This window comes from Lepidochelys kempii, chromosome 3 (genome assembly GCF_965140265.1).
Source record: "Lepidochelys kempii isolate rLepKem1 chromosome 3, rLepKem1.hap2, whole genome shotgun sequence".
Classification (NCBI taxonomy): domain Eukaryota; kingdom Metazoa; phylum Chordata; order Testudines; family Cheloniidae; genus Lepidochelys; species Lepidochelys kempii.
This window is the reverse complement of record NC_133258.1, coordinates 15,730,377-15,874,555: the sequence shown is the minus strand read 5'-3', so window position 1 is coordinate 15,874,555 and position 144,179 is coordinate 15,730,377. Positions and strand designations below refer to the sequence as shown.

Sequence of the window (144,179 nt, the reverse complement as noted above, 5' to 3'; positions counted from 1 at the left end):
TTAGTTTTGCTCAGAGGAGAGTGGTTGTCAGATGCTGACCAAAACAAGGCAAAAATGCATCGATTCTCCGATAGGCCCTCAAAGCAGTTTTCTCCACTTTGATTCCTTGTGCACTTTCTACCCTCATCTCTTGGGAGAATATTTTTTAAATCAGCAAACCTGATGACTCTGTTTTCAGATCTGAGTGTGCTTTGAGCAGTGCACACAGATATGTATATTCATTAAAAAAGAAAAGGAGGACTTGTGGCACCTTAGAGACTAACCAATTTATTTGAGCATGAGCTTTCGTGAGCTACAGCTCACTTCATCGGATGCATACCGTGGAAACTGCAGCAGACTTTATATACACACAGAGAATATGAAACAATACCTCCTCCCACCCCACTGTCCTGCTGGTAATAGCTTATCTAAAGTGATCATCAGGTTCATCACTTTATCACTTCATCATCAGAATCATCACTTTAGATAAGCTATTACCAGCAGGACAGTGGGGTGGGAGGAGGTATTGTTTCATATTCTCTGTGTGTATATAAAGTCTGCTGCAGTTTCCACGGTATGCATCCGATGAAGTGAGCTGTAGCTCACGAAAGCTCATGCTCAAATAAATTGGTTAGTCTCTAAGGTGCCACAAGTACTCCTTTTCTTTTTGCGAATACAGACTAACACGGCTGTTACTCTGAAACATGTATATTCATTGTGATTCTGTATTTGGGTCTGCTGTTTAATATCAAAGAAAAGAAATAACAAAACCTAGCCAGTGAGGTGTATACATTTAGACACCCACCACACTATATACAGTTATCTATAATCTATATAGAGATTATTCCTCTCTTGTTGGGTATCATAAACAAGGGACGATGTCCCTAACTGGTAGGGATCAGCATGGCTCTGAGATTGATGGAGCTATACCTAATACCAGGTCATCTGCCAATATTTTCTCCCTTCTGTGTATATCCCTCCCCAGTTCCCCACTTTACTGAATTGTCCAGTACCTGTGAGTATATAGGAGATAACACAGTGAAGGGGGATTTTAAATATCCTAGAACAGTATGTTTAACATAATGAGGCCAGTGCCATTATTAAAAAGTAAGGTAGCTGACCAGAAATAGATGAAAGAATCTGAGCAAAGACCTTAAAGCTTGTGGATAATTAGCAAAAAATCTAAAGTTACAAGAAAAACCAGAATGCAAAGTGGAGACACCAGAGTTGGGTGTGTGGAACAGGAACTCCATAAATTATTTATTTTACAGTCTTTTTCATAGCAACATGAATACTCCAACATCCGCATAATAGAGGGTCATCACCAAAATATATTAATTATATGCCTGAATCGACTGAGAATCACATTAATTTGCTGCAGCATCCATAAGTAGGGGATCCAAGAGGGGCAGAATGGCCTTTTGTTTCCTGCTGTAGAATTATATGCATGACCCACTTTTTCCTAATTCTGCAGTGACTGGAGAGGCAAAGCATTGTTTGTTCAACATGGAATGGAAAAAGTGCTCTATTTTGTAATGTAGCATAGACAGACATTTGGTTTTATGTTGCAATCCAGTGTTTCAGAAGGGTGCTGAAGTCCATTTTGTCTTCTTTCTTGTTGTCCTGCTCACAGCAATATTTCCACTGGCATCTCCTAGCCAGTTACATATCAACTGACCTCACTGCTTAGGGTCAGTGTCAAAACTCCAATAACTTCCTGTAATGGGGGCAGGGGATGCACTCACCTCTGGGGCACCTCCTTGCAAATGGGTACAATACTGCAGTCCTTCTCTCACTCCTGGTGCCCTGGTAGATTGCCAGCCAACCTTGGCAGGGTCTTCAGTGGTTAGGCCCTCTGGCCAAGTCACAAAGTCCAAATGAACCCCTTCCAGGGTAGCAGAATCCAGCAACAACTGTCTTTCAGCCCCAGCTCTGGGCCCCTTAAATTCAGATCTTTGTTGGGGTTCCCAAACAAGCCTTGTCCCCTTCTTGGGGTTTATATCACTTCACCGGTGGTGGAACCCAGGCCCACCCACTACTTCCAGTTCCAACCCAGGGACCCTATAAACACCAGCTATGTACTGCTTCCTTCAATTTGTTGTTACTATTTTCCTGGGCCTCTTCACACATCACCCCTTTACCCCTTACCTTAGGGCTAAAGTTCTCAGGTCCTCTCTCCCAGCTTTAGTAAATTCATCCAGACCAAAATGCATGCATGCATGCATGCATGCTTGCTTGCTTGCTTGCTTGCTTGCTTGCTTGCTTGCTTGCCACACACCCCGTTTGGTCCTAGCTAGGAACTGTCCTGCTAAGCCTCTGCAGCTCCTTTTATTTGAGCCTGCTGTCTCTGATGGGCTAGCTTCATGAGGCCTCTCTAGGCAGACCTGGAGGACCTACCTTCACTGCTCCTTTTCTGGGATGGGATGTGGTAGGGCCATATAGCCTCCTGTAGGGAGCTACAAAGACTAGGTACACCCTATCACACTTCCATTTTAAATGCCTTGTAATGGGGTGTTCACACTAGCTAGAGAGTGTTAAAGTGGCTTGAGCTAAGTAATGGGATAATTCCCACACCTGAGGGTTGATTGAATTAGGGTTGATAGACAAGTGCTGATTGAGGGTGGAGCCCAGGAGCAGGCAAGGCCGGTATAAAGCCAGGATGTTTGCAGCAGAAAGGGGTGGTAGTGTGGGTTCCCATGGTCACCCTTGGAGCGGGAAAAGGGGAAAACCAAGGGAGAGAGTAGAAACTGTGGGATCCTGGCTCTGAGGGAAGGACGTACCATGGAGAAGGAAGCTTGATAGAGGCCTCGTAGGAAGGAACCCAGGGAACCAGTAGCAGGTTTTTGGCACGGTACAGATCTTAGCTGGTTGTAGGGTCCCTAGGTTGGAACCCAAAGTAGTGGGCAGGTGCTGGTTCCCCTACCAGCTAGTTGGGAAATGGCATAACCTTGAATTGGAGGACTGCTGGCAATGCAACACGGACAGCTAGTCTGGTGAGACCTTGATACCGTAGAACAGGAAAACTACAGTGACCTGTCCAGAGAGCCCAGCTGTGAAAAGGGAGCATCCTGAGTCATGATGAGAAAATGCTACAGTGATAATGACAGCTGGAGGAGGGCTTCAGAGCAAGTGGAGCTATTCCCCAGATGCAGCGACAAGAAGAAGTCCTAGCAGTGAATAGAGAAACCTTGTGATATTCCCCATTCATTCAACATGGAGCTATTCTCTCGGAGTTAGGTACTGGCTTTTTTTAACCTGTTGATTTTGGTGCTAGGTGAGATCTGTGATGAAAAGACCCAGTCCTGCTAGTTGCTGAGCAGCCTGTAAGGTTCTGAAAGCCCTCAATATCTACTGACTACAGTGGGAGTTGAGGTAGCTGAGGATCTGGTCCATGGTGTACTTCTTTGGTGGGGAAAGTGGGATTTTTTCAAATGTGTGCACTATTGGCCTAATGTTAGGTCAATGATGAGCACATTAGACAATCCCATCTTTCTTGCTTTGGTTTCAGTTGGCACCATGGCTCATAAACTGAGTACTGATATGACTGATTACTATACTCAGAGGTACAATATACTCCTAATTTATTCTAGTGCACATACCAATCAATAACAGACTTGTTCTGGGTTCACATGACTACACAAGATGTGAGGCAGAGGAGAATCAGCTGCCTGATCTCTTGGGCTACACAACAGCAGTAATTAAATAGTTCTTTTTAATGTCTCATGAACTTTCTTAAATTGCACAAATGATCAATCTTCTTTTTGAAGACTTCAGGCAAAACCCATCCTGGGGGTAACATTATTGACATCACTAGTTACTGTAGGGGTGTATCTGGCCCTGCATCTGGTTGCAATGATAACTAAAACAAACAAGTGCAACTCCTAAATGCCAAGCCTGCTTATTGTGAAATCCATTGACTATCGAAGGAGAGGGAGGGAGAGTATTGCACAGCACACCTGTGGCATTGAACAACTCTGCACCTGTTACTTGCCCAGCCACTCTTGCATCATGGCACATCAGACAGGAGATTTGCAGGGTGGCAGCCACTAAGTATGCTAATCTCCACTGTCTAAACTTGACATCATCATTTCTTCCTCCCTCTGTCCCACCCACATTCTGAATGGCATTAGAAGGCTTGATTCAGCAAATAGGCACAGGTTTCAGAGTAGCAGCCGTGTTAGTCTGTATCCGCAAAAAGAAAAGGAGGACTTGTGGCACCTTAGAGACTAACCAATTTATTTGAGCATGAGCTTTCGTGAGCTACAGCTCACTCACAAAAGCTTATGCTCAAATAAATTGCTTAGTCTCTAAGGTGCCACAAGTCCTCCTTCAAATAAGCTCAGTCTCTCAAGACCTTTCTTGAATTTCAGAAGAAACAGAACTGTCCGGTTTGAACACAGCCTCATGACTAAGACTGTGTCTTTGTTAGTCGTCATTTCCATGGCAAACACCGCAGTCCTGAGTCTGTGTTCTGGCCCACCTATATTTTTTTTTTAAACCACCGTAGTGCTCTGCATAGCCTGGGATTTCCTCAGGGCCTTCCCAGATCCTGGCATAAATTACAGTAGCCTCTTGGTTGCTCTTACTTATGCTTAACAGGCTCTAGGGTCCACTGCAGCAGCCAGGAATAGCCAGAATACAGTGGCATTTCAGCCATGACCCCGCCCTTGACCATGCCTCTGACATGACCTCTATGCCAGCCGGCTATAGGAGCTCTTTTTCATTTGCAGAAGCCCCTCTGCTAGGAATATACCCCAGTGAGCAGATCTGCTTCCTTTACAGTCCTTTCATGCCATTCGATCACTGTCAAGGACCGAAGAGATGCACGCCCCTAGTTTTGGTTTTCCATCAAATCTAGCTTGGATAATAACATCTGAGAACATCATACTCTTTAGCATATTTAGCCTTGCAGCACCCCTGAGAGGGAGGGAAGTTCTATATCCCCCTTTTTGCTTATGGAAGCACAGGGGGCTTGTCTTCACTGCAGCAGATAACTCAAATTACTCTGTGCAAGCTGGCCTAGCTCAACTGAGAGTGACCCACGCTGTGAAACAACACTGGTGCCCCATACGCTGATTGGTTTAGCAGCTCCTGAGTTGTAATTCGACCTGCTGCATCCCCCCGACCTGCATTACTAGCTCCAGCATCAGCACGTGAGCTTGAACTCACCCTTCCTGCCAGACCAACTAGCTAGAGTTTAGAGCAGTGGTTTTCAAACTTTTTTTTCTGGCGACCCAGTTGAAGAAAATTGTTGATGCCCGTGAAGCAACGGAGCTGGGGGTGAGGGGTTTGGGGTGTGGGAGGGACTCAGGGCTGGGGCAGAGGGTTGGGGTGTGGGGATGAGGGGTGTGGCATGGGGTCAGGAATGAGGGGTTCAGAGTGTGGGAGGGGGCTCTGGGCTTGGGCAGGGGGTTGGGGTGCAGGAAGGGGCTCCAGGGTTTTGGGGGCTCAGGGCTGAGGCATGGGGTTGGGGTGCAGGAGGGGGTCAGGGCTTTGAGGTGGGGCTGGGGATGAGGAGTTTGGGGTGCAGGAAGGGGTTTGGGGGAGCAGGGGATTGGTCATGGGGTTGGGGCATAGGCTTACCTCAGGCAGCTCCTGGTCAGCAGCACAGTGAGGGTGCTAAGGCAGGCTTCCTGTGTGTCCTGGCACCGCAGACCGTGCTGCACCCCAGAAGTGGCCCACAGCAGGTCCGGCTCCTAGGCGGAGGCACGCAAGTGGCTCCGTGCAGCTCTCACCCACAGGCACTGCCCCCCCTGCTCCCATTGGCTGGGAACCAGCCAATGGAGTGTGGAGCTGGTGCTCAGGCAGTGCACAGAGGCCTGTGGCCCACCCACCTAGGAGTGGGACCTGCTCCTGGCCATTTCTGGGGCACAGCGCAGTATCAGAACAGGTAGGGACTAACCTGCCTTAGCCGAGCAGCACCACCAACGGGACTTTTAACGGCCCGGTTGGCAGTGCTGACCAGAGCCACCGCAACCCAGTGCCTTATATTCCGCGACCCAGTACTGGGTTGCGACCTGCAGTTTGAAAACCACTGGTTTAAAGCATCACTTAACACAAACTAGAGATTGGTGTGTGTGGATGGGAGATGGGTTAGGAACAAAGCTCATGTTATACCTCTAGCTAACAATGCAGAGAAGCCCTTTAAGTGCTCAAGCCCAAGGTTACCCAGAAAGTCTGTGGCAGAGAAGAAAATTGAACCCTGGTCTCTGGTTCACCACTGCACCAGCCTTCCTCTCTGAAAGTCACCCAGTTTTCCACACTGCTGAGCAAGTCATTGCATTGAATGTGTACACATCTGGCTCCTCTTTGGTGTTTTGCCATCTTTGTATGTGTCTATAAACTATCCGTGCCAATTACTTACCCCTCAACTAACAGAAAATAATTAATGGATTTCATGACATCACTTTTCTCTCTTATTTTTTTTTAAACCCCTACAATTATTGCTTGCATTTTTCTTTTTTTGCCATGTCTCTTCCCATATTTACCATGAAAAACAACCTGCCTTACTTATGACTGTCTCAAGTCTCTAAAGCTTCTCCATTAATCACACTTTCTCCCATTTGCGTGGGATTTAAATGCACCTTTTAATACTGGCCTTGGCCACTGATGTCACAGTTGCCTTTGTATGATGCCTGCAGAATGGATACATGATTCTACGACAGGCAGTTAAATATCCTATTATCCTGGTATAAGATGCAGATAATATATTAAAACAATGTGCATGTTTAATTTATGAGCCCAAGTTATTGCATGCTCTGAAATGCCATGTCGGTAAATGAATAAATAATTATTTTTAATTGCCATAAAGCATTATGAAATCCACTGTATCCACTCCTGGCTGTCAGAGCTTGCTGGCAGCTTTGCATTTCTGATTTCAAAGATTTTGTCCTGGTAACTCCCCTTTTTCCCCATGGCACTGTTCTTCCGAATGTCCCAATCAGAAAGAAATCTGTGTGGGGTTTTGTTTTATTCCAGACTCATTACAGGAATCTGATAATGACTTGACTTGGGGAGAGGATGTAAAGTGAAATTATACAATTTCTCCATTAAAATTCAGCCCTCATAATTAAAATTATAATTAAAAATTAATTATGTAGCCTGAATCAGCATCCAGACACTATGGAGTCAGTCGTCAGGGCACAATCCAACTCCCACTGAAGTCACTGGGGATCTTTCCGCACTGGGGCCTCATGGAGTTACCCCAGGCAGTCTCAGAGCACTGTTTCAATGGAGTTGCTTCTAACCAATACCAGGGTAAATGAGTGTCTCCATTGCTCCATTTGGCTCAGTGGTTCTGTGCCATGAAGGAGAGCTTGCCAATACTATTTGTGTGTTGATATTAGTCTAATAAAATGGGCTGCTCAGAATTTTTTGGATTTTAATCCTGCTGTCTTTTGTCCCCTGAGCTGAGACAGTGACCACATTTTTGTGGTGCTGAGAAGCAAATGTGTGGAATCATCTAGATCAGCGGTTCTCAAACTTTTGTACTGGTGACCCCTGTCACACAGCAAGCCTCTGAGTGTAACCCTCCTCTCTATTAATTAAAAACACTTTTTTATATTTAACACTATTAGAAATGCTGGAGGCAAAGCGGGGTTTGGGGTGGAGGCTGACAGCTCATGACCCCCATGTAATAACCTCATGACCCCCAACGGGTCCCGACCCCTAGTTTGAGAACCCCTGATCTAGATCAACAAAATCACAGAGCTCATAAATCAGGCTAGGTGTCGTTGTGCCCCATGGAGCCATCTTATGGGGAAGCTATGTTGGTTGCAGAATGCCTTCACCCAAATGTTCACCATAACAAGAAATACAATTTGCACAGAGGAACAACCAGGAACTGTCATGCTTCTTTAAAAACTAGGAGCCTGATCGTGCAGCCCTTATTCACTGTAATGATGTTTTGTTGCAGCATATTACTCAATCCTTATTGTGTGCTATATGCAGTCTAAACAGGGGATGTTCCCTGGAAAACACAGACACAGCTAGAACTCAAACTGTGTGGATATACTTTTGTCTCTGTGTAGTTGTTTTCTTTACTAAAAGCCTCCTGTTTAAGAGAGGCTGAGTCCATATATATAATCATGACACTGATGTGAATAGATCCCTTGATGTCAGTGAGCCTAGACCCAGATGACTAAGGGCTACAAGATCAGGCCACAATCAGAATCCAAGATCCAAACATTCCTGAACTTTAGGTGGGAGTGGGGTTGCAAACACAGAGCCCAGATCTGAATTTCATGACCAGATATATCTCTGTAAATAGATAAAACCAACACCTGTAGCTGGACCCTGCCAACCTTTGAGTTTGTTTAAATCCAGATCTGAATTTTGCAGCATGGACCCGTCTCTCCTGTAACCAGTATGTCACCATATCCAAGTATATCCTGTTGTGTAGACTCAACTATGCCTATCAGGCAAGGTGCAGAATAAGTACTTTGCCCACACATCTCCCCATACAAGGAAAAGCTGAGAATTCTGGGATTCTCCACGGACATATTCTATTTTCCCACATTGTTAGCCACCCTATCATGGATTACCCTGTTGGCTGCATCAGGAGAACTGCTCAAGCACCATTTAACTGATCTGCCTTTCTCCCAGTACTGCACATCGGGCTGGCCAGTGTCACCAGGGTCACAGCCAGCCTTGCTACAGAGAGGTGTAGAGAGGCAGGGGGAGCAGAGTCAGACTACAGCAATAGCCTGGCATGGTGACCCCTGAAAAGGGCTATTTGAGAGGGTGACAAATATCGGGGGGAGGGGGAAGAACCAGGGTGAGAAATCCTGGGACAGAGAAAAACGTTGAGTCTGGGGAAAGGCAAGAAATCTTGAAGCCAAAGCACGGGGGGATTGAGAGGGGATGTGGCCCATGCTTTATGAAAGTGTTGGCAGACTGGAAGAGCCGGAGAACCACTGTGCTTTGGCATTTTTTTGGTTCATCATCCTGCTTTCTCAGCAGAAACAATGCTGAAGCCAGACATCCCGTCTTGTCTTCAGTCACTTATCCCATGTGGTTGTCACCCTTGGTGGGGAAGGATCTCGTGGGTTAGCTCTGACTGCTCTGTATCTGTGGTGCTGACAGGCTCCGCTCTGCCTGGAAGAGATGAGCTGAGCTGCTGGTCCCCCTGAGGCTGGGAAGCAGTGAGCTTGCTTGCTGAATGTCAGCCGCACAATAAATATCCTGGGCTGAAGTGTCCTTAAGAAGAAACATGACTGGGACCCTGTGTGTGTTATACCAATAAAATAAAAACCAGCAGGATCTTATTAAAGGGAAAAAGGCAAAATACCACATTTATTGTGAATACAGAAAGAATCATAGTAAGCAGTTAGTTATAGCTATAACATTCCATTCAATCTCATATTTATTCACACATTCATTCATACACACCCACACCCACACACATACACACCCACACACACAGGTTCTGCAAGGTTGTTATCATAGTTACCAGCCTTAGAGTTGCTCATGCCAAGCCACTGGCCAGGTGGCCTGGACATGAGGAGGGAGCAGGGCCTTGTCAGATGCTCATCTGATGCTCCTGGAAGTTGGTTTGCAGAATCAGACCCCAAAGTTCTCACTTTTTAGAGTCTATTTTTATAGAAATTTCTTCCTATGCCAGTCTATGGGAATTGCTTCATCATGCTGTTGCTGAATCAATCAGCAGATAGCACATTCCTGACGGCTCCAAGATGTTATCTTGTTCTTTAGTTCTCCCATTCTTGAAGCTGTTGGGTGGATTCCAGTCTGCCCTCCGGGGGGGGGGGGGTCCTCTGGTTATTTCCACTTGACGCCTTCTTCAGCCGATGGACACTGGATTCTTAGGCTGGCACCTCCCTGATCATTCAGTTATTATCCACACCAAGCATCCATCCACATACATCCTCTATCTCTATTTTAATCACAATTGTTAATACAACAAAAGGGTGGGGAGTCTCTGGGTGCTGTTTCTGTTGTTAGAGTATTGCTTTGCGTCTCTCTCTCTTGTGAATTGCTTTGAGAATAGACTCTGTCTTAGAATGTACTAACACAATTAGCAGCTTGCAAGTTTCACACATAGAGGGAGAGAAACAGTACCAAAAACCAAGAGACCTCTTAATTAGTAATACCCTGGAATTTAAACTCTGGGGAAATCAAACTCATTTGTGATTTTAATACAGAACTTCTTTAATATGATCCAACATGTGTGGCTATTGTTTTCAGCTGGGGAAGAACGAGAGCCCTTGTCTGGAAAAGCCAAGGTTTTTGGCTTGAGGTCCAGGAGTGAAAGCGTCCCAGGGAAGTTGTGCAATATGGCTCTGTGAATAAGGTTCTAAGGTCTTGAGAAGGGATGATTTAGTTGGGGGTTGGACTAGATGACCTCCTGAGGTCCCTTCCAACCCTGATATTCTATGAGAAGGAAGGGTGGCTGTGTAGTTAAGTTACTGGAGTGGGACTCCGGAGATCTGCGCAATTCCAAACTCTGCCACAGATTCCCTGGGTGACCTCAGGCAAGACAATTGATCTCTCTGCACCTTACCTCCTCACCTATAAAATGGGGAGAAGGGAAGTATCATTCTGTCTTGTCTGTTTAGAGTGTAAACTCTTTGGGGCAGGGATTGTCTCTGACTGCATACAGTTCTTTGTACAATGGCCTCCCAGCCTGAGCTGGGGCATTTCGGTGCTACTATAATATACATAGTAATGGTCTTGCTGCAAAATAGGAAGTCTGTTTTCAAAAGCATTTGTTGGCCAAGGATATACAGGAGGAGTTTAGGTCACAGTCCACTTTTCCTGGCATCTAGTGGTAAGGAAGTCGTCAACTTGAGACTCCATTACAGTACTATCTAGCTTAGGTACTTTTATGGCGCCCATTACCATAGTAACTGAGCACCTCAGACTCTTTAATGTATTTCTCTTCACAACATCCCTGCAAGGTAAGGACTGCCATTCTCTTTTGCAGAAGGGGAACTGAGGCACAGAGAGATTGAGGCCAGGTCTACACTAGGAAATTAGGTTGGTATAACTATGTCACTTGGGGGTGAAAACCACACCCCTGAGTGATGCAGTTAAAGCAACCTAGCCCCGGTGTAGCCAGCGCGAGGTTGAAGGGAGAATTCTTCCGTTAACACAGCTATCACTTCTCAGGGAGGAGGGGGACGGATTCCAATGGGAAAAGCTCTCCCATCAGTACAGGTAGTGTTTCCACTGAAGCACTAGAGCTACGCTGCTGCAGCATTTTAAATGTAGACCTGCCCTACGTGCCAAATTTTAAAAGGTATGTAGGGCTTGTCTACACCACGACGCTTTTCGCGACAAGGCAGTGTCGACCCAGCCTTGTTGCTAAAGGTCAGCATGTGTAAACGCTCTTTTTCGGTACTTTGTTGGCACTTTTGCTGACAAAATACTTCCAGCCCTGTGAGCGGCATTAGCTTTGTCAGCAGGAGAATGCTCCTGCCGACAAAGCCACGTTCACACTGCCACTTGCGTCGGCAAAGCTTTTGTCTTTCACAGCGGGGCTTTTTTAAGTACCCGTGAAAGGCAAGTTTTGCCGACAACTTCGCAGTGTAGACAAGCCCTCATTGCCTAAAGATGCAGATAGGTGCATACTGGGATTCTCAAAAATGCATCTGCAGTTTCAGGTCCTAACTCCTATTGATTTCACTGGGATTTAGGGCTTGTCTCCACAAGGACATTCAAGAACATTAATCCAAATTAACCAAAGGTGTGAACTTCAAGTGGATTAGTTACCACTGTTCTCAATGGTAGCTGATGACAGAACAAGGAGTAATGGTCTCAAGTTGCAGTGGGCGAAGTTTAGGTTGGATATTAGAAAAAACTTTTTCACTAGGAGGGTGGTGAAACACTGGAATGCGTTACCTGGGGAGGCAGTGGAATCTCCTTCCTTAGATATTTTTAAGGTCAGGCTTGACAAAGCCCTGGCTGGGATGATTTAGTTGGGGATTGGTCCTGCTTTGAGCAGGGGGTTGGACTAGATGACCTCCTGAGGTCCCTTCCAACCCTGATATTCTATGATTCTATGACATTTAATTAAACCCCTTTGTGGATGCTCTTTGGGCTGGCCTACAAAATTAGGCTGACCCAGCGACATCACTCAGGTGTGAAAAATCCACACTCCTGAGTGACTTTGTGAAACCGACCTCACCCTTGGCATAGACAGCATTAGATTGATGAAAGAAGCCTTCTTTCGACCTAGCTATCACCTCTCAGGGGTTGGGGGGAATGGATTAACTATGGCAATGAGATGATCCCTCTTGTTGCTGTTGTGATTAGCTACACTGAAGCACGACAGCAGCAACTCTGCCACTGTAGCTTTCTAAATGTAGACATAACCTTGTTCAGCATTAAAGTAGACTTAATTCAGTTTAGCTTAGGGCATAGCTACACTTGCAGATGTAGAGCGCTGTGAGTCAAACCAGCCCTCGGAGAGCGCAGCAGGGAAAGCGCTGCCGTGTGTCCACGCTGTCAGCTGCAAGCGCACTGGCGTGGCCACATTTGCAGCACATGCAGCGGCATTGGGAGCGGTGCATTATGGGCAGCTATCCCGCAGAGCACCTCTTCCCATTCTGGCGCTGTGGCTTGTGGGAAGGGGGCGGGGAGTGCGGGGAATTCTGGGTCCTGTCCCAACGCCCCGTGATGCATCGCTTCGCATCCCAGCAATCCCTGTACTTCCGTCCACATTTGGTGCCATCTTTCAGTGTTTTTTGTACTGCGCGCTCTGTCTTCCCTTTCGGTCTGCGGGCATGGAGCCCGAAGTGCTGAGGAGTATGCTGATGGGTCTCACCAGCACGTCACGTTTGGCAATCAAGTTACTCCTTAAGCTACAAACTGACAGTGAGGAGTCCGACGATGATATCGACTCGCATAACACCTGTGACACGAGATTGCTTGTGGCATTCATGGACATGCTCACCACCGTGGAACGCCGCTTTTGGGCTCAGGAAACAAGCACTGAGTGGTGGGATCACGTCGTCCTGCAAGTCTGGGATGACGAACAGTGGCTGCAGAACTTTCGGATGAGAAAAGCCACTTTCATGGGACTGTGTGATGAGCTCGCCCCCATCCTGCAGCGCAAGGACACGAGATTGAGAGCTGCCCTGATGGTGGAGAAGCAGGTGGCTATTGCAATCTGGAAGCTGGCAACTCCAGACAGCTACTGATAGGTCACTAACCAGTTTGGAATGGGAAAGTTGACCGGGAATTGTGTCGATGCAAGTTTGCAGGGCCATTAATCGCATCCTGCTCAGAAGAACCGTGACTCTGGGTTACGTGCACGGCATTGTGGCTGGCTTTGCACAAATGTGTTTCCCTAACTGCAGAGGGGCAATAGATGGGATGCATATTCCAATTCTGGCACCAGCCCACCTAGCCTCCGTGTACATTAATCGGAAGGGGTATTTCTCTATGGTTCTCCAGGCGCTTCTCTATGGTTCTCCAGGTGGATCACTGTGGGCGTTTTATTGTCATTCACGCAGGCTGGCTCAGAAAGGTGCATGACATACGCATCTTTTGGAATAGTGGGCTGTTCAGGAAGCTGCAAGCCGGGACTTTTTTCCCAGACTAGAAGATCACTGTAGCGGAAGTCGAAATGCCCATTGTGATCCTTGGAGACCCCGCTTACCCTTTAATGCTGTGGCTCATGAAACCCTACACAGGGAGCCTTGACAGCAGCAGGGAGCGGTTCAACAACAGGCTGAGTTGTTGTAGAATGACTGTGGAGTGTGCTTTTGGCTGTTTAAAGGGCCACTGGCGCTCTCTGTTTGGGAAGCTGGACCTGGCCGATGGCAACATCCCCGCGGTTATATCCATGTGCTGTACCCTCCATAACGTTTGTGAAGGGAAGGGTGAAAGATTCACTCAGGCATGGAACTCGAAGGTTCAACACCTGGAGGCTGAATTTGAACAGCCAGAGAACAGGGGTATTAGAGGGGCCCAGTGCGGGGCTTCAAGGATTAGGGATGCCTTGAGGGAGCAATCTGAGGCTGAAAGCCACCAGTAGTGTTTGGTGCTCTGCACGGGAGTGAAATGCAGTGCTTCCAACGTTAGTAGGAATCTGTGCTTGCTACACTGACTTGTAGTGCCTGTTGGTTTCCTGGGCTAAGGTATCTTTTACTTAATGCAATAATAAAGAATGTTTTCAAAGCCAAAAAATCCATTTATTTAAAATGAAATTCATTTATTGAAAAGAAACACAACTGCTTGGGAAACAGAAAGGGCAAGGGGGTGGGGTGGGGAACGGTTCAATCACAGATTTGCATATGTCCTGTTCTCATACTCAGCCTTCCTGTCTGGAGTGCTGTGCAATGAGTGCTGCACTTCAGGCTGGCTAAAATGCATGGTGGTGGGGGTTGAGTGCAGTGGGTAAGGGTCATAGTTTGCAGGGCTGGGTGGTGAAGCTACAGGTGTTGGAGGCAGCTGGTGGTGATAAGGACCGGATGTTGGGGAAAGTGGGTTGGAGGTGACATGGGGGCACTAGGGAAAGAGTTTTGGGATAAGGGCTGCAGGTGGGGGGCATGGTAGTGCTCCGTCTGCATGGCTACGAGCGCCTGGATTGAGTCTGCTTGGCACTCCACAATGGTTATCAGCCGCTCCATGCTTTGTTGCCAGCGCCCCGTGCTTTGGTGCCAGTGATCTGCATTCTGCTGGTAGATCCTCCTTTCACTCTCCTTCCACTCCTGCGCTTTTTGATTTTCATTAAGGGACTGCTGCATGACTTCATGCAGCATAGAATCATAGAATATCAGGGTTGGAAGGGACCCCAGAAGGTCATCTAGTCCAACCCCCTAAAGCATGTCTTCTTTGCTTTTACGTGGCCTCTTCCTAATTCATTGGAGTCTTTCGGCTGGTGATAACACAGATGGCTGAGATCTCAAGGTTGCATCTGTAAAGGCAAAATGCAACTCTTAACAGAGGCAGTATTGTTCACACCAGACAGAGCAATGATTTGCCTGTACTTAAAGACAAGCACAGTCTAACGATAGCAAATTTGCCTGTCCCAAAGCAAGCGCACGTAAGCCACAGGAGCCCCAAAATGGTGAGTAAGCACAGGGTCGAGGGGGACTGATTGTTTCATGGCTGTACTGTCCTCTGGGTCTCTGTGCCTTGGGGATAGTCAACAGCAGCAGGGGCCCCTTTACTGAACACTGTCCCCACATTTTCCACAGGAGTTTGTCCTGGAAGATATCTTGCTGCTGAGGGTGACCTAGGAAGCAAGGTGGGGTCTTCTACTACAATACGGCTTCTGCCCTGGCTTATATGCAGCTTGCCTGTGTGCAGCAATGATCCCCCCGCCCCTCATGGCACAGTGGCGTGGACAAGTTACCCTGACTGGGACAAGGAGTATAGCAGTGCTCCCAAGGGACCTGTGCAGGCACATTGCACAGCTTCTGGATGAGACCTTTGAAGAGATCACTGAGCACATCAACACCCTATTCTGCATCTAGGCATGCATGCAGCCTAACCCTCCTCGCCCTAAGAGCCCGCACCGAATAACTTCCTTCCCAAAATAAAAGCCACTTACCGGGCACCTCTGGTGTTTGTTCTTTCCCAAGCATCAGCCGCTGCGACTGGCTACCTTCCTCCTTCCGCTGCGGCTGGCTTGAGAACAGCTCCTTGCTGCATGCATCTAGGGATGCCGGGGTATCTTCCTCCTTCTCAGCACCCTCGCTCCCGCTTTCCTCCTCCTCCTCCTCCTGCCTTGTTGAACTGGGCTCTGAAGTGTCCATGGTGGTCCTCAGAGTGGAGGTGGGATCGTCCCGAAGTATCGCGTCCAGCTCGTTGTAGAAACAGCAGGTTGCAGGGGCAGCACTGGAGCGGCGGTTTGCCTCGTGGGCTTTGCCGTAGGCTTTCCACAGCTCCTTCAGTTTAACTCTGCATTGCATTGCATCCCGGTCATGGCCCCTTTCCAGCATGGCCCTTGATATCTGGCTGAAGGTATCGTAATTCCTGTGACTGGAGCGCAGCTGGGACTGGACAGCTTCCTCCCCACAAACGCTGATGAGGTCCAGCACCTCGCCATTGCTCCATACTGGGGATCGCCTGGCGCGTGGGAGGCATGGTCACCTGGAAAGATGAGCTGAGAGCACTCCACACCTGGCTGAGCAAACAGGAAGGGGATTTTCAAATTTCCCAGACACTTTAAAGGGCGGGCCTGATGGTTGGTCACCTGAGGGCAGGGCAGTAGAGTTCAAAGTGATGACCAGAGTGGCTAGAACAGGCACTGTGGGACACTTCTGGAGGCTGATCAGAGCACGTTAACAGGCCAGGGCATCCATACAGGTGCCACGGCACTCCAGCGGGGGCGCGTGAAATGTTATTCCACTCGTGGAGGTGGATTAGCAGGAGCACTCCAGCCACGGAGTCAGTGCGCTCTACATGCCTTGCCAGTGTGGACGCGTCGTGAGTTAGAGCACACTTGGAAGTGTAGCCATGCCCCTAATACATGTTGGAAGTGAATTAAGCTAAACTGAATTAAGGCCCCTTTCATTCTGAATAAGAGTTTAGGTTGACTTTAGCAGCATTAGATCGATTTAACCCTGCACCCATCCACACAACGAAGCCATTTTTGTCGACTTAAAGGGCTCTTAAAATTGATTTCTGTACTCCTCCCCAATGAGGGGATTAGCACTGAAATCGACATCGCTGGGTCAAATTTGGGGTAGTGTGGATGCAATTCAATGGTATTGGCCTCCAGGAGCTATCCCAGAGTGCTCCATTGTGACCACTCTGGACAGCACTTTCATCTCAGATACACTAGCCAGGTACACAGGAAAAGCCCCGGGAACTTTTGAATTTCATTCCCTGTTTGGCCAGCATGGCGAGCTCATCAGCACAGGTGATCATGCAGTCCCAGAATCACAAAAGAGCTCCAGCGTGGACTGAACGGGAGGTACTGGCTCTGATCGCTGTATGGGGAGACAAATCCGTGCTATCAGAATTCCGTTCCAAAAGACAAAATGCCAATATATTTGCCAAAATCTCCAAGGGCATGATGGACAGAGTCTACAACAGGGACCTGCAGCAGTGCCGTGTGAAAATTAAGGAGCTCAGGCAAGCCTACCAAAAAACCAAAGAGGCAAACGGCTGCTCCGGGTCAGAGCCCCAGACATGCCGCTTCTATGATGCGCTCCCTAGAATTGCATGCAGCTCCCCTACTGCTACCCCACCCCTGTCCGTGGACACCTGCAAGTGGGGAGTCTCACGCAACAGGCATGAGGATTTTGGGGATGAGGAAGATGATGATGAGGAGGAGGATACCACACAGCAGGCAAGCGGAGAAACCATTCTCCCCAACAGCCAGGAACTGTTTATCACCCTGGAGCCAATATGCCTCCCAACCCTCCCAAGGCAGGCTCCCGGACCATGAAACCAGAGAAGGCACCTCTGGTGAGTGTACCTTTGTAAATATAATACATGGTTTAAAAGCAAGCGTGTTTAATGATTAATTTTCCCTGAAGACTTGGGATGCATTCGCAGCCAGTACAGCCCCTCCTTTTAAATGGCCAACCCAACGGGTGCTTGGTATGGGAAAGGAGAGCACTGCTGTTTGAAATCATTCCCACATGTTATGAAGGTTGAAGAAGCCGAAAGACTGCGGCTTACCATGGCTGCCTGCAAGCCGAATTCTGTTGCCCTGCCCTGCATGTGTGATCTCTCACACCAAACCGGCAGGCCCTCAATATAAGAGGCAAAATGCGACCTTGTACCGAAAGCACGAGTGCTATGTAATGTTAACAGCTTGGTTCACCACGAAAGAGTCTACCCATTGTTCTCTAAAATGTGTCTTTTAAAATACTACTCTCCCTTTTTTTTTCCTCTCGCAGCTGCAAATGTTTCAACACTCCCCCTATCATCTCCATCGCAGAGGCTAGCGCAGATAAGAAGGCGGAATAAAATGCACTCGCGGAAAAAAATGCACTTGCGATGAAATGTTCTTTGAGCTCATGCAGCCCTCCCACACTGAAAGAGCTCAGCAGAATGTGTGGAGGCCAACAATGTCAGAGTCCAGGAAAGCAAAAAATGAATGCGCAGACAGGAGGGATGAGCAAGATGAGAGGTGGTGGCAGCACAATGAGAGGAGGCAGGATGCAATACTGTGGCTACTGGGGGATCAAACTGATATACTCCGGTGTCTGGTGGAGCTGCAGGAGCACAGACCGCCACTGCAGCCCCTGTGTAACCGCCCGCCCTCCTCCCCAACTTTCATAATCTCCTCACCCAGATGCCCAAGAACGTGGGCGGGGTGTGGTCCGGGAACCCAACCACTCCACCCCAGAGAACTGCCCAAGCAACAGAAGGCTGGCATTCAATAAGTTTTGAAGTACAGTGTGGCCTTGTCCTTTCCTTCTCCCCTCATCCACCACCCCACCCGGTGCTTCCCTCCTCCCCCACCTGTCCCAGGCTACCTTGGCAGTTATCCCCCTATTTGTGTGATGAATGAATAAAGAATGCATGATTTTGAAACAACAATGACTTGGTTGTGAGTTCAATCCTTGAGGGAGCCATTTAGGGATCTGGGGCAAAAATTGGGGCTTGGTCCTGCTTTGAGCAGAGGGTTGGACTAGATGTCCTCTTGAGGTCCCTTCCAACCCTGATATTCTATTGCCTCTGCAAGCGGTGATCAAAGTGCGGAGGGTGGCTGGCTTACAGAGAAGTAGAGTGAACCAAGGGGGCAGGTTTTCTTCAAGGAGAAACAAACAGAACTGTCACACCATAGCCTGGCCAGTCAAGAAACTGGTTTTCAAAGCTTCTCTGATGCACAGCGTGCCCTCCTGTGCTCTTCCAACCGCCCTGGTGTCTGGCTGCGCATAATCAGTGGCCAGGCGATTTGCCTCAACTTCCTACCCCGCTATAAATGTCTCCCCCTTACTCTTACAGATTTTGTGGAGCACACAGCAAGCAGCAATAACAATGGGAATATTAGTTTAGCTGAGGTCTAACCGAGACATTAAACTGCGCCAGCGTGCTTTTAAACATCCATATGCACATTCTACCACAATTCTGCACTTGCTCACCCTATAGCTGAACAGCTCCTTACTACTTTCCAGGGTGCCTGCGTATGGCTTCATGAGCCACAGCATTAAGGGGTAGGCTGGGTCCCCAAGGATAACTATAGGCATTTCAACATCCTCAACAGTTATTTTCCGGTCTGGGAAGTAAGTCCCTTCCTGCAGCTGTTCAAACAGACCAGAGTTCCTGAAGATGCAAGCATCATGTTCCTTTCCCAGCCATCCCACACTGATGTCGGTGAAACGTCCCTTGTGAGCCACGAGTGCTTGCAGCATCATTGAAAAGTACCCCTTGTGGTTCATATTACTGGCTGCCAAGGTGGTCCAGTCCCAAGATAGGGATATGCGTTCCATCCATCACCCCCCATAGTTAGGGAATCCCATTGCAGCAAAGCCATCCACTATGACCTGCACATTTCCCAGAGTCACTACCCTTGATAGCAGCAGCTCAGTGATTGCGTTGGCTACTTGCATCACAGCAGCCCCCACAGTAGATTTGCCCACTCCAAATTGATTGCCAACTGACCGGTAGCTGTCTGGCATTGCAAGCTTCCAGAGGGCTATCGCCACTCGCTTCTCAACTGTGAGGGCTGCTCTCATCTTGGTATTCTTGCACTTCAAGGCAGGGGAAAGCAAGTCACAAAGCTCCATGAAAGTTCCCTTACACATACAAAAGTTTCACAGCCACTGTGAATCATCCCAGACCTGAAACACTATGCAGTCCCAACATTCTGTGCTTGTTTCCCAGGCCCAGAATTGGCATTCCATGGCATGAGCCTGCCCCATTGCCACCAGGATGTCCAAATTGTCGGGGCCCGTGGTTTGAGAGAAGTCTGTGTCCATGTCCTCATCACTCTTGTCGCTGCGCTGCCGTCACCTCCTCGCCTGCTTTTGCAGGTTCTGGTTCTGCACATACTGCAGGATAATGCGTGAGGTGTTTTCAATGCTCATAACTGCTGTGGTGATCTGAGCGGGCTCCATGCTTGCCGTGGTATGGTGTGAGCAGGAGAGCAGAGTTGCAGTGGAAGCACTGGCTAAAGACGGATGCCACAAGAATAGATATTTATAGAGAATGACGAGAGGACCTGCAAGGTGGATTCAGGAGAGAAGAGTTGCAGCGGAAGTGGTGGAGGACGACTGTTAGCACCGTGCACATTTCCCAAGGAAGAACACATGCACCCGGGAGCCCATGACAGAAAACATGGAGAAATTCGCTACTGAGACAATAGCAGCAGAGCAGAGTTGCAGCGGAAGCGGTCGATGATGACGGTTAGCAGCACCCAGGAGGACCAGAAAGGATCCTCCGAGCTGCAGGAGAGCAGAGTTGCAGCAGAATCGGTGGATGACGATGGTTAGCAGACCTACTGCACCATCTGCTGCCAGCAGCACCCAGGACACAACAGCGGCGGCTGAGCTGAGCGGGCTGCATGCTTGCCCTGGTATGGCATCTACACGGAAAAAAGGCACGAAATGATTGTCTGCCATTGCTTTCACGGCAGGAGGGGCGACTGACGACATGTACCCAAAACCACCTGCGACAATGTTTTTGCCCCATCAGGCATTGGGAGCTCAACCCAGAATTCCAATGGGCAGCGGAGACTGCGGGAACTGTGGGATAGCTACCCACAGTGCACCGCTCCGTAAGTCGATGCTAACCATGGTAGTGAGGACGCACTCCGCTGACTTAATGTGCTTAGTGTGGACATATGCAATCGACTGAATAAAATCGATTTCTAAAAATCAACTTCTCTAATATCGACCTAATTTCATTGTGTAGACATACCCTAAATCACATTGAAAATTAATCTGGATTAATTTTCCTGAGTGCCCTTTTGTAGGCAAGCCCTTAAGCAGCTAATCTGCTTAGGTGCTTTTGAAAATCCCACTAAGCACCTATCTGTATTTTTTGGTACCTAAATACCTTTTAAAAAATCTGGCCCTAAACAACTTGCCCAACGTCATACAAGAAGTCTCTTGCAGAACTGAGACATGAACCCAGGTCTCCCAAATTAGGGCTAGTGCCCAAGCCACTAGACAGATGTCTTCTCACTCTTCCACACTCCATGTCCTGCCTGATCACTGTCAATCTCACAGATACAAGCTGTAGGTAAGGTTGTATTTTTCTTCTCCGTAACAGCAACTGGGGGTATCTTGCTTGGATTCTGTTAATCTTTATTACTATTATGAATCTAACCCCAGTTTTTTCATTTTTGGCACAGCATTCCAAGAACAGCAGATGAACCAACTAGTCGTGGGTGTGCTGGACCAAGAACTTCATGCCTGGATTGCTAAATCTCACCCATGGGGAGGAGTTTGTGTGGGAGAGGGCACAGTGTTGTGACATTTAGTGCCAGAGAGGGGAGGTAGCAATTGTATCCTCTGCTGGGATCAGCATGTTATCCCATAGATAGGTCATAAACATTCTGCTGCTGCACTGTGACATGGATGGACGGGAGGCACAAATAACATGTGCCTTGCACCATGTCATTAATCAATCCATCCCGTCAATAAACACCTTGACAGTTTGAGTAATGCCATTCTTATGGCTGAGATTAGCATTGTGATGCAATGTAATGGTCTGCTTGGACTTTTACTGCAGTTGGGCCAAGAGAATAAGGAGGTAAAGAGTGGGTCAAGTATTGCCCTCACATGCCCACGGAACCTCAATCTGATTATGTAATATTAACGTGATAGTAGTGTCCACAGGCTCTGACTAGAGCTGGTTGAATGTCAGAATTTTTGTTCCAAAAATTCAGAAAAAGAATTGAGTTGTGTTTTGGAACCAAAATGATCATTTTTTGAAATTTCCCACAGAAGGAAAATGTGGGGGAAAAAAATCTTTCAAATGAATCAAAACACTTTGTTTAGACAATTTTTAAAACCAAATTGACCCTGGGAGCCCAAACTCCAAAGCACCAGGCTAATATCTGGCTCCCCACTCCTTGTCAGCCAGACTGAAGGGCAGCCGGGAGCCTGGAAGCACTGGGAGCCATGGCTGAGCTGGGAACCTTGCAGCTTGCAGGCTAGGGATCCCAGCTCCACTGCAGGGAGCCTGGAAACCCTCAGGGCCCCATCTTGAGCTGCTGAACTCAGGCTAGAGCCATGGCTTTCAAGCTCCTTGCTGCAGAACTGGGCGGGATGGTAGGGCTGTCCCAGAGCCAGCGACCTGGTAGGCTCAGGCATGTCCCCATCTCTGAGGCAGTCCACACATAGTGGAGCTGTCTGAGAGACACAGACCCTGCAAGCATTGGGGTTCTCAATTCTGTGGCAGACCGTATGGTCAGGCTGCCCCAGAGCCACTGAGTCTGAGCTCTCCTGGTGTCTGACAGTTTGTCGAAACCGAGACGCTTCCATCAAACATTTCCATTTTGATAATTGGGCATTTTCCAGCTAAAACTTGCTTCATTGGAAAATTCCCAATCAGCTCTAAATCATATTTAACCTAATGTGTGGGTGCTGTGCACACACCTAGGGAGACACAGCCCATCCCCCCAGAGAATCTACAGTCTAAGAAAGAGTCGTAGAGGGGATGTGCTTAGCAAAGAGCTGGGCTGACTACATTAATAACGGGGATTTGTTTTTCACAGACTAAAGCCAGAACGCATCACTATGATCATCTAGTCTGATCTCTAGTATAGACAGGCCATAGAATTGTTCCCAGAAGCTGGATTAAAGCATGTCTTTTAGCTATCTAATCTCCTTTTTAGGACTCCAAGCAATGGCGAGTCCATCACCTCCCTGGTAAGCTATTTCAATGTTTAATCACTCTCCCTGCTAGGAAACTGCATCTTATTTCAGTGCTGACTGTATCTAACTTCAATTTCCAGCCCCTGGATCTTGTTATGCCTTTGTTAGCAAGGTTGAAAGTCCCCCCACTATCAGATCTTTTTTTCCATGTTTCAGAACCTACATGTAGTGATCGAGTTACCGTTCAGCCATCTCTTTGAGGAACTGAATAAATTGAAAAGGAGTACTTGTGGCACCTTAGAGACTAACAAAATTAATAAATTTAATAATAATAAATTGCTCAAATAAATTTGTTAGTCTCTAAGGTGCCACAAGTACTCCTTTTCTTTTTGCAGATACAGACTAACACGGCTACTACTCTGAAACCTGAATAAATTGAGTTCCTGAAGCCTCACATCGTAAGATTTGTTTTCCAGCCCCTGAACCACTTTTGTGGACCTCCTTTTAACTCTCTTCAATAATTCTACTACCTTCTTAAAGTGTGGACACCAGAACTGGAAGCACTGTTCTAATAGTGGTCTTACCTATGCTGTGTACAGAGGCATGGTCATTTCCCCATTTCTACTTGATATTCCCCTTTTTGTACATCCAAGGATCACATTAGCCCTTTTTGCCCCAGCATTGCTCTGCTGGGCTGGATAGACAACTTGCATTGCACTGAGGCCTCTGGTTGAGATGGTTATCTAGTGTAACTCCTGAATCGCTGCTTTTCCAAGACAGAATCTCCCATTTTCTAGATATAACCTGTGTTCTTGGTTCCCAGATGCATTTGGCTGTGTTAAAATGCATTTTGTTGGGTCATGCCCATTAATCCAGGTGATTCAGATCACTCCATAACAGTAACTGTCCTCCTCCAATCTTAGTCTTCTGCAAACTTTACCAGTAAAGATTTCGTATCCTCTAGAACCTTGATTAAAAGTATTAAACAGCATTGGACCAAGGAGAGACCTCACTAGAAATGGCCATTGATATCTCCCCATTGTGACAGGGTCGGGCCAGATGGCTATAGGAGAGTAATTTTTTTTTATTTGCATAACACACTTACAAAACAAAACAAAACAAAGCATATGCAATGTGTAACACAGCAACCAATCACAATTGTTTTCTCATTAGCTTCAGGGGAGGGAAGTGTTCAAGCTTGCCTGGGCCCAGAGTGGGGGGCTTCCTCGACTCTTGTGGTCTTCCACCCTTCCAAGTTACCTGGTGGTCCAGAGCGAGGGGGCTTCATTGACTCTCAAGGTCTGCAACCCCCTCGAGTTACCTGGCGCCACGCCCGAGCGTCACCAACAATTCCCTCCTCTGAAAGCACCCAACAAAAGGGGCAGGCTGTAGGGTGGACAACCCGGGGGGGGTGGGCACGTGCACCCATGTGTGAAAGGACCCCTCTAAGGTGGTGGTGTCCGCAGCAGCAATGGCTGGGGCTGGGGTCCCTTACTCTCTCCCCCAATCAAAGGGTCAAAACAAAGGGAGCCAGACGGGGACACCGAGCAGAGAGCCTCGGACAGCGCCCACTGCTCCTCAAAAGCATCAAGGGAGTCAGTGGACGCCGCCCAGAGAAACTCCGCCCAGATACGTGAATGGACCGAGGATTGGAAAAGGGCCCCACAGTCACAGGAAACTCCATCAGCCAACCTCCTCTCTCTGGTTTTATAGGTGGCCGTTTTAGCCAGGGCCAGGAGGAGGTTAACTAGGAGATCCCGCGACTTTGTGAGGCCACGGATGGGGAGTGCATAAATAAAAAAGTGAGGGGAAAAATGCAATCAAAAACGTAATAAAAGATTTGTGAGGAGCCGGAACAGGGGCTGCATCCTAGTGCACTCCAAATATACGTGCGCCAGGGTTTCCCTCACACCGCAAAAGGGACAGGTATCTGGGATGGGACTGAACTGCACCAAGTATGTGCCCATGCTCACAGCTCCATGAAGAAGCCGCCAACTGATGTCCCCGATGGGCCTCGGAATCAAGGTGGAATATAGGCTGGCCCACCGGGGCTGCTCATCCTCCAAAGGTGGCAGAAGGTCTCGCCACTTTGTGTCGGGGCAGGACATTAGGGTGAGGGCATGAAGGGTGTGAAGCACGAGCATGTATAGATGTTTCCTTGGTGCGGTTTGGAAGCATACCAGCTGCAGTTCATGCAGCCGGCTCGCCGTAAAGGGATGAGGGGGTCGATTGGGTCTACGGGGCAGGGGTCCAATTAAAAGGTCTGGTGGGACTGGGGTAGAGGCTGGGCGGGGCGTGCCCTCAAGCAGGACCCGATCGAGGTAAGCTCTAGTAGTGGGCAGCAAAGCAGCCTTCACCTCCTGAAGTACGCGCCGCGGGTATGAGGTCTGGAGAGCCCCATGCACCGAGCGAGCGTCAGGGGATCCAGCCAGTCTCCCCAGTCGTAGTCCAGGAGGTCTCCGACTCTCGTGACTTCTGCCAGGATCAAGCTCTGGCACACCGAGCAGGACTCCGCCACCTGCACACGGAGCTGGGGGTTGTGTACCAGGGGCTCCGCGAGGAGATCTGCCCCCTCGGTGGCTGCCATGGACCTGGTCATTAAAAACCATTTCCAAGTCCGGAGGAGGTCCTGGCAGAAGACCAGCAGCCCGGAGAGGTCTCGCGGAAGACCTCCCAGACAGAGATAAAAGAGCTGCCGGTCATATTGGAACCCTCGGATGCGGCGCAGGATGGCGTGTGCCAGTAAGCTCCACGCCAACTGCCTGCACTATAAAGGAGCCTCTGTAAGGCCTGGAGGCGGAAGACGCAGACCTGAGTGTGCAGACACTTCAGGCCCTGTCCTCCTTCCTTCAGGGATAGATGAAGAACCCCTACAGGGGCCCAGTGCATTCCTGACCAAAAGAACCCCAGAATCAGTGTCCGGAGGTTGGTCAGGAAACCCGGGGCCGGAACCAGGGTGTTGAGCCGGTACCAGAGCTTGGACAGGACTAGTTGATTAAGCACCAGCGCTTTCCCACAAAGGGAGAGACATCGGAGTAGTCCCGTCCATTTCCGGAGCCGCTCTATCACCCCGCCCTCTAAATTTTCCCAGTTCTCCGGCAGAGAGGGATGCGTGGCAGAAAGGTAAATGCTGAGGTAGAGCAGCGGACCCGCGCTCCCCCGGATGGTCTGAAGCGCGGGTGGGAGGGAGCTCGCCTGCCGCCAGTCTCCTACTGCAAAGCCAGAGCTCTTGACCCAGTTGACCCAGGCAGAGGAGGCTGCTGAATAGATGGCCTGGCAAGCCTCCACCCGCGTGAAGTCGCCCGAGTTCTGGACCATGAGGAGCACGTCATCGGTGTACACTGACAGGACCAGACGCAGCTCCGGCTCCCACAGCACCAACCCTGTCACCTCCTACGGAGGAGGCAGAGGAAGGGCTCAATCGCCAGAGCATACAGCTGGCCCGAAAGGGGGCACCCCTGCTGTACTCCTCGCCCGAAGCTGACCGGTTCGGTCAGAGTCCAGTTGAGCTTAACTAGACACTCTACAGAGGCGTACAGCACCTGGAGAAAACCCACAAACTGGGGTCCGAAGCCAAACGCTCGCATAGTGTTCAGGAAGTACCCGTGGTCCACCCTATCGAATGCCTTCTCCTGATCTAGGGACAGGAGGGCGAATGACAGACCGTCTCTACGCCCGAGTTCCAAAAGGTCCCAAACCAGAAATAGGTTATCAAAGATACTGAGGTCCAGGACGGTGTAGGTCTGGTCTGGGCAGATCACGTCCACCAGCACAGACCCTAACCGCAGCGAGATTGCTTTCGCTAAGATTTTGTAGTCCGTGCTGAGGAGTGAGACGGGACGCCAATTTGGTAAATCGCGGAGGTCCCCCTTCTTTGGCAGTAAGGCGAGCACAGCTCGCCCGCACGAAAGAGGGAGGACCCCGTTCTGCAGAGACTTGGCCCAGACAGTGACTAGGTCTGGGCCGAGGACGTCCCAAAACACACGGTAGAACTCCATGGTCAGCCCGTCCATGCCTGGAGACTTATTAGTGGGCATACGACGGAGACTTCCGAGAACTCGGCCAGAGTGAGAGGCAACTCTAGCCGGTCTTGGTCGCTCACGCTGACCGTAGGGAGCTCCTCCCAGAGCACTCTGCAAGCGCCAGGTTTGGTCGGGTCCGGGGAGAAAAGACTTGCGTAGAAGGCTCGGGCCCTCCCGCACATCTCCACCGGTTCCGTGAGGGGGGGTGCCGTCTTCTGCCAGGAGGTAGGTGACGTGTTTCTTGGCCCCCCTCATTTTCTCCAGGGCATAGAAGAAGCGGGAGCTGTGATCCATCTCCCGAAGGAGGCGGATGCGGGATCGAACAAAGGCGCCCTGGGCCTGACAGTCCTCGAGGGCCCGGAGCTCCTCCTGGAATGCTCCACAAAGGAGCGGGTCCTCGGGGCTGGCAGCCAGACGCCTCTCCAGCTCTAAGACCTCCCGTTCCAACTGCTCTATCGCCGCATTTCTCCGTCAGCTGGTGCCCTGGGTGTAGTCGCAGCAGAAAAGCCTGGCGCGCACCTTCCCCAGGTCCCACCATCGCCACGCTGAAGGAAAGGCACGCCGCTGACCTCGCCAGGCCAGCCAGAATTCTCAGAAGGACGTCACGAAGCCCTCATCCTCCAACAGGCTGTTGTTAAAATGCCAGTAGGCCGCCCCGGCCTCTCCGCACAGAAGGAGGCTGTCACGGGGGCTAGATGATGGTCAGAAAATGGGGCCAGCCGAATGCTGGAGGAGTCAGCTCATGAGAGATGGAAGCGTGATAAATAAATGCAGTCCAACTAGAAGTGGCTCTACCGATGGGCTTCCACCCGGACAAAGGTGAACGTGGAAGTGTCATCCGGGTGGTGGTCACGCCAGATGTCCACTAGGGAGTGATGTTCGACTATCTCCCAGAGGGTGTCCACGGCGGCCGGTCCTGTTCCTTGAGGGTGATATTAAAGTCCCCTCCCAGGACCAGGCACTCATGAGAATCTAAGGTGCCGAGGAAGGCCGACGCCCACTGGTAGAATTGTAGCCGCTCCGGGCCCGATCGGGGCATAGACGTTAACGAGGTTAACCACGAGCCCCTCCATACGGACCCGGAGATGCAGCAGGCGACCCGGCATGGCCTCGGCGACCCCTAGCACCTCAGGCCATAGGTCGGGGGAGAACAGGGTCACCACTCCAGCCTGTCGAACCGTGGCATGGCTAAAGTAGACCCTGTCCCTCCACTCCAGCCGTCAACTGTCTTCAGCGGTCGGGTCCCTATGGATCTCCTGAGGAAAACCACAGAGTACCCTCCCTCCCGAAGGAAGGAGAGCACCTGGGACCTGCGGAGAGCCATCCTACAACACCGAGTGTTCAACGTTGCGATGGTGAGAGGTGTCATGGGGAGGGTCGGGGGGGTCCTCACTGGCAGGGACGCTTGTATCTCCCAGCGGGCCGCGCAACAGTCAGTGACCCATCCCGTAGGTGAGTAATTGTTCATGGAAGACACAGACCCGCCAGTAGGCCGCGGCATCCTGCTTCCCCGTCCCTTTACCTTCCCCCATGAGGGCCCTTGTGGCCCGGAGGATTTGAGAAAAGTCCCCCCATCACTGGAGAGCAAGTTGTACCTTGTTGCGGGAGCCACGGACATCCTCTAAAAACTTCCGCAGCTCTCCTTGCAGCTCATGTGGGGGTGGGGTTACGGTTTCCTGGTTGTTCCCCAGCGGGGCCCTTGGTGCAGCCCTGTGGTCCACTAAAACGGACAAGCAGGGTGCGGACCCCCGACAGAGTGCCTGATGGGCTGGAGCTTCTAGGCCCGCCTCAAGCTCTGGGGCGATTGGGGGCAGTGGAGGGAAAATAGCAGCTCCTAATGGGTCGGGGCAGGAGGACACAAAGGCTGCTCCCTGGGGGTCATCAGTTGGGAAAGGGAAGGAGACACCTCTGGGGGCGGCAATGACATTGCAAGAGGTAAATTGGATAGGGGCAGGGGCAGAGGCGAGGTTCTGGGTTTCGGGAGGCAAGCAGCAGGATGGTGGCACCTCCCGATCAGGCTCAAGGGTTAAGGGGGTGGGGAGGGAGCTCTCAGTGGGACTGGATGCGCGCTCTGTGGTGGATTTAGTGGCCACAGCATCAGGAGGTGGATTATCTTCTGTAGGGTCCCCGCCCGGGAAGGAAGTCGATTGCTCTGCACCAACGGGGGGTGCCCCTGGTGACTTGTGGCCCGGCCGCGTGGCGCCGGCTGTCACCTGAACAGGCTCGGTGGTTGTCAGCGGGATGCCATCAGCGGCTGGGTCGGTGGAGGAGTCCAGGGGCTCTTCAGAGGTGGGAGCGGAAGCAGCAGTTAAGGGGAGGGAGCATGGGGAAAAAAGGGGTGGAATGAGGTCGCCCAGATCGAGATTTGCTGGCAAAAGGTCGTCCTCCTCCTGGGCGACTGGGGTCAGATCTAAGGCCTTGATCTCCTCGAACATGAAGGAGAGGACACTTTCCGCCGCCCCGGGGTTCTCCCCGCCGGCACCCACCACGACGGTTGCCTTGGGGTTCACGGGGGCTTTGGGTAGCGTCAGGACAGAAGGGGCTTCCTCGAGGGTCTCGGAGGGGAGGGTCTCCCGTGGAGGGAAGACACTACCCTCCGGTGCTGCCACGTCTTTCCCGGCTTGTAGCATTCATGCAAGGTTCATGCACTTGGCAACATTCAGGGCACACCCGGAGTGTTGTGTAGGAGCAGTGCACACACGGCTCCTCTCAAGGGCAGGAACCTTGGAATCTCGCCCAGATGACATGAACCGTGGGAAGCCTCCCAGGACTGGGCTCAAGGCCCGAGAGCAAGGAATGCGGTAGATAGAAATTGGTAAATAAGAATATTATACAAAGCCAATGTATTCCTTTTATCTGTTGGAGTATGTGATGAGCGGGGAGAGAGAGAGAAATAAAAGAGAGGGTGAAAAGCTGACAGGCAAAGCAGCCTGTTGGCAGACCAGCCTGCTTGCTTGCTTAAAGCTTTGTGCTGTCTTGTATTTAAACAGCAACACCGGCTGACACCGGTGGATGGGACGCACTCGTGGGCAAAGCGGAAGGTTTGGCATCGGTGCCCCCCTTCCTGGTCTTCCGGGGGGCCTCCGCCTTGGGTAGATGAGGCGGAGCTCAAGCCTTCCGCTTGCCTCGCTTCCCCTGGACTAGGGCCCAGGCCTCCATGGCATCATCTGGGGGCTGGTTAGCAGGGGTCGTGTCAGGGGGTAAAGGCGATGGCTCAGGGACTTGGCGGGGGGGGAACGGTGGGGCAGCATAAGGGAGGGAGGATTCTCCCTGGGGCAGGCTCTCTCCCATGCCTGGTGGTATCTCTGCCACACCCTCCTCCATAGGCCCCGCTAGATTGTCAGCAGCAAGGGTGGGGCTCTCCCGCTCGTCTGGGCATTGTGGGGGAGGTGCCCCTTGGGCCTGAGCGGGAGTAGCGGTGGTCTGAAGAGGAGGGGGGGTGGGTTCGGGTACCGGGCGGCCAGGGGTGTCGGCAATGACGGGGCCGATGTCCTGCCGGGTCTCAGGGATCCCAGGTGCCCCTCCTTGCCGGGTTAAGGGGCAGTCCCTCTGGACATGCCCCGACGCCTGGCAGAAGTAGCACCGGGCTTCCCCCATGGAAAAGTACACCCGGTAATGGGCCCCCTGGTGGGGGACTAGGAAGGACCCTTCGAGCGCCACTCTGTCACGCGCCGCCGACGGCAGTAAAAGTTGCACTTGCCAGCAGAAGGAAAAAATGTGATGGAGGGTGGGGTCCTTGCAGCCCAACGGGAGAGGGTTGATAACAGAAACAGGTTTCCCCAGGGTGAAAAGGGCGGGTAGCAGGGCAGCATTGGGGAGAAGAGGAGGGACAGAGGTCAGGACCAGGCGGACACCCAGATCCTCTAGCGGCTCTAGGGGGACAAACACCCCCCCCCACCGCCAGGCCCCTCTCCACCGCTTCCTGGGCAGCAGCCTCCGATGCTAAGAAGAAAACAACCTTCCCGTACATTTTGGAGGCTGCCACAATGGCCGAGGGCCCCACCACCCTCGCCAATGCCCACACATAGGTCTCCATGTGGGGCGAGGCGGGCACCAGGAGGCATTGGACACTGTGCTTTCTTGTCATGGTGGGAAAGGGGCCCCGGCCGCTACTGATGGTGGCGGTGGCAGTGGGTGGGTGATTGGAGGCGGTGGGTGGGAAGAGATGACGAGGCGGCAGGCGGGGGGGCTGCCGCCGCCCGGGCATACGTCCTGGGCGCTGAGGGAGGGACATCTGCAAAGCTGGTGGAGGGTTAGCGGGGGAGGAGGCCGTGGTCGGTGGCGGGGCTGCAGCAGTGGGGGTGGCCCCTTCCATGGAGGGCCCGGTGGTTTTAGCAGGGCCCTTCCCATTCTTCTTGCCCTGGCCTTTCCTGCCGGCTGGGGGGGCTTCCCTAGAGTCTGGGGAGGCGATGGGCATGGCAGCCCATGTCACCCCGGTGCCCTCCATTGCCGATGCCCCAGCGGGGGCGATGGCAGGTGATTAACAGGAGTTGGGGTTTGGTAGAAAGGGACAATCTGTGGGATAGACAATTCGTGGCGGGGGGCACATAAACCACCGTATGCTTGACCAGAGAGTTCTGTTTGGTTGTCTGGTGCTTCTGGCCCACGCGGTGGAATCAGGGCGAGCAGCTAAGTCCAGAGGAAGATGTTAAATAGCCAGCAAAGATGGTGGAGGAGGCAGTTGTGAAGATGGTAGTGTGGGGGTTGGGAGGACACAGATGGATCGGGGGGCAGCCCATGCCACACCCCCTGTGTCCCTACAAACACAGTTAAAATACAGTCAAGGCCTCCCCCCACACGAGAGCACAGTTCGAAAGTTACTCAGTCTTAGGCCCGCTCCACGACGATTTGTAGATTCCCCGGGCGGTGTTCCTCTGGTGGATGGCTTTTTCTCTGTCTGTTCCGGGCTTTCTTTTTTTCAGCAGCAGCATTCCAGAAATGTCGGAGCAAGCGATAAGAGTCCTCTCGACCGGAGACGGGTCCGCAGACAAACAACAGGCAGCTGGGTCTGGGGGCTGGGTCCTTCCACCCCCTGCCTCCGGGGAAGCGGGCCAGCAGGCCCCCCCTCTCGGGGGGGGGGGGGGTTCAGCTGGAGCAGCAGCAGCATCTGAGGGCGGGCGGGCAGGCAGGGCTAACAGCCGGCCGGCAGCCAGCCAGCACTCTAGCAATAGCAGAGAAAGGGGAAAAAAACAACAAAAAGAAAAGAAATGGGGGAGAGCATCTGGCCCGGTCGGGGGGGGGGGAAGCTGAAAGCAGGGGCAAAGAGCAAGGAAAGCCTAGGCCAGAAGGCAGCAGCAGGCTAAGTAGGTCCCTTTTTCCTGGGTAAGATAACAGGGACCATTCCAGAACAATCAGGAACCTTCTGGAGACAATTAAGACAGACAGACTGATTAGAACACCTGCAGCCAATCAAGAAGCTGCTAGAATCAATTAAGGCAGGCTAATCAGGGCACCTGGGTTTAAAAAGGCGCTCACTTCAGTTTGTGGTGTGGGTGTAAGGAGCTGGGAGCAAGAGGCGCAAAGAGCTGAGAGTGAGGACATGAATGCAGACAGTTGGAGGACTGAGAAGTACAAGCATTCTCAGACACCAGGAGGAAGGTCCTGTGGTGAGGATAAAGAAGGTGTTGGGAGGAGGCCATGGGGAAGTAGCCCAGGGAGTTGTAACTGTTGCACAGCTGTTCCAGGAGGCACTCTAGACAGCTGCATTCCACAGGGCCCTGGGCTGGAACCCAGAGTAGAGGGCGGGCCCGGGTTACCCCCCCCAAATCCTCCCAACTCCTGGTCAGACACAGGAGAAGTCAACCTGGACTGTGGATTCAGAAAAATGGCCAAGCTGAGGGCTGTCGTGAAGCTCCAAGGCGAGCAAATTTGCCAATAAGCGCAAGACTCACCAAGGTAGAGCACAAACTTTGTCACACCATCAATAACTACATTTTGACATCTAGCTGTAAGCCACTTTTTAATCCATCTAATAGTATCTGTTAATTCCATCTAAAACAAGTTTTTAATCAAAATATCATGTGGCACTAAGTCAAATGCCTTTGAGAAATCCAGGTATATTATATCAACACAGTTATCTTTACCACCCAGATCTGTAACCTTATCAAAAATAGACAAGTTTGTTTGACAAGACCTATCTTTCATAAAACTATGTTACTGGTATTAATTTTATTTTTAGACTCAAATTCCTTGTTGATAGAGTCCTGCATTAACGGTTCCATTATTTTCCCCAAGATCGATGTCAGGCTAACCACTCTGTAATTACCTGAATCACCCCTTTTACCCTTTTAAAATATTGGCATTAAGTTGGCAGTCCTCCAGTCCTTTGGCATGTGCCCATTTCCCCGTGATTTGTTAAAAATTAACATTAGTGGTTCAGCGCGCTCCTCATCTAGTTCCTTTGGGACTCCTGGGGGTAAGTTATCCAGGCTTATTGATTTGAAAACGTTTGATTTTTAGCAGATGCTGCCTCCCCTCCTCCTGCTTCCTTTCAAATACAGCACAGAAATAGCTATTGAACATTTCTGCCTTCACTGCATCGCTATTTGTGTCTTCACCTTCACAGTTACCATATGGCAAGGGGTTTGTACTCCCAATGGAGCACATCTCTTGTGTCCTAAGGTGGCCTGTACTGGATTACACAACATAATTATCAGAGCTGATTCGGGTCCACTCTCCTTCCCCTCAGTGCCAAATACTGGATCTGGATACATTTCTGAACATGCCACTCACAATTATATCTTTAACTCTCCCTACCAGGAATGACCAGGATTATGTTAGTGTGTTCAACGGACATAATAATGGGGTGCAAGCTGTAAAATCATTACATCTCCCATATCATTACCATATCTCCCTTTCTTGGCTCCTCATCCTAGTCTCTTTTCCTGGTCAGCCCCAGTCTCCCTTCCTCCCAGTTTCCTTGCCTGTCCCAGTCTCTCCTCTCCCCTGACTCCTCATCTGATCTCAGTGTAGTTTTTCCCCACCTCCCCTCCCAGCTCTTTATGTCAATCTCCTTGCACACTAGTCCCAGTCTACTCCTGTCACAAGGTGGGCTGACCACCTGGGTTCTGCTCCACCTCTGCCTAGTTATCCACCCTGGCTGGAGCTGCCTGCAGTGAGGAACGGAAGTGGAAGATTTCAGAGGAAGAGGCTTGAGGAAATGCTAAAACAGCAGGCCTTGGATTTTAGGAGAGAACCATTTAGCCTAACAAGAGGCTGAAACAGCTGGGGGTGCAGCGGGTAGGAATACTTGTTTTGGTTTAAGGTGACATTTGAACTGTTTGAAAAACCCAGACCCCAAGAAGGGGTGTCATTTGACTTGAACAGGAGTCAGGAATAATTGTAGGGAACCCCAAGAGGGGGAAACTGAGGCAACAGCAGAGTCAGATACCGGGTCAGATAACACCTCCTTCTCCCAGTTTCTTTCCCTGCCTGAGGTGCCACCCCACCAGATCCTTGTCCCAATCTATTCCCTCTGCTGCATGCCTCCTCCTCCAGGTCCAGTTCTTGTCCCCTCTGCATTCCAGTCAGACTATTTCCTCCTTCTGGCTGCTTAGGCTCCAACAGGAGGAGCATTGGGAGCACAAGAAAGACAATTTCTCTACTCTCAGTTCCTCTGCCTAGTGCCAGAGCTGCCCAGAGCAGCAACTGCAGGCTAAGTCCTGCTCAGCCCGTGCCCAGGGGAGATAGAATCTTTGGAGAATTCAGCTGCCAAACTCTAACACATCTCTGAGCATGTGCAAACTGCAGTTTTTGACAGGCTTATAACTTGGCCATATTTCAGGTAGGGGTAGGAAATAGCCCACAGAAACCAGCCATTCGTCCGGTTGTGTTGCTGAAACCAGAGTCAGCATGTTTCAGTCGGACCCACTGACCCAGTGGTGGGACCACTTGACACTGACAGGGCCCTGGGCTGGGATCTAGTGGAATAGGGTGGGCCCTGCTGCCAAACCCACCCCCTGAGATGGCAGCCTACCCACCTTAGGCTGGATGGCCTGTCTGTGTTTGCTGTCTGCCCCAGCCAGCAAGATGGGTTAGAGACTCTCCTGCTCTGCCCCACCCAGAGGGCTTGAGCCTGACTGTGTTTGCTGTCTGCTCCAGCCAGAGAGCTGGGCTACAGACTGCCAATTTCCCTGTCCCACCCCACAGGGTCAGGGCCCTGGTCTCTTTGCTGGCACTTACCATGCTAATCCCCTGTCTTTTGGCTCAGTGCTGCTAGGTGGCGTAGCAAGGCGGAATGGTTTCCCTCTGAGGCTGACCAAGAGGAACCATTCTAAGTCACTACCTGGCCCTGCATCCCGGTTCACAGTAGCAGCCGAGCTAACGCAGGGTGAATCTAGTCCGTTATCTGTCAGCTATCTTTAAACCCAACAGGCCAGATTCTGTCCCGAATTACACTTGTGCAGCTCCACTTGTGCATGGCTGGAGTTGATAGCAGAACTTGACTGAGCTCCTGTACTCAACTTGAGACCCACTGTGGATGGGGCATGGGTCGCCTCTGGCTGGGCTAGTTCTACTTCTGCTGAATTGACCATGAAGGCAGCTTTTAGGCAGCCATTGCTTTCAGACAGAGGTAAACTTCCACTTTGGACTATATGCATTATTGTGCTGCTGCTGGGAGAGAGAATGGAAGGCCTCTGTACAGCTTGCCACTCAATTAAAAAGGATTTGACAGGTCTGTTTTCAAACTTATCCCTCTTTTTTTATTGCTAAGGGGTGGAGCAGAAGCTACAGGAGTGCTCAGTTCCTTCTCTTATTTTATCTGATCGTTTTCTTGCAGACTGTCACCACAGGCACTTGATCAAATTCATCCTTGTGCACCTAATATTGCTATCTGTTACTGTTCCCTTCATTTCTGCATGAGGGTTCTAAAACAGCTTTGCCTTTATTCAAGTCAAATAAGTCCAGAGCTAAAGGGTTTTAGTAGTGGAGATCATCAGACCCATCTTGGTTGTGACATAAGACAGTATTTGAACCCAGGTTTCTTCACCATTCATCTTAACCATTCATCTTCTGCTGGGTGCTCCAGGTATGTCTAAGGGGAGTGCACTTGCTGTGCTGCTGGAAGGATTAATAGTGTCTAAGGTAAATAGATACTCTAGAAACTTAAGCATCTTCTAGTGTCTGAGGCCTGTCCTGGCTTCTCGGGTGGTTACAAAATCTGCACTGCATGGCATGAGGTGGGGTGTTACCTACTTTTTGTAACTTGTCTGGGGCTTGCATCTTGTAGCGTTTTTAAACAATGTATGAGATCAAGGTTTTTCCTATGAGTTTCAATGAGACATTTCAAATCCTCTTTCATTTCAGCTTCTTTCTGGCTGGCTCCTTGTACACTGACTGTAGCGGCCAGGGAGAACACTGGCTTTCTTCTGTTGAAGAACGTGGCCCAGAAGTTTATCTGAATTTGTGGTTTTAGTTTGTTTTCTCATGAATTTTGAGCAGCAGCATTAGGTACCGTTTGACAGGCAGATCAGTGCCAAAGAGAGAACTGTGAGCAGTTACCACTGAAATCTGCTAATTCCTGAGGTTATTTAAGGTTCCCATGTGAATCTCCCATAGGAACTACCACAGCTCTGTGCAGAATCTAAGCGGAATGGCAGCTATGGGTGCTCAGCATCTCTGAAAATCTGGTTGTCCCAGAAGAGGTGTGAACTCATTCATCTCATTGGGAGAATGTTGACTACAAAGCCTAAAAATGAGAGAGGTGATTTAATTTACCAAACCACAGCTGACTGAGTAGATCAGAAACATCCAGCTACTGATATGTTGAAATATATCCACTTGTGATGGGATACGCAGATCTTACACTGGACAACACAGGGCTAAACAGATACTCTAAGCTCAGCCAGCCCCACCCTGCCACACCTGCAAGACCTGCACAGGCTGGAGGAGTTAAAAGGGAGCAGAACAGCTCACATGTGGGCAGACTAGGGGACAGAACAAACCTTCAACCCTCAGTTCCTGAGGAAAGGGCTGAGGAAGGGCAGGAACTGCCTGAAAGTCCCTCCCTGAGGGAAGAGAAGGCCTAATCCTGATGCTCCCTGGGACTTCCCCCCCCAGGGGCTGTAGGCCCAGGCACCCCATCAGTGCCAATGAAAGTTACTAAGGTGGGTCCTGAGGACAAGCCAGAGGCTTTCTTTATGGTTGAGCAAGTGGCAATGGTAGCCTAGTGGTCACCCGACCAGTGGGCCACCATGTTGGTATCACACTTGAAGGGGCCAGTGCAGACCTTATACTGGGGGATGGATGCAGTGTTTGCCCAAGACTATATGCAGGTGAAAGCAGTCATATTTGACTACCTCAGCATCATGGTGGAGCCCGTCTGACTGAGGTTCTATGGGGAGAAATACCCCCGGGACCTGGCCCCACGTGGTCACCCAGAAATTAAGAGACCTATGCTGGAAGTGATTAAAGCTGGAGACTCGGACTGGAGTTATGAGGTCTGAGCTCATCGTGGTGGAGCACCTTGTGCACATACTTCTGGCTGGGGGTAGGGACTGGGTGCTCAAATACTGGCCAGAGTTCCTCACCGATGCAGTCCAGCTGACAGAGAATTGTTTAGCAACAGAGATGATGCTGACTGCCTCACACAAGCAACTGCCTGAGACTAAGGAGGCCACTTGATTCAAGGGAGAGCCCAACCAGGGGAACCAGCAATCAGACAGGAAGCACCAGCCTCTAAAGAGCCCAGCAGGCCACTGAGCCCTGGACTAGCCCCCAGTGGGAAACTCCAGCATTGCAGGCCTGAGCCTGGACAAAGAGTGGCTCTTGGGACCCTGTGGGCTCCTCTGCTGGGACTGGGGAACTGACAAGTCACATAAGGAAGGGCTATCTCAGATATTGGGTCAGAGCCAGTGGCCACATAGCCAGCAGTGGGGATTTGCTTTTCATGTTCCACCAAGACCACCGCTCCACCCCTTTGGCAACATGTGCAACAGCTGCTGGGGTGGAGACTACTGTTTCATCTTTGTGACAGCATACAGCAGCAGCAGGGGCTCTTCCCAGGCTACATGTCAACCCTTCCTTTCTCATGACAGTCCTTAGGTACCCATGAAAGTGGCTACCTCCCTGGTACATTTCTACTATGGGAATCTCCCAGGTTAGGGATGCCATGTAAGAGATCCTAAGGTCTGAAATTAGCAGAGCATTGTGGAAAATAGCAGGAACTGCCAGTTTCTTTCATGTACGGATGATGGAGTAGCTCCTATGCAGACAAACAGCTTTCCATTGTGGGAAAAGGCCAGTAAATTCAGATTGCAAGAACACCTGCTCTGTGAAATACGGAGCCCACATTTCTCCAGCTTACTTACCGAATGTCATGTACCATGGTGTCAAAAACCTTGCTGAAGTCTAGGTATATTATGTCTACCACATCCCCCATCCATAAATCCAGTTACGTTATCAAAGAAGGAAATTAAGCTGGCTTGGTATGATTTATTCGTAGTAATCTATGCTGACTGCTAGTGATTACCTCTTCATCCTCCAGGTATCTGCAAATTGAATGCTCTATTAGCTTCCCAGGTATCAGTCAGGCTGCCTGGTCTATAATTCCTCAGCTCCTCCTTTTACCCCTTTTTAAAGATGGGCACTACATTCACCCTTCTCCAGTCTTCTGGGACCTCTCCATGTCATCCATGAGTTTACAAATATTATTGCCAGTGGCTCCAAGATTTCTTCAGCTACTTCCTTCCGTACCCTGGGGTGAATAGCATCTGGCCCTGCTGCCTTGAATTCATTCAAATTGGTCAGAAGATCTCTGATGTGTTCTTTACTTATCCTGATCTGCATCCCTTCCTCTTCGTTGTCTATGATAACTTTGTTAGTCATCTGCTCACATATTTTTTGTGAGAAAACAAGCAAAGTAGGCATTGAGCAGCTCCACCTTCTTATCATCCTCTGTTACCAGCTCACTTTCTCTAAAGAGCAGTGGACCCACACAATCCCTGATCTTTCTTTTTTGTCTGACATAGTTGAAGCACCCCTTCTTCTTGTCTCTAACATTCCTTGCTAACTGTAACTCATTCTTTACCTTGGCTTTCCTTATTTTTTTCCCTACACACTTGTGCTATTCCCATGTATACTTCCTTGGTAACATGCCCCTCCTTCCATTTCCTGTATGTATCCCTCTTGGTTTGTAGATAGCTAAAAGTTCCTTGTGTAGCTACATTGGCCTCCGTGACTCTTCTTATCTTTCCTCTGCATCGGAATAGCATGATCCCGCTATTGTAGAGAACTTTCCTGGCTTCTGTACTATGCCGGAGCAACCGGAGAGCAAAAGGCTCTGAGTCCTCAGTCTAACTCCCCTTACCTGAATGCCTGCCTGACCTTGAGGACTTCTCTTCCACTCTCCTGTGTGGCAGAGTCCTCAGAACCCTGATAAGGCTGGGCCTAGCATTCCTGGGAGGCTTAAGCTCCAGTCTTGTTGTGGTCACTTAGGAGAGAAAGGCTAGGGGTGTCCCTACTCCGAAGTACTCTTTCTACACCAGCCACTGAAGTCAAGAAGAGTCCCAGCCTATTCCTCACGTGTCCCAGGCCTCCCTCCCAGGACGTGGCAGCGCTGTGGTGGTCCCACGGGCAGGACCCCTGCTGTTGGGGTGGCCGCACGCCCTCAGGCTCTCGTGGCAGGACCCGACTCCCCAACATCAGCCCCTCTCTTCAGTTCACATTTCCCTCTGCCCCCTCTCCAGTTTGGCCTTCAAGGCCCTCGTGGCTGGAGCCGACTCCCTCCACTGGGCCCTCTCTGCCCAGGCCCCCATCTTGCTGGCTCTCCCCAGCTGCTCCCCACTCTTGGCTCCAGTATTAGGTGTGGCACAGGGCGTGTCTGCTCTTCCAGCTAAAAGGATCTTGTTTGCAGCCCACTGCCCTTGTGCGATCCCTGCTCCAGGGAAGTGGACTCTCCAGATTTCCATTGACTGCAGTAGGCTTGGGTCCCTGGGCGGGGGAGGGTCGGAGTGCCACCCCCAAGACAGAACGCTGGGGGGGGGGGGGGGGGCGCGGTGCCCTCCCCGAGTGACGCAACACAGGGAGGCCCCGCCCCTTTCCGCCTCACGTGTGTGTGCCCCGCCTCGCCCTCGCGCGGCTCCTCCTCGCTCCGCCCCGCCCCGCCCCGCCGCGCGCTGTTAGTTTGAAGCCGGCCGGTGAGGCTGGCGCAGCCCCGCGGTAGCAATGGGAAGCGGGCGCCTCGCCCTGCTCCCGCGCTGCCTGCAGCCCGCGCGGCTGGGGCCGGAGGGCCGGAGCGCCGCGCAGCCGGGGGTCCCCGCCGCGCGCTGAGCGCCCCAGGCCAGCCCAGGACGCCGCGCCTAGATGGGCTGCTCCTCCGCCGTGCACGCCGCGGCGCCGGGCGAGGCGCGCCCCTCTCTGCTCCCGCTGCCGGCCGGCCCCGGCTCCATGGCGCTGTGACATCCCCGCACCCCGCCGCGCCGCCGCCGCCGCCAGCCATGGGGGGTTCTGCGGCCCGCCGCGCCGCCGCCGCCTTCCCCCGGGCCGGCCGGAGAGCCGCAGCCATCGCCAGCCTTCTCCTTGTGAGTGCCGCGGGGGCAGGGCTCATGGGGAGGGATGGATGGATAGGGCGGGCTACCGCACATGGGAGGATGGGGGTGGATGGATGGATGGGGCGGGCTACGGCACATGGCATGGATTGGGGGGCTAAGCCCATAGGGGGGTTGGGGGGGCTAGGCACATGGGGGGATGGGCATGGATGGGGCGGGCTACGGCACATGGCATGGATTGGGGGGCTAGGCACATGGGGGGGCTGCGGCACATGGGGTGGATGGGGGGGCTAGGCACATGGCAGGGCACGTGGGGGGATGGATGCGGGAAGTAAGCGGCACACGGGGAAGGGCGAGGGTTTGGATGGGTGGGGTGGGCGCTAATGGGGCGCTAGGACACGGAGGGTGGCTTTTCAGGGGGCTGGGGTCGATGGGGCCCGGGCTGGGTGCGGGGTCAGTGCACACGGGCTGTGCATTGCGGGTTGGGGGCCAGCGCACCGTGGGGCTGCTCTTGCAGGCTCGGGGGCGGGCTGTGCATCGCTCGCGGAGGACGAGGCGCCAGCTGCCCGAGAGGCGGGGGGCCGGCTGGGGCGATGGGGGCTGGGCCGCGGGCCCCTTTGTCCGGGCTGGCCCGGCTGCTGCGGCTCGGCTCTGCGCGGTGCTCGCCCGGCCCGCGCAGCCGTTTGTTGCCGCTGCAGTGAGTCATGGTGCGATGCTGCGGCGAGACCCTGGGAAACACCCCACCCCGAGCGGGCACCATTTCCCCCCCTTCCCCCTCCATCTGCCCGGCTCTCCCCCGCGGGCAGGTGCCCAGAGCCAGGGGAGGGCGTTAGCAATCCCTCGGCCCCAGCCAAGAGGATTGAGGTGGAGCTTCCTCCTGCATCCCCTGGACTCTCTGCCTCCTCTGTGCATCTCCCGGGAACAGGATCCTAGCTGGCGTCTCCCACTGCCCGGCAGGGGGTACCCCGGCAATGGGTGCTGTGTGGGGGTGGATGTGTTGCCTTTGGGGTGGCAAAAAGTCTGTACTGGTGATTGGGTGGTGGGGGAGGGTGGATGTGTTGCTGCTGGGATCTCTGCACAGTTTTGCGCTGTTTTTTTTCTGTGCCTGCCTCCTCCCAAATCTGCCCAGGGTGGTGTCACTAGGATCAAAAGGGTGGAATAGAGAGGGGGTTCCTCTCGGCGGACTATTAGGGGAATCCTTCGTGGCAGTGAGAGAGGTATTAGGCTGTAGAATCGTCTTCCCCAGGGGAGAGGGTGGAAGCCACAAGACTCTGGACTTCAACAACTGAACTTCTAAAATATTAGACTAGGTAGCATAGGGGACAATCCTGCATTGGCAGGAAAATAGATTGTCCAGTTTTCTAGGCCTCTGCCATCTCTGATAGATGTCACTCCTTAACCCACAAATGTGGCAGTTACGGTAAAACTAATTGCATCAGAAATAAAACACAACTGAGATTATGGGAAATTTAATAGAAGTCAGATGAATTAATCCCCCACCATTCCAAGCATCCTCTTCTGTATTTGCCAGCCTCATCTTGAAGACATTTAACAGGGCTGCGTCTTGTGCTTGGCTCTTGCAGGGTTGATCAGTACAAGGCCCCTGTACGAGACTTTAGGAGGTGACTTGTGATAGCATGTATTATAAACCCAAGTGAGAGATTTGAATTTCTGATTTTAATCTGGATTCATAAGGAAGCAATTTTGCTGTCTAGACTTAAGAACTCTTCTGAGGTTGGTACAGTGAGAGCTCCCTCATTCTGAGCGTTGCTGTTGCTATGGCACTGTGTATTCAGCACCTTACCAGGGAAATGTGAGTTTTTGCTGCAGTCCTTGTAGAGAGAGAAGTGAAAGCTCACCACATCTAAATGCTGTTGGCTGTCTTAAATTAACATTGTGCTCAGGCTACAGAACAGTTCAGAGTTCATTTGAATGTTTATGTATGCAGGTAAGGCTTTAACACACAGACTGCCCCATTTCCTTTCCCAGGAGACACCAGTAAATTGGTATGTCAGAATTAATCCAGGTGGATGGTAAATAATGTACTCAAGTGAACTGTATAGCTAAGGAATGTTTGTTTTCTGGATCAGGGTGGGTGTTGGCAAGTCACTGCTGGCTCTACGAGAATCCCTCGGTAAAGAAAAGTTATCTAAGATCATAAAGGTGTTAAATGGAAAACCGAATGAATTATTCCTTCAGATAAAAGAACACTAATTTTTACACCATGTTAAAGATTTTTCAGAAAATAGGTCAGGTTAGGTTCATAAATTGCCAAAATATGGTCGTCATAAGGGCTCATTCTCAATCATAACAAATGGTTGAGCAAATCACCCTGTAGTAAACAGCAACAAACTACAGAGAACGAACTACATTCCCCAGGCTCTGAAACTTACTGACCGTGTTTCCCTGGCTATCACTTGATCATACTTGATAATTTAATTGATCTGACAGACTAAATGGTTAGTGATCTGTATCACCTTCTTGGAGGTTTCTATTCAGAAAAAAATCACTTATAAAAATAAAAGGCCTGTTCATAGTTTTTACCGTTGGTACAAACAGTGCAACTTGGCTAGTGGTTCTGAAGCTACAGCTGGCTATCTGATCAGTCAATAATTACCTTATGTAACCTTCTTGTGTTCATAATTGTTTACCTTGGGTCATTCCTAACAGTGTCATTTAACATGTAGCAGGCAGTGACTCTTTCAGATTGCTGAAAGCAATGAGTTTAAAGGAGCTTACATCTACCTTTACTTAATCAGTTTTCAGTCTTTTGCTTGAATTCTCCTACTTGTTGCTTTGTTTCTCTTATCAAGGCAGGCAGGGGGATTTGAGGTGCTGCTTGTTGATTAGTGGCCTTGGGAGCCTGTTCCTATTGAGGTCCGAGAGCGTTGCCATTTATGATGGGACAGGATCAGTGCCTGCTGTTCAGAAAGTGCTACAGAAATGTGTAGTCCCCTGTACCCATTTAACATTTGTCTCCTTTCTCCCATGTGTACTAGGGTAGTAACTAACCATTACAGCTTTTCCTTGTCACACATTGTCTCTTCAGGTGGGGACTGAATGAGGCCTTGCTACTGTTTCATCTTATTAGTATGGAACAATTTTGTTGCATATTCCTTAAATTTCATTATTCTATGCAGACCTAAGAAGACTATTGGTAGGTTAGAGCAAAATTCATGTATTCTCTTAAAACCAAACCCAATTAGAATATCTTCAACACTTCTGCAAATGAGAACTCATTTGCTTTCCTTAAGAACCTCCGCATCATTAAACTCGAGTTAAAATAAATAACTTACAGCATATTTTCTTTTGTAGTCTCTGTTTAAGACCCAGGTTATCTTAGTTGCTTTGCTTCCCTGTCTCTTGGGGGTGGAGGAGAGAATGGAAACAGACCTGGAGATTTTACTCTCCAGGATAGAAGGTATCCTGTCCTCTGCACAGGTGGCTCTTTTCAGACCCATAATGTAAAGGGAAGCTAAAACCACCAGCAGCTGTCACCAGCTGACACCAGGAAGTGTCCAAACAAATGGTCCTACATGACTGAAGGGAAAACATGTATTTGGTGTGTCACCCACTTTAATACAGGTGACAGAACTTAGGCTTGATTTAAACAAAATTTAGTAGCATAAGTGAAAATGAATTATAGCAGATCATCCTTGCATAAATGAAACTACTCATATGGCTTATTTAACAAGTGAAAGGTTTCAGAGTACCAGCCGTGCCGTGTTAGTCTGTATCTGCAAAAAGAAAAGGAGTACTTATGGTGCCTAAGACTAACAAATTTATTTGAGCATAAGTGAGCTGTAGCTCACGAAAGCTTATGCTCAAATAAATTTGTTGGTCTCTAAGGTACCACAAATACTCTTTTTAACAAGTGAAAACTCACTTTACTTAGTGGATTGTCTAGTTCACTCTGCTTGTACAGGATTTTCCCCATTATACAGTTACTAGTGATGTCCAGTTCAGTTTTGTGTGCCAAGTGGTGAGATTTTACCATTTCCCTCCAGAGGCAATTCCACAGACTAACAGCTGTAGCATCAAAGTTCACTGCTAACTATAACTCTGTCCTTGCCTACGCGTCAGCTCTTGTTTCTACCAACTTACTGTCATGTGCACCACACTCAGATTTTTTTTTCCCCATGTGCTTTCCTGCGTTTACCAGTGCCTTGATTTCCCATTAGTAACCTTGAGTGTGTGTGAGAGACATTACAGAAATAAGGTGACACAACAAGGTCCTGAGGAGGTCATACAATCTAAGGGTCCCAAGCCACTAGTCCTGCCAAAATTTCCATTGGCACCGTTAGCAGATTCGTTTGGGCAAGGAGTCAGTCAGGTTCTAAATTGGACAAATCATGACGAAGTTGTAGGAGGAATGAGTATCGCAATAGATACAGTATCTCCGCCCTGGAGAGCTTGAGGACCAGTCTTGTGAACACTTACTGTTGGGCTTAGTGCTTACTGCCATAAGTACCCACAGTGGCAGAACTGGGCCCTAATTTGAGACAAAGAAAACACTTGGGGTAACAAGCAGAGCATGGAGGTGAAGAGGAAGGAATATTGAGGTTAACAACAAGCATCAGGAAGCTCTGGTAGCTCAGATGAGTAATGGACATGTCCCTTTCAGTTTTACTGCACGCTCTTAGGGTTTCTGACTGACGAGCTTTATTATGTTGCCTGTGCTTTTTCGGAATCTGGGCAAGAGAGCAGCAGTAGAGAGCCTACATAGGAGTCTGTGCAACATTCCATAGTGGGAGAGAAAACCAGGTAAGAACTGGGCTGTGCAGAGGGCATGGGAGTGGGGGACTAGGTAGAGAAGGGTAGAATTGTGCAGTGGAATGAAGGTGAGAGTGACAAGTTTGACTTTGATGTGGAAAGAAACAGGAGCTAGCGAAGGGAATCAAATAAGGGGTAGCATGGCCAGAGCTGATGGAAACAGCGGGATAGCCAGCCTGAATTTCCCCCTTTCCCAATTTGTCCTAGTTAAAGCTCCCTTCTAGCACTCCAAAGTGTCTCTGTACTGCCTTGATGTTTAAACCCTTAAAATATCTGAATGGACTGGAAACTCATGGAAGTGCACCTTTTGACGAGAGAGATGTGCTGGCACGCTGCGTTATGACTGAATGAGAACTGCTCTTCCAAATGTAAACCAGCTCTTTTTGTGGTGGAAAGAATTGGGGTACCAACTCTTATTCAGGCTGGATGCAGAGAGCTTTTCTCCACTGCTTATGACAACTTCAGTGAGCATATTGGGCACTAAGAACAGTGCTGATGCAACAACTTGAAATCTGATATACTGACTAGATGTGTCTTGCACAAGATAGATTTTTTTTTTTTCCCCTCATTTTTTCTCATGCAGTCCACTCTTTGGTATTTGAGTAATGAATTGGATTATGCTTCAAGTTTCAGTTCATCATTGCTATGCTCCTGCACATGGGCAGTGAGTATAATAGGCCAGGGGAGGTTCTGCCTTTCCTGGTGCTACTGCCAGACCCCCACCCCCCGTTGCAGGGTTTTGGGGGAAGTTTTTGATTTTATTATGCCCCATGCAGGTTTCAGGGCGGCCAAGGAGACAGTATGTGCTATTCAGCTTCCTCTGGACTCCATGGAGATTACTGATGAGCCCAGGAAGCTGAGTAGCGTGTTCCGTACCACCACCTCAGCCAGCTGAGACCTGCATGGGGCATATCAAACAGACGCTCCTCCAGGCAGGGGTGGGTGTGTGTGTGGGGGGGTGCTTGGGGCTTTGGCCCGGGGCTCCTCCAGGCAGGTGGGGGGGGGTGGCTCAGGGCTCCAGCCATAAGGGAGGCAGGGGTATGGGGCTCCTGTCATGGGGGAGGGGCGGAGCTGGGGCTAGCCTCCCTGCACCACCCGCCACCTATGCTCCTGCAACTGTTGATATGAGAAGTATTAGCTTAGTCAGCTACTTCAATCTGATTTTTGAAATTACTAAGCAAAGTCATGGGAATGAGGAATCTGTTATCAACACTGCCTTAATTTTTAACTAATGTCCTTTTGTAGTTCCTGGCTGTCGCATTGTCTTCTTGAATCTTTCACAAGCCAAGTGACACAAGCATTGTTTGTTTTTTGTGTGCTGGTGGTCCGGGTGGAGAACAAAACTGAATAACTTCTGGATGCCCTGTATACAGCCCTGGCTTCCAAACCATTACCTCAAGCTTTTGTGAGTGGTGGCCTGCACTCCCTCTGGTACACACCTACCCACCTCTAACTGGCTGTGCGCCTGGGCTATTCAGAGTTCTTATCTCCACGCTAGTTAGTGCATGCACAGGAGAATGGGAGACTAGGCAGTGTCTGATACAGCAGAGTTTTCAGTCTGGCAAATTGGTACAAGTGCCCAAGATATCAGAATCCCAGCTGTATGCTTTCCCTGCTCAGACTTACTAGCTCTATTTTAATTTGTAGAAATGCTCCTATGTTCCAGGTTAAATGCACAATAAATAAAATGACACATTTCCATTCAAATGGAGCTCATGTTGATTAAAAAATGCTGTACAGAGGGGCTGCTTCCTTCTTCCCTTAGAAGTGTAATTGTCTATACAAAGGCTTCAAGCTGAAAATAATTGTTACTAACCTATCCCAATTATTTGTATTACAGTAGTACACAGAGACCTCAGTTGAGACCTGGGCCCCACTGTTCTGTAGCATAGGGGACAGTCCCCACACTAAAGATTAGGGCTTGTTTACACTTTAAATGCTGCAGCGGTACTGCGTTAGTACTTCAGTGAAGACACTACCTACACTGCTGGGAGGGGTTCTGCTGTCACGGTAGGTGCTCTACCTCCCCCAGAGGAGGTAGCTAAGCTGCCAGGAGAACTGTTGACCTAGCACTGTCCAGTGTAGACCAGGCTGTAGGCAAGATAAGAGTGGGAGGGGACACAGAGGTGAGGTATCACTTTGGGCAAGGGACGGCAGAGCCAAGAAGAGACCCTGGACTCCAAGTCCAGAGTCCCAATCTAGCGTTTCATCCACTGGACCAGACTGAATGTGCCATGAGAAGAGCACTCGTACACTGAAAAAATGAACTAGCTGGCCCTACTAGGGATAGGGTATAACTCCAGGAGTGGTCCCTTTCCCATCTTAAAGTTAATCAAGTCCACTGTTACAGCAGAGCAATTACTCTGCTCTAGTTAACATGAAGACCAGCTTTCCGTTTGAAGCTTGGCTCTTCTAAGTTCCTTAAAATCTAGATGATTTCCAAATTTCAAGGCAATGTGAGTGGTCTCATGGAGTACAGGCTTTTGTTAGTGATCCACGTTTGGGGCTACTTGACCCAGGGGTTCCAAAGAAACAGCCTCTAAAAATAACCAGCTTTTTTTTTTCCCCCTTTACATGCTCATGAGCCTGTTGTCCCTTCTAAAGCTTACACTGAGCTTGCGCAGGCAGAGGTGTTAACAAGATTCTTCGCCCTCCGACATATACACCAGCTGGATAGCTCAGGCCCAGCTGGTGTCTATCTGAATCTGTGTGTGCACGTGCCAGGATCTGGGAGGTCTGAGCCCCTCTTACTGTCCTAATATGAGCTGATTTGTGGGGGGCCTTGCCTTTCTGGGGGTGTCTGAGCCCTGCTCCCTGCCTCTGTGTACACAGCAATATCTGGGAGAGTCCTGCTCATCTATGGGGTGTGACCCCCTTCCCTGCCTCTTGAGTCATATTTTGTGGGGGGACGGCTTGTTTTTCTGGGGTCTGAGCCTCACTCCCTATCTTCCTCTGTGAGTTTGGTTCTGAGGTCCCTGCTGCTCCAGTGGTGTCCGAGCCTGCTACCTGTCCTGTGTGTCTGCCATGACCTGTGGGGCCCTGCCCATCTTGGGGGTCTGAGCCCAATCCCTAGCCTCCCTCATGTGAACCAGGTTCTCAGTAGGGGGGTACTTGCCTTTCTGGGTCTGAGCCCCTCCATATGAAGCAGGATCTGGGGAAGTTGTGCCCCTCTAAGTGGGGAACTTGGAGCAGGCAGGTTTGATGCATGCACCAAGAACACATTGCTGACATTGGGGTGAAGAGCTGATATACTGCGCACACATCAGAAACTCTTCAGCTGTGGGAAGAGGGGAAGGGAACACTCACTGTCATGAACAGAGCAGTTCACATGTCTCAGAGCTGTTTCAGGCTGTGTTCATCTCCATCAGGTATTTTTTCAGCTGAGAACATCTCGTGGAGATGAATGGGCCACTTAACACCTCTAAGCCTGCAACTTTCAAGGCTGAAACCTGCCTGGGGCAGAAATCTGAGAATGAACTGGAACCTTTTGGGGAAAAACCTGCCTCTCACCAACCCTACATGTTGCAGATATTTCAGAGCCTGACTTGTCCCCATTCAATTACAACAAAATGTACAGGAGGGGGAGGACCGGAGAGGAATCTCAGAGCAACCATATGGCCCACTGGAAAGGGATGAAAACCAGGAAATAGGGAGTTAAGATGTAGGCCTGCACACCCCTAACTCTGCCCTCTTTGAGCACTGTCCCATATGCCCATAACACACACGCACACTCTGCCTTGTCACTAATGGACAGGTGCTACCTGCACATGGCCTACATTCAAACACTGAACCTACTCCTCCGTGAGAACGCTGTGCTTGTAAAATTTAACAACCACTTCATACCCTTTTACGCCACCTTCACACAGCTTGCCCATGGGACACCATCTAACCCGATACTTTCCCCCTACCCATTATTAAATCCACAGGCTAGTCTCGAATCCCACCTCACTATGAGATCACCTCATGTCACAGTCACAGCTCTTCCAAGCTGCCCCAATTAATTCCTCTACCATTCAATACAAAAAGAAAAGGAGGACTTATGGCACCTTAGAGACTAACCAATTTATTTGAGCATGAGCTTTCGTGAGCTACAGCTCACTTCATCGTGTAGCTCACAAAAGCTCATGCTCAAATAAATTGGTTAGTCTCTAAGGTGCCACAAGTACTCCTTTTCTTTTTGCGAATACAGACTAACACGGCTGTTACTCTGAAACCATTCAATACAACTACACTTAACACAGTGAATGCAGCTGAAGTAGATACAGATAATTCCCAGTGGCTCTTGCAAGCTCCAGGGAGCTAGCGTTAAGGATGTAGGGGTGTTTACCTTAACTCTGTATTTCATGGTTTTCAGAAGTTTGAGTTTGTCTGAATTCGACATTTTGAAAGGACTTGCGCTGTCACTGAGTAACCTTAACTTTGCCTTAATAAAGTTTTTGGCCACTTTAATAGTCTGTTCTGATCTAGTTGACGGTCCAGATGTTAATGGCTTTAGATTAGGGTTGTCAAGCAATTAAAAAAATTAATTGCAATTAAGCATGCAATTAAAGAAATTAAGTACATGATTAATAATATACAATTTATTTAACTATTTTGGATGTTTTCTATATTTTCAAATATTGATTTCAATTATAACACAGAATAGAAAGTGTACAGTGCTCACTTTATATTTATTACAAATATTTGCATTGTAAAAAACAAGAGAGAGTATTTTTCAGGTCCCCCATTACAAGTACTGTAGTGCAATCGCTTTATCATGAAAGTTGAACTTACAAATGTAGAAGTATGTACAAAACATAACTGCACTCAAAAACAAAACAGTGTAAAACTTTAGAGCTTAGAAGTCCACTCAGTCCTATTTCTTGTTCAGCCAATCGCTCAGGCAAACAGGTTTGTTTACATTTGCAGGAGATAATGCTGCCTGCTTCTTGTTCACAATGTCACCTGGAAGTGAGAACAGTTGTTCTCATGGCACTGCTGTAGCCGGCATTGCAAGGTATTTTTTTTTTTTTTTTAAACAAGCGTCATCAGCATGGAAGCATGTCCTTTGGAATGGTGGCAGATGCATGAAGGGGCCTACGAATGTTTAGCATATCTGGCACGTAAATACTTTGCAATTTCGGCTACAATGGTGCCATGAGAAAAACTGTTCTCACTATCTGGTGACATTGTGAACAACAAGCGGGCAGCATTATCTCCTGTAAATGTAAACAAACGTGTTTGCCTGAGCCATTGGCTGAACGAGAAGTAGGACTGAGTGGACTTGTAGGCTCTAAAGTTTTGCATTGTTTTTGTTTTTGAGTGCAGTTATGTAACACAAATTTCTACATTTGTAAGTTGCACTTTCACAATAAAGAGATTGCACTACAGTACATGTAGGAGGTGAATTGAAAATAGTTTCTTTTGTTTACCAATATTTGCACTGTAAAGATGATAAAAGTAATAATATAAAGTGAGTAGTGTATGCTTTTATTCTGTGTTTGTAATTGAAATCAATATATTTGAAAATGTAGAAAAGCATCCAAAAATACTTAAACAATAGACTACCAATTGAAATTGATTAACAGTGCAATTAAAACTGCAATTAATTGTGATTGGTTTTTTTGAGTTAATCGCTTGAGTAACTGCAATTAATCAACATCCCTACTTTAGATACAATTTTTCATATGTAAGTGTCCTATTAGTCTCTTGTTTGTGCTCACACTGGATGATCTCTCCTGGTTTTTGAGGTGGCTCTAGGTTGAAATAAGAATACAAAAATTATCTTTTAATGTTGAAACACAAAATAAAGCTTTAGGTAACCCAGGGCTTGTATTGTCCCTTAGCCTGGATGAGGTCAATTGAACATTGTATATTAGCATAGCATTTTCCTTGTGTTGGCATGACCTTGGGTGAGGTGTGGTACTCCACTTGTCCTGGACTTATTGTGCCATATCTCCCAATGTTTCCTTCCACTGGCCAAAGTGGGATGGGTCTTGCCCTGAGGATTGGGGCAGGGGTTGCAGAGAGAGAGCCCTCACCGCACTCACCCTGCAGTGGGGCTGGCTGGGCTTGGCTCCAGGTGCTTGTACCTGACCCCGGCACATGGGGTGGCATTTCAATTTGAGGGTGGAACGGCTGGGCCAAATCTCAGTGGTGCTGTGACCCTGTGTAGCAGGAGCCAGGTTGGGCTCAGCTCCCCACTTTAAGCACTGCAGATTAAAAAAATCAAATCAACTTGAGCTTATTCATTGCTGATGACCAAAATTTGTATTTGGCATCTGTGCAGTCTGACAACAACGAAAGAGATCCAATTCAAGTTGACTCAAACTCTTGTCCCTTTTTTAATCTGTCAGCAAATGGTGATTGGTTACAGTATATTAAAGGGACACTGTTAGATTAGAGGACCTTGTGATCCCTTCTAACTCTGATTCTACGATAATTCAAAGTTTCTGGAAATTGACTTTTTTAAAAATCCAATTTCTGATCTCTCCTGCTGAACTTGGTCTTGAGAACCTACTTCTGAAACCCCCCCAAAAAACTTCTAAGGGTTTTTTCGTCTCCCTTGTTTCTAAGGTACTTCCAACAAGGGAGAAGCTCACTGTACAGCACGGAGAGTGTGAAACTGACTATATGCAAAAGCGCTGTCAAATGCACAAAGTAAAACCAAAGAGACTTGCTAATATTACTGTAGGAGGCACAGCATCTTCAGATAAACATTGACAGGGTCCCTCCTTAAAACGGGAATTGTAGCCTTAACTAAAGCAATACAAATATTAGTGTTAGAGATTTTATAAACCTGCTGTCCTGAGACTGAGCTGAAAATCTGGTAAACCTAAAGTGCCTCTAACACTGGGGGGAAAACTATAGAAAGCATTTGATTTTTTTATTTTATTTAATTTTTTTTCCTTTTTAAACACATCTGCTTGGAACATGATTGTGTTTTTAGCATCCCTCCTGACATGGATACTTACAATCTTTAGGGTCAGTTCTGCAAACCTGCCATTTGCGATCTTCCCCCACCCCCCATTCTTTGTGGTGGCAATTAAACGGGGGGAGATTGGAGACGTTCTGTCATGCTGCCTGGTATGGAACACAGCAAAGAGAGCCAATCTCATGTCAGACTGCCAAAATGTAGAGCATGTACCCCCATGTGGTACATTCTATTGTAAGATTTCACCAAGCCAATAACAAATGTGTGCTTCAAAAACACTGTACTAGTTATTATGAAGCCACAGACAGCCCCTCTTCAGGCCCTCTAGCCTCTTATGTACTGCCCAGACAAACCAGACTTCTGTGATAATGATTATTAAAACCAAGAATCACACATATTTGGTTCTTCCAGCTCCAAAGAACCAGACACACTTCCCAGATCAAAATATACTTCAGATCTTATCCAAAAACCATGCAGGTAGCCAGACCTTTAACAGGAAAACAGTTAAGAGGTTAAAATGAATCCTATACATTACAGTTGATTTCAGAATTTGTAGATCAGGATAATAACAGTGATGTTAAATCTTCCAGTTTGTAATAAGTCTCTCTGGTTCATCCAAAAGGTTAGAGTCTGAGTCCAAATGACAACTTAGATGTCGAATTTTCCATGGATCTTTCAGAGCGTCCAAGTAATTACTTGGAGCTCTCCATCCAAGGGCTCAAACTTTCCCTGTTAAAGTTCAGCAGACCAGAGATGGCAAGATCAAGCCCAAGGTTTTTCTTTTATACTGTTTTGAGCACGGCATGTGTCCAGATTCCTCATTGTTGAGTCCGCAAGGACCCACCCTTTGAAGTTAACATTCTATTTCCTGTGCATACAAAGATAATCCAGCTGCACTGATTGCAAAAGGCAGTTGCTGATCATTCATAACAGGGATAGAAAAGCTGAAGACAATATAGGTAATATTCATTAGATTCATGCATTATATATACATCTTTGATTTTAAGATTAATAGAGCTACAGGATATAGACAGGTTTCAGAGTAGCAGCCGTGTTAGTCTGTATTCGCAAAAAGAAAAGGACTTGTGGCACCTTAGAGACTAACCAATTTATTTGAGCATAAGCTTTCGTGAGCTACAACTCACTTCATCAGATGCATTCAGTGGAAAATACAGTGGGGAGATTTATATGAAGAACATGAAACAATGGGTGTTACCATACACACTATAATAAGAGTGATCGCTTAAGGTGAGCTATTACCAGCAGGAGGGCGGGGAGGGGGGAGAAAACCTTTTGTAGTGATAATCAAGGTGGGCCATTTCCAGCAGTTGACAAAGGGAAATAGTTTTACTTTGTGTAATGACCCATCCACTCCCAGTCTCTATTCAAGCCTAAGTTAATTGTATCCAGTTTGCAAATTAATTCCAATTCAGCAGTCTCTCCTTGAAGACAGACACAAACATATGCACAGCCCCTTCCTTGATCTCTTAGGTCTAGCCTTTTTAACATCTCTTTGATGCCCACACACATGTGAATTGTCCTGTCTGAGAGGCATTGCAATTGGATTGTAATGTGCCTTTAAGGGTCACACAAAGGTTATTGGTCCTGCTGATTTTAACCTGTGGTGGTTTGCTTGCCCCACACCTATGATGCGGTTGGGTGTTAATGGGATCAGGTGGGCTCTCACTGTCTGCTGATGTGATGAAATCCTGTATAGTTAAAACCACAAGCAGTCACAAAATGGCTCTGAGCCAATTCTGCCCTGTTGCTGCCCCAGTGTAACTCCTACTGGAGTTAAATTATCTGAGTCCTTTATAGAAAATTACCACAGTTAGGAGAAAATGGTAGAAATTTAGTGATCAGAATGGGTTAGAAAACAGAACATGTCCCCCTGTATGTAGCTCTGTAGTTAATTGTGAGGGGTTACGTGAAATACATTTTAACTAGGTCATTTATTTGTATGCTCATGAAATCAGAGGTGTGGGCCAGCAGTGGCCTGCAGCTGCCTCATGTTCTAATACAGGTGTGGATGTGCAGTCCAAGTAAACTATAAAGCACAGAATTCCATGTTCTACCTTGATCTGAGCAGCCTTCTGCAATCCACTAGTTCCCCCTCATGTGATCAGTGGAATGCACATGTATTCTGCTACAGTTCAATGAGAATTGGTTCCCTGGAGTTCTGGCGAATTGCTAACATGGCTCTGGGTTGAGAGAGTCTGAGAAACTCTTAACTAGGTTTTTATCCCTTTAAAACCCCTGTATTCAGTCTCTTCTATCTATCACTCTTTTGTTGAGTGTTATCTTTCAAGACCATTTATAAACCAGTATTTTGAAACATTTCTGTCATCTCTGTTCCTACTATTCAGGGTGTAAAGGACTTGTATGTTTTACCTCCGTCATGCCCTCAAAACCCCTATCATTTTAGTTGACAGCTCTGTATCTTCACCACCTCCAAGAAATCCACTGAGCCTCTCCATGTGCCACCTTTCCTTCTGCCCTCTCCTCCTGCACAGCAGAGTTGTGTGAGATGTAGAAATCCCTTGACACCACCTGCAGCTGGGACCTATGCTCTCTGGTCCCTCTCTTAAAGTAACAGCATGTCTTGCAGCACTCTGAAATCTTCAGCCCCTCTCCCCCCTGGCAAAACTGCAGCCCCTCTGCTTCTCTCTCTCTCTCCAGGGAAGAAGTCTGGCTCCCTGGCATCACTTGCCTGCCCCCAAACTCTTCCCTGGATGAGCTAGGTTTCAAACCCTATTAGTAAATACATAATCTGAAAGAGCTAAGCAACCCTTTTTCCTCCTGCTGGAGCCAGAGGGGCAGCAAACCAAAGGCAGATCAATATTGGTTGGACCAGTTGAGCTGTGCGGAGGAGGTGTTCCTTCGCCAACAGATAAAACCCTTTGTAGGCTGCATTTATAGTCTCCGTATTGTAGACATACCCTTAGGGCTTGCCTGTAACTGTGCCAGTGTAGTGCTCCAGCGTAGACGCTTGTACAGCAAGGGAGGGTTTTTTCCGTCTTGCTCGTTAATTCACCCCCTCAAGAGGTAATAGATCAACAGAGGAATTCTTCTGTTGACCTCGTGGTATTTATACCAGGGCTTAGGTCGGCTTAAGTACATCTTTTGGGGTGTGAGGTTTTTCACACTCCTGAGCTACGTAGCTAGATTGGCCCAAGTGTGGAGTTTCCCTATCTGTAGCAAGAGACTTTTTTATTTCTGTACTGGGGAGGGGGAGAAACCTTTTATGCAACGCTTTATTTACTGTCAGAACCATTATTTGATGTACAATAATTGGCATGTCAGCTGAAGCATCCTTGTCAACTTCTGAACACAAGTAATTTCTCCTTTTATAAAATATTATGTGTTTTGTACAAATCCTTGGCCATAAATTATTGAGCTGGGGAAATGTAAATGTGCTAGACTGAGCATACGTTTCCAGGAAGTTGGAGACTGCACCAAAAACGATGCAGTGTAATTTGCTGTTCCATTGGTATCCTTTTTGCAGAGTCATGTTTGTTGGGTTTTTAAATATTCTCATTGGCTGATATCCTGGAATAGGTAGCAGAGCAAGTAACAATATAGTACAGCAAAGTGATGCATTTCCCCAGCTGTTAGATTAAAATACATAGGTTTTATTGGTCTTGATCCCAGTAGTCGTTTCAGTATTTAATTAAATCTTCACTAGTTTAATAACTCAACTCCCAAAGTTGATTTCTGATGCAGACCCCTGGAGGGGGTTTTCAATCTGTGGTCCACAAACCCCTGGAGGTCTGCAGACTATGTCTAAAGGTCCACAAAAGGTGGTTGTTACCATAAAACAGTGACTTTCAAACTGTGGTCTGTTGACCCATGGAGGTCTGCAAACTATTGCAAAGATTTCCAAAGAGGTCCACACCTCCATTTGAAATTTTTTAGGGGTCAGCAATTTGAAAAAGGTTGAAAACCACTATTCTAAAGTAATTTTGACTTAGGTTTATTTATCAAACTTCTCCATTTTGTAACTATTTGAAAGTTGTCCTCTAGAACTCTGCACATATTGCATGATGGGCTGTGGTGTTGCAACAGCCTTCCCCATAAGAACGGCCGTACTGGGTCAGACCAAAGGTCTATCCAGCCCAGTATCCTGTCTACTGTCAGTGGCCGGTGCCAGGTGCCCCAGAGGGAGTGAACCTAACAGGTAATGATCTAGTGATCTCTCTCCTGCCATCCATCTCCACCCTCTGACAAACAGAGGCTAGGGACACCATTCCTTACCCATCCTGGCTAATAGCCATTAATGGATTTAACCTCCATGAATTTATTCAGTTCTCTTTTAAACTTTGTTATAGTCCTAGCCTAGCCTTACCTCCTCAAGCAAGGAGTTCCACAGGTTGACTGTGCGCTGAGTGAAGAACTTCCTTTCATTTGGCTTAAACTGCTACCTGTTAATTTCATTTGGTGGCCCCTAGTTCTTATATTATGGGAACAAGTAAATAATTTTTCCTTATTCACTTTCTCTACACCGATCATGTCTTTGCATCAGAATGCATCCGATGAAGTGAGCTGTAGCTCATGATAACTTACGCTCAAATAAATTTGTTAGTCTCCAAGGTGCCACAAGTACTCCTTTTCTTTTTCTTTTGATAGCCTCTCTAATCTTCCTTAGCATTTAATCATCACTATCACTGTCCTGGTCAGGTGGTGGATAATAGATCCCTACTGTGTTGTTCTTATTAGAGCATAGAACTACTATCCATAGAGATTCTATGGAACATGTGGATTCATTTTAAGATTTTTATTTCATTTTATTCTACATTTTCTTTCACATATAGTGCCACTCTCTTCCCCCCCGCACGACCTGTTCTGTCCTTCCGATATATTTTGTACCCCAGAATGATTGTGTCCCATTGATTGTCCTCACTCCACCAGGTTTCTGTGATGCCTATTATATCAATATCCTCCTTTAACACAAGGTACTCTAGTTCACCCATCTTATTATTTAGACTTCTAGCATTTGTGTACAAGCAGTTTAAAAACTTGTCACTGTTTTTGTCTGCCCTTTTCTGATGTCACATTGTTTGTGAATGTTTTCTCGTCTGATGTGCCCCATACTTTGTCCTCTTTCATCCCTTCCTCCTGACTAAAACCTAGAGAATCTCTATCAATTGACTCTCCTCTAAGAGAAGTCTGTGTCCGATCCACATGCGCCTCTGCAGCAATCTGCTTTCCCCCATCTCTTAGTTTAAAAACTGCTCTGCAACCTTTTTAATGTTAAGTGCCAGCAGTCTGGATCCACTTTGGTTTAGGTGGAGCCCACTGACATTCTTTCAGTTCTAATCGGATTTTTTTATTCCATTGGAACCTTTTATGTGAAATCTATAGGAGACTTGGTACACTCGCCTGCACTTGAAGAGTGAAAGCTGGGGTAGCGAAATAGGGGTGGGTAGAGGAGGAAATCCTGGACACAACATGAAATAGCTATTGAAGAATGATTCACAATCCCAGTTTAGCCAGAATCAAATCCTAGTTTGCTGCATGGCAGGTCAGTGCTTTAAAAACTTGGATGTCAGCCCAAAGAACTGGGATGAGGAATTGAACCTATGTCCCATATACAGTAGAACTGGATTACCACGAGACATAGGATGTGAATAACGAAATAAGACATAACATTCCTCCTCCAAAAAACCAAACAAAAAACCCAAAACCAATAAAAATTTCATCTTAACAGTGCATTTGAGACAGTCTGAAAGTCAATATCTTAATGAAATGCCTCTAACATAGTAGATTATGGGGCTAAAACACTAATATGATGGCATATGTAAACAAAACCTTATCTAGCATGAGTCTTATTCTATAGAGTGAAAAACCTAATAACATCCAGTTATAAAACACTTTAGTGTGGAGTTCTGCCTGACTTGCATATGAATGAATGTACATCTCTCGCCCAGCTGCTGATCAGTTTGTAAACATCTCCATCCCTATGTTTGCGGCTCACCTATATCGTAACACAATTTCCTCAGCGTCTGCTATGGTCCCCAAGTAGAGAGGCGTTCAGGTTGTTTGAAACTAAAGTTATATCTATACTTCACAGACTACACCTGCATGTCTATGTCAGCAGAGCTATGTCAACATCATCCTGTAGAGCGTAGACACAGTGCATGCTGACAGAAAAATTTTTCTGTCAGTGTAGGAAACGACACCCCCACCCCAATTTTGCTGTGTTGATGGAATCTCTCTTCTGTCGAGCTAGCTGTGTCTGCAACCTAACGGAAGTGTAGACCAAGCCTTAGTTGAAACTCTTACCTTAAAATGTAAAACGACTGTGGATTCCCCTGTCCTGAGTCTTACGTGCATATTTTTGAAATTGAGGGTGTTTAAAAACAAGTTGCAGGCCATCTAGCCTTAATTAGGTTGTAATCCCTTCAAGGACAGGAAGTAGTGCTTACACTGTGCTGTTCAGACAGACTAAACGTAAGGTGCTATAAGCATCAAAATGATGGTATAGTCCATTCCTTGTTGTATCCAGACACCGGCTAAATCCTATACATCTCCAAAATCCATTCTCTCCTCTGCATCCCCTTCTGCTAAATCCCTAGCCACACTGGCCACTTCTCCCCCGAATACTAGAACTTTATCCTGGCCCCCCACCTCTCCAGTCACGTTGTTGGTGACATCTGGGCTGTTCTCAGTACTGTACAAGAAGCAGGAAGTTACCTTGGATGACTCTCCAATGTTAACCAAGTACTGATTGGTGAAGGGATAGATCTGATATAGGGCTCACTGTTACTTTTTATTTATTGATACCTTGCATATTTCTCTCTTTCAGGTACTTGTGTTTCTTGGCACCACTAGTGCTCAGTCCAAGCTGACTTCTGAACAGAATGCCATAAGCCTCTCCTCTGGCAAATATCATCACCTAGACCGTGCCACTAACAAAGAGCTGGTCTGTGACAAATGTCCAGCAGGAACCTATGTGTCTAAGCACTGTACAAAGACAACCTTAAGAGAGTGTAGCCCTTGTGCAGATGGGACCTTTACTAAGCATGAGAATGGTATAGAGAGATGCCATGTCTGTCAAAAACCTTGCAAACTGCCAATGGTTGAGAAAACGCACTGCACTGCCTTGACTGACCGCGAGTGCACTTGCCCATCTGGAACCTTTCAGTTTAATGATACCTGCATCCTTTATTCAGTCTGCCCTGTTGGCTGGGGTGTGCGAAAGAAAGGAACGGAGACTGAAGATGTTAGATGTAAACCATGTCCTCGGGGTACCTTTTCTGATGTGCCTTCCAGTGTGATGAGATGCAAAACATACACTAACTGCTTGGGGAAGAATATGGTGGTAATAAAGACAGGAACTAAGGAAAGCGATCACATCTGTGGGTTCTCATCATCTCTTCCTAACACAGTTATGTCTTCACTGAGCCCAGAAGAGGATGATGTAAACTATGAAGTTCCGTCTACCACTTATCTTCCTGAAGGTAGATTTTTCCCACTAAAAAGATAACAGGTTTTAGAATTTTAAATTACAGCTATGTTGCTGCAGTGAAGCAAGAATCCAGCTATTCAGTTGGGACCAAGTTGCAGAACTCTAGGCTCCTTGATGCTGTTAAAAGGGCGCTTGCTCTTGCACCATTGATGGGCTCAAACGGCGCTGCTGCTCTCTAAGGCTGTAACGCAGTTTGGGAACACACTTAAAAAGTAGTTCACTCCCATCTGAGCTAAGCCAACATACTAGAACAGGGAGGACCTTGTTCCAACAGTGGTTTCTGCAGGAGAGATGGAAGCTTGAAACGGTTTCTAGGTAGTTACAATCTCCTTTCCAGTAGTATTTTTATATGTACCATGATGACCTACCTTAAGATGAGCTGTTTGGGCATTTCTATTAAGTCTGGAGTGAAACCTCCTTATGTTAAATCTTATTTTTTTATATTTAAGGTTTCCACAAGCCATTGCTGGTGGGGAAAATGTACATTTTATATCTAACTCTATTTGCTTTAACATGATCAAAAATACAAAATGTTCCCAGTCTCTGTCAAATAGTTTTCATTTTGACTATATACAAAATAATTCCTCAATAACTTAGCAGAGTAAAGCTGAGCAATATACAAAAAACCTAAACTCGTAGTGCATTTAGCTGAGACTTTTCAGAAGTGATTATTTTTGGGGTGTCAGTGGTTGGAGTGCTCAGTTTGGGGTGCCTTAAAGGGACCTGATATTTAGAGGGTAGATGCTCAGTGTTGCCTGAAAACTAGACCTCATTAACAGGTCTGAAATTACGCATTCTCATATTGAGGCACCCCAAATTTCTAGTCACCCTCAAACCTCCTCCATTATGTTTAAATTTTCTCTCTGCTTGAATCCTTAATAGTTACTAAGGTTTTAATTTGTAGCTCTCAAATGTGGACAAGATTCATATGCAGTTTACAGCCAAACTGAGGCAGAGGTTAAATGGCTACAAAAAGTTACAGCCAGTCACTGGTAGGACTGGGAATAGAAACAGTCTCAGGAATACTAGCCTTGTGAGTACTCGACTAGGCTACAGTCCCTGCTATGCTATTCTTTGCTCTTCTTTTACAAGGCTTTTAATTCATAAGATTGACTAAAACTTGAGGGCTGTCACTAATGCATAAATCTATTCATGAAATAAAAATAACTCCGAGATGGGTAAAGAAAATACACCTTAAAGGAACGCCTTCAATTTAAAAGTCCTACTTTGTGGACAAGGAACCTCAAGCCTCTCCTAAGAACAACTAGGCTCCTGAAATGGATAATTTTCTTGCAGCTACTTACGTTTTATGTTCTGCATTTCTCTTACCAAAATCAGTTCAGTCGGTTTCAATTTAATTTTAACTACTGCAATATTTGAGTTACAAACGTTATGGGAGAATGTGTTTGTGGGTTAGAAGCTTTCCTGTTGACCTTAAGCTCTGTAAAAGCTGCGTGGTTTCCTTTTTTAAAAAGTCTAAAATTAAGGCTGAATATAAATTGACAACATCCCTCTAATCACCCAGCAGTCTTTAATGAGGAGTTGCCACAAATCCAGTGTCTAACAAGTAAGCCAAAGTAATTAGAGATAAGGTGAGCAGACTGGTGTGTAAGACACAAACTTTGTGGTGTTCTTATTTCTTATGTAGTTAAAACTGAACCTCGATGTCCTAGACAAGTAGAAGCCCATCAAAGTCTGTGTGTTTGGAACTTAACAGGAAGCATGCTATGACTATTCCAAATGTGGGGTCTTTGTGTGGCTTAAGATTTAAAAAAATAAACCAACTCCCCCCCGTCCTCAATTTCTCTCTTGTTCACAGGTGTCAACACTTCAGTTTCCAGCTTTGCTGCCTCTCATAGACCAAATGTGTACAACGGCACAGTCGACCCAGCAGACATTTACAATGAAACCTCAGATAATGAGACGGATGGTGTCAACATGACCATCTCAAACTCCAGGGCTACCAATCACCAGCAAAATTATTACCACAAACATAGCCAGTCAGTTCTGAAACTGCAGCCAGCATTGGAGATGACGAGCGGTGAAAAATCGAGCATCCCCTTCGTGCCCCCCAAGAGAGGACCGCCACGCCAGAACGCCCACAAGCATTTTGATATCAATGAACACTTACCGTGGATGATCGTCCTGTTTCTGCTGCTAGTTCTCGTGGTTATAGTTGTGTGTAGTGTTCGGAAAAGCTCACGAACTCTGAAGAAGGGTCCTCGGCAAGATCCCAGTGCCATTGTGGAAAAGGCTGCTCTGAAAAAATCCGTTACTCCAACCCAGAACAGAGAGAAGTGGATCTACTACTGCAATGGGCATGGTGAGTAATAGCAACCGAGAAATTAACTGCAGGTTATACAGGGAATAGTGTCCCTTGCTTTCTCCATTAATTACCTGCAGAACTCCTCAAGGCCTCTTCCATGTTAAAAACGTTGGTTGCAGATGCCATTGATCTGCAACCATCACATTTAGTAAGTCAGTCATAAGTTTCTACTCTACTGTGTCCATCAACAGCAAGCCAAATCTTCACCCACATTCCTGATCCTCACTAAATATTCTTCCTTAGGTTACACATTTCCCTCCAGCTTCTTCCCACTCTGTCTTCTTCCCTTCCATTTTCTCCACTCGCTCTTCTGTTTCTCCAGAAATGGAGGTAGAGGAAATGTCTTCTGTGTCGCCCATCCTTTGACCGCTTCTGAGTATGGCTTCCTGACTTGCTTTGCAGAAGCAGCTGCCTCCTTCTCCAACTCAGCTGGTATGGCATTGAAGTCTGGAGAGGTTTCCCAAATTATTTGGCTGCCTAAACCATGGTGATAGATCAAGACAGGCAGCAAAATCCCTCATGCTCCTATCACCTCCCCTTTCTCTGTATATGGGGGGGAGAAGGAATATAGGATCTCGAAGGCAGCGAAGTAGCCTCCTAGGCTATGAGCTACAGACAGCTACTGCCCTGCCTTTGAGACCCTATATTTAGAGCCCTGCACAGTTTCAAAATTTGTATCTGCATCCGATCCGTGGATATGCAGGGCTCCACTTGTATGCTTCTATTCCGATACTAGAAGTCTAAATACTAAGATGAGTGAACTTGAGTACCTGGTATTAAATGAAGATATTGATATAACAGGCATCACAGAAACATGGTGGAATGAGCTGGGGAGGGCCCAAGCATGCTGGGAGGGAAGAGGGGGTCTCTAGCTCACTCAGCCCCTGTTCCCTTCAGGTGCAGTTAAATACGGCCACCCTCATGTTACTTGAAATCAGACTGCTAAATGGCTGATAGAGGGGAAGGGAGCAGATATATTCTTTATTTGTAACACCATCACTCTATTCATAAATTTTGCCTGTGTTAAATGCCCCATCACTTTTGATCTTCTGCTGTGTCTGGGAAGAAGCATCAATTATTCTACTAAGGGCCTGGTAAAAGAGAAGGTTAATGATGATACTATAGATTATCAAGTCTCAGCTGGACCAGGACTGAAAAATAATTTTTCCAAGTTCACATAACCAATCCTTTCCACGTATCAGATTTGGATGTCTGACTAGTTTTTTTTTTTTTTGATCCAGTATAAGGTTTTTCTAAAACTAACTTGTGATTATGTCTGTCCCTCAATGGTCAGCTGCTGATCTGCCATTAAAACACAAGAGGCTGAAAAGTAGCCTCCTGTCTCTCATTTTATTTGGTATTTCAAGAGTAACAGGTGCATCCCATACTGAATCTTGTAGGAAAGCACAGACAGCATTTTGGGAGGAGTGCATGAGGGTGCGGCCCAAGTGGCAATGATAAATGCCTTCCCTGGCACCTCAGGCTAGAGGTATGGGTCTTCCATTTCTTGTAAACAGCACTGAATGGCAGAAGAATGAGGCAGCAAGTTTTTGTTGTCATTTTCAGCCTCAAGATGGGTGTGACAGTAGGTCACTGCACCTCAAGGTTAGCTAAGGTTAAAGTCTGTCTGGATAACCATTGCTTTTCACTAGTTTATAAACCTAGGTTGTCCCAGACAATAAGATTGTTTGAATAGTCTGAATTGTGTTGAGCATTGTGGTGGTCCAAGTTTTGTGTGGCTTTGTTGTGTGTTATACAAAGCTACAGTTTTGCTTTGTAAAATTCAGTGCAGAACTTGACATTTGCAAGATCTGGACCACGCAAGATATGCATCACTTCTCTATTTTTGTTGAGGGCTTTGCAAGCTATGCTGTTTTTGGAGTGGTGGATGATGCAGATTGATGTACTTGCAAAGATTAAAGGACTATGGTGGGGGGAAAAGTAAAAATCAATATCTAGACTGCACCAAGAGAGTCTAGGTACTGTGTGCACAGTCTTTAGCTGCAGATCTTAAAACCAGTTATATGAAGTTAAATCCAGTTCTCTGCACAAGGGAAGAAAGATTGCCTTCTGATTATGGAACAAGACATAGGAGCCCAGGGTTCTGTTTTCTGTCTGATCTTGGGCCAACTGCTTAATCATGCCTCAGTTTCTTTAATTATAGCGCTTCCCCACCTCACAGGAGTATTGAGACTTTGGTGCTATGGAGAAACTGCCATAGTAGGTTCTATAAATAAGGATAAATTAGATCTGCAACACTCCAACTCAGGGGCTTCATTAAAATGGTAAGAAAAGAGTTGTATAAGATTCAGTAGCTTTGTAAGCAGCTGTCTTTTTTTTTTTTTTTTTTTTTTTTTTTTAATCCTTTAATCCAATTACTGCAGGGTGCTTTTTCCAGCACTTAGACAATGAAGTGTTCTTTAAAGTCTTTATCCTTACAGTCCTTTCAGAGTCAGAGTAAAGTATTCTCCATTTTACAGATACATAAAGGCAGGCAGATGGTTTTGTTTGCCCAAGGCCAGGCAGATGGTTCGTATCAGAGCGAGGCCTAGAAAGAACTGTGCTATTCCTGGATCCCGGTTCTGTGCTCAGATCATTAGATCAGTGTTTCCCAAACTTTTTACTAAGGTGACGCTCCAACTGCATTTTGTGTGTGGTGTGGAGTGTTGGTTTTTTGTGGTGTGTTTTTTTTTTTTTTTTTTTTTTGCAACCCACAATTATATGTATGCTCCGTCCACCCCCGGCATCGCAACCCTAATCCTGGCCCAGTGCTGAGGGAAGGCCAGTGGAGGGAAGGGATTGGAAAGTTCATCACTGTACTGGCTTGACAGTGCTTTGGCGTACAATCTGTTGCCCATTTAAGCAGGCTGGAAAGGGATCAGATCTGAGTAAGTGCCATTTCTCCATAGTTGCCTAGTCAGATCACACCTGTACTTTAAACTTTCCCTTCTGTATCACTCTTCAAAGTGTTGACAAATATAACTACTATTGGCAGTGCATGTCAACGTGCCTAATTAAAAGTGCACTTTGCACGGGGATTCTTATACCATTGTAGATTTGTCATTGGCTTTTAAAAGTCAAATATTCTGAACTAGGTAAAATCAGGCCATATTATGCCTTTTTTGCCATCAAAGTAAAATTGCTTTTACTTTGTATTCTTCAAAATACACTCTTCTTCCTGAGTCTAAAAGTATTCTGTGAAGGGGGAAATGATTCCTATCCCTTAGACTTGGACCTAGGCTTAACAGAGAGGCAGCAAGTGCATAAACTCAATCCAGCAATGGATTTTGCTGTATACATCCCCACAGGCTTGTGGTGCCTCATCAGGATGACAAAGGTACAGGCCCTGCCTGGAGGAGATTAGTCCAGGTACAAATATAAAATTCAGGTAACAGTATATTAAGAGGACTAAATAGGTTGCCATTTGAAACAGTAGTATGAATAGTTAGCATCTTAGCTGTAAACATTAGTTATTCATACTAATGCTTTGGCTTCAAGTGACACTTGTCACTGAGCTTACTGAACAGGTTGGTCATCTGAATTAATAGAATTACAAGGCTCAATTCTGGCTGTTGACTCAGTCATACTGACTTCTGTGGCTACTCATGTGAATAAGTGGGATTTGGCCACTGGACAAGTGCCGGTGCACATACTTACAGCTAGGTTTTTTGTTGTTTTTGTTGGTGGGGTGCTATTAAAAGGACCCAATGAATCACAAACTGTGTCGGGGAGTGTCTGGATTTTTTCAAGTGACCTGATGGTCTTGTGTACAACAGCAAGGTTATTCTCTTCAGAGAGCTGCTGACAGTTTGGAGCACCTCACTAAAAGGCATAGACACACATGGCAAAATATAGCACTTGAAGTTATGTCTGTGAAGGAACAGCCCTTTGTGGATACATGTAAATCTCAATGTCTCTCTGGCAGGCAGTGTCTGAGAACAGGGATTAATGTCCGTCTACCTGCCAAAATAGACGAGAGAAATGGAGAGCTGCTTTGAAAGTACTTGCTACTCTGGCAACTGAAACTTAATGATCTGCAGATGTCTCTCTGGTCTGCTAAGCTTGGTCTGCCTTTCTTTAAACTAGATGAGTAATGAAATCATAGCTCTATGAAATCCCAGGTTCTCTTCATTCTGGTTCTCCTACTTCTGCTTTAGCTGAAGTGTCCCTTGACTTGTCCTGTAAAATTTTTCATTTCCTGCTTGGACAGTATTGCCTGGCTTGGGGTGATTGAAAGTACTTTCAACCTTGCACTAGTGATGCAGGAACTGTACTCTTGTTTCCATTTTAAGAAATTGGACTCTGCCTATTTATAGAGGCACCTCCTTCAGCTGTAAATGCTATGCATCAAGAGAACGTTCCTCAGTCTTCAGCTGACCCTAGGGATGTGTCTGTACAGCCGTTGAGAGCATGTTCCCCCAGCCGGGGTGGTAGACAGACACAGTAGCTTGGTGTGAGCTAGCGTGCTAAAGATAGCAGTGTGTATGTCGCTGCACAGGCTAGCTGCCCAAGTACATGTCTGCCAAACCCTTCCCCCTGTCATTTGGCTGGCTAACCTATACTGTAACATCCACACTGCTATTTCTAGCATGGTAGTTTAGGCATGTGTCTACCTGGGTTGGGAGGCACGCTCCCATCAGCAGGGTAGACATACCGTAGGTGTCTGGCATCTCCGCAGTTATATGGCAAGCAATACAGCCTCTTGTCTCCTGGATAAACTTACACCACTTGCTAGCAGTTGTCCCTTACTCTGTTGCCTGGACTCATTTCCTTAATTAACCCTACACTATAGTCTAAACCCAGAGCCCTCAGATCTTACCAGTTGTGTGCCAGATACAGTGGTCAATTGCTCTGCTTTTATTATGCTTTCGTCCCCAGGACTGTTAAAATTGCAGTCTCTTCAGGGCAGGGAAGAAGTCAGTTCAGTGCCATAGGGGTGTGTGTTTTTGTGTGAATACTCTTGTACACATTTTACCAGTAAGCATCCTACATCAACAGGGTTGACTTTGAAAAGGTGAGTTTGAAATAGTGGACTACATTTAATGTTGAGACGAGGAAAGCAAAGGGTCCTCTTTCCCTAAAAGTCTTGCATCTTCTACCCTGTGTCCCAAGTTACATTAAGGTTTCTAGCAGCCTGCTAGCTTACTGAAGGAGGAATAGTGAGATAGAACTTGCAAACACAGAAACAGGCAAGTATCAGTGCAGCTGCATTGTTGACCTTAAAACTCTTCTGTTGCCTCTGTTGCATTAGGGCATGCATTTTTGCATTATTTGCTAACTTTCCATACAGATTCTACACTAAATCCACCTTTACGTGAATGGTTGAATAGTATTATAACCATAGATGGAATTGCCCTTTGAAAGTATAGCTGTAGTTTACAAAATGGCAGTCTCCTTTCCTTCCTTAGTGGACTAAATAGTTGGATATGTAACCTCCTTCCAAACTGGTTCCTTAATGGTGTTTATGTATATTTTAGGGCAATCCCAAATTCAGGAGCACAGTATCTAGTTAAATTGGATGTGTATGGGCTGTATTTAAAGGTGGGGAGGGATCTTTTCTTAAATGTAAATTTACTGAATACCACATCCATACTGTTAAGCTTTCATTTGCCATGTTCATTGCTTGAATTGCATAGCCTCTAAATGCTGAAGGGAACATACAGGAGTTGCTTCTCTTAGATTTCCTCTGGGATTCAGACTTGGAAAGTGCAAACAGAAGAAAAAAGTTGGCAGTTTTCTTTGAAGCAAGATTAAACATAATCAGGAAGACATGGAATCCTTGTTCTCAAGCACTGTTATATTGGCATGTCTCAAAACTGGTTCTTAGTTACTTAGCAGGTCCTGCTGTGTAACCCATCTGTCTGTATTGCAGTACGTTCAGATCCCTTTGCCCCTGAGCACTGGCAGATTCTTCTAACCATCTGGTTTCAGAAGGAACACTTCAAAAGAAGCAGCCCCAAGTTTTGGCTGACAGTGGGATGACTTAACATGGTCAGCATCCATGTATTGTATGCTTAGTGTGAGCTCACATCTTTATTTAAAAAAACTCAGTCAGACCCGTTGGAGGCATCCTCTAAAGTGTTAGCCATGCCAGCCGGTAGCCCCAAACTCAGCTAGCTCCGTGAGAGAGAACGTGCCTTACTTTGATTTGCTACATCATGGTAAGATAATAGCCGTGGGCTAGAGAGGGAGATGTTATGCCTGGGGTCTGGCAGATCTGAGAGAAACCTTGCCTCCCACACAAATTGAAACTGGGCAGGAGGTGACAGGCAGGTGGAGAGAGGAGTTTAATTTCTCTTGTAGAGGTGGGATTGTTCGGGGGGGGGTGTTTGTCCATTTGATAGCTACTGCCGAGTTAGCCCAAGCTTTTTCCCCTTCATCCAGACAACTGGTCTTACGGTGACTAGTTGGTGTGATAGGGGGAGTTTAATGCCAGGCCTGGCAGCGTCCCTCTGTGTTCCCCATGTGTAGGTTCATACCACATTTGCTTTTGGCACGTTTGAGCTCCTGAGTTATCAGTCCATACCCCAGAATTACTTTGAAGATTAATTCTGTGTAAGTGGTAAAAATTCCATAAGGTGCTTGCACTGTCTGGGTGGATATGCACTTTCTTCTGCACCAAAGAAAACCAGCTGGATGACTAGATAAGTCACTCCTATATACTAACTGATGTGGACTACACAGGGTTCTTTTCAAGAAAGGTGTAGAGCAAGCATAATTCTTAATGGTAGCCTTGTTAGTCTGTATTTGCAAAAAGAGCGAGGAGTACTTGTGGCCCCTTAGAGACTAACCAGTTTATTTGGGCATAAGCTTTTGTGGGCTAAAACCCACTTCATCAGATGCATGCCCAGATAAATTGGTTAGTCTCAAGTTCCACAAGTACTCCTCTTTCTTTTTGCATAATTCTTAAGTATTCACTGACGGTGGATAATGTGGTGGTGGGGAGGGTCAGGGATGGTGAACAGTGGCTGCTGTATAATGAAATGCAATTAAAGCCCCACTGATTCTTGCACTCTCGTGTGTCCTGGGGTACAATGAATGCTAACCCCACAATGATTGACTGTACACCTTAAGGCGAGTTCTTACTTCCCATCTTGCACATGGGAATTGTTCAGTATCTTAAATGAGTCCTTTTCCCATCCTACAAGACTTTTTTGGTTGAGAGGAGAAATTCCTTCAGTGGCTTAGTGAATTAATATTGTTCTCAGTCAGCACATCATTAATCTATGAGAGGGTTTAATAGCAAAACTTTCTTCCAAAGTAAAATCTGCTGTTGGCACACAGCTGTTGGTACCATCTGGCTCCAAATTCCTTTCACCTGTACTCCCACCCCAGCATTTCGACTAAGGATTTTGTTCACCTGTAACTTCCCCCCTGGTTTGTCCTTTGAGAACTGAAACTTCGGGTTGGGGAGGGGAGTGGAGAGATGTTAGCTCAAAAGCCAAATAAGTTCAAATGTGAAAATTCCACCTCAGTGGTTTGTTTTGTTTTCCATTCTTGGAGTGTAAAAATGTTTGGGATTTTCAGTTCTCCTGTTTAAAACACACATGCTGTCTGTGATGCCCTGGGAAGTGGCTTGGATTTGACACATTCTGGCTTGGTGTGAATGTAAGTTCTTGATGTGCTGTCAAAGTTAAACACTGTGTTTTAAATAAGTACTCAGGCTTGCGACTGTGTTTCATGCGAGTCCATGGGGTATTTGGGGGTGGTAGGGAGGAAAGGTGTAGGTGAAGTAATAGGGTGCCTATTGGGGAAAATCAGGTGCTGTAACCTGGCAGTCCAGTCAAAAGTGAGCTGAATAATGGACTTTATTCTCAGGGAAGGGCAGATGTAGGCCTGTCTGTTGAAAGATGTGCCCATGGAGAGACTTGGGTCACAGGTACAGCTCAGCCCTGAACAGTGTGAAAAGAACATTACAGTACAAACACCAAAATCTTGTCTCCGCAGAAATGGAAGAACAAAGCTCTGCTTTGCGTAGACTGTTTGCTGACTTCATGTAACGCTTGTAAGGCGATCTTATAATACCGAGTGCAATGCTTAGCTATGTAGAAGTAAACATTTCATACTTCCTACAATGGACGTGAACGGGTGCGTGTACGTAAAGACAATAGACTAATGATCTCATATTATTGCAGCTCTTTCCAAAATGAAAGTGCCTGAGCCCTGGTCTACACTACAGACTTATGTCTGTATAACTGTGGCTTTGTCTACAGTGTACTTTCGTTGGTAAAACTTTTGTTCTTCAAGGGTTTGGGGGGGAAGAAAACACCCCCTTGACCGACAAAAGTTTTATCCACAAAAAGCACCACTGTGGACAATGCTTCGTCAGCAAGGGACGCCCTCCTGCCGACCAAGCTACCTACCGCCTCTCGTTGAGGATAGATTAATTTTATCAGCAGGAGAGCTCTCTCCTGCTGACAAAGAATGGCTACACTGAGCACCTTTTAGCTGCACGGCTGTGTCACTGAAAGGTGTGCAGCATAGACATAGCCTGTGTCACTTGGGGTGTGTGGAATATCCACACCCTTGAGTGGCCCCGCACCCGGGGCCCCACTCTGTGGAGGGGTCTCTGGGCCGTTGATGCTGGGCATAGAGGTCTTGGGGGGTGGGCGCTGTGGTTCTCAAACTGCAACCCAGGTAACACATTGTGGGCCACGTATGTAGCCAACAAATGATAAATAGGTTGAGGACCACTGGTGTACACTAAACACGACTGTGATGTCGCTGCACTGCTGCAGCACTGTAAGCGTAGACAAACCCTGAATGTTTAGCAACACTGATCCTTAGCTCAGTTAAAATGAGGAGAGAAGCTGGCCTTGAGCATGAACAATCAACAAAGGGCACTGTTAACTTCCACCCGGTAAAAACCAGACTTATGGGAGATGGATAAGATTTGTCCAAGAATAGATTGACTCATTAAAACACGAAGGCATTTTGCAGACTTGCTTGATGACCAATTAAGTATGTTTCAGCAATGGAATGAGTAACTGCTGAATTGAAACAAAGTAGAAGTTTAAGTTAAGGAGAACACTGAGCACTCCAGAGTAAGCTAAGACTTGCAAAGATGTCTGGAGCAGCTGGAAAAACTTCCAGTTCACTATTCAAAGGTAAACAAACAAAGGAAAGACAAGTCAAACCTGTGAGACAGTGCTTACAGGGAAAGCTACCCGAGGGGGAGAGCTGCTCTAGACGGGAATGTAGAATCACCAAAACTAGGCACTGGATTGCTGGAGAATAACTTGAAGTTGTGCCATGACTCTCACAACTCTCCTTGGATGAGCACTGCAAGAATCTCTTTTCAACTCTGCATCATTCTATAGTGTCTTTTAATTAAATATGTTTGCAATGTTGTCGCTGTGTTGGTCTCGGGATAATAGAGAGAGAAGGTGGGTGAGGTAATATCTTTTACTGGATCAGCTCCAATTCAGTCACCGGGGGGGGGGGATGAGCTACAGCTCACTTCATCGGATGCATGCCGTGGAAACTGCAGCAGACTTTATTTATACACCTCCTCCCACCCCACTGTCCTGCTGGTAATAGCTTATCTAAAGTGATCATCAGGTGGACCATTTCCAGCACAAATCCAGGTTTTCTCACCCTCTACCCCCCCACACACAAATTCACTCTCCTGCTGGTGATAGCCCATCCAAAGTGACAACTCTTTACACAATGTGCATGATAATAAAGTTGGGCCATTTCCTGCACAAATCCAGGTTCTCTCACCCCCCTCCCAAAAACCACACACACAAACTCACTATCCTGCTGGTAATAGCTCATCCAAAGTGACCATTCTCCCTACAATGTGCATAATTAAGGTGGGCCATTTCCAGCACAAATCCAGGTTGGACACTAGAATTCTACTTTCAGTAACACTGTATGTAACAGTCCCGTTTTCTCTTTGGGAAATATGGTCACCCTGCAGCTCTCGGCCGCTGTAGGCAGAGGGGGAACCCCAGAGCTCCCAGCCACCACTGTGGCAGGGGAAGCCATGGAGCTGCAGCAGCAAAAGTCACGGACCGGTCACAGCTTCTGTGCATTTTTATTTTTTGCCCGTGACTGGTCCATGACTTTTACTAAAAACAACCATGACACAATCTTAGCCCTATTTATGAGAACAGTAGATTAAAGTAGGATTAAAACATGCCTAAGTGACTTTCGCCATATCCTGGAGCTTTAGCCATGCCACTCAAGATCCCAAAGTACAAGAATTCACAATACTTGGCACCAATTGTTCTCACTGATGGTTGCTTTCAGTGACCTCTAAGAGCTTTTCCTCTGCTTAAACCTCCAAAGCAGACTGTATTTTTTCCCTCTGAACCTGATATCTCTCTGGTTTTTTGTTTGTTTTTGTTTTGTTTTTAACTGAAAGCATTAAGGAAGACTTACCTCCAGCTATAGATGGGTTGGATGCCCCTGGAGTTCGCTGTGTAAAGTTATTCTATGGAGATGTTACTTGGGCAGGACGAGAAAGATAAAGCCAACTAATGGTTAAAGGTTTTGTTTTCATGTTGTAAATATGTTAGTGATCATATATTTATTAATCCCAAATTAGGAGATACCAGATCTTCCACTTAACTGGAAAAGTTAGTTATATTGGAGTAGTTAACTTGATTGATCTGGCTTCTCAATTCCTGTAACTGTCACATACAGTCTGGCAACTGAAATTGCATAGCACCACCATTTTAAAAAAAACAAATAGTGACTTGAGTGTTGCTAACATAATTGGACTACATAATTTGTGGCTTGAATTTTCAGTCCTGAGTGTAGAAACGCAGTGACTAGGGTCTTTGCGTAGTCTAAAAATTGCATTACCAAGGCTGTTAAATCTGATCCCACTGGGAAAGATCTCCCAGACATTCTCGGCATTTCTCTGCAAGCTATTGCTGTAGTTGCCACAAAGATGTTATGTGACTGCAGATGGGTGAGGAAGTGGTCTGTGTGATCATGAAATGAAAGGGCAGCAGTTGATGAGGAAACCTAAGATGTGGCCCACCCTGTGAAAACTTGAGAACTGCTTGTATGAAAACCAGTTGTGTGGATCCCTTGTGTGGCTGCTTGAGGTGGATTTTGCTAAGCTTACTTGCCTTCAAAAAAAAAAAAAAAAACCCCCAAAAAACTCAGCTTTCCTTGCTCCAAAACAACATCTTGTAGTTTTGTATCTGAAGGTTGGTGCTTGCTGATTCCTTCTCCCCACGTGGATGAACTTGGCTTTTAATTGTATCCTTTCTGAAGTTTCACAGTGAGAGGATATTGTGTTGGTAGTTTTGTAACAGTCTCTTGTGCTCAGTGGTTTGAGAGACATGGTGGGTGGAAGAGGGGAGGGGAGAGAGAGACTCTCTTTAATAGAAAACTTGGATCACTTTGTGTAAAGTTTTTCATGTAACAGAGTTGTGCTTTTTGCCCCCTAAACCTCAAGTATTTCACAGGTCTTTAAAGTGTCTCTACAGTGGAGCAGAAGTTTACATATGGTTGTAGCTAGCACAGTCTCTCGCTGTTATGGGGCGTTAATATTTGGGAAAGTGACTGTTACTTGTGAAGAAAAGTTCAGGTGACACATCTTTTTCCCATAACACATCCAAGTCAGTGGTTCCATAATGTGGCACAGCTTTAGTGCTTTTGTGCAGGGCTGTAGAAAACTTCAGTCACTCTAAGGATCTCTTCACACCAGAGCAACCCATAGGCATTAGCAGTGCTGAATGCAACACGTAACTGGATTTCATCCCTACTGGATGAACTAGATAAGATTGCAGCACAGAGGGCTGGATAACAAGTGCCCCTCTCACCAGAATCCATTCTGAAATGTGTAACATCTCCTGCCCCAAATCAAACCAGCAAGTGAAGGGCTAGTTGGCCAGGTATCCTAATATAATGCAACCACCAATGAGGAAGCTTGTTAATATCAGCAACTGCTCAAACACAATAGCTAATTTTAGATGTCTGCATCAGAGAGTATTTGTGGTTTTACGCTTACATAACAAATGTTAAAGGTGCATTGTTAAAGCAAAACCCTGGGAAGTAGCATGCCGCCCAGTATTATAAGCATCCTGTATTGCTAATACAAGACCTAAAGAGGTGTTAAATGTAGTTCTTAAATGGACGAGACCCACCCTTCTGCTAGTACAAAACATAAATAGTTGGATATTTAGCTGACAAGAGGTTGCAAGGCTGGAAACTGCTGTGCTTCATCTCCACCTCTTCTGTCTGCCAGGCATTGACATCCTGAAGCTCGTAGCAGCGCAGGTTGGAAGTCAGTGGAAAGATATCTACCAATTCCTGAGCAATGCAACTGACCGTGAGATGGCGGCTTTCTCCAACGGGTACTCTGCAGACCATGAAAGGGCCTATGCTGCCTTACAGCACTGGACCATCCGAGGCCCGGAAGCCAGTCTCGCTCAGCTCATCAGCGCTCTTCGTCAGCACAGACGTAATGATGTTGTGGAGAAGATCAGAGGCCTGATGGAAGACACAACCCAGGTAAAGTGTATGTTGGTTGCGGAGGCAGCTTGTTATATTTTGTTCCATTACACTCTTCATCACAGAAATATGCACTACTCCAGAGGTGGGCAAACTGTGGTCCGCAGGCCACATCCGGCCCATGGGACCCTCCTGCTCAGCCCCTGAGTTCCCGGCCCGGGAGGCTCGCCCCCGGCCACTCCTCTGCAGCCTCAGCTCACTGTGCCACCGGCACAAAGCTCTGGGCAGCAGGACTGCGAGCTCCTGGGGCAGCGCAGCTGCAGAGCCCGGCCTGACCCGGGGCTCTGTGCTGCACGGTGGCGTGGCTGGCTCCAGCCGGGCGGCGCAGCTGTATCGCCGCCAGCCACCAGCACTCCAGGCAGCGCGGTAAGGAGGGAGGGGTGTGGATAGGGGTTGGGGTGGTCAGAGGGTGGGGAACAGGGGGTTGAATGGGGGCAGGGGTCCCGGGGGGGGGGGGGTTAGTCAGGAAGAAGGGGGGTTGGATGGGGCAGCGGGGAGCAGTCAGGGGCAGCGGTACCGGGGATAGTCAGGGAGAAGGGGTGGTTGGGTGGGCAGGGGTCTGCGAGGGCGAGTCAGGAACGAGAGGAGGGGTTGGATGGGGCAGCGGGGAGCAGTCAGGGAACAGGGAGTCGGGGGGGGGGGGTGGATGGGGCAGGGGTCCTGGTGGGGGGTGGCCATCAGGGAACAGAGGGTTGGATGGGGCAGGAATCCCGGGGATGGTGGGGGGGAATAAAGGGCAGGGGCTGGGCCAGGCCTGGCTGTTTGGGGAGGCACAGCCTCCCCTAACCAGCCCTCCATACAATTTACGAAACCCGATGTGGCCCTCAGGCCAAAAAGTTTGCCCACCCCTGCACTAGTCTATCCTTCCAAGGCCAGATCTATATGACAGACCTATGTCAGTATAAGTACATCACTCAAGGATGTGACAAATACACGCCCCTGTGCAATGCAGTTATACAGACCTAACCCCCAGTGTAGACTGGAGAGCTTCTCCCACCGACATAGCTACTGTCTCTTAGGGAGGTGGATTTAACTATACCAATGGGAGAAGCTCTCCATCTGAAGAAGTGTTTTTTTACCCATGAAAGCTTATGCCCAAATAAATCTGTTAGTCTTTAAGGTGTCACCAGACTCCTTGTTTTTGTGGATGCAGAATAACATGGCTACCCCCTGATACTTTACATCAGCGTACTAGTGGCTTCACTATAGCACTGTACATGAAGACCAGTCCCAAAGAAATGAATGACACCAAGCTTACAGGTTATTTCAAAGCATCTTGTGGGCTCTAGAACTTGTATACAGTGCAGCCTCAGGGTTCTGATCAGCTGCCATGGACGTCTTGCTGATGACTTCAGTGTGAACTTGTTTAGGCTCCAGGTTAATTGAAGGTTAATATCCCCTAGGGCAGATTCTGTCAGTGCAGCCTTTCTGTGGGGGGCCCTAAACTACACAGGGGCTTATGTTCAGGTTTCTGCCCTGCACGGTTGAGCTTTGCTGGAGTAGAATTATCATGCAGCTTTGCTCATGAGGAACGGTACTTGTCTTTATGAACTCATACCTGAACCCTTGTTAGGGGGGTGCTTGGGGATGAGGGGAAGGTCTCCTTAAACTTTCACAGTCAGCATTTCTCTTTCCTGTGGTACTGCCTGCTATTACTGTTTTGTATGTCATTCAGATTGCCTCATGGTTAAATAGCTCTTGAAACTATTCTGGGATTTTGCATATGGAGGTGCCAGCTCTCACATCTCACATTAAAGGTAAACTGCAAACAGCATGCATACCTTTAGGGTATGCACAGTTGCTGGAGCAGCCTCAAAACTGGGTGCTCCCTGATGTTTGAGTGCTTGATCTTGAAACCATGTATTGTATTAGTGGGTCTTTTACACTTTGTAGTAATGACTTTGTGCTTGGACTTTAAATTAATTTTCAAGAGAGATACTTGGGTGTATAGAGCTTCCTAGTTGTAACCCTATGAGAGTCATTTGTGCATGGAGTACAGCTTTGTGTTCCATGTTTAAATAATGGATAGCTTTGTCTTGCCCTGTCCAGTGCAACAGCTTCTGTTCTAATTTAATCCTAATAGGCCAAAGTATATAACTGTCTGGTCTGCATGCTGTTCTCCAAGACATCTTGCATCCAAAATTTAAAACCCTAAATGAAAAGCATAAGACATAATTATATGTAAAATCAACACCTGACATACTTAGATGTATATTTTTTTTCTCTGTGGTATGCATGCAAGAAATTCCTGTTGCGTGTATAGCATATCAAACTGACTTTCCTAGTCTCCTTGAGTATGTAGTAAACTCTCTGTTTTTTGTCTGGTTGCATTTTGACATTGAATATCCCTGATAAATCCTGGATTAGGACATCAGATAAAATGAAATTTGATTTGGATTTGTCATCAGTATCCGATTAGAAAAATTAAGATTGCCCAAGAACAGAGGTAATCAGTGTTGGAGGACTTGTTGAGGCATCACAGTCAGTAATTTAATTAAAACCATTGGGTACTGTACATCATTTTTCTCCTTCCCTAAATTCTTTTCTTCACTGTTCGAAAGAATTCTCAGGGATTATGTTTTTATAGCCTGGCAAGGCATTACACTGAGAGGTAAATGTCTTGAATAACTACTTGATACTTGCTTACACGAAAGATATGTCCATATCAGGTTTGACCATCTCATTTCCTATAAGAGGACTTCTAAAAACAAGCAGGGAATAGATGCATTAATGTCTCTGAGAACAAGCAAAAACAAACCTTCTACACTACAGGTTTAGATCAGTTGTAATCCCTACAGCCTATAGTTACAACCATATGTGTAAGGTTTTTCTGTGTGAGAGACCTTCCTCTCTGTTGGGATTAGTGAGCAACAATGGCCCCAGTTCAGCAAGGCACTTAAGCATGTGTTTAATTCTAAAAACTAGACCCTGGTGGAGAGATGGATTTCTGCAAAATCCACTGCAATGCAGAGAGCATGTGCTTGTACTGTATAGAGCTGTCTCACTTTGAGGTCAAGAAATTGAGATATTTATTGCTTAAGAGCACTGCAAAATCTTTCATAGGAGGGATATTTTAAAAAGCCGCCTAAAAGTTTTGGCTCAACTAGGGTTTTAAGGTGTTTGGAATGTGGCAACTAAAATGTTCTAACCCACCTTTTAAAATCCTAGGCAAGAGAAAACCTCCAAGGTTCCTTTCTAAAGGTGAAATAGGCTTGTGCTTTCTGCTGCTGCTTTATAACATGGAAAGAAAACAAGAACATTTTTTCAAGAATTTACAGTAGAAATACAGATCTTGCCTACCAGAGGAAGATTCCAACCAGAAAACTAGTAAAATTATAACGTCACAAGAGAGCCAAGCGATTAAGGGGGAGAAATTTTTAGTTCGCAAGAAGCAACTTTAGATGGACCTTTGGTGAACTCTAGTGCCTGCTAATGCCCGTTATGGAGACGATGGCATCTGTTAAGTGGTCCAAGTGAGCTCTTTCCCTTTTAAAAATGGAAGCTCACAGTATACATTATCTGAGACCTCCAGCAAGACCAGACTGGACATTCCTTATATTGCAAAGCTTTAAAAGAGAATTCTCAAAACCACACACACACAGAACAACACTAACTTGGGCACCTGTATATGTCTCCTAAAAAAGCAAAAAGGAGTACAAATGCCATTTTAAACCTTGCAAGTCATCTTTTAAAAACTAATCCATGAGTTTTCCAGTGAAGGAAACTTAGTAGGTCTGTATCACTGGGGACTCTTCGGTAGCCTTAGGCCAGGTCTACACTTGAAACCTTTGCTGATACGGTAATACTGGTTAAGGATGTGACTCTTTTGAGCATGGGGAGGAGGTGGCCAGCCCTCTGTGAAGGAAGAAGTGGTTCGGGACTATTTAGAAAAGCTGGACGTGCACAGGTCCATGGGGCCGGATGCGCTGCATCTGAGGGTTCTAAAGGAATTGGCAGATGTGATTGCAGAGCCATTGGCCATTATCTTTGAAAACTCATGGCGATCAGGGGAAGTCCTGGACGACTGGAAAAAGGCTAGTGTAGTGCTCATCTTTAAAAAAGGGAAGGAGGAGGATCCTGGGAACTACAGGCCAGTCAGCCTCACCTCAGTCCCTGGAAAAATCATGGAGCAGGTCCTCAAGGAATCAATCCTGAAGCACTTATATGGGAGGAAAGTGATCAGGAACAGTCAGCATGAATTCACCAAGGGCAATTCATGCCTGACTAATCTAATTGCCTTCTATGATGCGATAACTGGTTCTGTGGATGAAGGGAAACCAGTGGACGTGTTATTCCTTGACTTTAGCAAAGCTTTTGACACAGTCTCCCACAGTATTCTTGTCAGCAAGTTAAAGAAGTATGGGCTGGATGGATGCACTACAAGGTGGGTAGAAAGTTGGCTAGATTTTCGGGCTCAACGGGTAGTGATCAATGGCTCCATGTGTAGTTGGCAGCCGGTATCTAGCAGAGTGCCCCAAGGGTTGGTCCTGGGGCTGGTTTTGTTCAATATCTTCATAAATGATCATCTGGAGGATGGTGTGGATTGCACCCTCAGCAAGTTTGCGGATGACACTAAACTGGGAGGAGTGGTAGATACGCTGGAGGGTAGGATACAGAGGGACCTAGACAAATTGGAGGATTGGGCCAAAAGAAATCTGATGAGGTTCAACAAGGACAAGTGCAGAGTCCTGCACTTAGGACGGAAGAATCCAATGCACCGCTACAGACTAGGGACCGAATGGCTCGTCAGCAGTTCTGCAGAAAAGGACCTAGGGGTGACAGTGGACGAGAAGCTGGATATGAGTCAACAGTGTGCCCTTGTTGCCAAGAAGGCGAATGGCATTTTGGGGTGTATAAGTAGGGGCATTTCCAGCAGATCGAACGATTGTGATTGTTCCCCTCTATTTGACACTGGTGAGGCCTCATCTGGAGTACTGTGTCCAGTTTTGGGCCCCACGCTACAAGAAGGATGTGGAAAAATTGGAGAGAGTCCAGCGGAGGGCAACAAAAATGATTCGGGGTCTGGAACACATGAGTTATGAGGAGAGGCTGAGGGAACTGGGATTGTTTAGTCTACAGAAGAGAAGAATGAGGGGGGATTTGATAGCTGCTTTTAACTACCTGAAAGGTGGATCCAAAGAGGATGGATCTAGACTATTCTCGGTGATAGCAGATGACAGGACAAGGAGTAATGGTCTCAAGTTGCAGTGGAGGAGGTTTATGTTGGATATTAGGAAAAACTTTTTCACTAGGGGGGTGGTGAAACACTGGAATGCATTACCTAGGGAGGTGGTGGAATCCCCTTCCTTAGAAGTTTTTAAGGTCAGTCTTGACAAAGCCCTGTATGGGATGATTTAGTTGGGGATTGGTCCTTCTTTGAGCAGGGGGTTGGACTAGATGACCTCTAGAAGTCCCTTCCAACTCTGATATTCTATGATATTTGTATACTGGTAAAAGCTCTAGCATAGAACCGGTTATACTGACAGAAAAGTGCTTTTCCTGGTATTGCTTATTTTGTTTAAGGAACTGATAGCAAACCCTCCTAGTATAGACTAGGCCTTAATACCGTCTTTCAAAAAATTGCCAAAGCGACCTCTTTCCTGTAAGAACATGACAGACTAAGGGCTTGTTCTCCAAAACTAACATTACAGGGAAGGAGCACTGATTAAACACAAGTGAGAATTGCTGCTCCGGAGCTCTTTGTAACCAGATTGTATCCATCTCTGGAGTATGGTACTAGTTCAGTGTCTGACTCTGGGCTTTTGCACGGTGGGATGTTTATCCAATTGGATATTGTAGACACTTTTTTTTTTTTTCTGACTCATTTTGGGCAAGTGGCTGGAGTTTTTAGAACTTGGGGATTTACTAAAAATAGTTAAGGAGTAAATCTTGCAGAATCCTGAGAAATACTTATTTGCTGGTAGGAAATAGGAACTGGTGGGATTTGTGATCTGACTTGTAGGAGCATGGATGTCAGGGTAACATGGATGCAGTGATGGGTGGAGCGGAGGCTTCCAAGCACAGATCACACTGGTAACCTCAAACTAGGGAATTTGATATCCCAAGAGTTGCTCACAATATTTGCCCTGATCTTTCTCTCATCCCTATTCAGTGTGATTCCAAACACTGACTATTTATTTAGCATATGCAAACCAGTCAAGCCAAACCACAGTGGTCTTACAAGATAATTATTTGTCACTTTCTCTACAGACATGAAACTCTCCACAAGTCCTCTACTGCAGTGGTTCTCAACCAAGGGTATGAGTACCCCTGGGGGACACCTAGAGGTTTTCCGGGAATACATCAACTCATCTAGATGTTTGCCAATTTTTCAACCAGCTACCATATGTAGATAGAAAGACACTATTTGAAAAGGATTTGAAAGGACACAAAAATCCTGTCTGTACTTGTTAGGACGTAGCCATTGTCACATACCTGCTTTGCCAAATAATTTTTTTCGTGTTCCTGAGAATGGAGAGCTCATGGAGAACAAGGGGGGAGAAGATTCACCCAGGGACGCTGACTGTAAGATGGAAACTGGTTTTAGTTAAAAGCCAGGAATGTTTTCTGCAGCTACCTTTGAAAAGGGATTGTGTGAATAGAATAAAGAAAAGGAGTACTTGTGGCACCTTAAAGACTAACCAATTTATGCTTATGCTCAAATAAATTGGTTAGTCTCTAAGGTGCCACAAGTACTCCTTTTCTTTTTGTGAATACAGACTAACCCGGCTGTTACTCTGAAACCTGTGAATAGAATGCTGTTCAGTGGAGCACACAAGAGGCATATAAATGGGATGTGGGGCAGGCTAGATAAAGGTGTCTTTTAAACCAGTGGTTCTCAACCCGGGGTACATGTATCCCTGTAAGTACGCAGGGGTCTTCCAGGGGGTACATCAACTCATCTAGATACTTGCCTAGTTTTACGATAGGCTACATAAAAAGCACTTTTATGTCTGATGTTGTAAGCAGGTCGTTGTAAAGTGAGGTGAAACTTGGGGTACACAAGACAAATCGGACTCTGGAAAGGGGTACAGTAGTCTGGAAAGGTTGAGAGCCACTGCTCTACCATAAAGTCACAACAGGGGGCTGTTAGGAGAAGCTGATGAGCAGTCTGTTTTAAGATAAACTGAAATAAGTGCCCACAAAGGGGGCTGCACCAGCTGAATTTATTTTTTTGAAATGAACCATTAGAGCTCCACTGAGTGAACTCCTGTAGGCAAGCCTAATGCAGCTTCCTGAAGAGATTAGTGACCTAATTTCACTACTTTTCAAGAAAGCAAACCAATGCTACTGCTAGAAAGTGATCATTAGAGGTTTGAGGGTAGATTGCTAGCCTCCAGATGCCATATGATGTTGGAAACAGAGAACACAGCACTTTTAAAAAAAGAATATCTTTCAAGAGTTGCTGCTTGAAGAGTTTAGCTTGAATAATGTTTTGATATACAGGCACCCCTCTATTCACAGCCTACATACTACTGCAATGATATTTTGCACAAAATATACAGTGTGAGGTGTCATAAGAAAGCCCGTAACATTAGAATCATTGTAAAGTGCATGTGTTAGCCTTATATATGAAGTTATGAATTCCTCTGTAGGATGTTAGAACATGATTAAGACAAGACAGCCTAGCCTAGGTGGACGTGATAAGCAGGTCTCCCCTACACAAAGGAATGTGGGTTTGCCTCGGTTTACGTACTAGCAGTGAACAAAGCCATTGAGCTAAACCACTGGGTGTTGTTATGTTCGTGACCTCGAGAGACAGAAAATTAACAGGGCTCCTGGACCCCAGAGAGAGACAGGGGACTAAGTCCCCCGGAAGCTTTCCTGACATGTAAGACAAAGAGATGCATTTGAGGAATATAAGGAACAGAGAAACTCCATCTTTATCCTTCACTTGAGGAGACAAAGAGAACTGTCTATTTCATCTCTGTGTTGCATCCTGACTGGTAGAAGGCTGGAAAGGAGACTAGATGAAAGAAACTGTCATGAACTCTAGACTCTATCTTGCTAGGGGTTCTCAAACTGGGGGTTGGGACCCCTCAGGGGGTCACAAGCTGTAAGCCTCCACTCCAAACCCCACTTTGCCTCCAGCATTTATAATGGTGTTAAATACATAAAGTGTTTTTAATTTATTGGGGGGGGGCACACTCAGAGGCTTGCTATGTGAAAGGGGTCACCAGTACAAAAGTTTGAGAACCATTGTGCTAGAATAAGTTTTAGACTTTGTCATAAGAACATGAGAGGCCATACTGGGTCAGACAAAAGGTCCATCTAGCCCAGTATCCTGTCTTTCAACAGTGGCCAATGCCAAGTGCCCCAGAGGGAAGGAACAGAATAGGTAATCATCAAGTGATCCATCTCCTATCGCCCAATCCCAGCTTCTGGCAAACAGAGGCTAGGGTCACCATCCCTGTCCATCCTGGCTAATGGCCATTGATGGACCTATCCTCCATGAACTAATCTAGTTCTTTTTTTAACCCTGTTATAGTCTTGGCCTTCACAACATTCTCTGGCAAGATGTTCCACAGGTTGACTGTGCATTGTGTGAAGAAATATTCCTTTTGTTTGTTTTAATTCTGGTACCTATTAAATTTCATCGGGTGAGCCCTAGTTCTTGTGTTATGAGAAGGAGTAAATAATACTTCCTTATTTACTTTCTCCACACCAGTCATGATTTTATAGACCTCAGTCATGTCCTCCCCTTAGTAGTGTCTTTTCCGAGCGGAAAAGTCCAGTTTTATTAATCTCTCCTTGTATGGCAACTGTTCTATACCCTCTAATTTTGGTGCCTTTTTCTGAACCTTTTCCAATTCCAATATATCTTTTTTGAGATGGGGCAAACCACAGTATTCAAAATGTGGGTGTAACATGGATTTATATAGAGGCAATATGATATTTTCTGTCTTATTATCTGTCCCTTTCTTAATGATTCCCAACATTGTTAGCTTTTTTGACTGCCACTGCACATTGAGTGGATGTTTTCAGAGAACTATCCACAATGACTCCAAGTTCTTTCTTGAGTGGTAACAGCTAATTTAGACCCCATCGTTTTGTATGTATAGTTAGGATTAATTTTTCCAATGTGCAGTAGTTTTGTATAATCTGCAAATTTTGCTACCTTACTGTTTCGCTATTTTTCCAGATCATATGTGAATATATTGAATAGGACTGGTCTGAGTACAGACCCCTGGGGGACACCACTATTTACCACTCTCCATTCTGAAAACTGACCATTTATTCCTACCCTTTGTTTCCTATCTTTTAACCAGTGACCAATCCATGAGGACCTTTCCTCTCAATCCATGACAGCTTACTTTGCTTAAGAGCCTTTGGTGAGGGACCTTGTTGAGGCTTTCTGAAAATGAGTACACTGTAGCCACTTGTCCACATGCTTGTTGACGCCCTCAAAAAATTCTAGTAGGTTGGTTAGCCATGATTTCTCTTTACAAAAACCATGTTGACTCTTCCCCAACAAATTGTGTTCATGTATGTGTCTGGCAATTTTTTTCTTTACTATAGTTTCAACCAATTTGCCTGGTACTGAAGTCAGACTGACCGGCCTGTAATTGCCGGGATCAGCTCTGGAGTCCTTTTTTAAAAATTGGTGTCACATTAGCTATCCTCCAATCATCTGGTAGAGAAGCTGATTAAAATGATAGGTTACAGACTACATCCGATGAGGTGAGCTGTAGCTCACGAAAGCTTATGCTCAAATAAATTTGTTAGTCTCTAAGGTGCCACAAGTACTCCTTTTTCTTTTTGTGAATATAGACTAACATGGCTGCTACTCTGAAGACTACTAGTAGTTCTTCAATTTTGCGTTTGAGTTCCTTCAGAACTCTTGGGTGAAGACCATCTGGTCCTCGTGATTTATTACTGTTTAGTTGCAGTTGGTTCCAAAACCACCTCTAGTGACACCTCATTCTGGAACAGTTCCTCAGATTTGTCACCTAAAAAGAATGGCTCAGGTTTGGGAATGTCCCTCACATCCTCAGCCATGAAGACTGATGCAAAGAATTAATTTAGTTTCTCTGCAATGGCTTTACCGTCCTTGAGTACTCCTTTAGCATCTCGATCATACAGTGGGCCCCACTGGTTTAGCAGGCTTCCTGCTTCTGATGTACTTAAAAAAAATTTTACTATTACTTTTTGATTCTTTGGCTAACTGTTCTTCAAATTCTTTTTTGGCCTTCCTAATTATATTTTTACAGTTCATTTGCCAGAGTTTATGCTTCTTTCTATTTTTCTCACTAGGATTTAACTTCCACTCTTTAAAGGATGCCTTTTTGCCTCTCACTGCTGCTTTTTTTAAACTTTGTTTAGCCACGGTGGCACTTTTTTGGTTCTCTTACTATGTTTTTTAATTTGGGGTATACATTTAGGTTGAGCCTCTATTATGGTGTCTTTAAAAAGTTTCCATGCAGCTTGCAGAGATTTCACTTTTTGTGCTGTACCTTTTAATGTCTGTTTAACTTCCTCCTTTCTGAAAGACTTGTTTTCACTTTTATTTGCTTGTAATCATCTCTACATTTTATCTCTTGTTTGGTATCACTTAATCTCTGCTCTTTTTTTAACGAACTTGTTTTACTTACTGTAAACCAGCTTAGGGCCATGTTTGAAGGGAAGCCTGTATCCACTAAAATTAGTAAGCTGTGATGTATGACTCTTTAACAGAGCAGCGAATTTTAATATCTTCTATGAATGCACCATGGTAGGACCTGTACACAACAGAGAAATATCTCCTGAGGAGCTTGGGAGCTAGAGTTCACTGATTGTTACTTGCCAGGCAATGTTTGGGCAGAGAGAGCCTTGAGGAGTTTTCTGGCGGGGAAAACAGACTGGTGTGGCAGGAAGCTGACGCACAATCTACTTGCCAGTAAAACTCTCTCTTGCCTAAGCAGAGAGGTAACACAGTGGCTCACAGCTTTGGGCATCCCCAGCAGTGTTTCACCTGTGAAACAGCCGCATCCTCTAGCTTGGAGACTGGATATGGCCCTGTCACTAGTACCATGTGGCTTCTGACTTACCATTCCAGTTCACTCACTGGCATGATGTGAGACCAAGCCCTTTTTCCCCGCTGCTCTGTGGGAAGTCATGGTATGTCTTTTGAGTGGCACTTACAAGAGCTCCAGCAAAGGGGTTAATTTTATCAGGCTCATGGCACTGGAATTCCTTTGGTGTGTGGTTGGTTTGTTTTGGTTTTTTTGTTTGTTTGGAGGTTGCAGTGTAATTGTAGCTGTGTTGGTCCCAGGATATTAGAGAGACCGGATGGGTGAGGTAGTCTTATTGGGCCAACTTCTTTTTTTGTACAGATGTTGTCTTTACTGGTAAATGTTCCACACAGCAATCCGTCTGATGAATATACGGGGCTAGTTAAACAAAGGCTAATAGGGCCCTGAGGGTATGGATTTGAGATTGGAGCCTGGTGCATTTCTGCAAGTTCCTGCTATGCCTGAACATGCTTACCCCAAAGTATTCTCTAAATAAGTTTCTGGAATTTATGTCAAGAGGGAGGTAAGGAAAGATGTGTGGGGAGAAGAGAGCCTTGGGGAGATGACTGGAGAGGCACAGCAGACAGGTGAGGGGAAAGTGTTCTTCTGGATTCTGGGACATGTACATGAACCTTACCTAAGCTAGAGAATGTCCCCATTGCAACTCATCCCTTAAAGCTTTGATGTAAGTAGACACAACAAACTAGGGAGGAGTCTGGATTGTTTTCTCCCCTAGAGGTGTCCCCAGCAGAGCAGGAGTGAGATGCAGTGATGTGAGACGCTTGTGCTGCGGCTGATGGTGGCCTGTAGGACTTGCCTCCCTTAGCTTTCCCAGTAGCTGTCACTGGGATGAAGCTAGCTTGTTCCTTAAGAATTCTCCGTTCATTTTAAGAAGCAGAGTTGGCTGTGTACATAGCACAATGCCTGGCAGTGAACACTTCTGAAGCAGTAACCTTCTCATACGAAGAGAAAAGGAGGACTTGTGGCACCTTAGACTAACAAATTTATTTGAGCATAAGCTTTCGTGTTTTGTCTCCAAGGTGCCACAAGTAGTACTCTTCTTTTTGCGAATACAGACTAACACGGCTGCTACTCTGAAACGTCTCATACAAGCTTTTCAGGTCTGAGAAACCATTCATTTCTTTGCACCTGTAACTAGCTGTTCCTTAAAGGCATGGTTTCAAGGCTTCCAAAAAGGTTGCCAGTTAATCCAGTTCCCACTGGATGAGTACGCACCATCAAACTGGCTTCTTGTGGAGTCACCCTTCAGATGAATAACGGCTTACTGCCGCAGAATATCTAGCTATGGGTGGCCCTACTGCAGAGGCTCTCATTCCATCCCTTAGCTGGTTCTGGCCATGCTCTGCTCTCAAATCGGTGGTGTTACACCTAGCATGTTTCCGTACCTAGGACGCAGCAGGGTATGCTAGAGACTTGAGAATTAACCGGAAAGCTGAATTCTGTTGCTCTTATTTGTCCAACCTTCTTCCAGTGCATCCATAAGACTCCTTTTGCTACAGTGCCTACAAAACCTAGCTCGCAGACTGGCAGGACGATGGGTGACTAGCTGTGACTGTTCCTCTTCCCCTTGTTTCCTTTTCCTGCTCGTATCCTCAACTTAAAAATCCACACTACAAACCCATGTAATAAAGCAAGATAAACCTCGGGGACTTGCATGGCCTCCATCACTGTCGTAACTGAGCATGTCAGTCTTTTATGAAGTTATCCTCCGAATATACTGGTGAGGTGGGGAAAGTTCTTCTCTCCATTTCATAAATGAGGTGCAGAGGAATTAAGAGACTTTTTGTCCAAGGTTACCCAGGAGCTGCAAATTGAAGTCTGGTTTCCAGAATGCCAGGCTAGCACTCCGATCACTGGACCATCCTCCCCAGCCCTCATTCGCTTACTTGTCTGTCTCCCCTCCCCTCCCCTCCCCTCCCCTCTATCTGTTTTACCTTCAAGGCAAGGATTCGTTCTGGGCTTTGTCCTGCACAACAGGGGTCCCGCTCTTGATTGGGGTCTTTGGGCACTACCATCATATAAATATTTACTACTACTAATGCATACACATAGACTTAATTTAAATCCATTCATCTGTAGAGAGCAGCATGGCATATAGCAAGAGAATTTCTCTGCTGAATGCTTGCTGGGTTGTTACTGTGTAAGGTTATACCAGTCTTACGTCACACTTAGTGAATTTAGGTTAAAACTAGATTAGCCCTCTGGCTCACTTTGTCTTCTGGATCAGTGACTGTTGTGAACATGAGCAAAGAGCAGAACAGCTCTGGGAAGAACTTTGTGGTGTTAACGTGTACAGATCCAAATGAGCTCTGGCCTCCGTGATGAGCTGGAAAAGCATGCACCGAATTTGAACAATGTTTGCAAGAAAAAGAGCACGTTCTGCAAAATGTCTCCTTTCCAGGCTTGTTCTGTTGGGGAAAATTAATGGCCGTTTTTCATACGATGGGTTCTGTTGCCTAATTGTATCCAAACACTTTGTAGAGTATTAGCTCTTCCCAGAATCCCAGTAGCATTCTGCCCAAAGGACTTTGCTTTGTGGTTACTGATAACTTGCAAATCTCCATTCTTGGGATGGTTGTAGAAGCTCAACATTTGTGTCCCTACCTTAAGCTGTACTTGGTTCTGTTTGGGCATAAGGTCAATTGCAGTGATCTGCTTAGCAGCTTACAGATGATAATAGGCCAGTATAGTTTGTCTTGCAACGTGACCCTAAACATATTCACACCAGCTGCAGAATGCAGCTAACTGTAACTAGCAGTGTTGCATAGCATGTCCGGTTTACTAAAATAACAGTGCCCGAACGCTATAGGTGCTCTTATGCACTAGGGTTTTTGCTACTTTTATTACTTTTATCCCTCACTTACCTTTTTGTGACTTTACTGGATACAGCTGAAGTATTTTAGAGCCCTGACTTAAGGGCAGTAAACATCCTCATGACAGCAACATTTGTGTTACTCATGTCAGCTGAGGCCCATGCTACTTGTTCTCCCAAGTGCAATTGTTTTAAAGGGGGTGGTTAGTGCAGGGGAATTCAGTGTATCAATCTAAACAAATTCCTGAATCTTTGTAGTATTAGGGCTCTAGATTCTGTTGCTGACTCGGCACTTGACACACTATGTGACATTCAGTCTCTCTGCAGCTTTCCCCATCTGGGGGATGGTTAAGGAAAAGAGGATGTGAAAGGTTCCATATAAAGCAGTTTTGCAAATGGCCTAATAGCTGTTCCAAGGTTCAATCGTTCTGTTACTTCCTGTTATCAGAGCTCAAAACCCTTTGGTCTGGATCTTTTTAAGCAGCTCTTTTCAAATGTAGCCTAAATCTTTGCTGTGTCAGACTCCTGGTTCATGAATTATTTACTTTATTTCCCCTTTTAGCAAAACAGAGAACTGGGCACTTCTATAAAGGGGTTACAGCTAAATTCCTCGCTTGCAAGGTTCAAGATGGGAAGGAATTAAACACTGCGCAGATGTCGGTCTGTGTAGTGAGTATCTAAAATGCAAAGGCCGCCAATTAAATAAGAAGGGTACATGAAAACATTTTTCCTCCGAATTTCAGGAATGCGATTTATTTAACCACCCATTGTACCAAAGTGGAGTGTAAAGAGACCTAAATTTGGGTTAAGGCAGGTCTTTAGGGAAAACGTGCATCAAACTAGATCAGGTGTGTGTGTGTGTGTGTGTTTGATTATGGCTGAATATCAGTAGAGGTCTGGGGAATCTGTTTTTGTGATCTATCTGAACACTGGTATACCTTCCAGTGAATTAGTAGGGGTGGGAGTACAAGACCTTGAAGGACTTAGTATGAACTGAGGAAGAACATGCAGTGTGGGTGTGACAGTGCTGTTCTCTAAACATGTTAGGGAAACCTACTTAGGGTATGTCTACAGTACGGAATAAGGTCGAATTTATAGAAATCGGTTTTTTAGAAATCGGTTTTATATATTCGAGTGTGTGTCCCCCCACAGAAAATGCTCTAAGTGCATTAAGTGCATTAACTCGGAGGAGTGCTTCCACAGTACCGAGGCTAGAGTCGACTTCCGGAGTGTTGCATTGTGAGTAGCTATCCCACAGTTCCCGCAGTCTCTGCTGCCCATTGGAATTCTGGGTTGAGATCCCAATGCCTGATGTGGCTAAAACATTTGTCACAGGTGGTTCTGGGTACATATCGTCAGGCCCCCCTTCCCTCCCTCCCTCCCTCCCTCCCTCTGTGAAAGCAAGGGCAGACAATCGTTTCGCGCCTTTTTTCCTGAGTTACCTGTGCAGATGCCATACCACGGCAAGCATGGAGCCCGCTCAGCTAACCATCACCATAAGTCTCCTGGGTGCTGGCAGACGCGGTACGGTATTGCTACACAGTAGCAGCAACCCATTGCCTTCTGGCAGCAGGCGGTGCAATACGACTGGTAGCCGTCATCGTCGTGTCCGAGGTGCTCCTGGCCACGTCGGCTGGGAGCGCCTCGGCAGACATGGGCACAGGGACTAAATTTGGAGTGACTTGACCAGGTCATTCTCTTTAGTCCTGTAGTCAATCCTATTGAACCGTCTTATGGTGAGCAGGCAGGCAATAGGGATTGCTAGCAGTCGTACTGTACCATCTTCTGCCGGGCAGGCAAGAGATGAGGATGGCTAGCAGTCGTATTGTACCATCTTCTGCCGGGCAGGCAAGAGATGAGGATGGCTAGCAGTCCTTCTGCACCATCTGCTGCCAGCCAAAGATGTAAAAGATAGATGGAGTGGATCAAAACAAGAAATAGACCAGATTTGTTTTGTACTCATTTGCCTCCTCCCCTGTCTAGGGGACTCATTCCTCTAGGTCACACTGCAGTCACTCACAGAGAAGGTGCAGCAAGGTAAATCTAGCCATGTATCAATCAGAGGCCAGGCTAACTTCCTTGTTCCAATAAGAAAAATAACTTAGGTGCACCATTTCTTATTGGAACCCTCCGTGAACTCCTGCCTGAAATACTCCTTGATGTAAAGCCACCCCCTTTGTTGATTTTAGCTCCCTGAAGCCAATCCTGTAAGCCGTATCGTCAGTCGCCCCTCCCTGCGTCAGAGCAACGGCAAACAATCGTGCATCTGAGTTGAGAGTGCTGTCCAGAGCAGTCACAATGGAGCACTCTGATGGGGCTAAAACATTGTCGTGGGTGGTTCTGGGTACATATGGTCAGGCCCCCCTTCCCTCCCTCCCTCCCTCCCTCCGTGAAAACAAAGGCAGACAATCGTTCCGCGCCTTTTTTTTGTGCGGACGCCATACCAAGGCAAGCATGGAGGCCGCTCAGCTCACTTTGGCAATTAGGAGTACATTAAACACCACACGCATTATCCAGCAGTATATGCAGCACCAGAACCTGGCAAAGCGATACCGGGCGAGGAGGCGACATCAGCGCGGTCACGTGAGTGATCAGGATATGGACACAGATTTCTCTGAAAGCATGGGCCCTGCCAATGCATGCATCATGGTGCTAATGGGGCAGGTTCATGCTGTGGAACGCCGATTCTGGGCTCGGGAAAAAAGCACAGACTGGTGGGACCGCATAGTGTTGCAGGTCTGGGACGATTCCCAGTGGCTGCCAAACTTTCGCATGCGTAAGGGCACTTACATGGAACTTCGTGACTTGCTTTCTCCTGCCCTGAAGCGCATGAATACCAAGATGAGAGCAGCCCTCACAGTTGAGAAGCGAGTGGCGATAGCCCTGTGGAAGCTTGCAACGCCAGACAGCTACCGGTCAGTTGGGAATCAATTTGGAGTGGGCAAATCTACTGTGGGGGCTGCTGTGATGCAAGTAGCCCACGCAATCAAAGATCTGCTGATATCAAGGGTAGTGACCCTGGGAAATGTGCAGGTCATAGTGGGTGGCTTTGCTGCAATGGGATTCCCTAACTGTGGTGGGGCCATAGACGGAACCCATATCCCTATCTTGGCACCGGAGCACCAAGCCGCCAAGTACATAAACCGCAAGGGGTACTTTTCAATAGTGCTGCAAGATCTGGTGGATCACAAGGGACGTTTCACCAACATCAATGTGGGATGGCCGGGAAAGGTACATGACGCTCGCATCTTCAGGAATTCTGGTCTGTTTCAAAAGCTGCAGGAAGGGACTTTATTCCCAGACCAGAAAATAACTGTTGGGGATGTTGAAATGCCTGTATGTATCCTTGGGGACCCAGCCTACCCCTTAATGCCATGGCTCATGAAGCCGTACACAGGCAGCCTGGACAGTAGTCAGGAGCTGTTCAACTACAGGCTGAGCAAGTGCAGAATGGTGGTAGAATGTGCATTTGGACGTTTAAAGGCGCGCTGGCGCAGTTTACTGACTCGCTTAGACCTCAGCGAAACCAATATTCCCATGGTTATTACTGCTTGCTGTGTGCTCCACAATATCTGTGAGAGTAAGAGGGAGACGTTTATGGCAGGGTGAGAGGTTGAGGCAAATTGTCTGGCTGCTGGTTACGCGCAGCCAGACACCAGGGCGGTTAGAAGAGCGCAGGAGGGCGCGGTACACATCAGAGAAGCTTTGAAAACCAGTTTCATGACTGGCCAGGCTACGGTGTGAAAGTTCTGTTTGTTTCTCTTTGATGAAACCCCCCGCCCCTTGGTTCACTCTACTTCCCTGTATGCTAGCCACCCTCCCCTCCTCCCTTCGATCACTGCTTGCAGAGGCAATAAAGTCATTGTTGCTTCACATTCATTCATTCTTTATTCATTCATCACACAAATAGGGGGATGACTACCAAGGTAGCCCAGGAGGGGTGGTGGAGGAGGGAAGGAAAATGCCACACAGCACTTTAAAAGTTTACAACTTTAAAATTTATTGAATGCCAGCCTTCTTTTTTTGGGGCAATCCTCTGTGGCGGAGTGGCTGGTTGGCCGGTGGCCCCCCCACCGCGTTCTTGGGCGTCTGGGTGAGGAGGCTATGGAACTTGGGGAGGAGGGTGGTTGGTTACACAGGGCCTGTAGTGGCAGTCTGTGCTCCAGCTGCCTTTGCTGCAGCTCAACCATACACTGAAGCATACTGGTTTGGTCCTTCAGCAGCCTCAGCATTGAATCCTGCCTCCTCTCATTACGCTGCCGCCACATATGAGCTTCAGCCCTCTCTTCAGCCCGCCACCTCTCCTCCCGGTCATTTTGTGCTTTCCTGCACTCTGACATTATTTGCCTCCACGCATTCGTCTGTGCTCTGTCAGTGTGGGAGGACAGCATGAGCTCGGAGAACATTTCATCTTGAGTGCGTTTTTTTTTCTTTCTAATCTTCACTCTCCTCTGGGAAGGAGAAGATCCTGTGATCATTGAAACACATGCAGCTGGTGGAGGAAAAAAAAAAGGGACAGCGGTATTTAAAAAGACACATTTTATAAAACAGTGGCTACACTCTTTCAGGGTAAACCTTGCTGTTAACATTACATACATAGCACATGTGCTTTCGTTAAAAGGTCGCATTTTGCCTCCCTCCACCGCGTGGCTACCCCCTCAACCCTCCCCCCTTCGCGTGGCTAACAGCGGGGAACATTTCTGTTTAGCCACAGGCAAACAGCCCAGCAGGAACGGGCTCCTCTGAGTGTCCCCTGAAGAAAAGCACTCTATTTCAACCAGGTGACCATGAATTATATCTCACTCTCCTGAGGATAACATGGAGAGATAAAGAACGGATGTTTGAACGCCAGCAAACATACACTGCAATGCTTTGTTGTACAATGATTCCCGAGTACGTGTTACTGGCCTGGAGTGGTAAAGTGTCCTACCATGAAGGACGCAATAAGGCTGCCCTCCCCAGAAACCTTTTGCAAAGCCTTTGGGAGTACATCCAGGAGAGCCGTGAATGCCAGGGCAAAGTAATCCTTTCACATGCTTGCTTTTAAACCATGTATATTATTTTAAAAGGTACATTCACCAGAGGTCCCTTCTCTGCCTGCCGGGTCCAGGAAGCAGCCTTGGGTGGGTTCAGGGGGTACTGGCTCCAGGTCCAGGGTGAGAAACAGTTCCTGGCTGTCGGGAAAACCAGTTTCTCCGCTTGCTTGCTGTGAGCTATCTACAACCTCATCATCATCTTCTTCGTCCCCAAAACCTGCTTCCGTGTTGCCTCCATCTCCATTGAAGGAGTCAAACAACACGGCTGGGGTAGTGGTGGCTGAACGCCGTAAAATGGCATGCAGCTCATCACAGAAGCGGCATGTTTGGGGCTCTGACCTGGAGCGGCCGTTCACCTCTCTGGTTTTCTGGTAGGCTTGCCTCAGCTCCTTAAGTTTCACGCAGCACTGCTTCTGGTCTCTGTTATGGCCTCTGTCCTTCATGCCCTGGGAGATTTTGACAAAGGTTTTGGCATTTCGAAAACTGGAACGGAGTTCTGATAGCACGGATTCCTCTCCCCATACAGCGATCAGATCCTGTACCTCCCGTTCGGTCCATGCTGGAGCTCTTTTGCGATTCTGGGACTCCATCATGGTCACCTGTGCTGATGAGCTCTGCATGGTCACGCTGATGAGCTCTGCAGCTTGCCACGCTGGCCAAACAGGAAATGAGATTCAAAAGTTTGCTGTTCTTTTCCTGTCTACCTGGCCAGTGCATCTGAGTTGAGAGTGCTGTCCAGAGCGGTCACAGTGGAGCACTCTGGGATAGCTCCCGGAGGCCAATACCATCGAATTGTGTCCACAGTACCCCAAATTCGAGCCGGCAAGACCGATTTAAGCGCTAATCCACTTGTCAGGGGTGGAGTAAGGAAATAGATTTTAAGAGCCCTTTAAGTCGAAATAAAGGGCTTCATCGTGTGGATGGGTTCAGGTTTACATCGATTTAACGCTGCTAAATTCGACCTAAAGTCCTAGTGTAGACCAGGGCTTAGAGCCTAGATCTCGAACTAATCCGGCTCTGGATCTACACTGGTTACTGTGGTTAACACCTGTAGTGCCCAAGTAGTCTTCTTACAAAATCTTTGGAAAGTTCAAGGCTATCAGGATACAAGAAGTATTGTAACCAGCTGCCCTGGTTTTGATTATATTTAACCCCCAAGATTTTGACCTGTACTATGACAATCCCTAATTCGGTGTGAGAACCATGGTGTGTCTAGTCTACACTAGTGACAAAGTATTGGAACAAACACTGTTAATCATGGCTGGCACCCTGTTAAACTTAATACCATTAAAACTGAGTCCTGCATGCACACTTCAGGAAGACATAGCCCAATAAACTGCACTATTGGTGTTAACAATGTTCTTGGCATTGTACAGGGCACAAATACAGCCCTTGCCCCAAAGAGCTTAACATTTCAACAGTAGCCACACAGACTGAACGCATCCAGAAATCAGAGGTGGGGAAAACGTGGATTTTTAAATGGCTCTTTTTGAGGGATGAGGGTGTTGAGCTGGAGGACTAAGAGCGAGGGTGTTTGGAATTGCGCACAGTCTCTGTCATCTCTCTGGCTCTTATGTGCAGGAGAGGGGTGTGAAGATTTTGTATGCGTCTTCCTGGCACTTTTTAAATTTTTTTCAAAATGGCCAGTCTTTTATTTCAAACCAGGAAAATTATGGAAGAGTGGTAAGAGGAAGAAGCCAATTGTTTGTCTTTCAATAGACACAGCAGAAGTCTCCCTTTTGGCTGGCTGTCCAGTTAATGGTAGCAGTTAACTGAATGAAAAAGACCTTTCAGAATTAAAATCCCTCCCCTTAATAAACTTTTAACACTGTAGCTTGGAGGAGTGGTGTGAAGTTCCTCTGTTGATAAAAATGAGCTTGGAGCTCTGAAGAGGGTTCGGAAGAGAATCGCAATATAAATGTCTTCCTCCTTTGAAATTCTGTACGGGAACTTAATCCAATGTACACTCCCACCCCCTGTGCCCCAAGCAGTGATCAAAACTGCTAAGCTGTGGACATTGTGACCCCCACTGGTGCAGATAATCTGGAAACTTTAATTTAGAGGGCTGATTGTAAAATAGACCAAATCTGGTGCCAGTTGAACATGTACACCATTTATTGGGGTGTATCTTCCTCGTGTGCATGGAGGGCTTATTAGGTTTAATGGGAGTTAAGTGCTTTGAGAGATTATTAATTGCAGTCTGGCTGGCACTGCAGTGTCTTGTTCCTCCCACCTGCTGTGCCTTCTGTTCCTTCCGGTAAGATCATGCCTGCTTGCAGTGAGCGCCTGCTGAGGCATGTCTCCTCTGCTGTACTGTGTGCAGAGTATGTCCTCCCTCACAGCTTGGAACTGACTGGGCTCTCATCAGTTTCATTCAGGTCATCCCCTCCTCTGGGGCTGTGGAATCTTAGTGGTGAGGGGATCATAGAATAGAATATCAGGGTTGGAAGGGATCTCAGGAGGTCATCTAGTCCAAACCAATCCCCAATGTTTGCCCTAGATCACTAAATGGCCCCCTCAAGGATTGAACTCACAACCCTGGGTTTTTAGCAGGCCAATGCTCAAACCACTGAGCTATCCCTCCGCAAGGAAGCAGGAAAACAGCAACCCCATCCTAAATGTAAATCCCTCCTCTCTTATGCAGTGAAATCTGCGCTGTCACCTGACCCAATGACCGCAAAGTCTCAGTCTCTAAGATTTTCTCCATTGACTAGAGCCAGCTGCTAAATTTGGCCAGGAAATTACAGTTGTGTGTGTTAGGCAAGAAAACTTTTGCTTAACCAAACTACAGGTAGCTGTTTCTTCATTGGCATTAGGCAATTAGCCAGTATAATGCACTGTTTAATTAAAACTTCCCATCAGGCTTCTTCTTAATCATCAGGTCCCAACATTTAATTTCCCTCATTGTAGTTTAATAACGAAAACAATGCAAGTGCTGTTCTGATTCCAGTGAGCCAGATTCATCTGTTAGCGCTTGTTCATGAGCTGCATATAAATTTTAAACCCATTATGCTGTCTGAAGGTCTCTGTAAGGTGAAGAGACAGCAGAAAGAATCTTGATGCGTTCCTTAACGAAGCACCCACAACAAGACTCCCGCCGAGGGAATGCGGGGAGTGCAACACATGTCTTTTAGGGGCAAAAATCCAAACAGCTATTGTGTCGAAACGTGTTCCTTGACTGTTCCCTTCCATGAGGGGGCTGCAAATGCACGTTTGAGGTCACTTGAGTCCTCAGACATCCCAGTATGAATTGCCGCTTTGTACAAATGTGAATTGAATTTAGCTGAGCCCAGTGTTTTTCTTAACTTCGAGAGCCCTCCATTTCTATAAGTTAAGGTATTCAGTGAGTCATATGGGCCTGGCTGTCATAGAATTACCCTTGATGTAAGAGACCGTGGCAGTTTGCTGACATGCACAGAAAACTGAAAGGTTCATTGCATGAGGTGGACCGGATAATCTTTCTAGCTAGAGTTAAGAGCCCTGAAGTAGTAGTTTTTCTTGCACTTGTCGGGTGAATTTGTCTGTCCCACCATGTGCTTCTAAAAGCTATTGCTAAATTTAAGGAATAATCCAAAGGGGTGATGCAAAGTTAAAATGAGTAGAAGTCCAGCACCATTTGCTAAATTCCCCACCTAGCAAATCTAAGTCTTCTGTAACTCTGGAGACACCGGTGATGTGCCAATATTGTTATAGCAATAAAATAAAAACCAGCAGGCTCTTATTAAAGGGGAAAAGGCAAAATGCCACATTTATTATGAATACAGAAAGAATTATAGTAAGCAGTTAGTTATAGCTATAACATTCCATTCAATTTCATATTTATTCACACACACACACACACGTTCTGCAAGGTTATCATAGTTACCAGCCTTAGAGTTGCTCATGCCAAGCCACTGGCCAGGTGGCCTGGACACGAGGAGGGAGCAGGGCCTTGTCAGATGCTCATCTGATGCTCCTGGAAGTTGGTTTGCAGAATCAGACCCCAAAGTTCTCACTTTCTAGAGTCCATTTTTATAGGCATTTCTTCCTATGCCAGTCTATGGGAATTGCTTCATCATGCTGTTGCTGAATCAATCAGCAGATGGCACATTCCTGACGTCTCCATGCTACCAGATGTTATCTTGTTCTTCAGTTCTCCCATTCTTGAGGCGGTTGGGTGGATTCCAGTCTGCCCTCCAGGAGTCCTTTGGTTATTTCCACTTGACGCCTTCTTCAGCTGATGGACACTGGATTCTTAGGCTGGCACCTCCCTGATCATTCAGTTATTATCCACACCAAGCATCCATCCACATACATTCTCTATCTCTATTTTAATCACAATTGTTAACAAAGCGAGATGAATACAACAAAAGGGCGGGGAGTCTCTGGGTGCTGTTTCTGTTGTTACAGAGTATTGTTTTGAGTCTCTCTCTGTGTGAGTAGTTGTTATTACAAAGAATTGCTTTGAGAACAGACTGTCTTAGAATGTACTAACACAATTAACAGCTTGCAAGTTTCACACAGAGGGAAAGAAACAGTATCCAAAACCAAGGGACCTCTTAATTAGTAATACCCAGGAATTTAAACTATGAGGAATCAAACTCAATTGTGATTTTAGTACAGAACTTCTTTAATATGATCCAACAATATGATAAATTCTGGGATACCATTAATAAACCAGGAAGAGCTGGCAGTCATCACGAATGGGAAAGAATTGACAGTTTCATCTGAATGTTGCCCAATGGAGGTAGGTGGGAGGAGAGGGCAAGGATGTTCAGGTACAGGGCTCAATGTTTCTCTTCTGGTTTTACAGTTCACCTTCGAGGTGGTTCAGGCATAGGTTGGTCTTCCCTCTATATTTAAGATCACTGAACTTCAGACGCTGCTGGCTGAGTCGCTCAGGTACCATGATGAGTGCTCTAGAAGGGGCTATAAATGAATGAGCATAAGTACATTTATATTATTCACGGATGTTAATACATAAAGATCAGTTCAGCTGGCTGATAAGTTATTGTGAAGATGATCTAGTACTACAGTGTAATAAAGCCAATGCAAACATTTTCAGCCAAAATAAAGAACCAGCTGTAAAAATACAGGCTGTAGGGATGCTGTCAGCAGATGGTTGTTGGCTGAAGGTCCTCACAGCTGTCTTTAGGAAACAAGTCCTGTGTATTTCAGCAAGCCATTTTAAGTGCCTTCTAGGGCTTTTTAAAAATTGTTGCCTCTCTGTTCCCAGCTAGGAACTAATCCATCGTGTCTGGGGCAGCAAGCTTGAAGCTATCTGTTTTGCCTTGGTGCCAGTTCCCATTGCCACAACGTTTAGGGACTGAACAGACATAGCGGGAGGTGCAGTCACTCAAGTCCTTGGAGCCTGGAAGTTAGAGCCTGGAATAGCAGAAAAGTGGAAGATAGAAGTTTTACATTGCAAAAAACTAGCTGCAGTAACTTAGAAAAATTGGTGCAATTTAATCCTGTTTCGTTGCAGAGGGTAACTGATTCGTCAAAGCCATTAGTTGGTTTCAGTGTGAAAACCAAATGTGTAACTGCTTTAGTGAGGTAACTGCGGGTCAGTGGTAGTGAATGCCTTTCTGATTAGACATGGTGATTCCCAGTGTAGTGAGAGAGCTCGTTTGCCTCCTCTGCGCTTTACAGATATTTGCTTCTATCATCATTAGACTCTTACTACAATAACTAATGTGAGGCTCCCCTGTAGAATGGTAAAAGGGAACGAGAAAACAGAGCAGTTCCATAGTACCTTCTGTCTAAGCATCCATAAACTCTAACCAATTGTGAGTAGGTTGTATTGTCCCCCTTTTTTCCACAAATGGGGTAGCCCAGGCATAGAAGCTGTCTTGGCCAGGGTTGCGCAGGAAGGCTGGGAATAGAATCTAGATCTCCAGAATCCCAGACCAGTGTTTTCTCTCCCGCCACCCCACTCTCCTGCTGGTAATAGCTCATCTTAAGTGATCACTCTCCTTACAATGTATATTTTTTCATGGTCTGTGTGTATGTAAAATCTCCTCCCTGTACTTTCCACTTTATGCATCCGATGAAGTGAGCTGTAGCTCACGAAAGGTTATGCTCAAGTAAATTGGTTAGTCTCTAAGGTGCCACAAGTACTCCTTTTCTTTTTGCGAATACAGACTAACACGGCTGCTACTCTGAAACCTTACCCAGGAGACTATTTATGATCAGTTGGGCACAGATTCTAGGAGTGTGTTCACTCTCCAGGGAGCCCATGGTGCTGGATAAATTGTATACGGGGAATTGTTTTTCCAGCTTCTGAAACATAGCTACCCATGGGGCAGTGCTCAGCTGGATGCAACACCATGAACCCAGCTTAGGTCAGGAAGTGGACGGCACCTTTCTAGACTAGTGCTTTAAAAATAAATATTGCAAGCAGGTTCATGCAAGTTACTCAGTCTATTAATAGTTCTCCAAAGCAGTGTTTTACTCTCCTCCTAAACGCTGTCACTCCACTCTGCTTTCTTTCCCTCACTGTTTAAACATTAACTACACATCCCAGAATCCTGTGTACTTCGCTTATTAAGTAAACAGTGTGTTCAGAACAGGTCAGGCTCTGAGGATTTTTACATTCTAGAAAACCACCCTTTCATGAATGCTTTAGCAGCTGTTTGTGATTTATTTGGTGTTTAGTGTTAGGAGGCATTAAGTTTTCAACATCTCTGATCCTTTCAGTCTTGTCTCTTCATGCCCCTTGTTCTTCAGACCTCTCTTGTGGGTAAAAATAGGCTTGCACCTGGGTATTGAGCAGGCAAATTGCATGTTTTGGAAGAGTTAGCCCCACTGTCAAATTATTTTTAAAGGTAAAATCCCTATCCTGTAGGATGCTGTGTTGGAAACATCCAGGTTTACTAGACCAATTCTCAACTGAGAAAAAGAATGCCAGTAAAGAACAGTAGTCTAAAAAAAAAACCAAACACACAATTTTGTACTCTCCATTAAAATGCCCTGCATGATTCTGCACGATTTGTTCACAAGATTTAATCAATCACCACTGTAAATATATTGCAAAACATGTTGAAGTAGAACAATCCCCTGTCTCCTGCTGAAAGAAGTCCTTTTATTACAGTGGAACAGGACTGAAAGTTAATTTCATGAATTGATGGAAGTGAGGTGGGCGGATCAATGGACATTTGTAGGCGGTAAATGCTTTGCACACGCAGAATGTAGAATTACATTCATGTGAATCACAGTACTAAAGATCAGTGCAGAGTTCCTGAGAACCGCACAGTGTGTACAAGTACCTCTTTGTTAGGTGCATAAGACATTTGTATGAATGTGAGGGAGTGACTGCAGTTGTCATATGTCTTAGGGGGTCAGTCTGCAGAGCTAATACCAGAAACCTTTTACCATTTCCAGCATATGCAGAGGGCTGAGTGGAGCAAGCTTCCTTCTTCTAATACAACACCTAAAATGCCTAGCAGAGCTGGGCTGCGTTAAACAATCTGACAGCATGTGAACATTGTTCCATACTTCCTTTGTATACTAGAGAGTGGGGTTCGGGTGTGGCTATGAAATGCTATTGGGCTACCAATGCTAAGAAGTTGCCTTAATATGATTCTAAATCTATACCTTGAGCCTTTATTATTTATCTAGTGGAATAGTTAAATGGGCTTCATTGCTTGTGTATCTAGCTAGTCCATGGAATATAAATTGCCTTGCATGTGGTATTATGCTCCCTATTCTCTATTCGTGTGCGCAAGTTAAATAAAACTGGCTCCATCTGGAAATTGGGCTTTCTGCTACCAAGTGAAATGAGTCAAGATATGGGACTTGGGACCAAAAGAACTGAGTATGAACAGTCCTAGTCCTTCCTGGGATATTCTGGTTCTCAACAGTGCTGTTGCCTAAATCTCGCTCTCAATACCTATAGGTTTAGATGAAGGAAAATGGGAGTCCAGAAATGCTGCGTACAGTTCTGGTGTCCACATCTAAAAAGGATGTTGATAAATTGGAGAGCATGCAAAAAAAGAGCTATACACATTATTTGAGGACTGGATAAAATGCTTTCCGGTGTGATGTCAGGAGCTCAATATATTTAGCTTATGAAAAAGATTGAGAAGTGATTTGATTAGTGTATAAGCATCTTTACAGGGAGAAAATACTGGTTACTCAAGGCCTCTTTAATCTAGCAGAGAATGGCATAACAAGAACTGATGACTGGAAGTAGACATTCAAATTAGAAATAAGCACACTCAGGTTGATTAACCATTGGAATGACCTACCCACAGAAGTAGGTTGATGTCTTCGGACCAAGGCTGGATGTCTTTCTGGAAGATACGCCTTAGCCAAACACAAGTTATTGTGCTCAATAAGAGAGATAACTGTCTGGAATTTTAATGGCCTGTGCTCCAAAGGAGGTCAGACGGCTGATCATTTAATGGTCCCTTCTGGCTTTAAGGTCTGTGAGTAAGCCCATAGTGGAGTTAAATACAGTGTAACTTTTAGAGCAGGTGTATGTATTTTTGGGGAGGAGACACAGTTTGGCCAAATAAATGACTAATTTAAAATGTGATTAACTCTGAAAAGTAGCTGAAAATTGCACTTCATTTAATGAAAATATCTTCAGCTCTAGGAGCGGGAGCTAGATTCTCGTCTGGTGCGTCAGCAACAGAACTGTTCAGGGTGTTCCATTAAGTTACACTTGTGCAACCCCATTGAGTGCTCTGTGGTCATAGAGGTATAGCTGTGGGTCTCCATTCTGCTATGCAACACTAAGTGGCCAGTGGTTTCCAGTGAATAATTCCCCCCAGTTAGTGGGAATTTGTGCTGACAATAGCACCAGCTCCTACACAAGTCCCTTCCAAACCTGCCATAAGAAGACACGGTGGGTTGGGGTATGAGGGAGTGTGGCAGAATTGAGCTCAGCTATTCCTGAACCCACTATTGTGGTACATGGAGTCTCTGACCAGAGCTGGTTGGCCCTGAATGGGGGAGCTACAACCTGCTCCCTGCAGCTGCTGCTCTCCAGTACATCAGCCCAGCTTAGCCATAGTGAGAAACTGGGGCCTGTATGTTTACTTTGGAGCTGTGGAATCCTGACTCTTGGTATCAGCAAGCCATCTTGGGCTTTTCTCTCTCTCTTTCCGTTAACCATGCAAAGGAATGAAAAGAACATGAAGATAAGCTATAGTGACTCACCTTTGAATATGTATATGGGATACTAAATGGCCAGTATATTTTTAATTGCTTTTAACACAAGTACTTGGACTTGGACACGCTCTGGGACACACATGTAAGTACACCAAATACTGGTAACGGTTTTCCACCACATAAGAACGGCAATACTGGGTCAGACCAATGGTTCATCTAGCCCAGTATCCTGTCTTTCGACAGTGGCTAATGTCAGGTGCCCAAGGGCGAATGAACAGAACAGGCAATCATCAAGTGATCCATCTCCTGTCGCCCATTCCTAGCTTCTGGCAAACAGAGGCTAGGGACACTTAGGACGTGGGGTTGCATCTCTGACCGTCTTGGCTAATAGCCATTGATGGACCTATCGTCCATGAACTTATCTATTTTTTTTTTTTAACCTCATTATAGTTTTGGCCTTCACAACATCCCCTAACGACGAGTTCCACGTTAACTGTGCATTGTGTGAAGTACTTCCTTTTGTTTGTTTTATATCTGCTGCTTATTAATTTAATTGGGTGACCCCTGGTTCTTGTGTTATGTGAAGTAGTAAATAACACTTCCTTACTCGTTTTTTCCACACCATCATTTTATAGACCTCTGTCATATCCCCCGTTAGTCCTCTCTTTTCCAAGCTGAAAAATCCCAGTCTTTTTATCTCTCCTCATACAGAAGCTGTTCCATATCCCTACTCATTTTTGTTGCCCTTTTCTGTACCTTTCCAATTCTAATATATCTTTCTGGAGATGGGGTGACTAGAAGTGGATGCAGTATTTAAGGTGTGGGGGTACCATGGATTTATATAGTAGTAGTAGGATATTGTCTGTCTTATCTATCCCTTTCCTAATGGTTCCAAATATTGTTAGCTTTTTTGACTGCCGCTGCACATTGAGTGGATGTTTTCAGAGAACTATCCACAGTGACTCCAAGAGCTCTTACTTGAGTGGTAACAGTTAATTTAGACCCCATCATTTTGAACTCTCTGCTTTGTTCCCTATTTACTGGGACAGTAGGATGTAGGGAGAGAAATTCCTTTGAGAACAGGCCATTCACGTTAGGCACTTTCAGTTTTCCTTGTGGAGAAGTCAATCAGAATATTGTGAACCCTGTTAAAAGGTGAGAGCTATTACGTGTTTACTCTAAATTCCACTGAGAAGGGGCTAGAGTCTACCTATAAAGTTACAATATTAATGTCCTGGCCTCTGTCCCTGTTTGGTAAGTTGAGATGCAAATGGTTCTGAATATGAACTTTGCTTTAGGTTTTGCGTAACAAATCATAATCAACTTTTCTCTTCACAGCTAGAACCTGACAAACTGGCCCTTCCAGTGAGCCCTGGCCCACTCGGTCCCGTTGCCAGTCCAAATCTGAAACTTCCTGATGCCACCATCCTCCCCGTGGAACAGTCTCCTTGCGAGAAGAACAAGGGCTTCTTTGTCGATGAATCTGAACCTCTTCTGCGCTGTGATTCGACTTCCAGCAGCTCCTCTCCACTCAGCCGAACAGGCTCTTTTATTACCAAAGGTACCCAAGTCAGCATGCTAGTCTGCATGTTTAAATGTGTTTTCAGAACAATATAAAAGGTGGAAAGTGCTAATGTCTGACCATAGGAAGGGTTACTGCTTCTTTGCTGCATCCAGTAAAACTAGGAAGCCAGGATATGTGGAGAAGAAATTAGTGAGTTATTGGGAGTATGTTGTCACTAGAATAAATTCAATTTGAGTATCAATTGGAGAGACTATTATGAGTTGACAGTATAGGCACTTGATATGGGGATTCAGGTACCAGATCCCTTTGTTGTAGACATGGTATAAAGACCTGAGTAGAAAGGACAAAGTGCTTTAAAGGGACACTCAACCTAAAAATCACTCTTTTGTCAAATTTTGTCTACTATTGCTATACATAACATCTAAGATCTCTCAGATTGGAGATGGCTTTTTAGGGTCTTCATGGCTACTGATCGAATTCCCATTAAAGGAAAATGCCCATTGACACTATATGGTGTTTCACCGGGTCCAACTTTACAGTTGATTTTTACTGTATTCCCTGGGTATTCAGTCAATGAATTTTCTTCCCTTTGTAAAGGTTTTTAACACATGGGGGGGGGGGGGGGTTAAATAGGAAAACGTGGCTATAAAACGACAAGAATTGGCAGGTCATACCTGAATTTATTTTAAATTTGCTGTCTTTGAAACAGACTAGGTTTCAACATGGTAATTTTCCTTGGAGATTTTTTTTTTATTATTATTCCCATGACACTTGCCTCTTTCCTAGTCAGTATTAGGAGATCTGATGTCTGAGAGATCCCAAGGAAGGGAGACCTTCTTGCTTGAGCCTCTTCCTTGTTGCATTAATTCCAGGTTGTACATTTTCTTTTTTTAAACCAACTTCCTTTAAGGTAACTTGTAATTTGAAGCATGACTCATTGGAACCTAACCCAATCATCTACACTTGAGGACACAAAGTAATCTGACCCATTAAAACGACTGAAACCAACAGAATGTAGCACTCCCTGGCTTTTGGCCTCTCTTCTTTCCCTGTGATTTTCAATATTTGTAATTCAGCATTAGCAAATATGCTCTGGGGAACCATGCTGCTGTGGCAGAGGTTTGGATTGGGTGACTCAATAGGCTTTCTCCATCTCTAGTTTCTGTGACTAACACCCACCCACATTTTTCACGTTCTTTGCAAGTTGTGACCTGCTTCCTAGAGGCAGGGAATGGGGAGTGAGGTCTCCAAGGTGTGAATTTATTTGTTTGTCTCCTGTCTGGGAGAATGCTCTTCCAGGAAATGGTGCCTTAACCATCAGTCCCTTCTTCCCTTCACAGAAAAGAAAGACACAGTGTTGCGTCAGGTGCGGTTGGACCCTTGTGACCTGCAACCCATCTTTGACGATATGCTTCACATCCTAACTCCTGAGGAGCTCCATGTGATTGAAGAGATTCCACAGGCAGAGGATAAGCTGGACAGGCTATTTGAAATTGCTGGAGTCAAGAGCCAGGAAGCCAGCCAAACACTGCTGGACTCTGTCTATAGTCATCTTCCCGATCTATTGTAGACAATGGCCACCACGCACTCTGAATCTTGCTAATACTAGCTTGGCACTCATTAAAGATGAGTGACAATATGCAGGCTGTTTTTTTGTAGAATACATGGCCAGTATTTTCTTCAAGGTCTCTCTCTCATTTGTGGAAGGGGCAGTTTGCAAACATTGCCCCTTTCATGCTTAACTTTCACAATTAAAATCTTTGTTCCCTCTGTCCCCTTCTGAATTATTTTTCTGTTTTCATTCCAGTCAGTCATTTTATGCACTTTAAAACATGTCATTAACGAAAGACCACAAATCCGGTGTAACTTACACATTGAATCTGGAATAGTTCTTAACTCATTTTAGTTTTTGTCATATCTGTCTTATTCCAAAGTAGCTTTCCTCTTCACAAACCTTTTTTTCCCCTTGTCCCCTCTGCTCCTTGGTGGAAAATAGGAAAACATGAGAATTGAGTTTCATCTGTTACTCTCTAATGCAACTAGCTTTTATTTTTTTTCTTGAGCTGACTTTTTTTAAATGTACTATTGTATGGTTCATTTTCCTTGCGGAGATTTTACTAGCACAGTTATTTATTGTATGGTTTTCACCTGGACAATGCATAAAATGCTTGATTACTTGTGCTCCTTTAAGCTAAAGCAGAAATGTTTTAAAGAAAATAAATGGCTTAATTCCTCCAGCCTTCAAGACTATAACAAAGTCACTTGGCCTGCAGCTGAATGTACCACACGCAACAAGAAGTATCTTGCCTTGCAACTTAAGAGATAAGCAGGCCCTGAATAAATCATCTCAGTCAGCACTGGTGCTGAACTGTGGAAGGTGAGGGAGAGCCCTGGCGGTGACACTCTCCTTGTGATCATAAAACTTCCTGAGCTATGCTTTTACAGTTCTCTCTTGTTTGTTTGGAGTTTTTTTTATACAGGTGTTGACTAATAGGTAAGGTTCCAAAGACCTTACCTGGTCTTAGTGGTCTCTTAAATCACACTTCACTTTTTATTAAAAAAAAAAAAAAAAAAAAAAGCAAAACCAGAATGGTCTGATTATATTTGCAACTGTTATGCTCCCATAATGAACAGTCTGTAATATGTTCAGCTTGAAGAACTATAATACAAGGATGGCATTTGCTACCTTGGGATGGGGTGAGGTTGAGGGGAGGGGAGGTTCTGATATGGAAAAATTGCCTTCCAGTGTACTAATTTATTAATAAATACTAGATGTTTGTTACTTGACATGCTTCTGTGTTAACTTCTGTGATGCTTCGCTCTGTGGGCTGGATGTCTCCAAATCACTGCTATAAATAAGATGATTGGAATCTGTTTCAGTAAGCCCTAGTTTTGATGTGGGGCATTTGAACTAGTTCTAAGATGTAGTCTGGTTTGAAGTTCTGCATACGTGGTCTAGGCATAATGGGTGATTGTCTTAAGTGAAATTGTTACATTAAATTCATACCCAAGAAAGCTCATACTTTCTCTTCATTTGTGTTGATGGTTTTGGATATGTGGACTGCCACAGAGGTGAGGCATGGTGCCTTGTGCCACACTTTCCTCTTGAACAAGCATCTAGCCAAGGTGATCTGTGCCGCCAGGTTAGGCTGCTGCACCTCTGTTTACCTGAGACTGAACATAACTTGCCACCACTAGAAGGCTGAGTCTGGTGCAGTACACGTAGTAAACAACAAAGGCAGAGGTGAACACATCTCACCTTGGTAAAATGTTGCATTCTTTTTTGTTCCCAGCATGTTTGCGGGAGGAGACTTCTCACTGAGTTACCCCTCAATTGTGGGAGATTTTTCATGTTGGTTTCTGGCTAGTGGGTGGCTACATTTTTTCAAAAGCTGAATCAAGCCATGTTAAGGAACTCTAGTGTATGGACCCCAGGGTAGCTAGGGGTGTACTAGGAGAGCCCAGGATTCAGTTAGAGGAGACAGGCTTAGTAGATATTAAAGTAAAATGGAGCTATAATTATCACCTAAACTAGGTGTTCAGTATATACGTGGAGTACTTTGAAAGCAGACTATCTGAGGACTTTCCCACAGTAAGATGAATGCTGGAAAACTGGGAATCTTTCCTTTCCAGTGATATAAACCTCCCTATTTTTCCTAACCTGATGAGCATAAGCCTGTCCGAAGTGCAGGACTGGATATTTCCCAGCTCAACCAGTAGAGGCTCTCTGCTGGGGAAATGGAACAAAGAAGAAACCTTTTTTAAGGCCGTCTTTTAAAAGTAGCAGCTTAGAGCTGCTCAGAGATTTGGAATGCTAAGTTGTGGGGAGATGGGTCAGTGGCCAGCGTGTGTTTGTGGTAGTCAATGTTCAATTTATCACACTGATATTACCACCCCATAATGCATGTGGAAGCTTCAGACTAAAACATCCCCAGCTCTTTGTAGAGACAGTCTCAAGCAATTGGGTAGGACTGATTCATTCATGGCCTGGAGGCACAAATTGAAGCCCCAAAAATCCATATAAATGACACTGCCTGGCTGGAACTCTGTCTCATTTTATGGGTACAGCTGATTATTGTGGGACCTGTAAGTCAAGTGCAGATATTTAGACATCAAAGGAGATGGGAAAGAAATCTGCTTGCTGTTTCACTTTGAAATTTCACTGCCCTGTGTGGTTGAAGCTGTGGTTAAACCAGTGAAGCGTAGACAAAACTGAAATAGCAAAACAGCTGTCTGAAAACTGCTGCTGACAAGGAGAGCTTTGTGGCTTACCCCTCCCTGTTGATCTCCATCTGTACAAATTGAACAGGGCTGTTTTTGCCAGAACAGAGGTGTGTTTGTTTTGAATTGTTCCTTCCCTTTCACCCTTCGATCTTGTCCAGTCTCTGTTGCGTTTGAGATAGCACAAGGCCCATACAGTGTAGTTATTCCTGTTGTGCCTGCACATTGTGCCACGGTTTTTCCTGTTATTTAAAGTAACAGCCCAGGCAACAGCTTGTCAATCTTGCGTGTACTTTTGATAGGTGTGTAATTTGTAATTGATACACCTGAGCCAGTATTGAACACCACCCCCGCAGAGATAGGGGGCACTGCCTTAGAGAAGCTAACAAACCCCTTGAAAGAATGCCCTGTTTGCAATCTAAGTGATGTAATTCTGTAGCTGTGGCTACTAGCTTGATGAGGAATCTTTTAGGGGAACTTATGGGGCAGGAAAGGGGGAAGAAGGTGAATTCTAGTGCTGGATTGATAGTCTTGGAGACTGAAGCCCTCTGTCTAGCCATAGACCGGGTCCAGTGCATGCAGTGAGTACAAACCTCCCTGCATTGCTCTGCCGGTGGTGGTATTTTGTGAAGGTTTGTGTACAGACTGAGGCTTAATGAGTCAATCAGGCTGACCCCAAAGAACTATCAGCTGGTGCAACTTTGGTTGCCATCAAATGGGAGTAGGTTTAAGCCAGCTTCCTAGAGACGTACAGCTTTTACATCCAATTCCCTGCATCATCTAGTGCTCTAAAACAAATCCCCCCTTTACAAGCTACGCTCATAGTCACTTTGTTCTTCTCTAGCATGCCTCCTCCCACCCCCTATTTTCAGTTCTGGATGTTTGAACCACTTGCTTCAGGTAGGAAATTACCCTCCTAATCCAGCCTTTTTAGGTTTCAGGCAGCCCCTACAACAGCTTTGCTTTCAGGTTGGTCATCCTATTGCCTTCCTCCCATCAACTTCCATTAGGTCTTCCCGGTACCTTAGGCCCTTTCCCCAGATAACTGTCATAGAGACTGATACTACAGTTTCGGTGATGGTTATGATCTATGCCTTCACTTTCTCACTAGCTCAAGCTCCATTGTATTTACTTGGACTGCCAGAAGCATTTATGGGAAGCTCTTTATATACACACAGAGAATATGAAACAATACCTCATCCCACCCCACTGTCCTGCTGGTAATAGCTTATCTCTGTGTGTATATAAAGTCTGCTGCAGTTTCCACGGTATGCATCCGATGAAGTGAGTTGTAGCTCACGAAAGTTCATGCTCAAATAAATTGGTTAGTCTCTAAGGTGCCACTAGTACTCCTTTTCTTTTTGCGAATACAGACTAACACGGCTGTTACTCTGAAACCTGTCCATATCTAGTTCTCCCTACACTCTGCACTGTATCCCAAGGCTGCGTCATAGTTAATTCACCAATCGGATGATATAAAACTATCTGGTTTGATGGCATAATGAGGGAGTTTCTAGGGTTACTGCTACCAAATGGGAAGGTAAAACACAAACAACAGAAGTCTAACCGTTTAGTGATGTAAGAGCTGGTTAGTGGTGACAACCTCTCTCGTAGTTACAGAACCAGGAGTACCAGGCTTTCCATTCACCTTCTTAAGAGGGAATTTTCACACGCACACATATGAAATCTGTTTACAATTTGTCTATTGCCCTTTTTATTTTCTTCTCTGCTTTAGGCCTGGTCTGTGCCACAGAGTTAGGTCGATGTAAGGCAGCTTTCGTCAACTCAACTCCGTGAGCGTCTTCAATACAATGTTGCCCCTGCCGCTGTAAGTTGCCCACTACACTAACCTAATATCTCCCACTCTGCGAGAGGCATAGCACCTAGGTCGATGTACTTAGGCCGACACACGGTGCCAGTGTAGACCAGGGGTCAGCAACCTTTCAGAAGTGGTGTGCTGAGTCTTCATTTATTCACTTTAATTTAAGGTTTTGCGTGCCAGTAATACAGTTTAACGTTTTTTAGAAGGTCTCTATAAGTCTATATATTATATAACTAAACTATTGCCGTATGTAAAGTAAAAAGGTTTTCAAAATGTTTAAGAAGCTTCATTTAAAATTAAATTAAAATGCTGATCTTATGCTGCTAGCCCGCTGCCTGCCTGGGGTTCCGTTCACCTAGGCTGGCAGCAGACTGAGTGGGGCCTGTGGCCAGGACCCCAGCTGGCAAGGGGCCAGCAGCCAGAACCCCGGGCCAGCAGCCAGAACCCCAGACCAGCAGCAGGCTGGGCAGGGCTGACGGCCGGGACCCCAGACCAGCAGTGGGCTGAGCGGCTCAGCCTGCTGACACTCAACCCACTGCCGGTCTGGGGTTCCGTCCGCCGGCTCCTGCCAGCCAGGGCCCCATTCAGCCCGCTGCCGGTCTGGGATCCCGGCCCTGCCCACATAGAGTGGGTACCTACCTTCTCCCTGGTTCTAGCTCTCTTTCTCTTTCTCTCTCTCTGCACTGAGCTGAGGGTGGGAATGCACTGAGCACAGGGCTGGGGGTGAAGGGTCTGGCCAGGAGCTAGAATGAGGGAAGGGGTTCAGGGTTGGGGCAGGAGGTTTGGGTGTGGAGTGCTTACCTGGGGAGCTCCCATTTGGTGCAAGGGGTGCAGGTGGGACTATGGGGGTGGGGTGAGGTGCAGAGCTCCTGTTTGGTGCTCAGGTTGGGGCTGGGAATGTGGGGGGGGTGCAAGAGTCAAGCATGGGGTGTGGGGGGCTGGGTATGTGTGGGGGGTACAGGAGTCAGGGCTGGAGGTGTGAGGAGGGTGTAGGAGTCAGGGCAGAGGATTGGGAGCATGTGGGGGGGTGCAGGAGTCAGGGCATGGGGTGGGGGGGCTGGGTATGTGTGGGGGTACAGGAGTCAGGGCTGGGGGTGTGAGGAGGGTGTAGGAGTCAGGGCAGAGGACTGGGGAAATGTGGGGGGGTGCAGGAATCAGAGCATGGGGTGGGGGTTGTTGAAAGGGGGGTGCAGGGGTCAGGGCAGAGGGCTGGGTGTGTGTGAGGGAGGTGCAGAGGTCAGGGCAGGGGGCTGTGGGTTTGGGCTGGAGTCATGGGGGTGCTCCCTGCCCAGAGCGGCTCACGGCAGGGGGCTGGAGGGGATATGCCCTGATTCCACCCCCATCCCCCAAGGCCCTGTCCCCACCTCTTCTCTGCCTCCTCTCCGGATGCAGCTGCGCTTCTCCCCCTCCCTTGCAAGGGCCATCAGCTGATCGGCAGCAGGGAGGGAGAGGAGGAGGGGCAGGAACCCAGCATGGCGGGGGAGAGGGGGACCTTGCCTGCCCTGCAGCAGCTGGCGGGACCAAGCATCTTCACTCTGCCCCCTGCAGAGGGGCAGAGAAGAGCGGGTCAGGGCGGGCAGGATTTTTAATGGCACACTGCTGCCTGCTGGGGTCCAAGCCTGGGTTTGGCAGCGGGCTGAGTGGGGCCGGTGGCTGGGACCCGGCAGGCAGCAGCGTGCCATTAAAAATCGGCTCGTGTGCCGTAGGTTGCTGACCCCTGGTGTAGACGCTAGTTGACTGTTCTGGCTGTCAGCCCCTGGTGGCTGACAGCCCAGAGCCCCACCAGTGGGGCTGACAGCCCAGAGCCGTCAGCGAACAATGCTCCACACTGTCTGTTTAAATTGGTGGAAGCCCTCTGGTGAGAACGCGCACCGCCGACGGAAGGAGCCTAGTGTGGCCATGAAAAATCAATTTTATTTTACTGCAGTGGCTGTATTTCTAGGTAACTTACATGGACTTGATTTTTTAGTGTAGACTTGCCCTTAGTCACTCCAGGCCATAATAATCATTGGGTAAAAGTTTCAAAAGCATCTAAGTGATTTAGCTGCCAGATTTTTAAAGGTATCTACTTGCCTAAAGATGCAGGTAAGTGATGCAGTGGGAGTTAGGTGTCCAGGCACATCCCACTGGGGCCCAGATCTTCAAAGGTATTTAGGTGCCTACTTCCCATTCTCTCTCTCTCCTATTGGAGCTGTTCCACTTTTTTATAAATAATTAGTCCTTGGAGCAAAGACTTGAACTTGGATCTCCCACATTTCAGGTGCCCTAACCCCTGGACTGAAAGTCATAAGGTGGGTGGCTCCTGCTGCTGTCGCCGTCATTTGTGAATCCAGCCATTTAAAAATAACTGGAAAAAAATCCATTTCCAGTCAAATGGAACAGATTTTTTATTTCAATTGCCAAAACTTTGTGCAATGTTTAGGATTCAGTTCAACTGGAACCACGTTTGTTTGTTTGTTTGTTTTTCCCCGGGAGCTGGAGGCAAAATGGAAAAACAATCATTCACCCAGCTCCGTTGTTGCCTTCTTTTCACTGATCTTTGGCCACACCCAAGTGACTGATGAGGCATCACTAACTGAGACGTTCAAAAAAGTGACTGGGGAGCATGAGCGTAGGGGAAGAGTGGAAGGCCATGTCTACGCGGCCACTTACATCGGCAAAACTTATATAGCTTGGGGGTGGCAAAAAACACCCCCCGATCAACATAAATTTTACTAAAAAGAAAAGGAGGACTTGTGGCACCTTGGAGACTAACCAATTTATTTGCGCATAAGCTTTCGTGAGCTACAGCTCACTTCATCGATGAAGTGAGCTGTAGCTCAAGAAAGCTTATGCTCAAATAAATTGGTTAGTCTCTAAGGTGCCACAAGTCCTCCTTTTCTTTTTGCGAATACAGACTAACACGGCTGCTACTCTAAAACCATAAATTTTACTGGCATAAGTGCTTATGCGCACAGCGCGATGTTGGTGTGAGAGCTTCGACTGCTGACGTAGCTACCAATGCTCGTTTATTAGGTTAACGGGAGAGCTCTCTCCAGTCGGCGTAGAGTGGCTACACAAGCACTTTTACAGCGGCACAGCTGCATCGGTAGAGCTGTGCTGCTGTAGGTTTGCTCGTGTAGACATAGCCTTAGTCCTGGTCTACACTGGCCGGGGGGGAGGGGGCGTCGATCTAAGTTACGCAACTTCAGCTACGTGAATAACGTAGCCGAAGTCGACGTACTTGGAGCTACTTACCACGGTGATGGTACATAAGGGGATATAATAGGTGCAGGAGGTAGACCTGATTCAAGGGGTTAGGCTGGATGATATAATAAAACAACCTTTAATCCCAGTCTGTATCTGAAGGAAAATAACATTTGAAATGTCTGAGATTTTAGGACCATGGGCCCTATTGAGCCAAGTTTGGCTTGGAGCAGTTTAGCCTGAGAAGTGAGGTGATTCGTGTGTGTTTAATAGCGTTAGAGTTCTTTGTAACCAGTTTAGTTTCATAATAAACAGCTCCCTGGGGCCTTGATTGCTGCCCTTTCATTCAGACATTGGCAATAAAGCCAGTGTTCAGCCAACAGATTAATGTTTCACTGTTTTAAAGGCAAGGTGCATAGCAAAACTGGAGCTTGGCTTTCTGTACTCCGTGTTCTCGCTGGCCAAGTGGTTGGGGCTATTCAACACAGAAATAAGCTTTAATTTTTGTAAATGATTTAACCCTTTGTGAACTTGGTACTTTGTGTGACATCCAACATGTCTAATCTCCCACTGAACCCCATGCTACTTGTAATGTCACAGTGAACTGAGCCATACCAACAGAAATCCTGAGGGATTTTTAAAAAGGGGTAGTTAACTTATTTTTATTCTGAATGCTCTCTGATATATGGGACTTTTAGCTGATAGTGGAAAAACCTGGATTTAACTCATGCCTGCTTTGCAGTTCTTCTTTAAAAGGGAGCATTCTTAATACCTGGGGTCTGATGTCCAGAATGGCTGAGCCCCTGTAGCTCCATCTGACTTCATTTGTCACTGTGGGTGCTCAGCACCTCGGAAAATCAGGCCCTGGGTTTCTAAAATTTCTTCTGTCACAGTCAAGGGGTTTTGGTACCCCATCCTTGCCCTCGTGGCGGCAAAATTGGAAGCACTCTATAACATGTCCCTGCTTGACTAACTGTCAAGGATTTTACAAGGGAAATGAAACTCAGCTCCACGGGAGCAGACCAGACTGTTTGGTAAGTGAGAGAGACTGTGGACATGCTAATTAAGCAGGAAAGAGGAAGTATGGTTCTGAACCAGGAAGGCTGAGCAAGAAGAGAGAGGCCAAACAAGTAGTCATTTTGACAAGAGGTAAAGGAAGCACTTTCTGTGCACGTGAAGAATATGGTCAAGCTGTCTGAACCTAAATCTGCAAGTATGGACTTAAAGAGACACATTACCAGGAGTGATTGATCTCTTATGGAGACAAGTGTACTTTAATAGCGTGCCTTCAGAGTTCTGTGCCAGGCGCTGCACAAACACACAGCGAGAGGCACGCTTTTACCCTGAAGACGTCACTCCTGAAATAAGACAGAACCATAGAATATCAAGGTTGGAAGGGACCTCAGGAGGTCATCTAGTCCAACCCCCTGCTTGAAGCAGGACCAATCCCCAATTTTTGCCCCAGATCCGTAAATGGTCCCCTCAAGAATTGAACTCACAACCCTGGGTTTAGCAGGCCAATGCTCAAACCACTGAACAGAGGCACAGAGAGGTCAAGTGAGTTCCTCAAGGTCACCTCCCAGGCCAGTGCCTGAACTGGGAATAGAATAGAACAGAATCCAGGTCTCCTAACTCTCAGTCCAGTTCTTTATCCACTAGAGTGCACTGCCCCTAGGCAGGGTCAGTTGTCCCTCCTAAGCAAGCCCTAACAGAGTTTCTTTGGTTCTATTTTGTAAAGTCACTTCTTTTTCCTTCTCTTACATAACAAAGAGCATTAATGATTGAAAACAGACCACCTTTGTGCCGTCGCTGGAGATATGGCAAACAGGTTGAATGGGGATAATGAAATCCTTGGCCTTGTAGAAAGAATAGAGTGAATGGGACTGAAAGGAATGTGGCAATATGTGGGAGTTCTGGCCTGATACAACTGCCTGAGGCTGGGTCACAGAGAGTTGAAGGCCCAAGCTACCTTGGGAAACAAGTAGCATCCCTGCTGAACAGCAGACTCTTCCACTTTCTCCTTGAAACCATAACATCTCTGCTGCCGCCTCCTCATTCCCCGGGACTCTGAATGCTCTTGAATTAAGTTGCACTTGCCCTGTGATAACCTTGTTCCAATTTTAAATCTCCAGTTAGACATGCGCTAGAGAAACAAGCTCCAGGCTGGGTCTGAGTGGCACCAAAGCACAGTGATTGCTGATTTGGGGCTTGGGGCCCAGTCTCTGATTTCAAGATGGTTGTGGTGAATAGTGTGTGCTTGCTTCTTCTGTAATGATGTGTGGATCATTCACTGTCCTAATAGTCTTCCTGTATTAAAGCTCACTCTCCAAGTTCATCAGGTATGTGCAGGCATAAAAGAGCTGAAAACACACCTTTTACTGGACAAGCTCATGTTCTGTAGCTTTTGGGAGTAGTCTAATGTTCACTAGTGTCCTATGAACTCAGAGGCCAATGTAAAAACCTGTTAGTTTCGCAATCCATAAAACAGCTGCTGACGTTCCATGGGAAACTGTGGTTTTAAGATACTCTTACTGCTGTATAATCCAGAGGGGACTTCCTCATTCTTCATTAATGAGGAGACTTGCATAACAAAGAGGATGTTGGGGAGGGGGCGGGTGGTAAGAAAATCTGTTGTTTATTCCCCACCCAAAGTCATAGTTCTTTATGACATTGTCATAATCTCCACAGCAACTAATTGTGTTGTTACAAACAGGATTATGATTTCGAGCAGGGAAACTGCAGCGAGGTGATGAATTCTTAACAAGGGCACTTGTTTCCAGATGTAAGCAGAGTCAGGATGGGCTCCACCCTGACATCTGGTGGTGAAGTGTGGCAAGTTGTGGAAAAGAACTTAAGGGGCTGATCTCATTTGCATAGGCACACCCACCCCGCCTAGAATGAGGCCATAACTGCCCAAATGGTCACTTTGGCTGTTGTGGGATCCCCAGTGTCTCTGTTATTGGGGCGGGAAGAATAAATTGTTATTACCCTGATTATGGGAATCAAGGAGAGTGGAACTGTACTTGGCCTTTTGTATGATGGAGGGACTCACCATCAACTGAGTAGCACTCGCTAGGCAAGGGACATGGGTTCCAAAACTCTGTGAATGGAGAGAGACTTGAGACAGGTATTAGTACTTGGTGGTGTGGGTCCCTTCGTGAGGGCCTGAAGCACCAACTGCACCTCTGTCTCTCTCCACTGTGGAATGTCAGAGCTAATTTTGGGTCTATTAAGAGTCTTGCTACAGGTACTGTGCTGCATTCACTTTGGCCTTATGATGCACCTGCACTAAGGCTCCCACTACTATGAGCTGAAATCACTGAGAGCTGAAATCACTGAGCACTGTGTCAAGTAGTGGGGAGCAGGAAGATCTAGAGTAAAGCGGTGCTGTTCGTGGATAGGCTGGCGGAGTGTTCGTGAGACGGTTCGTGAGACGGAGAGGTGAGCAGAGCTGTTCGTGAGACGGTGAGCTGTGCAGAGCAGAGCCGGTCGTGGTGGAGCAGAGCTGTTCGTGAGACAGCGGTGTGTTCGTGAGACGGTGAGCTGAGCAGAGCTGTTCGTGAGATGGCAAGCTGTGCAGAGCGGAGCCGGTCGTGGTGGAGCAGAGCCGTTCGTGAGACAGCAGAGCAGAGCCCTGTGGGGCAGTCAGCTTCAGGACACGTAAGGTGCCCCTTACCTCTTTCCCCCACACACAGGCACATTTTAGCCAGACTGGGGAGTAACACTCTGCAGATGAACTTTTGAACTCTGGGGCTGGACTTTTTGGACTTTGGGTGATTTGTGGATTGTTGGACTCAAGCGACGTTTGGGTTCTGGGACTCAAGAGCCTGAGGGAAAGGATGTGGCCCAATTTTCTGGGGTGGGTCTTTGCTCATGGTTTGGTTAATAAACACTAGTTGTGGTGTTTCCCCAATTTAATGCTGATGTCGTTTACCTCATGTTATTAAAGATTCTCTACTACACCGAGACTCTGTGCTTTCGAGAGGGGAAGTATTGCCTCTTTGAGGCGCCCAGGGGGTGTGTAAGATTTTCCCAGGTCACTGGGTGGGGGCTCGAGCCAGTTTTGCATTTGCTTTGATGAGAGGGAACCCCTGTGTACTGAACCCGGCCCTTGCTGCTATCAACTTGGCCTGGCAGAAGGGTTACACATACAAGGCATTATCAGTTAAGCAAAAAGGAGAGAGAAACAATAGCTTCTCTACAGGATATTTGTGGACATTTGGAGAGCCATTGACTTGATAATTTTATCAAGACCCTGTAGCTAACAACGGGTATTAATCCATCAGTAATTCAGAGGAAGATGGTCTTATGTTTAAGGCACTAGACTGGGAGTCAGCAGATCAATGTTCAATTCCCCGGTCTGCCACAACCTACCTGTGGGAAATTGGGAAAATCACTTGATCTCTCTCTGCCTCAGTTGCCCATCTGTAAAATGGGGATAACTATACTTCCTTTCTTCTGCTCCTTGTCTGTTTATATCATAAACTCTTCAGGGAAGGGTCTCTCTTACTGTGTTTGTACAATGCACTGCACTTTAGGGCACTGATCTCAACTGGGGTAGCTATGTGCTACTGTAATGCAAATAATAGTCATTAGTTTCAATTACTATTATTGGGTAAATATTAATGACTTTCAGTCATGTAACCATTCCACATTAAGGGCTTAATTTTACAAGGTACTTAAGCCCACCCAGATCATTTAGGCACCTACAGTGGTATTCACAAAGCTATTTAGGTGTCTAACTCCCATGGACTTCAATGGCAGTTAGGAGCCTAAATACCTTTAAGGATCTGGGTCCTCACTCCCGTTGTAACCAATGGGATTTAGGCACCAACTAGCATAGATGATCTGGACTTGAGTGTTCTCCGTTCATGTTATCTTCATGTCTCTTATTCTGTCCTCCTTTGCCTTCCTTGCTTTAGTGACATTGATGTGTGTGGTATGCAGGATGCTTAGCACCTTGCAGGACTGAGCCCTAAGTGTGTAAACTGGTTTTCATCCAAGCTGGTATTTGTCAGTAAGTTATAAGATCATTACAAGAATTTTAGTGCTTGTTTCATGTTCCTAGAGTAAAGAAACTCAGTTATCCAGACAGGCCAGGAACGGTGAGGAGTTCACAGCTGCATACAGACAGCTAGTTCCTGGCTGCAGGCAAACATATGTCTTATGCCATTCTTCTTGGGTTTCCCTCAGCCTACAGCTGTTGCTGCTGCTCCTCCTCAAATGGCGTCTATCCCCTCTGGCTCTTTATTTGGCTTCTGGGCTCTGGGGTATGTGTACTCTACCCTGCATCTGGAAGTGCCATTCCCTGCACAGGCAGACAGACTTGTGCTAGCTCAGCGGGAGCGAGTGCACTAAAAACACCTGTGTGGGCATTGCAGCATGGGCAGCAGCTCAGGCTCAATGCCTGAGCTGGGACCCGGGGGCTCAGGCAGACGTGGACTCAGACAACTAGCTTGAGCTGTAGGGGAAAAAATTGTGGTGCTTAACATCTTAGGTGCGCCATCTTGAAATGCCCAAACAACAACTGGGGATCCATCTTGGTTGCCCTTCTTCCCTCTCCCCAGGTGTAGTTTCCCGCCCTTTCTACCAAAAGGCGGGAAACTAAGCAAGCCATGTGACCTATGATCTGCCCAGTAACAGCAGGGCATATAAGGGCCTGCACAGCAGAGGGAAGGGGCTGCCCTTCTGAGTGGCAGAGTCTGGAGGTGCTGCTGCTGCAAGTGTTGGAAAGCACAGCAGACACCTCAGCTCTCGAGATTGCCTCAGAGGAGTGCGCTGAGCACCGCGCTCTTTCATCGGGTTGCGGGAGGGTGATTCTCACTTGCATGCAGAGTGTGTGTCACCAGCTCTCACTCTTTCACTGAGGACAACCACGCGCCCACGACGTCGCGGGGGAGTACAAGCCGAGTCATCACTGGGGCAGAGCTGTCATTGCCTGATCCTGAGGTCCACTCCTTACCTGTGGGTTCCACCTACCTGGACAGAGTCCGGAGCTGTCCCGTTGTCGTGAGGGTCCTCGGAGCTGCAAGACATGGCAGTGGTCCATTGATCCTCCATCCTCTTATCTGGGTCCCATCCTCGGGGAGGGAACTCCCCCTCAGTCACAATCAGCATACTGCCGGTCCTTTACTTACCTTATATCACCTGTTGTGGGGGTCCTTGCCTTTACCTGTGTTCTTATTCATTTGGTTTAGCTCTGGTTTACCTTGTTTAGGACTGACAATGGTTTAATAAATACCTACACACCCACACCCACACATCCTAGTTGTTGTTTTTTTTTAAGGGGCCAACAAAAAACGCCGATGACAGATGTGGGTATGGGGACATTCCTCTAGATTGGTTTAAACAGAGCCATTTCTAGTGCCGAAACGCCACACTGCTATTTTTAGCATGCTCGATTGAGCTGAACTAGTATGGGGCTGTCTACCCACTCTGGGAATCACACCTTCCAGCTGCAGTGTAGACATACCCCTGAGTGACCCACTCCCACTAGGGAAGATTGCTCCAGTAGTGGAGGAAGAATCTGAGAATTCGGCAGAGAAGTATTTCTCAGGAAAAAGTGGAGCAAATGTTAGACAGTATGGGCTTCTCCTCATGCTATCGGGGTCAATGATGTAGGGAAATCATGGATCACTTTGACCCACACTAGGACAATGCAGGCCTTTGTCTCCTTCTAGTGGCTGATCCACACAATAGGTTAATGAGTCATCTACTGCTTCCAGCTAGGAATGAGGCCCAAATCTGCAAAGGTATTTAGGAAAGTCCCATTGTGGGAGTTAGGGGTCTGTCATAAATATAAAGGGAAGGGTAACCACCTTTCTGAATACAGTGCTATAAAATCCCTCCTGGCCGGAGGCAACCTCCTGTTACCTGTAAAAGGTTAAGAAGCTCAGCTAACCTGGCTGGCACCTGACCCAAAGGACCAATAAGGGAACAAAATACTTTCAAATCTTCAGGGGGTGGGGGAAGGCTTTTGTTTGTGCTCTTTGTTTATGTGTGTGTTCTCTCTTGGGACTGAGAGAGGCCAGACAGAAATCCATCTTCTCCAACCCATCCTAATCCAAGTCTCCAATATTGCAACCAGTGTAGATAAGCCAGGCAAGTGGATTAGTTTATCTTTTGTTTTATGTGAATTATAACTGTGTTAAGAGAGAGGTTTATTCCCGTTTTCTGTAACTTTAAGGTTTTCCCCAGAGGGGGATCCTCTGTGTTTTGAATCTGAATACCCTGTAAAGTATTTTCCATCCTGATTTTACAGAGGTGATCCTTTTACCTTTTCTTTAATTAAAATTCTTCTTTTAAGAACCCGATTCCTTTTTCATGGATCTTAAGATCCAAGGGTTTGGGTCTGTGTTCACCTGTACAAATTGGTGAGGATTATTATCAAGCCTTCCCCAGGAAAGGGGGTTTAGGGCTCGGGGGGATATTTTGGGGGAAGATGTCTCCAAGGGGGCTCTTTCCCTGTTCTTTGTTTAAAATGCTTGGTGGTGGCAGCATACTGTTCAAGGACAAGGCAAAGTTTGTACCTTGGGGAAGTTTTAACCTAAACTGGTAAGAATAAGCTTAGGGGGTCTTTTATGTGGGTCCCCACATCTGTACCCTAGAGTTCAGAGTGGGGAAGGAACCCTGACAGGGTCTAAAGCATCTAAATATCTTTGAGGATCTGGGCCTCACTCCTTTAGTGCTGAAGGTCCCATGTGGGTTGGCCCACGCTGGGCTGATTTTACAGTCATGGTGAAGAATGTCAAATTATGAAATTATGTTAAGGAATAAGGGGTTCAGGCTCATTAGTTAGCCAGTGACTGTCCCTTCCCCGTCTCTGTTGTTCCTCCCCACTTCACTTGTCTCGTTTATATCCTTTGCGATGTTGTGTGAATTCACTGCTCCTGAGGCACTAATTTCATTGGTGGATGCAACTTCCTGCAGAACTGCTGATGGTCCTCGCTCCTGAACCACAAGCTCCCATTATGTCTGTTTAAGGGTTGTCTTGCACAATTCTTGACTTGTCCTAAGACAGTCTTCCCAGGCTTTGTGATGCAGACTAGATCTGGTTGTGAATTTATCCATGAATCGTTTGTCTGTCAGAAAATGCTGATCCGTCAAAAAAAAAAAAAATCTGCTCCAGGATATATGTGTGTGTATGTGTGTATATATATATGAGACCAGCTTTAGAATAGCCAATAGCCCAGTGGTTAGGGCAGTCATGTAAGATTTCAGAGACGCAGGGTATCTGCAGTCATTTATCGAGTGTGAGGGCAATTTGAGTAGTCACACCACAGCTAGCTTTAATTCAGATAGTGGAGTAGGTAAACTGCAGCAGCACATGCTTCAGCACAGGCTAGCCCCTTGAGTAATTACCCAGTGTTCCAGGTGGGATTGTACAGCCCACCCTGAAGCACCTGCTGCTCCAGCTTGGGTAGGTCTACATTAGCTTCAGTCCCACCTCTCACTTACAGTACAGACAGACCCCAGGTTCAAATCCCTGCTCTGCAGATTCTTGCTGTAGACCAGTGACTATTTAATTACTTATGCCCAGTGGAACAGCTCCAACAGGAGAGAGTGAGAAAACGAGCCTGGCTGATTCTATAGCCTGGTGGTTAGGGCCCTGTCCTGCAATGTAGGAGAGCCAGATTCTGAATCAGGCACAACAAGAACTTCCCAGGTGAGCGCCCTCTCCACTGCTCTATTGGCTAGATTCAGGGAGCTCTTCCCCCCCCCCCCCCCCACTTTGGTGAAAAATTCTGAAAGTTCTGTTGTATTCCAATGTGCAACAAAAACAAATTCAAATATTTTTCTAAACCGATGCAGTACTGGTAGCGATACAAACCCGGAGGGAGCCAGCCACCATGATGACCAAGAGAATCTGGTTCTGATGGGTCTGCCAGTGGACTCTCCTTGCAACCCAGGATGATCTGAGAGCTGCATCTTGCTGGACAATATCTTTACCCTTCCCTATGCACATTCACCTCACCTGTTGGGACTCTTGCTATTCCAAGATGTTGTTACACCACAGGAAGAGACTAACCTGATGATGCATTTGTTTTCCCATTCCACCTGCCAGCCTTGAGGCACAACCATTGATACCATCAATTTTGCCGGAGATCAAGGAAATGGCCCTTTGGATGAGTCCAAAGCCCCTAAGGACTCTCTGTGGCATCTGGCAAAGGGGAAAGGAGCTTCAGAAGACTGCAGGTGTAGCCTGTCACCAGATACAGTTGGCCGAGAGACAGGTGGTACCCTATGCCATGGTGTCCTCCTTCACCAGTTGATCCAGCCTGCTGGTAAAACAGGGGGCTGAGGGAGCCTTACTTTCGACACCCTGGATCAGTAGAGGAATCCTATTTGCCATCACCCTCGCAACTGGCCCTTTTGGAATATTTATTCAGAAGGGGAAGGTGAGCCAAATTTGTCAGTCCCAACAGTTCTGGGAGCAATCTCACCGTCTTCACCAGATGAGGCGGTTACTCCATCTTCTGTGTCTGCCAGACAGCTTTAGTCAATGTCAAGAGCTCATGCACAGGAAGGCTGCAGAGCTTCAGCTTAAGGAAGTCAAGGAACCTCAGCACAGTTTACAAGACATTCTTCAGCCTGCTGGTTCCATTTGAGTGACCCTCCTCATCAAAAGGACCATCCTGGATCTAGCAAAGATGGTTTGCTGCTTGTGCTCCCCTCCCAAGAGGAACGAGAGGCAGTACTTCATTCTGCCCAAGGGGGGCAGAGCTTTTTGTTCTCTTACCCACCACCTAACACTTTGGTGGCTCAGGTGGCTACAGAGTGGTCCAAGCGAGAGCATCCAAAGGCTACTCCCTTGGATAAGGTACACCAGTGACTCAAGTCTTCTAGTGAGAAAAGTCTTCTCTTCTACCTCCCTCCAGTTCAGGATCTCAAATGATCAGGCCCTCTTGGCCAAATATGATTTTACTAATTATACGGTTTATGCTATTTAAAGTCCAGCATACGGCCTCTCTCTTGGGTTGGGGAGCTCACATGGGTAATCATATGACACAAGGCATCTGGACCCTACAGGAGTGCAGAATGCATATCAGTTTACTAGAATTCTGGGCAGTCCATTGTCTGCAATGCCTTACTCCCACTCATCCGATTCAGACATGTCCAAATAATGTTGGACAAGATGACAACAGTATTTTATATAAATAAGCAAGGGGGAGTGAGATCTCTTCCTCTGTGCATACAGGCAGTCACCATCTGGAATTGGTGCATCAGCATGGCATAACCCTACCACCCTCTGTACCAAATGACTGGAGGATAACTAATGTAACACTGATTTTTAAGGAAGGCTTTAGAGGTGATCCTGGCAATTACAGGCCAGTAAGCCTAACTTCAGTACCAGTCAAATTGGTTGAAACTATATTAAAGAACAGAATTATCAGTCACATAGAGGAACACAATTTGTTGGGGAAGAATCAACACTGCTTTTAGAAAGGGAAATAATGCCGCATGAATCTATTAGAATTCTTTGAGGTCTACAAACATGTGGACAAGGCTGATCCAGTGGATATAGTGTACCTGGACTTTCAGAAAGCCTTTGACAAGGTACCACACCAAAAACTCTTATGCAAAGTAAGAAGTCATGGGATAAGAGGGAAGGTCCTATCATGGATCGGTAAGTGGTTAAAGATCAGAAACAAGGGTAAGAATAAATGGTCAGTTTTCATAACACAGAGAGGTAAATAGTGGGGTCCCCCAAAGATCTGTACTGGGACCTGTGCTGTTCAACATATTCATAAATGATCTGGAAAAAAGGGGTGAACAGTGATGTGGCAAAGTTTGCAGATTATGCAAAATTACTCATAGTTAATTCTGTGAAGAGTTACAAAAGGATCCCACAAAACTAGTGATTGGGCAACAAAATGGCAGACATTCTGGCAAAGAAACAGTTGGAGGTTCCTATCCCCACAGACTTGATGTCTCCTGAACCTCAGCTGGAGACGATTTCTGACTGCCAGATGCTGAGACTGAACAACAGAGCATGGATCACTTGGTAATTGCCCGGTTCTGTTCATTGCCCCTGAAGCAACCTGCACCAGCCACCATTAGATGACAAGATACTGAGCAAAAGGGACCACTGGTCTGATCCAGTATGGCAGTTCTTTTGTTTCTTATATTTCTTAATGTAGCAAAGCGACGACTCACCGCTGCGGCACCTCCTGCTGGTCATCTGGGAATTAGCTCTTTTCCAGCATATGGAGTGCCCTCTGCAGGCCAGTGGCTTACCTGCCGCTGGCCCCCATGTCCCTCCTGGACCCCGGTGCCCTTTGCCTTGGGGTTCTACCCCCAGCAGTAACCCACAGTCTGAGTCTCCCCTCCCAGTGGAACCCCCAACCATCTATCCCCACCTTGGCTCAGTAGCTACTGCCAGTCATCATCTAGTCCCCACTCACTGGGGCAGACTACAGTCTGTAAACCACTCATCACTGGCAAGGGGTTAGGACCTGCTGTCTTTGCCTACACTTAGCAATAGCATATTTACCAGGGGTGCAAAACTCCCCCGTGGACTGCTTGAACAGACATTTCCCCACAAATCACAATGGGGAATGCTGGCCTGGGACTTTTCTGTTCATGGGCAAACAGGAAACTTTCTCTGTACTGTTTCAGAGAAGCCCTGGACATTGGCTGGGTGGCAGATGCCCTACTGGTGTCATGAAAGGATCCCTTGGGGTATGTCTTCCCTCCCATTTCATTGATACCACAAGTTCCACAGAAGAGCCGCCAAGACAGAGCTCAGGTTGTCCTGATTGCTCCCAACTGGCTGAGACAGTGCTGGTTTACAGATCTGTTGAAACTCAGTTCAACCAACCATAATGTTCCTGGACCTTAGAACATAAGAACAGCCATATTGGGTCAGACCAAAGGTCCATCTAGCCCAGTATCCTGTCTTCTGACAGGTTTCAGAGTAACAGCCGTGTTAGTCTGTATTCGCAAAAAGAAAAGGAGTACTTGTGGCACCTTAGAGACTAACCAATTTATTTGAGCATAAGCCTTCGTGAGGAAGTGAGCTGTAGCTCACGAAAGCTTATGCTCTAATAAATTGGTTAGTCTCTAAGGTGCCACAAGTACTCCTTTTCTTTTTGTCTTCTGACAGTGGCCAATGCCAGGAGACCCAGTGACCTTCCAGCACAGCACCTCCAGTTACAGGTAAGTAACCTTCATTTTCCAGCCAGCCTTAGTGTGGACTAATGTCCACCAAGGATTACTATACTACAATGACAAGGCCCATGCAAGCACCTACACAGATAGGGTGGGGCCCACCAAAACTCATCTTACGTGTGCTGTAAAGTGGAGTTTAAACCCTATCTCCAGAGATGAAAGGTGGGTCTGGTGACCAAAAATATGTGGGGAACAAAAGATTCCCCACTTTGGATTGGACTGAAATAGGATTGTCACTATCCATTTTCTCCTTCCCCTGTTTCAAGACCTGCACCTCTACAGTTGTGCGGCTATGACTCATCTAATTCTGCATGCCGACAACAGACACACCCAGGATATCAGGTTTGGACCAGACAAGGGAAAAATGCTACATTGCAGCCTGAGGAATTATGACCTAATGGGTTTATCTCCTTTATTTAATCTTTAAGGCTGATGGTTTACCACTCCACATCCATTCTCGAACACAGATTGTTTTCAGCCTAGAATGCCATTATGAGTATGCTAATTATTCATTTTTGCTATCGTTAAGCAAGTGAAAAGATGTGCTAATGAGGAGAATTATGGCTGTATACATGATGCTACTCAGCCCCCTGGAAGCTAAGGGTGGGATCCGTAGAGGGACTAAGGCATTGCAATGCTGAGATACCTAGAAAATCACAGGAACAACACTTCAATCCCTAAACGCGATTTAGGTGCCTAGGTTCCCTAGACAATGCACGAGGAGAGGTAGGTGCCTTCAAATGGGATTCACAAAAGGCAGCCTCTTAAGCGAGCCAGTGGAAGATGCCAATGAGAGGCATGTATGCCAAGCCCTGCGCCTCTCTGAGATAGGCAACCCAAGAATTGGCACCTGCTGCCTGACTCCATGGGGCTTAGGCATTTCTTGAGGGCCCCGGAGCACCAATGAAAGAAAAAAAAAAAAAACAGGGGATGCTTATCACCCACCGATCAGCTCCTGCCCCTCCCCCCCAGCACCTCTCTCCCACCACAGATCAGCTGTTTAGCGGCATGTGGGAGGCACTGGGGGAAGGGAGAGGAGCGAGGGCAGGATGTGCTTGGGGGAGGGAGTGGAACGGGGCAGGAAAAGGCGGAGTGGGGGCGGGGGCTTGGGTGAAGCAGGTCAAGCAGCCCTGGGGGAATGAGAAAGTCAGAGCCCGTGCTGGAGGGAATGCGTTAGGTCCTGCCGCACACCACACAAAATTGGGGAGGGAGGAGGGAAGGAGCCTGACTGACGATCGTTAGCCCAGTGGTTAGAGCACTCAGATGGGGAAACGCAGGTTCAGTTCCCCACTCTGTCAGTTTAAGCCAGGGGTTCTCGGACTTTTGTACTGGTGACCCCTTTCACACAGCAAACCTCTGAGTGCAACCCCCTTTATACATTAAAAACACTTTTTAATATATTTAACACAATTATAAATGCTGGAGGCAAAGCGGGTTTTGAGGTGGAGGCTGACAGCTCACAATCCCGCTCTGTAATAATCTCGCAACCCCTTGAGGGGTCCCGACCTCCAGTCTGAGAACCCCTGGTTTAAGCCATTTCATTGTGGATGCATAATGAAAGAGTGATTGGAGCAGAAACTGAATGGGACCTGATCTGGTATGGGTGGCCTGAAGCTACCTACTGGATTGGGCCCCGCACATAAGACAGGCAACCAAATGCCTGTCTTCCCCCAGTTTGTGATTCACTCCGGGGCTAGTCATCGGGACGCTGATAGGGAGGCATCAGTGCTCATGCTCAGAGGCTGAAACTTAGGCACTGAGTTTAAGCACCTACAGGGTTCAGTGGGAGACTTTGGATCACAGTGGAGCCAAAACTAGGACTTAGGTGCCTACACCTAAGACTTACAGTATGTCTCCACTGCTGTTAGACACCTGTGGCTGGCCTGTGCCAGCTGACTCAGGCTAAGGGGCTGTTTAATTGCAGTGTAGACATTTGGGCAGCCCAAACCGTGGGACCCTCCCACCGCACATGGTCCTCGAGCCCAGGCTCCAGTCTGAGCCCAAACATCTACACCACAATTAAATAGCCCTGTAGCCTGAACCCTGGGACCCTGAGACAGCTGGCACGGGCCAGCTGCAGGTGTTTAATTACTGTGTAGACATACCCTTAGGCACCTTGTGTACCTTTATGGATCCCACCCTAAGCTCAGTACTATTCGGGATACTTGAAAAGCATGCTCTGTCTTGCTCTCTTTTTCCTCTTCCTGCCTTGCAAAAATTTACTCTGCAATGGGCAGCACAACTAAAATTGGATCCTCCTTAATGCAGCAGATTTGCTGGAACAGTTGTCATGTACTGTGGTTAAAAATGTTTTCAGGCCACACTTGTCAGCAATTCATTGTTTGCTGAAGGGCTTCTCAAGAGAAAAAAAACAACCCACCCCAAACAAACAACTCCCTCACTCCTTCCTAACTGTTTTTTTTTGTTGTTGTTGTTTTTGTTCTTCTAAATTCAATTATTTAAAATGAAAAACACTAAGCCCGCAGCACAGCACAGACCCAGAACATTAAGGGACGCGTTTTAAAACCTGGCATCCCTTTGGCATCTGAAGTTTTTCAGAAACAAATAATTACAGGATCAATTGACGGCCCTGATCCTACAAGCTGCTCCAGGCAGGTGGGGCCCACCACCTCCCAGGTGCAGCTGTTTGCAGGGTCCAGGCCTTAGTTGTTGAAATATCCAACAACCTGATAAGCAGGTAGGTTCAGGTAGCTAAAGATGGGTGCAAAATGACAAGTGCCAAACAAGACTGAGATAAAGATGGGGTGAAAAACAAAGCTGTAGATATGAGAGATCATGTCAACATTATTTCCTTTTAAAATAGGCCAACCTTGAAAACTTCTATTTTTCTTTTCAAGTCTGAAGAGAACAGTTGTGCAGAGAGAATTATTTAAAAAAAAAACAAAAAAACAATTAATTAGTTCGTCTGCTGTATCTGATGATCAAGCAAAGAACCAAATCAATTCTCTCATTTGGGATTGTATTATAAAGCACTGGGGTCCAGATCCTCAAATATATTGATGCGCCTACTGATTGATTTAAACGTGAGTCCCTCCAACTCCCACTGAAGTCAATAAAACCCTCAGAACCACTGTTTGAATGTTCCCTTCTGGCCTTAAAATCCACGGCTCTGTGAGTCTGTAAAGCCCTCAGACCTTGGGAGGTTCAATATGAGCGAACTAGAAATGGTTTGCCACAGAGAAGAGGAATAGGTGCATCTAACATGTTAAGTGAGGCTAGGAGGGCAGTGCCTGGAGCAGAGACCCTGATCAACCCCAGTCTTGCTCTATCCCCATTATGTGCCATGGTCTTGCACTTGTTGGGTTCTTGTAGGGACTGAAGCAGCAGCAGAAAGGCTGAGCCAGAAGCAAGGAGTGCTGGAAATCCCACTGAAGGGTGTGTGCTCCGGAGGTGTCCAGCCCAGTTTTTACTAATAATAAACTTCCAAGTAGGTATCTGAACTGCCCTGAACTCTGAACCATCTGCAGGTCACCAAGCACAAGCAACTCACGGCTATGATTGATTTGTTCTCAGGCAATGACACGACTGAAGATAAGAAAGAGGTGCCTGGGTGCTTCGATTGATCCCAGCCAATATAGAAAGGTAAGAGCAATAAGAATACTTTGGATTTCTCGTGTGAGAACTTCCATGGGTATCAATGGGAGAAGAGTTAAGCCAATGCTGAGCCATTTTGCAAATCCTGAAATCCCTGCAAGGAGGCAAGTTTTGTTATCCCTAGCTTGCAGGTGGGGAAACAGAGGCACAGAGTGGTTGAGACTCATTTTCAGAAGGGGCAGTTGATCTTGGTTGTGTCAGTTTCCTTTAGAAAGGCCTGGTTTCCACTCACAACTACCATTGAATCATAGAAGATTAGGATGGGAAGAGACCTCAGGAGGTCATCTAGTCCAACCCCCTGCTCAAAGCAGGACCAATCCCCAACTAAATCATCCCAGCCAGGGCTTTGTCAAACCAGGCCTTAAAAATCTCTAAGAACGGAGATTCCACCACCTCCCTAGGTAACCCATTCCAGTGCTTCACCACCCTCCTAGTGAAATAGTGTTTCCTAATATCCAACCTAAACCTCCACCACTGCAACTTGAGACCATTACTCCTTGTTCTGTCATCTGCCACCATTGAGAAGAACCTAGCTCCATCTCCTTTGGACCCCCACCTTTCAGGTTGAAGGCTGCTATCAAATCTCCCCTCACTCTTCTCTTCTGCAGAGTAAATAACCCCAGTTCCCTCAGCCTCTCCTCATAAGTCACGAACCCCAGCCCCTTAATCATTTTGTTGCCCTCTGCTGGACTCTCTCCAATTTGTACACATCCTTCCTTTCTGTAGTGGGGGGCCCAAAACTGGATGCAATACTCCATATATGACCTCACCGGTGTCGAGTAGAGGGGAATAATCACTTCCTTCGATCTGCTAGCAATGCTCCTACTAATGCAGCCCAGTATGCCGTTACCCTTCTTGGCAACAAGGGTATACTGTTGACTCATATCCAGCTTCTCGTCCACTGTAATCCCCAGGTCCTTTTCTGCCATTTAGCAAGTCAGTCCCCAGCCTGTAGCAGTGCATGGGATTCTTCCGTCCTAAGTGCAGAACTCTGCACCTGTCCTTGTTGAACCTCATCAGATTTCTTTTGGCCCAATCCTCTAATTTGTCTAGGTCACTCTGGACCCTATCCCTACCCTCTAGTGTATCTACCTCTCCCCACAGCTTAGTGTCATCTGCAATCCATCCCATCATCCAGATCATTAATGAAGATGTTGAACAAAACCAGACCCAGGACAGACCCGTGGGGCACTCCGCTTGATACCGGCTGCCAACTAAACATTGAGCTGTTGATCACTACCTGTTGTGATACAGCATGGCCAGAGGGCAGCGGGAGACTGTTAGAAGGGAGCCTTATTCCCTGTAGAGGGAAGAAAGTTTGCTATAAATTAATTAAAGCACCTGAAGCCAGTCACATGATAAAACCCCCCTGCTTCAATCAGACAAGTGCAGGGGTTGAAGCAGAGTGGATTGGCGCTGGAGCAGAGAGCAGTTTGGAGGAGTTGAAGCAGAGTGGATTGGTGTTGGAGCAGAGAGCAGTTTGGAGGGAAGCAGAGGAGCATTTGGAGAAGTGCTGTGGTGGGCTAAGAAGACCAAGACCCTAGGTAAAGGGACAACTGGTTTGTGTAGAGGGAGGGCAGGAAGCCCCACAAGCTGAAGGGCAGGAGAGGGAAGTAGCCCAGGGGAAGGAACCGCTAGTTCTAGTGGTTTACCGCTATCCCTAGGGCCCCTGGGCTGGGACCCGGAGTGGAAGGCGGGCCCGGGTCCCTCCCTCTCCACTCCCCTCCTCTAGGACACTAGTGGGGCAGTTAATACCCCAGTTCAGGGGCAAGAAACGGTGCCCTGATCCCTCACCCAAGAAGAGAAAGTGTGAGACCCACCATAGTAGTGCCGGCAATTTGCCACATGGTTGAGCCTGACGTTCTAGCCTGCTTTCTATCCACCTTATCGTCCATTCATCCAGCCCATACTTCTTTAACTTGCTGGCAAGAATATTGTGGGAGACCGTATCAAAAGCTTTGCTAAGGTCAAGGTATATCACGTCCACCGCTTACCTCATATCCACAGAGCCAGTTATCTCGTCATAGAAGGCAATCAGGTTAGTCAGGCATGATTTGCCCTTGGTGAATCCATGTTGACTATTCCTGATCACCTTCCTCTCCTCCAAATGCTTCAAAATGGATTCCTTGAGGACCTGTTCCATGACTTTTTTTCCAGAGACTGAGGTGAGACTGACCAGTCTGTTGTTCCCCAGATTCTCCTTCTTCCCTTTTTTAAAGATGGGCACTGCATTAGCCTTTTTCCAATCATCTGGAACCAACCCTGATCGTCACGAGTTTTCAAAGATAATGGCCAATGGCTCTGCAATCACAATAGCCAACTCTCTGAGCATCCTCAAATGCATTAGATTCGGCCCCATGGACTTGTGCTTGTCCAGCTTTTCTAAACAGTCCTTAACTTGTTCTTTCACCACTCAGGGCTGCTCAACTCCTCCCTGTACTGTGCTGCCCTGTTCAGCAGTCTGGGAGCTGACCTTTTCTGTGAAGACCAAGGCAAAATAAAGCATTGAGTACTTCAGCTTTTTCCACATCATCTGTCACTAGGTTGTCTCCCCCATTCAGTAAGGGTCTCTCACTTTCCCTGACCTTTTTCTTGTTGCTAACATACCTATAGAAATCCTTCTTGTTACCCTTGCTAGCTGCAACTAGCAATCCCTTGCTAGCTGCAACTCCAATTGTGCTTTGTCCTTCCTGATTACACCCCTTCATGCTCGAGCAATATTTTTATACTTCTTTCTTGTCATCCGTCCAAGTTTCCACTCCTTGTAAGCTTCCTTTTTGTGTTTAAGCTCACCTAAGATTTCTCTGTTAAATCAAGCTGGTTGCCTGCCATATTTGCTATTCTTTCTACACATTTGGATGGTTTGTTCCTGCACCCTAAATAAGGCTTCTTTAAAATACAGCCAGCTCTCCTGGACTCCTTTCCCCCTCATATTAGTCTCCCAGAGGATCCTCCCCATCCGTTCCCTGGGGGAGTCAAAGTCTGCTTTTCTGACGTCCAGGGTCTGTATTCCGCTGCTCTCCTTGCTTCCTTTTGACAGGATCCTGAACTGGACCGTCTCATGATCACTGCTGCCCAGGTTGCCACCCACTTCTACTTCCCCTACCAATTCTTCCCTGTTTGTGAGCAGCAGGTCCAGAGGAGCACGGCCCCTAGTTGGTTCCTCCAGCACTTGCACCAGGAACTTGTCCCCAATACACTCCAAAAACTTCCTGGATTGTCTGTGCACTGCTATATTGCTCTCCCAGCAGATGTCAGGGTGATTGAAGTCCCCCATGAGAACCAGGACCTGTGATCTGGAAACTTCTGTTAGTTGTCCAAAGAAAGCCTCGTCTACCTCATCATCCTGGTCTGGTGGTCAATAGCAGGTGCCCACCATGACATCGCCCTTGTTTCTCTAGCCTCTAAACTTAACCGAAAGACTCTTAACGGGCTTTTCTCCAGTTTCATATGAGAGTTCTGAGCAACCATACTGCTCTCTTACATATGGTGCAACTCCTCCACTTTTTCTCCCCCGCGTGTCCTTCCTGAACAGTTTATACCCATCCATGACAGTGCTCCAGTCATGTGAGTTACCCCACCGTTATTCCCAAGTCTCTGTTATTCCAATCACATCATAGTTCCTTGACTGTGCCAGGACTTCCAATTCTTCCTGCTAGTTTCCCAGGCTTCTTGTGTTTATATCCAGGCACCTAAGATAACTAGCCAATTGCCCAAGTCAGGAGGCTCACCTGTAGCACCTTCCTCCTTGCGTTTCCTCCTGGTATCCCACTTCCCCACTTACCTCCGGGCTTAGGTCACCATCCCCCAGCAAACCTAGTTTAAAGCCCTCCTCACTAAGTTAGCAAGCCTGCCTGCAAAGATGCTCTTCCCTCTCTTCGTTAGGTGGATCCCATCTCTTCCTAGCTATCCTTCTTGGAACAACATCCCATGGTTAAAGAATCCCAAGCCCTCTCTCCGACATCACCTGCATAACCACGCATTTACCTCCACAATTCAATAGGATTTTCCTTCATAAATACCATTTAGCTCCCAGTGTCATTCATTCCCATTAGGGCTCTGCGAATATATATCCACGCAGCACTTTTGCAAGGCCACTTTTATTACCTGTTTTGCAAGAAGCAAAACGTTTTGCTGATTTGCCTCTATTTTAGTTCACTTTTCCACAAATCTAAATGTGATTTTTTTAAAAATGAGGTCTTTAAGAAGTTCTAAGAGGCTTACAAATTCTGGCCATGTAACTGTCACCAGCAATACAATAATCATTACAACAGTGAGCTTTTGTTTAGAGCAACATTGTACAGTAATATAATCATTGGCTCTCTCTACTTAACATGGTGCTACTAATGGATCAAAGTGTTTGTTTATGGTTTATTTGTTTGTTCCAAAGTGGCATTTGCTCCCTTTTGGGGTATAGCTGCAAACACACAAATAATACTTTGAGGGTGGGGAGCTAGGTGTGAGCATGCAGGAATCTTGCAACCACATGGAGATGACTTCAACACTAGGCAAATTTGGAAGGTAGGGATGACCCCCGCCCTCTCTCTTCCTCAGTACAATTTCAGATGTAGCTTAGGCAAGTTTGCAAAATGAAAATGATTTCTTTGGGGCAGATCTCCATGTAACTGTGTTCTGAAGAGAAGCTTGAGCCGCAGCATTAGGATCCAGAATGTAGTGTCTAGTCCTGTGCATGTCTGGGATCTAGGGTCAGCTCAGGATAGAGACAAGAGCCAGATGCAAAGTTCAGTCCTGATCTGAACTGCCCAAAAGTTGGGGGGAGGTTTGACACACAGGTATTACCATATTGGATCATACCCCCATATAGTCTAATATTCTCTCTGCATCAATGACTAGTACCAGATGCTTTAGAGGAGGGTGCAAGAAATCCTGCAGTAGGCAGTTACAGGATTCTGGAATATGGCTTGGTTTGGTCCCATAGTTACATTCCAATGTAAAAGTCAGCAATAAGCCTGCTACCTGGGGTCTTATTGTGCTAAGGATTTTTACCTGGAACTCCCTATTGAAATCAATGGGAAATTCTGCTTAAAAATTGAATAGTGGGAGACAGCCCTATGTAATTGTCATGGAACTATCCTCACATTAACAGCATTTACCAGGCAACTAAATGGCCATTAACCATGTAAGGAATATTGCTATGTGATATATGTTCCCTGTGTAACACAAAGCAATCGGCTTCTCTAATTAAGCAATAGCACTGGCTGATGCAGGCCATTTCCTGGGGATTTATAATTGCCCAGGAGCTCAGTTTGTTTAATAGTGAAGGCAAAGATCTGCAGAGTCAGGTGCCAATGCTAAGCTGTTTCTGGAGGAGCCGAGCGGTTCTCCTCAGATGCCTCCCTGTAGGAGCTGGATTCTCTGCAGGCTTGTTTAGTCCTTTCATCAATCATTCCACTAACAGGCAGTCAACCCGTGCACTGAGCCAAGCCAGCATCTGACAGCCCTGCTTAATTTGCGCAGCAAGCTTTACTCAGAGCAATGGCTGTGCAGTTGCTCTCGCTCCCTCCTGCACCATTATAATTAAAGATTTGGCACAGGGCCCTTCACTGGCCTTTCCCCAGAAAACACATCATGCTCTGTCTAGCAGTGAACACTGAACTCAATTACTTTAATGCCCACAGTGCCTGCCCTGCTAAGATATTGGTCATTTGCTCCCCAGACAGCTGCGTGGGTAACGCCTTTCATATCTGGTGGCAGGGAGCAGAATTTCTCGGTGGGAGATGGTTCTATAGCAAAGCAATTTCCACCCCAGCCCTGCGAACCTGGATGCTCCCTGCCCCGGCATTATATGACTCAGCATAAAATACACTTTTCCATTTTTTATGATGATAGCACAGCCCCTGTGGTGGAAAATATGAGATGAATCTCTGACTCCCACTTCTATGCACACAGTCCCTGGACATTCCCCGGGAGGGACACAGACAGATCAAAGGAACAAGAGTTTGCCAGATTGTTGCATTTGTATCGCAGCAACTTCAGACCATTCCCACTAGTTTCACCTTTTGCCTCGCCAACATTTCAAAGGGGAACATCAGCTGCGGTCAAGGAAGCGTAAAAATCTCACCTGCTCTGCAGCATAGGTTCAGGGGATTAACATCACAGCCATGTACTTGTCAGACTGCAGGATTGCTGACCCCAAAATCAAGAGCTCGTCCCCATCCTAAATCATAAGATCAGTTAAAACACATGCAGTTTTTTAAAAAAAGAAAGTTGGGTCCTTGTATTTGACCTTCTGATTATGGCGTGTTTCCAAGCTTTTCTCTGTAACCCCCAAGGGCTAGAAAGTATTTTTATTTAACTGGAAGCTGCAATTCTCATGAGATCACATAACTTCAGAAGCTAGGGCAAGAACGAAAACACCAGTTATCACAAGAGTGGCCAGTGCTGAGAAAGGGAGTTTTCTGAGTAGTACAAATATTTCGAGGTAGTAATTCGTTGAGATTGACACATTCATCTTACAGTCATAGACCTCATGGTGCTATATAAAGGAGGATGTGTCTCATCATTCCCGTCTGAACAGGTGGGGAAACTGAGAGGTGCAGCAACTTGCCCCAGCATCAGTGGGAGCCCTAGGAAAAGAATGCCTCTCCTTTAACTCCCTGTGCCCCATCCGATGGGCCACGCTGAGGGTGGCTGTAACGCTCCAGCTCTGGGACTGTATGGATTCCCGGTCTTTTGTAGATGGTAGGAAGAAGTCAATATTTTTCAGTGCAGCATTTGGAAACTATATGCACAATGAAGAAATACTTTGTGGTGACTTCATTTTGCACTCCTGGTTGAGGTTGGCTAGGATGTTATGGCCAGATTTTGGGCCCAAGTGCCTAAGTCACTTTGAAAATGAGACTTAGCTTTCTAAGGGCTTGTCTACACTTAAAACACTACATTGGCACAGCTGCACTGCTGTAGCTTTTCATTGCAGACACTACCTACACCAACGGGAGGTAATCCGCCTCCCTGAGAAGTGGTAGATAGGTCAATGGAAGAATTCTTCCATCAAGCTAGCATTGTCTACATGGGGACTTAGGTTGGGTTAACAACGCTGCTCAAGGGTGTGGATTTTTCACATCCCTGACCAGCGTAGTTAAACTGACCTAATTTTCTCGTGTAGACCAGGCCTTAGTCACTGATCCCTAATGGGAGTTAGGCAGTGACATACCTTTGAGGATCTAGACTTTAGGCCTTTCTGTGCTGAGTGCAACAATGCCTAAATATCTTTAAAAATTTGAGCATGGGCACCTGGTTCCTCCTGTTTTCCATATGACCCTGAGAAGGCATCGTGGCTGAAATGTCAACTTCAGTCATCTGCTCTGTTTCCAACATGTATTTGATTAACCTCATTTTAATTGTATATGAAAGGAACTAATTACAATGCGTTTTATTTTCCAAATCAGCTTCTCCACACCATGGCTTTCGTCAGAACCTCTCACACCTCAGTGGGGAAACCAGGAGGTTCCTGGACAGGATATTAATCTGACAGATTGGATTCCATGGCGCTTGTACCTCTTTAGTAGGAGCGAGGTTGCCATCCTTTCAAGTTATGTTCATGTGTAGGTAGGAACTTTCTATGACCTAGGCTTCTCGTTCCTTTTTATTAACAACAACAATAATAATAATACCTAGCTCTCATCATTGCTAGAGCTCAAAGTGCTTTACAAAGGAGACTGCTGTCGTTATTCCCATTCTACAGATGGGAGAACTGAGACACAGAGAAGTGAAGTGACTTACCAATGTCATACAGCTGGCCAGAGGCTGAGCTGGGAATAGAACCCTGATTTCCTTAATCTCAGTCTAGTGCTCTATCTCAGCATCACTGCCCCCCCCCCCCACCTCTTAGTAAAGCATAAAGGCCTTACCCAGCCTATGAAGCATTAGTTGACTGTAGTTGAATGGGAGAGTGGTCTTGTGGTTACGGTACTGACTTGGAGGTCAAGCGTCCCGAGCTCCTCTCCTGGTTCTGCTACAGACTCCCAGTATGGGACTTTGGGCAAGTATCTTATGCTCAAGAGCTGAGCTCCCCACCAGACACTGTGTGTGACAGATGGGAGCTGCTGGCTGCTAAGCATGTTTTCAGGTATGGCTCTTATTTAGGTCCCTAAATGGGAACTCATATACTTTGAAAATCTGGCCCCATATGTGGGTCCTGAGCACTTGAAAATCTGCCCCTGAGTTCTTCTGAAAATCTGGCCCTTAACTGCTCCATGCCTCAGTTGCCCATCCGTAAAATGGGGAATATACTGCCTTTCTCCACCTTTGTGTGTTGTGTGTGTGTGTTGATTTGTAAGCTCTTCAGGGAAGGGGCTCTTTCTCACTATGTTTATGTACAGCACCTAGCACAATGGGACCCCTTCATGCAGTGTATCCCCCAAGTGTAGGAATATCTAGAACTGGTCAAAAATAGTGTTTGGTTGGTTTTTTCCCCCCCACCCCCCAAGGAAAATTTTGATTTTCAGTGGAAATTTGAAAAATGAAAAATTTGATCTGAAAACTGAAATAATTCGATTTGGAAATACTACTCTGGTGCCTTGCAGGAGTTGTCGTTTGCCTCATGATCCCATTTCCCTCTTTAGGGCTGGACCCTTGGTCAGACTACATCTCCCATGATGCCCCAGGTCTGCCCTTTGGAAGAGGGGAGATGTAGTCCAGCTGTGGAGCCCAGCCCATAGAGGAGAATGGGGACATGGGACAACTGAACTACAACTCCCTTGAGGCACTTCAGCTGCGTGACTAAATTGAGCTATTTACCATTTCAGGGCATGTGTTTTTTGAAAAGTAATCAACATTTTCCACAGAGACAATTTTTGCAAAAATTTTCATTTATTGAAAAACTATTTTGATGAAAAATTAGGGTTTTGAATAAATGATTTTTTTTTTTTTATTTTTTTTTTACAACCAGCCCAAGCAATGGCCTAGGTTTGAATCAGCCTCTTTCCTGGATAACCTCCCTTCTCTCTTCTCATCCTACTTATTTCTCACAGCCTCCCATTGCTGATCTATGCTTTCTGTTCTCACTATAACATCTGGTCTTGTGTATCTCAGCCTTTACATTCCTCGGGACATGGGGGCCCTTGTCTTCCTACACTGGTCTTTAAAGGGCTGTGCTCACTTATGTCATGGGATAAATAATGCCAGCAGCTCAAGTGTTTTTATGCTGCTAAGACCCTATGTGCATGGCTATGTGCAATTTGGCCTGATCAGAATTTCTGATCACCTGCTCTGATGCATCTGAGACCCACTCCAGAGGCCCTGGACTGGCACAGGATGCCAGATTTGTAAATTGAAACGTAAGTATCTATGGTACATGCAGCAATCCGGTATCTGACCCAGATCCTCAGAGAGTGTTCACTGACACAGCTTCACTGACTTCTGTGCTACAGATTTACACCGGCTGTGGACCTGGACATCTGGTTTTTATTAAATTATTTGGATAGGAAAACACTTCCTTTCAGGAAGCTCCGATGAGGGTTAACCAGGCCGTGAACTGAGGTAGTAATCTTGAAAGTAAAAGCAAAACAAGGACTTTAGAATTTCTGAAGACCACTTAGTTAATGATTGCTTCTGGGAGTAATATACCTGTCACTGAATGAGACAACTGCATGGGAGTGTGATTACCAGTGCAGTTCCAGGAAACTGTCTGTAAAGAAAACAGAGGAGAGGAAGCTGCATGGAACCTAGAGGAGTGCCATTAGGAGATACACAGAAAACCCCAGCTGCTGTCATGCTGTGCTGAGTGTTTATTTGCCAGACAGAAGATCTGCACACTGGGGATGAGAATCTATGGCTAATCAGCCCTAGTGTGAAATACAAGAAACACATAGGTCTACAACTTCGAATGTAACTTGTGATTTTTAAGTGTCTCTGTTTTTGATTCACATCTCACCAGCCCTCTGAAAAACAAGACCCAATTAAGGAATCTCAGGCAGGCCAGGCCATGATGGAGGCACTCAAAATCACTCGTTGCTTTTGAAAATCTTGGCCTGGTGTGTTGGAAGCAAGTGCAGTCATGGATGATGGCAGTGTTCCCCGAATAATTCTCTCTGTGCTCTGTTCCTCTCTCTCTTTTAAATTAAATTAATGTAGTGCTGGTGACATGTGCTGGTTTGTGTAAATCCTGTGATGGTGGATGAAGCCAACCGGAACAACAAAAGGCCTGTCCCCTCAGGAGGAGGAGTCACAGAACCTGATGGCTCTGGGAATTCAAGTCCTCTACTTAGCCACAGCATAGGTCTAGCATGGGCAGAGGCTGTGCAAATTTCTGCACTCTTCCTGGTCAGTGTGTCTCTGCCTTGTTTGGAGGGACCAGTCCAGGAGAGAAGCAGTAGTTCTTGGCCAATAATAACAACAAGGGTCGGGGGCAGGGAGATACCTGTCCTCTGGGGCTATCAAACTTCACGCTGATACACTCCACAGACTGCTAGCTGGCCGAGCGAAGCCAGGCCTTACACTCAACTCCACGGCATTTCTCTGCATCCAATCCATCTGGTCCCTTGGGATTCAGGCTGAGGCAGTACCCCCCAGACGGCTGGGACAGGGGAGCAGCGTCACTGGATATAAGGTTAGGGATTTGGGTTAGAGCACCAGGCAGCTTCCTGGGCCTGTGTAGAACTGATCAATGAAATTGTTTTTAATTGTTCACTTTATGAATATAACTTCATAAGTAAATGAATGAAACTACATTCGTTCATAAAACTAGGTACCCCAATAACTGGCTAATTGAGTTTCACTTTCAATCCAATTGCAGCTTAAATCACTGAAACTTGCACTGCTTCAACATTGTAACTTTTGCTCACTGTTTGTCATTCATTATACTTGTCCATGTTGTAACTGAAACTCCATTTTAACTTCTCCCAAACTCCATTTTAATATGCTCACTTCATTTTTGCTAAGCCCTGCCGTAATCTTATTAGTGTAGTTTAGATGTGTGAATGAGGTATGTATGGATGATGGAATCAACCTCCAGCCCCAGCTTGTCCTGAGGAAATAAAGTATAAACACCAACAGCTGAAGTTGCAGACAACAGCCCTGACAAAGCAAGAAGAGTCCACCCTAAAAAGAAAAGAACAAAAGTACAATTGAAGAAACATCAAAGCCAGGTCCCAGGATGAAAGTCATGTCTGCAATTGACGGGTGATCAATCACACCGAACCCAGAGGCAGCGTGACACAGCAAGACCTATCGACTCTGGATTCAAACTAAAGCTCATGAAAAGGATGGATGAGATGGAAGATTTCGGAGGGTAACATTGTGCTGCCAACATGGAAGGGCATCGGTGCATGCCCAACAGAGACCCAGTTCTTCCTTGTGCCTGGCCAGTTAGCCGCCACAAACTACAAACCCAAGCCACGAACTCAAGCTACATTCAGGACTGGTAACTATCTAGCAGCTGCAGAGCATTTGTGCGTGTGTGTGTGTGTATACATTATTAGATATTAGTATTAGATATTAGTTATTGGTCTTAAATCAAATTGTGTTACAATAATAAAGGTGACATCTTGTCTTGTCCCCTGAAACGACCCTGTGTAGTTTTCTCTGTTTTACACCCTCAGCACCGGATAGGCACTGTGTGGGCCCAATTTTAGTGCAAATCAGGCATTTGGAAGCCCCTCCAGACAGGACACCCCAGCTGGGCCCTCAACTCCCCAACTCTGGCCTACTGCCCACCTCCAATCTATCTTTCCCCCATTCCCCAGCTGGCTCCTTCACTCCCCAGCCATCTCCTCCTCAGCCAGACTACTTCTCATCCCCCCAGCTCCAGCAAGCCCTCTCAGCTAGGCCTCTCACCCCACTGCAGATAGGCACTCTACAGCTGAGCTCCTCACTCCCTCAAGCATGCTAAGCCTTCACCCCCCAACTCCAGCTGGGCTTCTCTCCCCCCACCCCACCCCCATCCACACACAGTGGATTTAGTGGAAATCAGACTCTTCCAATGTTCAGACTTTCACCAAAATCAATAGGATTCAGACTGGAGGTGCTGGGCGACGATAGTGGGGGTGCAGGAGCTAATAGATGCCAAGTTATAAAGGTAACTGCAAGTCTTTCCTCTGGCAGTGAGATTTTTCCATGGCCGTTATACCATAAAGGAGAGATTGTTTGCTTCTTAGGGAGAACCTGGCTGATGAGTCACCCAAAATAAATGACAGGTTTCAGAGGAACAGCCGTGTTAGTCTGTATTCGCAAAAAGAAAAGGAGTACTTGTGGCACCTTAGAGACTAACCAATTTATTTGAGCATGAGCTTTCGTGAGCTACAGCTCACTTCATCAGATGTTTACCGTGGAAACTGCAGCAGACTTTATATACACACAGAAATCATGAAACAATACCTCCTCCCACCCCACTGTCCTGCTGGTAATAGCTTATCTAAAGTGATCAACAGGTGGGCCATTTCCAGCACAAATCCAGGTTTTCTCACCCTCCACCCCCCCACACAAATTCACTCTCCTGCTGGTGCTAGCCCATCCAAAGTGACAACTCTTTACATAATCAAGTCGGGCTATTTCCTGCATAGATCAAGGTTTTCTCACATCCCCCCCACCCCCATACACACACAAACTCACTCTCCTGCTGGTAATAGCTCATCTAAACTGACCATTCTCCAGGTTTAAATCCAAGTTAAACCAGAACATCTGGGGGGGGGGGGGGGTAGGAAAAAACAAGAGGAAACAGGCTACCTTGCATAATGACTTAGCCACTCCCAGTCTCTATTTAAGCCTAAATTAATAGTATCCAATTTGCAAATGAATTCCAATTCAGCAGTTTCTCGCTGGAGTCTGGATTTGAAGTTTTTTTGTTTTAAGATAGCGACCTTCATGTCTGTGATTGCGTGACCAGAGAGATTGAAGTGTTCTCCGACTGGTTTATGAATGTTATAATTCTTGACATCTGATTTGTGTCCATTTATTCTTTTACGTAGAGACTGTCCAGTTTTTCTTTGGTGGATGCATTGGTGGAGGCTGGTTTACAGATGACTAATGTTAAAGCGTTTATTGCTGACAAAGCACCTTCTAATTATGGGAGGGGCAGCTCCCTCGATCAGCAATTATGTCGTTCAGCCAAAGCAAATGAAACCTTTGTACAATCCTCACATCTTGCATAACACTCTAAAGCATATGGGGTGAAATCCAGCCCTGGCAGCAAGCCAGCATAAATCCTGGGACATCTGTTTGCTGGGGCTAGATAAACATAGAGGCAAACTAGGTATGTGCCTAGGGCCCAGATTCATAGGGGGCTCCCATCTGCGTGGCACAGGGTTGGCAATGCCAGTTGGCCCCCACACTTTTACAGTCCTGGTGGCCCTGGTCACAACTCCACTCACTCAAATTTGGCCTGGCTACCTTTCTGCTCTTATGCCACCCAGTTCTGGTCAGGGGCCGGGGGGGTGGGTCTGGGACCTCTGCCCTTGTCCCCTTGTCATGGCTCAGCTGAGTTCAGGTTCTCAAAGGTGGGTGGCCTGGTTCCCCCTGTTTAAAAAGTGTGTGTGTGTGTGTGAAGGGAAATGGCCCTTTGGCTCCCCCCAATCCCTGGTGTCTGTGATTATGACTAGGATGGGGGTGGCCAGGGCAAATTTGAGTGAGTAGGGTTGTACCTGGTGCCCAAAGTCAGTGCCTATCATTACAGAGGGGTTACTGGGCCTAATGCACTGACCAACCCTCCTCTTCCTCACTGCTGCTGTGAGGCTGGCTCCAGCAGCAGAGCTGTGCCCCGGGGGTCTACCCGCCTTGCCCCACTTCCAGCAGCCCCTGTCCCCTCCATTCTGCCCACAGGACTCCACTCAGAGACAGCCTCAAGACCTGCTACAAGTATGGAGAGCTGCCGTGAGTGCTTGCATGGAGGAGGTGGCAGGAGAGGAGGTTAATAGGGCAGTGTCCATGCAGCGAGAGCCCGTCACTGACCTGGATAAGAGAGGGTTAACTAAGCAACATCCATACAGCGAGAGCTGGACTACTTGGGTTGATAGATCACTAGTGCAGCTGTGCCGGGCAAGTGTATTATAAATCTATACCACAGCAGCATCTAATTTACCAAGTCAGTAGAGGGGCTCAGAACAGTATGTTTGCCTAGGGCCCAGTGGCAAGTTTATCCAGCCCCACTGTTCACGACCTTATTACTTGCAGTTCACACCAGATGCCATGATGTCATTGCTGGAAATGACAGACAGCCATAAAAGTGGGACTTAAATGATGCATTTCACCCATGGTGAAAATCATGAGTTAGAATCATAGAATATCAGCGTTGGAAGGGAGCTCAGGAGGTCATCTAGTCCAACCCCCTGCTCAAAGCAGGACCAATCCACACCTAAATCATCCCAGCCAGGGCTTTGTCAAGCCTGACCTTAAAAACCTCTAAGGAAGGAGATTCAACCACTCTCCCTAGGTAACCCAGTCCATTGCTTCACCACCCTCCTAGTGAAAAAGTTTTTCCTAATATCCAACCTAAACCTCCCCCACTGCAACTTGAGACCATTACTCCTTGTTCTGTCATCTGCTACCACTGTAAACAGTCTAGATCCATCCTCTTTGGAACCCCCTTTCAGGTAGTTGAAAGCAGCTATCAAATCCCCCCTCATTCTTCTCTTCTGCAGACTAAATAATCCCAGTCCCCTCAGCCTCTCCTCATAAATCATGTACTCCAGCCCCCTAATCATTTTTGTTGCCCTCCGCTGGACTCTTTCCAATTTTTCCACATCCTTCTTGTGGTGTGGGACCCAAAACTGGACACAGTACTCCAGATGAGACCTCACCAATGTCGAATAGAGGGGAACTATCACGTCTCCTGGCAATGTTCCTACTTATACAGCCCAAAATTCCGTTAGCCTTCTTGGCAACAAGGGCACAGTGTTGACTAATATCCAGCTTCTCATCCACTGTAACCCCTTCAGAGGACTTTGAGAAAAAATTAACAAAACAAAAAATACTCCACTAATTGAAATCCCTAGAGCAGACATGATTAAGTGCATTTTGGAGAGCTGCTCTCTTGCACAGAACTTCTGCCTAGCCACTCAGTCTCTAGTCTGTAGCAATGCATGCGATTCTTCCATCCTAAGTGCAGGACTGTGCACTTGTCCTTGTTGAACCTCATCAGATTTCTTTTGGCCCAATCCTCTAATTTGCCTAGGTCCCTCTGTATCCTATCCCTACCCTCCAGCATATCTACCACTCCTCCCAGTTTAGTGTCATCTGCAAACTTGCTGAGGGTGCAATCCACGCCATCTTCCAGATCATTAATGAAGATATTGAACAAAACCGGCCCCAGGACTGACCCTTGGGGCATACCGCTTGATACTGGCTGCCAACCAGACATGGAACTATTGATCACTACCCATTGAGCCCGATGATCTAGCCAGCTTTCTATCCACCTTATAGTCCATTCATCCAGCCCATACTTCTTTAACTTGCTGAAAAGAATACTGTGCGAGACCATAACAAAAGCTTTGCTAAAGTCAGGGAATAACACGTCCACTGCTTTCCCCTCATCCACAGAGCCGTTATCTCGTCATAGAAGGCAATTAGGTTAGTCAGGCATGACTTGCCCTTG

At 46.7% G+C, this 144,179-nt stretch overlaps 1 protein-coding gene and 1 pseudogene across 1 annotated transcript; both read left to right on the top strand.

Annotated features, from left to right (window-relative positions):
• Positions 1–16,819: 16,819 nt before the first annotated feature.
• On the top strand, positions 16,820–18,322 carry LOC140908373 (uncharacterized; annotated as a pseudogene).
• A 21,501-nt stretch (positions 18,323–39,823) lies between these two features.
• Positions 39,824–106,404, top strand: TNFRSF21 (TNF receptor superfamily member 21). Its single transcript, XM_073335809.1, has 6 exons — positions 39,824–40,215; positions 58,674–59,328; positions 61,156–61,659; positions 73,871–74,136; positions 103,431–103,653; positions 104,958–106,404. The coding sequence occupies exons 1-6, from the start codon at positions 40,132–40,134 to the stop codon at positions 105,185–105,187; spliced, it is 1,962 nt and encodes a 653-aa protein (XP_073191910.1). The 5' UTR covers positions 39,824–40,131; the 3' UTR covers positions 105,188–106,404.
• The last annotated feature ends 37,775 nt before the right edge of the window (positions 106,405–144,179 follow it).

Bases quoted from the DNA above. Each gene is read 5' to 3' on its own strand.
- TNFRSF21 (XM_073335809.1), top strand. From the start codon at position 40,132: ATGGGGGGTTCTGCGGCCCGCCGCGCCGCCGCCGCCTTCCCCCGGGCC. The intron at 40,216-58,673 runs GTGAGTGCCGCG...TCTCTCTTTCAG, and splicing joins CCATCGCCAGCCTTCTCCTT to GTACTTGTGTTTCTTGGCAC. The intron at 74,137-103,430 runs GTAAAGTGTATG...TTCTCTTCACAG, and splicing joins TGATGGAAGACACAACCCAG to CTAGAACCTGACAAACTGGC.